Genomic DNA, 144,179 nt, shown 5'->3' on the forward strand with positions numbered 1-144,179 from the left:
GCTGAATGGTCCTGGCTAATTTAGAGTTTCCTTTTTATTTGGATTTCCAACTAGTGTTGCCAGACATATAGCAAATAATAATATAGGACTCTGAGTTAAGTTTAAATTTCACATACACAAGAAATAATCTTTTAGTATAAATATGTCCCATGCAATATTTAGGATGGACTTATACTAAAAATGGTTAGTGTCTATCTCAATTTGGAAAGTAAACAAGTGTCCTGTATTTTATCTGAAAACACTGTTTCCACTGGACTCCTTGGATTCTAATCATCAGCTTCCCATCACCACCTTCTGCCTCCCTGTTCTGGCCTTTTACCTACCTGCAAGGTTAACTTCTTGCTTTTTTTTATAATAATTTTTTAAATTTAAACACTGTTGGTTTACAGTTTATATTAGTTTCAAGTGTAGTACATATTGATTCAGTGTTTTTACAGATTATACTTCATTATAGGTTATTATAAGATAATGGCTATAATTCCCATCATGTACAATGTACACTTTTGCTTGTCTATTTTATACATGAAAGAAAGTGAAAGTGAAGTCGCTCAGTCATGTCCAACTCTTTGCGACCCTGTGGACTGTAGCCCACCAGGCTCCTCCGTCCATGGGATTCTTCAGGCAAGAATACTGGAGTGGGTTGCCATTTCCTTCTCCAGGGCATCTTCCTGACCCAGGGATCAAACCCAGGTCTCCTGCATTGCAGGCAGATGCTTTAACCTCTGAACCACCAGGGAAGCCCACTATTTTATATAGTAGTTTGTATCTCTTAATCCCATACCCTTAATTTGCCCCTCCCCTCCCCTCCCCTCTCACTCGTAACCAGTACTTTGTTTTCTGAGCTTTGCTGGTGGTTCAGAAGTAAATAATCCACTGCAAGGCAGGGAGACATGGTTTGATTCCTGGGTCAGCAAGATGCCCTGAAGGAGGGCACGGAAACCCACTCAACTATTCTTGCCTGGAGAATCCCCATGGACAGAGGAGCCTGGTGGGCTACAGTCCATGGGGTTGCAGAGTCGGACACGACTGAGCACACACACATACAGTTTGTTTTCTATGTTTGTAAGGTGAGCTTTCTGAACCTCTCTGTGATGAAGTGCTCCATTCTTCCTTTCTGGGAGGCTGGGATGGCCAGTTCACACCCTTATCTCATTCTTTGACTTTCCTGGCTGTCAGCTATTGAAGCAACTGGACTATTTTTTGAATAACGTTCCACTTCTGAAGTGCAAATTTAATGTTATTGACCTGAAGGAGTGTCAGAACAGACAGACGTTGTGACTCCCTGACTCTCATCAAAGGTTGGCTTAGGTTCAGGCCAATCGACTCATATCCTCACACCTGAAACTCCATGATGGAGCATAAAGCCACCCTGTAATTACTGAACAGGCTGCAGGGTTTGGAGAGGTTATATCTGGGATGTTGGCAGCCTGAGGACCAAGTTGTGGGCCAGTGGGGATATACCGTGTACACAGGTGTCTCAACTACAGAACCTGGGAGTGGGAGGCCTGGAACTTCTCTCCATAGGGACTGCAATGGATACAAAGTGAGGTGGTCAAGCCGCTGGGAGAATCTGAGCCCACCGTCCATTCCATAGTAACATTTCTCCTCTCCTCACTGGGAAACTGGAATTTCAAAGTACAGACTTTATCTTTTCTATAGTACATTGCCTGAACATCTTACATGGAATGGACTGAATGTGGAGCCATAACAGATAACCAGCCAATGGCTTCTTAGTGCCAAGACCACACAGCTTAAGCTTCATGGCCCCTGTGACTGCTGGGGAGTGCGAGGCTGAGACCTACCTAGAGGAGAAAAAAGCCACCTTGACATTGCAACCATTGCTCACAACCATTTTATCAAACTCCTCAGGTAGCCACAAAAACTCAACCTGAAATTTCTAAGTCTCAAAAAGTTGTAATTTATTTTCTTGTTCTAAATGAATATTTCCATTCATAACTAACTTTGAATTTGTAATTCATTTTCTTTTCTTTCTTTGAGAGGGTCCCTCAAGATGTCTGTGCTTCAGACTCCACAAAGCCTTGTCATGGCTTGAGAGTTAGGAAACAGCATGGGTGTGGATTTAGGTTCCTGGCTCCAGGACATGGTAGGAATGTGCCTCACAGTCTGTCTGCCTGTCTCACAATCGTCAGGGCAGGCTCTACTAACCTACAGCTCCAAGAACGGGACTTATTTAGAATCTGCTTCTATAATCTCTCTGAAGAGATCACACACACACACACACACAAAACCCACAAAAACACCTCTTCTTGCTCTAATCTGCACACTGTTCATACTCTCTCCCTTCCTGACACAGTTTATTTAGCCACCCCAACTGCAGTGATTTAATTTCACATATATGTGAACCAAAATTGCTTTGTTTCTGTAAAAGATATCCAGAAATAATCCTGCATTTTGTATCAGTTAAGTTCAGTCACTCAGTCATGTCCAACTCTTTGCAACCCCGTGGACTGCAGCATGCCAGGCTTCTCTGTCCATCAAATTCATGAAGCTTGCTCAAACTCATGTCCATAAAGTTGGTGATACCACCAACCATCTCATCCTCTGTCATCCCCTTCTCCTCCTACCTTCAGTCTTTCCTAGCATCAGGGTCTTTTCTAAGGAATCAGTTCTTCACATCAGGTGGCCAAAGTATTGGAGCTTCAGCTTTAGCATCAGTCCTGCCAATGAATATTCAGGACTGACTTCCTTTAGGATGGACTGGTTTAATTTTCTTGCAGTTCAAGCATTTTGTATAAAAAAGCACAAAGGTTTTCTCTGGTAGCTCAGTGGTAAAGAATCAGCCTGCCAATGCAGAAGACTTGAATTCAATTGATCCCTTGACCTGGAAGATCCCACATGCCCCAGAAGAAGTAAGCCCATGCTCTGCAGTTACTGATCCTGTGTTCTAGAGTCTCAACTACTGAAGTTCTCATGCCCTAGAGTCTGAGCCACTGTAATGAGAAACCTTCACACCTCAACAGGAGTAGCTCCCACTCACTGCAACTAGAGAAAAGCCCACACAGCACTGAAGAAACAGCACAGCCAAAAATAAATACATATATTGCTTCTGTCACTGTTTAGTTACTAATTTGATTTTTTTGCAACCCCATGGACTGTAGCCTGCTAGGCTCCTCTGTCCATAAAATTATTTTTAGAAAATACATAAAGATTTTGATCAATCTCCTTAACGCACTTACTGCAAAGGCTCATATAGTCTGAGTGTTTATTAACTAAAGAACAGAGCACTGATCACTGATGTGTAAAAAAATACACACACACACACACACACACACAGAACACAGTTATGTCCTAGTTTATGTGTATCTAATATTGTGTGTGTATTAGTCGTTCAGTCATGTCCAACTCTTTGTGACTCCATGGACTATAACTATAGCCAGTCAGACTCCTCTGTCCATGGAATTCTCTAGGCAAGAATTCTGGAGTGGGTAGCCATTCCCTTTTCAGGGTATCTTCCTGACCCAAGGATCGAACTCAGGTCTCCTGAGTTGCAGGCAGATTATTTACCACCTGAGCCACCAGGGAAGCCCCTATCTAATATGGATTCTAATACAAATATATGTTATGTAAAGGCAAAATCAAAAAATCTCTTAAAAATGTAAATTATTCTTACTCTGCCAAATATTTGGTAGAATCTCTAGCTAGAACTTCAGTCTCTCTTCTGAGTTCCAGATCTACATGTTCAATTGCCTGGTGGACACCTACACTTTGATTATAATCTCAACTTGCCCCAAATAAGACTCATATGAATCATTCCATAAACCTAACTGCAGTCAGTGGTAGAAGGGTAGATCATTCACATGATCATCTAAGTTAGAAATCCAATAGACATTCTTGGCACCACCTTCTTTCTTTCCAATTCCAGTTAACTACCCAGACCATGCTTCTTCTATCCCAAGAGCTCTTTCCATTCTTCAGCATTTTACCTTTTCTCACCTGGATGACCTTCCAACTGTGGTCTCTGCCTCCAACTTCACCATGAGGTAGTTTGGCTTCTGTTTTCCTTGCTGTGTTTCTTGCCATTCACATGTTCATTCAACTCTACATATTTGCATTTTTAATTAATTTTTTTTCCCCAAAAAGACTAAGTCTTCCTCTAGCCAACATGACTTCATCCTCAAAGTTCCAACTTCTGAATCATACTCAGGGGAGTACTTCTTTCACCCTCCAATCCCAGCAAGATGCTAATCCTCTACCTTCTCATAGTGTCCTGATCTGAGTTCCACTAAAGCATTTTTCCACATCAGAATTTCTTGTTTGCTTGTTGGTCTCTTCCTAAGGTGACTCCCTTAGTGCTTGGAGAGTCTCCTTGGATCCCAGAGTGATATCACAGAAAACATGCATTTGGCAAATAAGTGGTACATGACTCTGATCTCTGGTGGCCTTGGCCTGCAGCAGCTTGAAGCAGGGCTCTGGTTTCTGGCCAGAGATTGATATCAGGTCTAGGGTGTGAGTGCACCCACGAGACCAGTGGTCAGTGACAAAATCCCAGCTCTTAAGCATGGTAGAGAAAGTAATTCCTGCAAAGACGGACTCTAGTGAAACAAGTAAAGCGTTTATTAGGAGGAAAAGAGTATAGTATGTGTGGATAGACACACAGGCAGACTCAGAGAGACAGAGTCCTCCCTTATGGCAGTTTAAATCACTTATCTTCTGGGTTTCCTTTGGCCAATCATTTTGATTTGCCTGGTTCTCAGTCTATGTTTGGTATACCTCAGGAACCTCCCGTGTGTGCAGGTATTTTTCTAAGCTAAGATGGATTCTACAAGAGGCCCTTGAGTACTATGGGGTAGCACCTCCTCCCTTTCTGACCTCCAAGGAGCCTTTCTGCCCATGGGTAGTTGGGGAGTTCTCCTGACTTCAAGAATGAGAACTATGTGGTGTCTTCTCTTCTTTTCGGGCAGGGCTCAGACTCCTCCTTCCATAGTCCTGCTGTGTTTGTCTTGGGATAGGGATCCACGTGAAGGAACTTCAACTGTTTGCCCTGGGGGCCCGTCCATTTCCTCCCTCAAATCTAAGAATGAACACATTCTGTAGGTTAGTGGTTTTCTATCAGTACCCAGATGCTCCTGAGAACACCTCAATAATTCCATAAAGAATGAAATATTGTCTCTTAAACAGTAAGAATTTAAACAGCTCTAAAAAAATCAGTTATTTCTTTTTGTTAATTTCCTTTCTACTTAGCAATTCCAGTAAGATTTTATTTGAAAAAATTTATACCCTAAAAAATGTTTAGGATGTAATTAAGACATATTTTTGAACTAGGGACAAAAAATGCTAATATTATTTTATCAAGAGTTCTTTGGCATAGTGAGCCATAGACATTGTAAAGAGGCAATTTCATATTTGGTCAGTAATAAAGATTACTGAAAGATTTTTAATTAAAAAAATATCCAAGACAATGTTAAATTGACCATTTAACTTTTCCATGTAACAGAAGACTTTGGAAGAAAGGTTTTAATTTTAACCTTTGTTCGGTTTCCTATCTTGGCAAAGTTCAGCATTCTAGAAGTTGATGACACCACAAATTCAATATTTTCAAATTTACTGCAGGATCCAGGCCGAAGGAGAAAGAAAACCTCCTCTGAATGTGTTCTAAAAATGTAATTTCTACCTCTAAAACCTGAAAAGTCACCTGTGGTTTATTGTCTTATCCAATAAGTGTCTCAAAAAAGTAGGACAGACTTTGTATTTTGAATAAAATCCCATTGACATTTTACATTCTTTACTTCTGAAGTGTGTAAAACTGGGATGGTGGTCATCCCCAGAAGGGAATCTCTCTCTTACACTTCTGTGTTGAAAAACAAACAAAGATTCCCTATTGGATGATCATCTAAAGAGTCCCAGTCTATAGAAAATATATACTCTGACTTTTAAATGTCGACCAGCCTTGGAAATCTATATGACATAAACTTTTGCCAAAAAATCAATCTTGAGTTATGATTTGATTAGCAGAAAATTGCTATCACATTTGTTTCTACATTTGTCTACCTCATGTCCTTTTCATTCATAGGCTGGCTGATTCAAGCCTTCTTTAAAAACTCCCTGAGAAAGTCTGTGACATTAAAATGTCCTTTGATGCTCTTTCACTAAGCAGTGAATATTAACAGTTATGGTGACCCTGTTCCCTAATGTGTCTCCACAGGATCAATAGCAGTTAAGTGCCACTGTTTTACAATTAAAAAGGGGATCATTTTAAATTTAAAAGCTCATAGCTAATTTTCTTCTTGGCACTTAATGGTGTAATTCATTTTTGAAAAACCTCATTGGGAGAACATAAGCTTTTTTTTTTTTTTTGGTGGCAGCATCAGAAGGGGCTACTTTTATACCTCTTATTGTCTCTCTGAGATGATTTGTGGCATTCCTTCATTAAGCTGCCAGTGAGGCATCTGTAAAATTTTCTCCAAAATAGGGGACCCTAATGCAAAGCTTGGGCAACCATTGCAATTCACGATAAAACTATTCAACAGTTATTTTCATTGGGACTTCCTGAGTGCTGGTGTTTTTAGCCAATCTAGCTTTTACACTCATTTTTTTTTCCCTGATAGCTTGTTTCTTTTCTTTCTGATGATCTCTCCTTCTCCCCATTAGGAACCCAGGCACATGACAGGTGGTTCGGAACAGTGCATACATATTTCCAACATCTAATTGGCTAACATGCTGGAAATGTCATTCTGATCCTACCTCATTGACATTGCAGAGAGTCTGGCTCTCTCTCTCCAACAATGGCTTTTCTGGTTCCCAATTACAACAGTAACAGACGCATCAAGTTACGTATACAATATATCCCCAGGGATAAGCAGTCGATATAGATCCACTCTGGGGTAAGTCTCATGTCTGCTTATGGAATTTACATTATCTTGAGGCAAGATATTGTCTGTCATTTATATTTGCTGCTTGAAGCTTAGAAGGATATATTAATTCATTTGGCACTTTTTGGGAGTTATTTAGAAAATGTCTAGTTAAAAAGCGGAAGATATCCCCCAGTTTTGTCCTAAATATTAATACTATTTCTAATTTAAGAAGCAAACAACTGAATGTTGATTGAAATGTACTGGTGCTTGGCCCTTTATAAATCCTTTCTCTGTTCCTCATTCTACTTCACAAAATGGATATTATTGTTCATATTTTACAGATGAAGGCATTGAATCTCAGAAAGGTTAAGCTATGTGATTAAAGTCACAGAGCTTACAAGTATTGCAAATAATACATCAGTCTTGAACTGTCTTAATCCCAAACCCCTCGTATTTCAATTATATGGTTTATCATGCCCATTGAAACTACTTTAGACTTAACCATGTATCTTAGACTTTAATTCAAAAATAAACTTGCCAGAATTTGGGGGCTTTTCAAAAGTATTTTCAGGACATACTAGTTATCAGACAATTAAGACCAGCTAAAATATGTTGCCTAACTTATTTTTCATCTAAAATTTGATTTTAAATCAAAACGTTGTTTTGGCTTTTGTTATTACAGTACTTTGATCACAGACCATAAGCTGTTACTAATTAAATACTACATGAAATATTTCATTCATTTTCCTTCTGAACGGGATGATTTTCTCTTTAAATATTAAGTTTTGACTGAATGCTAATGTTCTAGTAAGGAATCCTAAACAAAGTCCCATGTATATTATATTAGAGTTTGGAATAAATGGAATATTAGGGTGACCAAAGGCCAATGTTCTCTGAAAATATAATTAATTTCTCCATAGAAAGTTTGCCTTTATTTATGATGCCTGTGTGTTAAAATAATAACAATGGAGGAGGGATATTTATGGATATTACTACATCTTATGGAAAACTGGCTTTAATTAAAAATATATATTTTCCTGTGTATAAAGATACATTTTTTGATTGCTTTTTCTCTTTATTTCTGTTTTTTTTTTTTTTTGGTCTTTGTCTCTTTCTTTTACTCCATTCCATTCTGTCCTCCTTTGTTCTACTTTTTTTTGTCTATTTAAATTTTTTTCCAGTGCTCTAAAATTCAATACACTTCTTGAATTCACTTTGCCTCATAAGTGGCAAAAATGACTCTTGCCCCAGCCCTGTGAGGTTTAGATAAAGACATATCATCTGCGCAACAAGCGTCGGTTTAAATGAAACGTGACGCCCAGGGAGGGGAGGAGGCTGCCACCCAACTGGTCCATCCTGAAACCCAAGCCCAAGGCAGAAGACCTGGCGCCCGCAAGGCAAGTGAGTGACTGGGTTCCCAGGAGCTCCCTGGGCTAACCTGCCACCGGAACAATACAATTAGCTGCTGACACCAGGTGCCGCCTGCTTCCTGCCGCGTTACACGTCTCACATTTCCTGTAATGGTGTTTGTAAAGTGCTCCCCCTTTTTCAATTAGCCAGCCTCGTCCCCTCCACTTCCCCATTCATCGGTGTAGCTACAGGGAGTCAGCGAGCAGGCGGCTGGCGAACGTGACTCCGCTCAGCACAGCATCCTCTCTGCACCCAGTGCTACGCAAGCGGCTTAAAGCCTGTCATTAAGCATCGTTTTTCCATAGGCTGTTGATCAAGTCCTTGAGTTCTGTGTCTTCTATTTGGTTGATGTTTAAAGAGGAGGTGAAGGAAAGCTTCTGTAAATAAGCTTCAGCAACTGCGTCTCTGCAGTTGTCCATTTAGGATCAGCGCATCCTGGCTATGGAAGGGTTTTGGAGTGGCTCAGCCTCGGTTTCACATTCTGCCGTTCTTTGAAGTATTAATAGCTGTGCGCTTCCCGACTGCTTTATATATTCAGAAACCCACTCCACCTCATCCTTGCAACAAACAATGCCTGCTCTCTGTTTTTTATTTTTTCCTGTAGTAATTATCTTTTTATATTTACATAAAGGAGCTGCTCTCCCAATGGGCATACCTGCTGACGAGGGTCGAGATACCGTATGCCTGCCTGGACTGCATTAGCTGCTAATTACTCAGAGGTACCCCCGATGCCTCTGGTCTTCTCAACTAAAGAACACTATGTAATATAAACTTACATTGTGTCATGTTACAAGGGGGTTATGACACAGCCAAATGTATTTTGACATTTTTTTTTTTTTCTAATGGTACTTGCAGGAAGAAGGGTAGCAGCAGGTGTGGCAAGACCTCTAGGGCATGGATTCAGGTCCTGCCAGTGGTGTTCCTGGTGAAGCCCTGCCTATTATTCCCAGCTGGCGCTAGTGGTAAAGAACCCGCCTGCCAATGCAGGAGAGGTAAGGGACGCAGGTTCAACCCCTGGGTGGGAAAGATCCCCTGGAGTAGGAAATGGCAACCCACTCCAGTATTGTTGCTGAGAGAATCCCATGGACAGAGGAACTTGGTGGGCTATGGTCCACAGGGTCGCAAAGAATTGGACACACGACTAAAGTGACTTAGCACAGTCATTAGCAGTGCCATTTCTTTCCGTGATTGTGATTGAAGTTTGTACATTTTTCCTGTTCTATGGAGAGGTAACTCATGTTGGTTAAATGTTAGTAGATTTGCATGATTTCTACAGAAACTCTTATTCTCATTTCACCAAAGGGAAAGTGGAACTCAGGCTTCATGAGGCAAAACGACTCAAAGCCACCTCCTTAGAGAGTGAGTTTTGGGCCTGAATGTGAGTCTCCCTGCTCCGCCCTGCCCACATGAGATATTCTCAGGAAGGAATATCTGCACGGGTCCAGGCAGGGATGTAGCGCCTTTTCTCTGCCCATGCCAGTTCAGAGGATAACTTCCGCTCATAAGCACACTGTTTCTGCTGCTCCTAAAAGGGAACCATGTTCAAAAAAAACATTTGACAATAATCAGACCAACATTTCAGGTGGACTCACTGAAGTTAAAGTGGTTCAGTGAAGGGGTAAATTTTTCATAGTTTTTCTGGTAATTCTGAAGTGAAATTGCCATGTAATGAGCAAACTCATGAGCAGTGAGTGAAGTGAAATTGCTCAGTCGTGTCCAACTCTTTGCAACCCCATGGCAGAGCAGAGGAACATTAACGGGAAGGGCGTGGTGGGGATAGCCAATTCTGCTCTTTACCAGCTCCGAGGATATAGGTGCATTGTTCATTTCAAGGAGGCTCAGTTTTCTCTTCCAGAAGGTGGAGATGAGAAACAATCCTTTCCTTTTGGAAATAATATCTGATATGTCATTTACTGGTCAAATAGATTTGAGCAAAAATCAGTAAAAAGCAGAAGACAAAGTGAGGTTTCTTTGCTTTTTGAATACATTACTATTGAAGATATCAAACGGAGTAATATGGCTTGGCCTGAGTTTCAGAAAGACTCTGGCAGCATTAGGACAGATGACCAGGACATGAAGAGGTTGAAGAGAAGGTTGTGAAGCAATGCAGGCTGTGGGGATGGGTGTGATGGCATAGACATGAACAGCCCTGGGAAGGCAGAATAGAGTAGTTGGTGCCGGGTAAAAAGTCAGGGGCGCAAGAAAGGGAGAACTCAGAATTTCCATTTTCCTTGGGATGTAAATTAAAATCTAGACCATGAGAAAGGAAGAAGATAATGAAGAGAAAGATGGAATTGCCTTGAGTTCCTATTACATTTCAGAGGATTTTAGCATTTCGTAGGACACTAGAAGTTATAAGGACAGCATTTTGGGCATCACTTTTTAAAAAGCAATGTAGAACTTTTCCTGGTTCTGTAGAAGCCTTCCTTCCTCTCTCACTCTTACTTCACTGGTGATAGGCAAGAGAAGCATATGCCCAGACTGTTGTCCACAGGTTCATTTTTAGGCCTTTAGTCAATACTTACTCCATGCCAGGCATTATGTTTTGCATTCTATATGCACCAACTTGCTTAATATTACCCAAACCCTATTAGGAAACAATGATTATTTTCCAGCTTGGAAAAGACAGAGCTCTCCTAAGTTATCTTGGTAGAATAGTGGAGCTGGGATAGAAGCTGAGTCGATGTCAGTTCAAGCAGGCAGATTTATTCTGGTGCTTTATTTATACCCAAGGCTTATGGAAAATGTTTGGCGTACACCATAGTTGGTGCTGGACAGGGAGGCCTGGCGTGCTGTGATTCATGGGGTCGCAAACAGTCGGACACGACTGAGCGACTGATCTGATCTGATCTGATCTGATACCATTCACTAATCAACCATCTTCTAGGGTGGACCTGTCCTGCTGTAACTAGGGAAGAGCCGCTGACATTTGCCATCCAAAATACTCAGGAGATTTTAAAGTGAAACAGTAAAAAGACCACATTTGTCCTCCTGTGCATGCATGTTTGTTTGTCCTCCTGTGAGTACCTCCAATCACTTTGTAAATTAAATCAATTATTTTCTCTGCAGTCTGAATTTCAGCCAAGCGCTAAAATTTCTACCCACCTCTTTCACTTTTTTTTTTTTCCTTAATGAGGGGCTTCTGGTGAGAAAGACCTGGTCTCCTTTAGGTTAATAACAGGGAGTTGGGATTATAGTCCTGAGTTTGATAAGAAGGAAAGTGAAACTAGATGGTCTGCAGATTGAAGGAAGAGGACAGTTACTCAGTCTGGGGCGAGGAAAGCTTGCTCGGACATCTTGCAGCTCCATGTAGCCTACTGACAGCGGGCCTGACCCTGGATCCCGGGACACCAAGGCTGCCTCTCACACCAGGACTGCTGGACTGCAGGCCTCGCGTGGGTCTCCCTGGCCAGGCTGAGAGTCCTGAGTTGGGCTGCTCCAGTGACTCTCCTCACTCCTTGCTAAGCCCCTGGTCTTGGATCCTAGCTTTCAACTGTTGCTTCTCCTCATCATGTTCTTGCCTCCAAACTGCACCATCTCCCCTCCTTCTCTGGGAGGCTGACCCTGACTGCTCTCACATTACACACGACCTTCCTGACTCCTCACCCATCACAAAGTTCCGTCTCCCATTCCCCACTCTGCCCTTTGTTTATTCTGAAACATTTATCATTGTTAAGCCTAATCTCCCTGGAGAAAGAAATGGTAACCCACTCCAGTGTTCTTGCCTGGAGAACCCCATGGACAGAGGAGCCTGGTGGGCTACAGTCCATCGGGTCGCAGAGAGTCAAACATGACTTAGCAGCTAAGAAACAACAAGAAGCCTAATTTACTTAAAACGTATTTTAAAGAATTGTTTTACATTGGTATGAAAATTGTGCAGAAAATAGAGTTCTCATATAGCCCCCTGCCTACTTGATTATACATACTGCATTAGGGTGGTATGTTATAATTGATGGAGCATTTGATACATGATTATTAGCTAAAGCCTATAGGTTACATTAGGGTTCACTCATTGCGTTCTACAGTTCTATGGGCTTTGGCAACCGTATCTAGCACTGCATAAAATACAGAATAGACTTACTACCCTAAATATCCCCTATACACCACCTCTTTTTTCCTATGCCAAGCTCCTGTCAACCACTTAGGACTGTCTTTTCCAGAATGCCATACAGCTAGTATTCATACAATATGTAGACTTTTTAGATTGGCCTCTTTCACTTAACAATATCCATTTAAGTTTCCTTCACATCTTTTCATGGCTTGATAGCTCATTTGTTTTTATCACTGGAGAGCAATCCATTGTACAAATGTATCACAGTTTGTTTATTCATTTACCTATGGAAGGATATCTTGATTACTTCCAAATTTGGGCAATTATGCATACTTTTCTATAAACATTCATGGGCAGGTTTTATAATAGACATGACTTTTCAGCTCATTAGTGAAAATTCCTAGGAACGTGAAGGACTGCTGGATCGTATGGTGAGCCTGTTTAGCTGTGTAAGAAATTGTCAAACTGTTTTCCAAAATGGTTGTATTAATTTACTTTTTGCTTATTTTTTTAAATTAAATGTCTCATCAGCAATTATAAAAGTGTGTGTTTTTTATAGCATCCTAAACAAAGCAGGTTGCCAAACCTAATTTAGGATATTTACCATCCTGATAGGTAGGAAATTGTATTTCCAGGTAGTTTTAATTTATATTTCTCTTTTTATGAGTGAGTTTGGTATGTTCTCATATATTTAAGGGTCACTGGTTTTCTACTTAGTGGACTGGCACTTCATATCTCTTGCCCATATTTCAATCAGGTTCTTGGTCTTTTTTTGTATGTATTTCAACAGGTCTATATACACTAAAGATGTAAATCTTTCAGCAGTGGTGTAAGTTGCAAAATTTTCCCGATCTGACATTTGTCATGTTATTTACTTTTGGTGTTTTTCTTTTTTAAGTTTTCTTTATTAGGGTCAAATTTACAATCCTTTCCCATGGACAGAGGAGCCTGGCAGGCTACAGTCCATAGTGTTGCAAAGAGTAAGACATGACTGAAGCAATTTAGCACACATGCCCTGATTATTTAACTGATTTTGAGCCTTAGAAAAATTTTCTCTTTTGAACTTACAGAAAAATTTGTCCACTTTTTAAAATCTGTGGTTTATTTGGAAAGTATCATGCTGTAAAATGTGAAAAAGACAAAATTTTATGATATTCCATGTGGTGATCCATGATCCTAACATCATTTATTAAAATGCCTACACTTTTTCACTGATTTTTGAGAGGTCACTTTTATTTATGCCAAAATTTCTATTTGCACTATTTCTGTATTTTGTTATTTTATTCATCTGTTAATTTATGGATGTACCAAAATCTTATATTCTTTATAGATAATTTATAACATTTTAACACCTGGTAAGACATGTTACCCCTTATTGCTGCAGAAAAAAAAAATTATTGATTTTTGAGATATAATTTATATGAAATAAATTGCATCCATTTATGCTGATGATTCAATGCATTTGACAAACACATTCAGTTGTGAAACCACTGCTACATCATGCTAATAATTTCCAACAGCAGCACATTTCTTCTGTGTCTTTCCAGTCTATTCTTTCCTCTATCCCTAAAAAACCAATGATCTGCTTTTTTGTCAATGTAGATTAGTTTAAATGTCCTCTGTAAAATTTAATGGAAATGGAAACATGCTATGATTACTCTTTTATATGTCACTTCTTTTACTCAACATTTAAAAAAAAAATTTTTGGCACAGCCAAATAAATAAACATTAAAAAAGATACATGTTGTATCAGCAGTTTGCTCTTTTTTTTATATTACTCATAATAATATATGGTAATATAATGGTAATAATAAGAATAACTTCATATTACCCATAAACTACATTTTATTTCTCCATTCATCTGTTGATGGGCATTTAGGTGGCTTAATGGGCACCTTAATACAGGTGTTTGTGTGGACATATAATTTCACTTTTCTTAGATAAATACTTGGAGGCATAAATGTTTTCTTACACAAATGCTTAAAAAGAGGTGTATGCTGAACTTTTTAAGAATCTGCAAAGAGTTTTTCCAAGTAACTGTGCCATTTTACATTCCACCTGGAAATGAACACTGAATGCGCCTCAGCAGGACTGATGCTGAGGCTGACACTCTGATACTTGGGCCACTTGATGTGAAGAGCCAGCTCATTGAACAAGACCTGGATGCTGGGAAAGACTGAAGGCAGGAGGAGAAGCAGGCGACAGAGGATGAGATGGCTGGATGGCATCGTCGACTCAATGGACACGAGTCTGAGCAAGCTCCAGGAGAAAGTGAAGGACAGGGAAGCCTGGCGTGCTGCAGTCCATGGGGTCACAAAGAGTTGGACACGACTGAGCAACTGAACAAGAGTTTCATTGTTTCATATCTTCGCCAACACTGAGCATTGACAGTTTTAAATTTTGACCATTATAATGAATATGTACCTTTTGATGATGTATCTTCTTTTGGGAAGAGTCTATTGAGGTTTTTTGTTTTTTAAAAGATTGTTTGTTTTTTTATGTTATTGAATTATATGAGTTCCTTATATATTCTGAGTAGAAATTCTTCATCAGATATATATATATTATAAACATTTTAAAATCATTCTGTGCCTTGTTTTTTTTATCTTCTTAAATAAACACAAGCATATTTTATTTCAGTGCATTTATACTTATCATTTTCAATAACTTGTGTGTTGTGTTGAAGCTAAGAAATCTTCACCTTAAGTTGTAAAATTTCCCTCACCACTTTAGATTTTCATAATTGACATTATTATATTGATGCTTTTTTCCTAGTAAATGTTACTTACTGTGTTATGTGAGGGTTACTTTTTTCCCCACATAGACGTCCACTTACTTCATTGTGATTTTCAGAATCGAATTCTCATCCCCACTGTCAAGAATTAGTTGATCATATACCTGTGTAATTCTTTCTAGATTTGATTCTGATCTATTTATCTGAGTTTCTGTTCTCTCACCAATGCCACACAGTCTTCAAGTAATATAAACTTTGCATCTGAATTCTTCATTTTAAAATAAAATCTTTCTATCTGCCTGATTCTCAAAGTCTGAATTTTTTTTTCTCTTGGAATAGAAAGCTGTAGAACTTTGATTTAGCTGAGATACATATTTAGATCAATTCTGTGAAAAATATAGAGGTTTTTATTTCAGGAAAATAATACATTCTTCAATAATAGACTTATTTAGGTCATTATTAATATCCATCAGCAATAATTTATAATTCTCAGTGTCAATGATATATACTTTTAAATTCACTCCAGTCAGAATGTCTGCAATCCAAAAGTCTACAAGCAATAAATGCTGGAGAGGGTGTGGAGAAAAGGGAACGCTCTTACACTGTTGGTGGGAATGCAAACTAGTACAGCCACTATGGAGAACAGTGTGGAGATTCCTTAAAAAACTGGAAATAGAACTGCCTTCTGACCCAGCAATCCCACTGCTGGGCATACACACCGAGGAAACCAGAATTGAAAGAGACACGTGTACCCAAATGTTCATCACAGCACTGTTTATAATAGCCAGGACATGGAAGCAACCTAGATGTCCAGCAGCAGATGAATGGATAAGAAAGCTGTGGTACATATACACAATGGAGTATTACTCAGCCATTAAAAAGAATGCATTTGAATCAGTTCTAATGAGGTGGATGAAACTGGAGCCTATTATACAGAGTGAAGTAAGCCAGAAAGAAAAACACCAATACAGTATACTAATGCATATATATGGAATTTAGGAAGATGGTAATCATAACCCTGTATACAAGACAGAAAAAGAGACACTGATGTATAGAACAGTCTTTTGGACTCTGTGGAAGAGGGAGAGGGTGGGATGATTTGGGAGAATGGCATTGAAATACGTATAATATCATATATGGAACGAGTTGCCAGTCCAGGTTTGATGCAGGATACAGGATGCTTGGGGCTGGTGCACTGGGATGACCCAGAGGGATGGTATGGGGAGGGAGGAGGGAGGAGGGTTCAGGATGGGGAACGCGGGTATACCTGTGGCGGATTCATTTCGATATTTGGCAAAACCAATATAATATTGTAAAGTTTAAAAATAAAATAAAATTAAAAACAACAAAAGGGAACTTCAAAAAAATAAAATAAAATTTTTCTAAGTATTTCAGTTTCTAATTATGCATAATATATTGAATTTGTATATTTACCTTGATTTTGATATCTTTCTGAATTTGCTATTTTAGTTCCAGTTTTGTAGGTTTCTTAGAATTACTTTACTATATATGCTATGCTATGCTAAGTCACTTCAGTCGTGTCCGACTCTGCGACCCCATAGATGGCAGCCCACCAGGCTCCCCCATCCCTGGGATTCTCCAGGCAAGAACACTGGAGTGGGCTGCCATTTCCTTCTCCAATGCATGAAAGTGAAAAGTGAAAGTGAAGTCGCTCAGTCGTGTCTGACTCAGCCACCCCATGGATTGCAGCCTAACAGGCTCCTCCATCCATGGGATTTTCCAGGCAAGAGTACTGGAGTGGGGTGCCATTGCCTTCTCCATTACTATGTATACAATCATGTTATCTTCAAATAACAAGAACTTTCTTTTTTTCTTTCTACTCCTTATGCCTTTAACTCCTTGTTTTTGTCTTATATTAATAATTAGGACTTTTAGCATAACGCTTGATAAAAATGGTGAGTGTGGGGATTCTTATTTCACTCTTCCCATTATTTTAAGGCATCAAATATCTCACCCTTCAGTATGTTACTACTGTAAGTTGTTTGTAGATGGCCTAATTATTGAGAAACCTTCCATCTAATTACAATATATGAACATTTTCATCGTTTTAATTTGTGTTGAGATCTGTCAAATGCTTTTTTCTATATCAATTGGAATTGTCATGTTTTTTTCATATTCTATAAATATTGTAAATTATGATGCTACCTGGAGACTCAAATACTTTGTTCTCGTGGATCAGCTTTATTATTGACTTCAGTTCAGTTCAGTTCAGTCAGTTCAGTTGCTCAGTTGTGTCTGACTCTTTGCAACCCCATGAATCCCAGCACACCAGGCCTCCCTGTCCATCACAGACTCACGTCCGTCGAGTCAGTGATGCCATCCAGCCATCTCATCCTCTGTCGTCCCCTTCTTCTCCTGCCCCCAATCCCTCCCAGCATCAGAGTCTTTTCCAATGAGTCAACTCTTCGCATGAGGTGGCCAAAGTACTGGAGTTTCAGCTTTAGCATCATTCCTTCCAAAGAAATCTCAGGGCTGATCTCCTTCAGAATGGACTGGTTGGATCTCCTTGCAGTCCAAGGGACTCTCAAGAGTCTTCTCCAACACCACAGGTCAAAAGCATCAATTATTCAGCGCTCAGCTTTCTTCACAGTCCAACTCTCACATCCATACATGACCACTGGAAAAACCATAGCCTTGACTAGACAGACCTTTGTTGGCAAGGTAATGTCTCTGCTTTTGAATATGCTATCTAGGTTGGTCATAACTTTCCTTCCAAGGAGTAAGCATCTTTTAATTTCATGGCTGCAGTCACCACCTGCAGTGATTTGGGAGCCCAAAAAATAAAGTCTGACACTGTTTCCACTGTTACCCCATCTGTTTGCCATGAAGTGATGGGACCAGATGCCATGATCTTCGTTTTCTTAATGTGGAGCTTTAAGCCAACTTTTTCACTCTCCTCTTTCACTTTCATCAAGAGACTTTTTAGTTTCTCTTCACTTTCTGCCATAAGGGTGGTGTCATCTGCATATCTGAGTTATTGATATTTCTCACAGCAATCTTGATTCCAGCTTGTGCTTCTTCCAGCCCAGCGTTTCTCATGATGTACTCTGCATAGAAGTTAAATAAGCAGGGTGACAATATACAGCCTTGACGTATTCTTTTTCCTATTTGGGACTGGTCTGTTGTTCCATGTCCAGTTCTAACTGTTGCTTCCTGACCTGCATACAGATTTCTCAAGAAGCAGGTCAGGTGGTCTGGTATTCCCATCTCTTTCAGAATTTTCTACAGTTTATTGTGATCCACACAGTCAAAGGTTTGGCATAGTCAATAAAGCAGAAATAGATGTTTTTCTGGAACTCTCTTGCTTTTTCGATGATCCAGCAGATGTTGGCAATTTGATCTCTGGTTCCTCTGCCTTTTCTAACATCTGGAAGTTCACGGTTCACGTATTGCTGAAGCCTGGCTTGGAGAATTTTGAGCATAACTTTACTAGTGTGTGAGATGAGTGCAATTGTGCGGTAGTTTGAGCATTCTTTGGCATTGCCTTTCTTTGGTATTGGAATAAAAACTGACCTTTTCCAGTCCTGTGGCCACTGCTGAGTTATTTACTTAGGGTATGACAAAGCAACAAACAAAGAAGAATACTTGTTGATAGAGGCTGAGGATCTCAGATAAGGGCTCTTGGCTTTCCCGCTGCTTGTTTCCTTCAGCTCTCACACCAGTACTGGCATGCATGTGAAGTATTTGAGTAACATGAAGACCCCAAGACTGCTCTTGATCACATTGTTGTTAGTTGCTTGGTCATGTCTGACTCTGCGATTCCATAGACTGTAGCCTGCCAGGTTCCTCCATCCGTGGGATTCTCCAGGCAAGAATACTCTAGTTGGTTGCCATTTCCTTCTCCAGGGGACCTTCCTGACCCAGGGATCAAACCTGGGTCTCCCATATTGTGGGCAGATTCTTTACCACTGAGCCACACATCACGTAGGTACATTCTAACCATGTCGTTTGCCGTTGTTTAGTTGCTAAGTCATATTGAACTCTCTAAATCATGTCTGAATATTGCGACCCCATGCTCAGCCCACAAGGCTCCTCTGTCTATGGGATTTCTCAGGCAAAATTTTGGAGTGGGTTGCTGTTTCCTTCTCCAGGGGATTTTCCCAACCCAGAGATCAAACCTATGTCTCCTGCACTGCAGGCAAATTCTTTACTGTCTGAGCCACCAGGAAAGTTCTTTCTAACCAAGTTCTTGGCTTTAATCTTTGGGCTCCTACATCTTCCTCCAACATAGCTAAACTCTACTGAAACCTGCTGCAGCTTATAAATCTAATTATTTATAAACAACTTTGGCAAGCTGATAAAGTCTGCTCTGAAACACTTCATGTACAGATGTTTACAGAATATTATTGATGTTTCATTAATAGGTAACATAATATTGGTTGAGAATCAGTAGCTCTGGAGATAAACCTGTGGTCGATGCAGACTGACTAAAATTACCCAATACTATGTTATTATATTGATTCATTTTTGAATGTTAAAACAATCTAGATAAATCCTATTTGGTTATGCTGCATTATCTATCTTATATGTAACTTTTGGATTCAGTTTACTAATTGTTACAATTTTTCCATCTGTGTTTATGAGTGATTTTACTCATTTTGGTAATGCACTTTCAGATTAGAGGCGTCCCCTCTTCTGTTTTCTGGTTTTCTGAAAGCATTTGTGTAATATAAATTATATCTTCCTTGAGTGTTTGATAGAATTCACCACCAAAAACATTTGCTTGGTGGAAGAATTTTTGATACCAGATTTAATTTATTTGAAAGCATTTGGTTATTCAGATTTTCCATTTCATCTTGTGTCAGTTTTCTTGTGATTTTTCAAGAACTGTGTCCATTTCATGTACATTGTTTGTTTGGATAATGTGGCTATTATATGATTTTATTAATGTCTGATTCTGTGGTGATAACTCATGCTTCACTGCTGATATCGGTGAATTCTTGTTCTCTTTCCCCATGCTCAGTCTAGTTAAGGATTTAATTTAAATCCTTAAATTACCTTTGTTTAATTTACCTTTCAAAGAACTAATTTTTGCTTTTGATATTTATCAGCACTAGGTATTATTTATGTTATAGACTTCGTGTGAAGTCCATCAACAGAAAATATACCCTATAAGACAAAGATAAAATAAAGGTAAAGATACATAAAAAACAGCCATTTTTTAAGAAATGAAGAGAAAAAAGGAAAATATCAATCATTTATATCATTCAAATATCGTATATGTGTGCATATACAGTTGTGTCCTACTCTGCAATCCTCTGAACTGTAGCCCACCGGGATCCTCTGTCCATGGAATTTTCCAGAAAGAATATTGGTTGCCAGTACCCCCTCCAGGGAGTCTTCCTGACCCAGGGATAGAACCTGCGTCTCTTATGTCTCCTGCATTAGCAGGAAGATTCTTTACGCTGTGCCACTTGGGAAGCCATTTATTCAGATATCTACCACTTGTAATTTTTATTCTTTATCCTGATATTATACCCTTCATCCTAGAAAAGTTTATCTACTATTTCTTTTAGTAAAGTGTGAAGCTTAGAGTTTCTTTTAGCTTTTTTTTTTTTTAGTGTTTCTTGAAGGATATTATCATCACATAAAGAGCTCTGGGTTAGGCTTTTTTTTGGGGGGGGTTTGCTTTTTCTTTAGCATGTTAAATATGACTTTGTAGTATTAAGACTCATTGTTTCTGAAGAGAAGATTGTCATTGAAATTATTGTGCATCTGCCATGAAGTGTCATTTATCTCTGGCTATTTTAAAATTTCATCTTTGTTTTTGGTTTTTGTCAATTTGGTAATGATGGTATACTCCTTGGTATACTGCTCATTGTATTTGTCATCTTTAGAGTTTACTGAGATTCTTGAATTTATAAATGTACACCTTTTATTGAAGTTGAGAAACCTTGGCAAATATTTTTTTCAAATATCTTTCTCCCATCCTCTCCCTTCTCCTACTGTCCCTTCTTCAATCCATTTGCATGCATTTTAGATGAATAATCTTGTTCTATCTGTCTCTGAGGCTTAGTTTGTTATTTTGGTGCTTTTTTCTCTCTCTTCAGATTTTATCATTTCTATTGATTCACCTTCAGGTCAATTGATTTTCTTCTCCATTTTCTCCAGTCTGCTATTAAGCCCATTCAATGATTTTAAAATTTTAGATATTACATCTTTCACTTCTAGAATATCAGTGTGGTTATATTTTTACATTTTATTTTCCTCTGTCTGCTGAGCTTCTTAACTTTCAATTACTGTGTCTGTATCTTCCTTTATCTCATTGAACATAGCAATGAAAACTGCTCTAAATCCTTTATCTGCCAATTCCAACATTTGGGTCATATCAGAATTGGTCTGTTTTGGTCACTTTTATTGAGAGTGAGTCATATCTTCTTGATACTCCAACTGTCAACAAAATATAAATTTTATATAAAGACTATGAAATAAGCTATTTTAAAAGCAATATGTGTATAGATAATAACTGGACATAAAAGTCATAAAAATATCTATTTTGAATATTGGAATTAATAGTAACTTATGAAATATTAATGTTTGCTTCTACAATAAGCATTAAATTTGTAAATAAGTATTAAATTTGTAATTTGAAAGTAATCTTTAAGTTATATGTGACTTTTTGTTTCACTAACTCATCAGTGTATTTTTAAAGAAAATGTAAACATGAAAGTGGTCTCTAGAATGAGGAATGAGATAAGGATGTTTGTTGCCTCCGCTCCTATTCAATACAACTATGAATAAGCCAGTTGAGGCTAACATATTAGAAAAAAAGAAGAAAAATATATTGCATATTATCTTATGTCCACTTAGAATATAGGATCAAATTTATTTGATCACAATAAAAAGATTGAAAGATACTTGTTATTATGTATTTGTCCAAACCTACAGAATGTGCAGTGTCAACAGTAAACCTTACTGTGAACTATACACTTTGGTTATGTTGTATCAATGTAGGCTCATCAGTTGTAACAAATGTGCCAGTCTGGTGGGTGATTTTGATAATGTGGAAGACATGCATGTTTGGGGGGTTAGGGCTTGTATAGGAAATCTCAGTACTTTCTCTCAATTTTTCTGTGAAACAAAACTGCTTTAAAATTTGTCTTAAAAGATAAAAACCAAGAATAGAATTTGGTAGCTCTTCACATGATAAACAGAGAAGGAAATGGCAACCCACTCCAGTATTCTTGCTTGGAGAATCCTGTAGACAGAGGACCCTGGAAGGGTTGCTGTCCATAGGGTCGCACAGAGTCAGACACAACTGAAGTGACTTAGCCTGCATGCATGCATTGGAGAAGGAAATGGCAACCCACTCCAGTGTTCTTGCCTGGAGAATCCCAGGGACAGAGGAGCCTGGTGGGCTGCAGTCTATGGGGTTGCACAGAGTCAGACACAACTGAAGCGACTTAGCAACAGCAGAAGCAGCAGCACATGATAAACACACCAATAGCTGTTGTATTAGCAATATCCAATAAGGAAATACAGAAGACAAGTCCATCCACATGAATAATAAAAATAATAGAGTATAGATAAATAAAGCTAACAAAAATGTTAGCCCTAGACTGAAAAAAACTGTTAAAAATCTACTAAGTAGATAAATAAAAGGATATGCATTTTATATTTTTGGATGGAAAAATTTGGAATAATAAATGATAGTTAGCTAAGTACTAGGCCCTGTCATATGCTGCTGCTGCTGCTGCTGCTGCTAAGTCGCCTCAGTCGTGTCCGACTCTGTGCAACCCCATAGACAGCAGCCCACCAGGCTCCCCGTCCCTGGGATCCTCCAGGCAAGAACACTGGAGTGGGTTGCCACCTCCTTCTCCAATGCATGAAAGTGAAAAGTGAAAGTGAAGTCGCTCAGTCATGTCCGACTCCCAGCGACCTCATGGACTGCAACCCAGCAGGCTCCTCCGTCCATGGGATTTTCCAGGCAAGAGTACTGGAGTGGGGTGCCATTGTGCTGGCATATAGTAACTCATTTCATCCTCATAATATTGACATAAGACTTGTACCATTAATTCTATCATTTTATACATATGAAAATTGAAAGAGAGAAATCATTCTTACCTAAGTAATTCACCCACAAGATCTGTGGTTTTTAATCAGCCTCCAAATAGAATATTTTATAGAATTTTGGGCCTAAAATTGTTCAAATTCTTATAGGACTATTGTGAAGCAAAATGAAAATCAGTACAGATTTTAAAAATTATATTTAGTCAAATAGGTAATATTGGAATATAATACAGAATTTTCTGAGAGGCAGAAAACAGGAAATATGGTTTATGGTGCCATTTCAAGAGTAAGGAAAGATAGCTTATTCATAATTGATAATGTGTCAGTTTTTATCTCTATGACATAACCTCAGATTTAAACCACAAAATGTATGCAAAACAAATTCCATATAGATCAAAAAACTAAACCTGAAGAATTATAGACTTAAAATAGTTACATATTTCAATAATAAAGATCTTTCTAGGAAAAATACAGAATCTAAAAGCCTCCCCCATAAAATTTTTGATGATATTTGATGAAAAACTCCAAGAAAATGATATTCAAGTTCAAAATCAAAAATGGGGAAAATATTTGACATCTATTAATTTGATAATACATTCTGAATATGTAAAAAGTTTCCACACATCAATAAGAAAAATACACACACCACACATATCATACACACACACTTGCATGCCAATAGAAAAAGAGGAAAGAAAGGAAACAAAAGTCAACACTTAGAAGAGTTGCAAATTATGGGGAAACTGGCAATTGGACTATAATTATTTAATTTTTTGAAAGACAATTTAGCATTATCTATCAAATACTTCAAACTGTGTACTCTTGGACACTGTGATAAATATAAATAGCATATTAAAAAACAGAGAATCACTTTGCTGACAAAGGTCCATATAGTCAAAGCTATGGTTTTTCCAGTAGTCATGTACAGATGTGAGAGTTGTACCATAAAGAAGGCTGAGCACTGAAGAACTGATGCTTTTATCTTTTCTTTTTTTTAAAAATTATTTTAGTTTATTTATTTTAATTGGAGGCTAATTACTTTATAATATTGTAGTGGTTTTGCCATACATTGACATGAATCTGCCACGGGTGTACATGTGTTCCCCATCCTGAGCCCCCCTTCCACCTCCCTCCCCATCCTATCCCTCTGGGTCATCCCAGTGCACCAGCCCTGAGCACCCTGTCTCATGCATCAAACCTGGACTGGTGATCTGTTAACACATATGGTAATATACATGTTTCAATGCTATTCTCTCAAATCATCCCACCCTTGCCTTCTCCCATAGAGTCCAAAAGAATGTTCTATACATCTGTGTCTCTTTTGCTGTCTCACATATAGGGTTGTCATTACCATCTTTCTAAATTCCATATATATGTGTCAGTATACTGCATTGGTATTTTTCTTTCTGGCTTACTTCACTCTGTATAATAGGCTCCAGTTTCATCCACCTCAATAGAATTGATTCAAATGTATTCTTTTGAATGGCTGAGTAATATTCCATTGTGTATATGTACCATAGCTTTCTTATCCATTCATCTGCTGATGGATATCTAGGTTGCTTCCATGTCCTGGCTATTATAAACAGTGCTGCGATGAACATTGGGGTACATGTGTCTCTTTCAATTCTGGTTTCTTCAGTGTGTATGCTGGGTCATATGGGAGTTCTATTTCCAGTTTTTTAAGGACTCTCCACACTGTTCTCCATAGTTGCTGTATTAGTTTGCATTCCCGCCAACAGTGTAAGAGGGTTCCCTTTTCTCCACACCCTCTCCAGCATTTATTGTTTGTAGACTTTTGGATAGCAGCCATTCTGACTGGTGTGAAATGGTATGCCATTGTGATTTTGATTTGCATTTCTCTGATAATGAGTGATGTTGAATATCTTTTCATGTGTTTATCAGCCATCTGTATGTCTTCTTTGGAGAAATGTCTGTTTAGTTCTTTGGCCCACTTTTTGATTGGGTCTTTTATTTTTCTGGAATTGAGCTGCAGGAGTTGCTTGTATATTTCTGAGATTAATTCCTTGTCAGTTGCTTCATTTGCTGTTATTTTCTCCCATTCTGAAGGTTGTCTTTTCACCTTATTTATAGTTTTCTTCGTTGTGCAAAAGCTTTTCATTTTAATTAGGTCCCATTTGTTTATTTTTGCTTTTGTTTCCAATATTCTGGGAGGTGGGTCATAGAGGATCTTACTGTGATTTATGTCAGAGAGTGTTTTGCCTATGTTTTCCTCTAGGAGTTTAATAGTTTATGGTCTTACATTTAGATCTTTAATCCATTTTGAGTTTATTTTTGTGTATGGTGTTAGAAAGTGTTCTAGTTTCATTCTTTTACAAGTGGTTGACCAGTTTTCCCAGTACCACTTGTTAAAGAGATTGTCTTTTTTCCATTGTATATTCTTGCCTCCAGAATCAATATAGTGAAAATGAGTATACTACCTGAGGCAATCTATAGATTCAATGCAATCCCTATCAAGCTACCAATGGTATTTTTCACAGAAATACAACAAAAAATTTTACAATTTGTATGGAAATACAAAAATCCTCAAATAGCCAAAGCAATCTTGAGAAAGTAGAATGGAACTGGAGGAATCAACCTGCCTGACTTCAGGCTATACTAAAAAGCTTACAGTCATCAAGACAGTATGGTACGGGCACAAAGACAAAAATATAGATCAATGGAACAAAATAGAAAGCCCAAAGATAAATCCATGCACCTATGGACACCATATCATTGACAAAGAACTGATGCTTTTGAACTGTGATGCAGAAGAAAACTCTCAAGAGTCCTCTGGACAGCAAGGGGATCAAACCAGTCAATCCTAAAGGAAATAAACCCTGAATAGTCACAGAAAGCACTATGGTAAACCAGAAGCTCCAGTAGTTTGACCACCTGATGGAAAGAACTGACTCGTTGGAAAAGACCCTGATGCTGGGGAAGATTGAAGGCAGGAGGAGAAGGGGACGATAGAGGATGAGACAGTTGGATGGTATCGCCAACTCAATGGACATGAGTTTGAGCAAGCTCCAGGAAATGGTGAAGGACAGGGAAGGCTGGCTTGCTGCAGTCCATCGGGTCACAAACAGTGGTATGCAACTTAATGACTGAACAACAGCCACAAGGTGGCTCAGTGGTGAAGAATCTGCCTCAATGCAGGGCACATGGGTTAGATCCCTGGGTAAGGAATATCTCCTGGAGGAGGAAATGAAAACCCCTTCCAGTATTCTTGCCCAGGAAATCCCATGAACAGAGGAGCCTGGCAGGTTGCATGGGGTTGCCAAAGAGTTGGACACAACTTAATAACTAAACAACAGCAAGTCGTCCCATTTAAGCTAGACACTCAACTAACTTCCCATTACCTTCTCAAATATTAATGCCTATCTGTACACATTAGGCTTATAAATTGACTGGTTCCAGTCCCTTCCATACATGAATACGCCGGAAGTTTGCCATGTTGAGCTTCTTTTGTTGGCTCAAGCAATTCAGCGCTGTTTCCGAATTCATTGTTCTCACTCATCCAAACAAATACTTCTGTGGTTAGTCAGGCAAAAATGGTAACTAAAAGAATAGTATGTAAAATGTTACAGTTATTAGGGGCCCAAACATTTCTTTTGTGTTATTTAGTTTTCTGATAATTAGAACAGTTTTGCAGAATATGCCACAGGTTTACTTTTAGGGTATGCCCTTTTCTTCATTAGCTCCAGAGAGACTGCACAGCTGTTTTTGGAATTAATTCAGAAGCCTTTGAATACTGTAGTTCCTAGTATTTTGCCTAATGGATGGCCCTCCTTTTCTGATGATTCACTTATATTTTAAAGAATTGATAACTTCAGCTTTAAAATAATACATTGCATTGAATGCAATGCATCCTTATCATTTACAGACACTTCTTTTGCTTTTAAAACTGTTTAATATACTAATGAAAATTTAAAATAAATGTTTCAGTGACTTTGTGCACTAATAACAATTAATAACTATACCTAGTTATTAATAACTGTTATTAACTTTCACTAAGTGAAAGTTATTATGACTAAATGGAAAGCTATTTATTTTTTAAAGCTTTTGTTACATATTAATACAACACAAATGGTACCAACATTTGTGTACATCTCAGATATTTTTATCCAATATACTTAAAAAGACAATTTAAACTTTATTAACACATGAAAAGTCGGAAAATAGGTCTTAAGAGTCTGTGTAGATACCAATCAGCATTCCAATTGCCTTACATGTATCAACCGGATAATACTACACATACAATGCAGAACAATCAACCACTTAAAAGTGTTATTGCCTAGCATATATAGGAATGATTAAACTGTTATACTTTTTACATAAAAACAATTTTTTTTCAATACAACATGCCAGTGAGACATTCTAAAACGAACATCTTGAATTGAGAGCTGAAGATGAAGATGAATTGAAAAGTACAATGGTAAGATACACCAAATAGTAAATATAGGGCTGTAATTGCAGAGAATCTAGGCCTTTCATGACACCATATAAAGTCTTTTGGGCTATCCACGTGATGCAGTGGTAAAGAATCTGCCTGCCAATGCAAAAAAATGCAAGAGACTCAGGTTCCATCCCTGGCTAGGGAAGATCCTATTGAGTAGGAAATGGCAGAAAGTGAAGCAGGACTAAAGACTCTCTCGATGAGTGTGAAAGTGAAAGTGAAGTTGCTCAGTCCTCAGTCATGTCTGACTCTCTGCTACCCCATGGACTGTAGCTTACCAGTCTCCTCTGTCCATGGGATTCTCCAGGCAAGAGTACTGGAGTGGGTTACCATTTGGAGCAGTGAAAAACTTGTCTTAAAACTGAACATTCAAAAAACTAAGAACGTGGTATCTGGTTCCATCACTTCATTGCAAATAGAATAGGAAAAAGTGGAAGCAGTGACAGATTTTCTTTTCTTGGGTTCCAAAATCACTGCAGACCATGACTTCAGCCATGAAATTAGAAGGTGGTTGTTCCTGGGAAGGAAAACTATGACAAACCTAGATATCCTATTAAAAAGCGGAGACATCACTTTGCCAACAAAGGTTCATATAGTCAAAGTGGATGTGAGAGTTGGACCATAAAGAAAGCTGAGAGCCAAAGAATTGATGCTTTTGAATTGTGGTGCTGGAGAAGACTGTTGAGAGTCCCTTGGATAGCAAAGAGATTAAACCAGTTAATCCCAAAGGAAATCAACCCTGACTATTCATTGGAAGGACTGATGCTGACGTTCCTATACTTTGGCTATCCAATATGAAGAGTTGACTCATTGGAAGAGACTTTGATGTTGGAAAAGACAGAAGGCCAAAGAGAAGGGGTGGCAGAGGATAAGATGGTTATATAGCATCATAGACTCAATGGACATAAATCTGAGCAAACTCCAGGAAATAGTGAAGGAGAGAGGAGCCTGGTGTGCTCCAGTCCATGGGGTCACAAAGAGTCAGATATGACTTAGTGACTGAACAACAAGTCTTTTGCTACAAACACCAATGATTTTGTTGAATTCTTGATCTGCATATCAACACATCAAAATGATTCTGGATTTATTAGGTAGCTATAGGTTGCTGTTGTTCTTCAGTCACAATCCATGTTCAACAACATGGACTGCAGCACACCAGGCTTCCCTGTCCTTCACCATTTCCCAGAGTTTGCTCAAACTCAAAGTCCAATTGCTCAGCTCAATGTCCATTGAGTCAGTGATGCCATCCAACCATCTCATCCTCTGCTGTCCTCTTCTCCTCCCACCTTCAATCTTTCCCAGCATTGGGGTCTTTCCAATGAGTCAGTCCTTCACATCAGGTGGCAAAAACATTGGAGCTTCAGCTTCAGCATCAATTCTTCCAATGAATATTCAGGGTTGATTTCCTTTAGAACTGATTGGTTTGGTCTCCTTGCTGTCCAAGGGACAGTCTTCAACGCCATAGTTCAAAGGCATCAATTCTTTGGCCCTCAGCCTTTTTATTGTCATCTCTCACATATATTCATGACTACTAGAAAAACAATACCTTTGACTATATGGACAATTGTAGGCAAAGTAATGCCTGCTTTTTAATACACTGTCTAGGTTTGTCATTGCTTTTCTTTCAAGTAGCAAGCATCTTTTAATTTCATGGCTGCAGTCACTGTCCACAGTGATTTTGTAGCTCCAAAATCAAGTCTGTTACTGTTTCCATTGTCTCCCCATCTATTTGCTATAAAGTGATGGGACTGGATGCCATGATCTTAGTTTTTTTAATGTTGAGTTTTAAACCAGCTTTTTCACTCTCCTCTTTCACTTTCATCAAGAGACTCTTTAGTTCCTCTTCACTTTCTACCATAAGGGTGATGTTATCTGCATATCTGAGGTTATTGATATTTCTCCACTCAATCTTGATTTCAGCTTGTGCTACACCCAGCTTGGTTATAGGTAAGGGATGCCATGTCATTAAGGGATTTCATTTTAGGATATTTCAATACAGAGACTTGTGATATATACTTCAAAAGCAGTACAGGATGGAATAAGAAGACACAGCCCACATGTTATTAAATGGCAAGGAATTTGGGAAGCCATGTGGACATGTACTTATAGACTAAGATAGTTCAATAATGAGGTGAGAAAAATGGGTGAAGGGAAAGCCAAACAGTGGTTAAGTGAAACCATCCCTGTAAGTAAATATGACTTCACCTCTGTGACTTTCTAAGAGAGATTTGTGGTCATCAGAAAGGTGAGGCAAGGCAGGAGTGAGGCAAGGGCCCACATATGTGTGAGGCAACAAATCCCTTCATAGATCTAGACTTTTTAAAGTCAGATGGGGGATGGTGGTAGCTAAGATATGTGATAAGTGCATATTCTAGGGGATATTCTCTGTTTCTGAACAAGTACTGATTATTTGAATGAAAATCTCTACGAGTTTTTGAAATCACTTGTATTGAAAACAATTGCTCTCTTTTTCCTGTTTCCCTTAACTTATATTAATATTTTTATTAGGTCTGGATTTTTTTTTTAATTTTATTTAATTTTTAAACTTTACATAATTGTATTAGTTTTGCCAAATATCAAAATGAATCCACCACAGGTATACATGTGTTCCCCATCCTGAACCCTCCTCCTTCCTCCCTCCCCATACCATCCCTCTGGGTCGTCCCAGTGCACTAGCCCCAAGTGTCCAGTATCATGCATCGAACCTGGACTGGCATCTTGTTTCATACATGATATTTTACATGTTTCAATGCCATTCTCCCAAATCTTTCCACCCTCTCCCTCTCCCACATTGTGATCTGGACATTTTTGATGAACTCTTGCCATTTCTGTGTGGTTGAAAACAATAGGATTTGAGTTGCAAGCGTAGAATGTTCTACACATGTCCTTGCTTAGTGGGTAATTACAGACTGGATTCATCTAATCCCACCACCATGGTTAGAGGTGAATCTTTTCCATCATGTTCTTAGAGGCTCCGTCCTATTTGATTCAGTTGAGTACTGATTAGCTAGGCTGGGGAAAGAACAACTTAAAAGATTAGAATGAATAATTTCCAACCCTCCCGTGGGGAGATCAGTGGTTGCCAAGGGCTGGAGGGAGACGAGGTAGAGTGATGGTTAGTGGATGTGGGATCTCATTTTTGATGATAAAAATATTTTAAAACTAGATGTGATGAGGTTGCTGAAGCATGAGTTAAAACCACTGAATTGTACACTTTAAAATGATGCATTTTATGGCTTGTGAATTATATCCCAATAAAGCTGTATTTAAAAAAATGTGCTGTGTGATTAAAAATAAAGCTGAAGTGTTTGTATTAATATTAGAAGATGTGTATTTCAGAGCAAAGAATATTGCCAGGCATAAAAAGATAATTTTATTTTTTAAAAAAGCTGTCATTTCATTAAGAGGATGTAATAAACAATTACTTTTCTAATAAAAGAGCTTCAAAATAAGTGAAGGAAAACTGTTTGAACTACAAAGAGAAGTATAGAAATTTGCAAATATTGTCAGAGATTTCAGTCCCTTCTATTCAGTAATTTATAGAAGTAGATAAAACATCAGTGATGATACTGAATATTTGAAAAACAAAATCAACCAAATAGACCTAGTTAGTATTTATAGATTACTCCACTCAACTGCAGAATGAACATTTTCTTTGAAGTACACATGGAACAATTGCCAAGGTAAACAATATTCTGAGCCATAAAACAAATTTCAGATTTAAAAGGATCCATATCATACCATATATGTTTTCAGCACACAAAGGAATAAAATTAGAACTCAATAACAAGAAGATAAATTTCAAAGAAAAAGTTTTGGAAGCTAAGTAATACTCAGTAAGGAAGAAATTAAAAGAGAAATTAGAAAATATTTCTTACCAGAATGAAAATGAAAACAGAAAATATAAAAATTTCTGGACGAAAGCTAAAGTGATACTTAAAAAATATATATATATACAGCCTAAATATCTTTGCTAAAAACAATAAAAGTTTCAAGTTAATGACATTTGGTTTAACCTTAGAAAAGAAGAGCAAGTAAAACATGGAAGGAGTTGAAGGAAGAAAATAATATTAATAAGAATATAAAACAATAAAATAGAACAGAACACAACAGAGAAAATTGATAATAAAAAACTGGATTGATTAGTCTCTACATAGATTGATCAGGAAAATAGCAAGAGGACACAACTGAGGATTATAAAGAAGAAAAAAAGAGGCCACAGATACCATGGAGTTGGCAGAAAACACATGAATGAGAGATCATTATGAATACATTTATACTAATAAATAAATTAAAGACATGAAATGGACCAGTTTTTTTAAATATACAAAAACCCACAACACATTTAAACAATAACACAAGAAATATTTACCTTGTATCCTCCTATATCTGACAAATAAATTGAATATGTAGCAAAAATAAAACTTCCTAGAAAGAAAGCTCAGGTCTAGGTGTCTTTAAAAATGTGGCAAAATCTGCTAAACTTTTAAGAAAGAAATGATACTAATTCCCAAAAATTCTTCCAGAAAATTAAAGACAATGAAACATTTACTAATTTGTCCTATGGGGTCAACATATCCCAGATCCTTAGGGACAGAAATGTCACAGAAGCATAGATATTAAAATTTTAAACATGGTAGTAACTAATTTAAATTAAGTTTAATGTGTGTGCATCAAATAAAAATGATAACTTACTTGAATTAAATCCTCCAATTAAAAGACATATTTTGACAGAATGAATTTAAAAAGGAGAGACTTACTTTAGATCCAAAGACACAAATAGATCAGAAGTGAAAGGATGAAAGCAGATAGTCTTAGCAAATAGTAATTAAAAGAAAGCAGGGATGACAATATTAACATCAGATGAGTTAGACTTTAAATTTTAAAAAAGTTGTAACAGATAAAGACATTGTATATTAAAAAAAGGTTCACTACAGAAAGAAGATACAACAGTTATAATCTTTTACACACTATAAAAATATGCAAAGAAAAAAAAACTAAGAATTGACGGGATAGATAGTTTTACGGTAAGAGTTGGAGACTTCAATATTGCACTTTCAATAATATAAGATTGAATAATGTAGGATGTAACAATGTAAGGGAAAGACTGAAGGCAGGAGGAGAAGGGGACGACAGAGGATGAGATGGTTGGACGGCATCACCGACTCCACAGACATGCATTTGAGCAAGCTCCGGGAGTTGGTGATGGACAGGAAAGCCTGGCGTGCTGCAGTCCATGGGTTGCAGAGAGTCGGACATGACTGAGCGACTGAACGGAATAATACATAGAAAACTCAGATAGGAGATAAGTAAGAAAGTAGGGGACTCAACACCATAAATCAACTAACTCAGATATATACAGGACACTTTACCCCAAACAGCATCGTAAACATTCTTCTCAAATGATGAACATAGAATATTTTCCAGGAGAGATCATATGTTAGGCTAAAAACACACACAAAATAGGTATCATACAAAGAAAGTATCTTCTCCAACCATAATGGAATGAAGTTAGAAATCAATAGAAAAGTAAAACTGGAAATTGCTTAAAGCCAGAAATAATAGCATTCACAGTAATGAAGCAAACAAATCTCTTCTATTTAACAAAAATCTGTGTCCATTTGAAACATGGGATTGGGTTATGTTCTTTGTATTTTGGGAAAGAATAATGCTCAAATTTCTCCAATGGGTGCAGTCACCATGATGAATTGACTTGGAACATAAACCTTATGTAAAGATATAAAGTAATTAACTCTGAGTAAAAAAAAAAATGATGTCATCATAGTCCAACATCTCAGTTGCTACAATGTAGAACAATGTTATATTTCTTCTGGATAACTCCAGATACAAGGATTACCAATTAGAGAGTCAAATTTTAATATATAAATGTTTCCCTCAACACGGTAAAATGGAAAAATGAATTTCCTTAAGAAGCATCCTCATCTGGATGGTGTTTTATAGCCATTGAATGGCATAATAGAGGATATCCTAGAATTTGGGGCTTTTGGTCAGTTTTAAAGATCTCATCATACTCAATAAACTAAAAGAAAGAACAAGTTACTTCCTCAAACAAAATTACATAAATATGCGTATATATGGGGTCGCACAGAATCAGACACGACTGAAGCGACTTAGCAGCAGTAGCAGTATAGGCTTCCCTGGTGGCTCAGTGGTAAAAAATCGCCTGCCAATACGGGAGACATAGGTTCGATCCCTGGGTTGGGAAGATCCCCTGGGAAGAAAATGGCAACCCACTCCAGTGTTCTTGCCTGGGAAATACCATGGACAGAGGAGCCTGGCAGGCTACAGTCCATGGGGTTGCAAAAGAGTCAGACATGACTTTGCAACTAAATAACAACTATATATATATACGTACACACACACACACACACACACACACACACACATATGTATATAATTATATGTAAGAAGACAGTAATGGATGATAGAAGAAATATAAATATTGACCTAGTTTATTGACTGTTTACTACTAATCAAGGATTCATGCATAACTTCAGCTGATCCGCACAGATACCATCCTGTCAACAGGGGGTGGGACAAATATACTGGTTGTCCTAGGCCTGTTTTCCCTGTGTAATTACTGGTAACACTCCTTTCACTCTAAAAGAGAGCTCCAGTTTGAATGACAAATTATATGATCTAGTTAACTCTAGGTAACTGCAACCTAGGTGGGCCTTTCTTTATTTTTCCCACCTCTCTTCCTGTTCCTTACCCCCTTAGTAAATAAGTTAGTTTAATGGGATAACAATAGTTAATGCTGGATAGAAATTCAGTGGACTTAGGGCAATGAAGTGAGGTTTTGGTAGTGATAATGATTTCATATCCAAGGAAAATCAAAATGACACATTGTTTGTTAATTTTAGCCAAAATTCCATCTCATTCAGTGAAAAAAGAGAAAATAACTGCCTATATTAATTATGGAACTGTATTGTTTGTTCAAGGAGTATCAGAAAAGTGAAAGTAGAGGCAATCAAGAAAAATTTCAAAGCCCAGATGTCAATGGCTACCATGTGAAATATGAAAATAAGAAATCAACAACGTACATTAGAGAAGTAGAATAGCAACCGGGACGAAGTGAAGGCCATTTCTGAAACTTTATATGAAAGAATGGGCTGATTTTGGAGTTATTAGTGGATTCAACAAGCTCAAGTGGACGTTTAGCATATCCCAGAAAGTGTGATATGAGACAAGGGAAGGAAATGAGACACGGGAAGCTGACTGAGTCATGGCCCAGGCTTCAAGAAGCTTATGGCCCAATGATATAAGACAGCTTATTACATGATGTGATAGTTGTTTAATGAAGGCAAGAGACACTAAAAGTTCAAGAAAAACTGTGATCAACTAATATGATGAGAAATATCATTACAGTTGTTATCCTGGTATTATTACATGTAAAAGATGATCGACTATGGGCCAGACTTCACATGCACTATTTCAAGGATTTCTTCTGACAGTGGTGTAATGTGGGTATCTAGTATTACTTCATTTTACATATTAGAAGACTGAATTTTAGGAATTTAAAATTACTCATACCAAAGGTCACAAGTGCTAAGTAATTGATTTTGAAGACCAAAGGATAAGAGGAGATAAGAATTTCCTGCTTTTATACTCTTTTGACTTGGCTAGGTGTTGGGAGGAAAGCAAGAAGGAAGTTTGGTTAAACTTGTGTTAGCGATAAGTAAAGCAAATATATGATCTAAGGACACTCCACAAGTCTCTTAGCCCCACATATGTTAAGATTTAATGTTCTCTTTTTCAGATATTTGAGCGTTTCAGGTTTTTTTTTTCTGTCCATTAAAGAACTAATGCAAAACAAGTACATTCCAGCTTTGGTAACATAGTCAGATTTATGCATATTTTACTATTGTCTCTAACACGGTGTACAGAAGCCACATTTATTTCATGGGGGATGTGGGGTTTGTGCTAGAGGGTCACCAGGTAGAAAGCAACACTTTTAAAAAAGGGAGCAGCCCCGATCTCTTCTCACCAGGGATTTCTGGGGAGTGGGGAAATGGGCTACGGAACTCTTACACTTATCTGCATCTCTGCTTCTGCCTAGGAACCCCTGGGAGAACTCTAGCAACCCACTTCTTGCTTAATTGCATATGTTCAGAGACACTCACAGATTGTTCAAAAGGGATGAAAAACGAAACCGAACTTTACATAACTGAAACAAGAACTGTGTTGCAGCACATTTAGTGTTCATTTCCCAAGATTCTGAGAAAAGCAAAGTAAAAATGAAGGAAGAACATGCTATTTAATGCAATTCGACATTTATTTCAGTAGCACTGCAGAAAGCCTAAGTCACAGTGAGGCTTTTTGTGTATTCTATAAAGGTAACCCACCTCCATTTGCAACTGACTTTGCTGTGACTGATATGCAGAGACGGCTGACATCAGTAGCCTGTCCATCAGTGGGTACAGTGAGCTGTTTTAACACTGTTGCGCTGAATAACTAATCACAACAGAATTTCTGAATAACTCGGTTCAGATGGCCCATGCTAACAGCTACAAAGAAACAGTTACTAATAGGAAGAAACTAACCATCATCTCAATCAAAACAATAACAAATGCTGATACTAACAAGAGGAGCCATCACCAGATATTTCAGAGATTTTGCCCATTGCGCTGTTCTTGAGGCTGTTGATAATACTGCTATTAATTCAGTAGAGTCTAATATCTTGTCTCCCGATAGTTGCTCTCCCTAGATGTACATTTACCTATTAGTTCACATAATCTCATATTATGAACTTTAGGAACTCCCTTTTTGAGAAAGAAAAAGATTTAGGATAAGTAATCTGATCCTAATCTTAAAAACAAACCAACAACAAAATAATGGTCCCCAAACTTCTTTTTGCTTGAGGTGATGGATACAACACAAATTTCTCTCTAGCTTCTATGCCTTCAGCCCTAACAAAGTAGCGTGGTGCTTCTGAGTACATCAGCTTCCCCTGGGATCCCACTAGAAATGCACCTTCAGGGACTCCACTTTGGGTGTACTTAGTCAAAACACTGAGGATGTTTCTGCATTGCAGAGATCTCCAGTTTATTCTGATATACACTCAAGTCTGAGAACCACTACTGCTACATACTGCTTACTGGAGAAAAGCTATGATGATCTCATAGCTCATGAGAATTTACGGGCAGATTTTAAAATATATACACCTATATCGATATAATATCTTCCTACCTGCCCTTGCCTCTCAAAATAAGATGCTGTTTTTTTTCTCTTAAGTGGATTGAGAAATGGAAGGGAAGTGTGAATGAAACTTGCATTTATTCAATGTCTGGTACGTACCCAAATCTGTCCTAAGGCTTTCTACTTTAAGATCTTTGTGCCCGTGTGTGCTCAGTCACCCAGTTATGTCCAAATCTTTGTGACTCCATGGACTGTAGCCAGCCAGACTCCTCTGTCCATGGAATTTTCTAGGAAAGAATATTGGCGGGGCTTGCCATTTCCTACTCCAGGGTATCTTCCTGACACAAGGATTGAACTTGCATCTCTTGCGTCTCCTGCATTGTCAGGGAGATTCTTTATCACTGTGCCAAAATCCATATAGATCAATCAACATTAATTTTACTTTAAGACCATGGACCTGAGCAATTTCCACTTGCCCAAATGACAGAGCTAGCACATTTCTTTTCTGAGGTCAAAACTGAAAGGCTAGAAGAAGTCAGATACGTAATATAAATGAACAAAAAAAGAAAACAAAACAGATGTTAAATGACAAAAATTACAAATGTGATGAAAAGGCAACTGATCCTCAGCATTGATTTTGGGGAAAATTAGAGAGTGTGTGGAACAATGCATTTTTTAAAAGTAGCATCTTCTGAATCATCCTCCCTTCTTCCAGACTATAGTCAAAAGTATTTTGCACCTAATGTTGCCTGACCTGATTTTTTTTCCCCCAGAGAAGACTAAAATTAAATTTTTTCATAAAATCTTCTGGCATTTAACATTGACATTTAAAATATGTACATTCAAAATGTTTTGAATATCTAACCAAACACATCTGTTGACTGAGTGTGGCCAGGTGGCAGCCTCTGATACATTGTAACATCAAAACCAGCCTGCTTGCCCCAACAGCCTGTTTCTGACATCCCTGCTGTCTGCCAACTTGATAGAAATACTATAGAAAATTCCCCATTGGTATTTATTTTACATTTGTTCAGGCTCATGTCTAGTATTTCATCCCCTGGGGAAGAAATATAGACTTCTATTTCTAACAAAGTTCACTGTGTTCAGTATAACAGGGTTTGCGGGGCAGCTGTCATGGGGAAGGGCAACTAATGGGATCATTTCTTCAGTCCTCTGGACCAACCGAATGTTTGTACCACAATGCAGGTCTCCACACTGGCAAGACTCATTCCAATATCACTGTCAACCAGCAGGAGCAGTGATCAATATTTCTGTAATTACTATGCTTCCTCTTTGGCATAGCTAAAATCCAGTCACGTGCTAGCTTTGCAAACAAAGCTTTTATCAATTCTTCCTTTTATCCTTCTTTACATATTTATTAGACCATTTTGGACCACTCCATGCAAACTGGCTGAGAGTAAACAGCAGCATGAGCCCCACTGTTGCCTGCTCTCCCCAGACTATCAAACCATCAGTGGAGATTGGACAGGTCCTGATGAAATAAATGTTGGCTGCTGACTTGTCCAATTTTGCTGCACTCCTCCGTGTCACTAGCACAGGCTTGTCCAAGATTGAGATATTTGCAAACTGTCATCTTTCATAAATATCTGCCTTGAGTGACACTTACTCCCTCCAACACTTCTCTTTGAAATGCACCTGGCGGGCTGCTGGCCTGAGAAATTTCACTGCTTGTGATATGTGATTAGCAAAGAGATGTTTCCTCCTCCTGGTGCCTTTGCCTTTTCTGCTCCACCCGGCTCCTTGACCTTTCCCCCCCTTGCCTTCTTTCCTACCATCTTTAGTAAAGGTTTGAGTCATGGTTCGAAAATGCTAAAAACAGCAAACTTGTCAGAGGTCTTAGGGTATTAACTCCATAGACACTTTTGTTCAACTTACCAAAACTACAGTGAATTACAAATAATCAAAAGTTTGTTAAAGCTTTTCAGGTTAATTTAACCTCCTCTTAACATGCAATCCTCTAAAATCTCCAAATATTAATATCCTTACAGGAATGGGTCTTGCCTTTTCAAATGCCCTTTTATCTCCAACCTCCAATACACATAAAAAAGCGTGCTTTAATGATGAAGTTAGTAACAATATTTATCATCTCTGCAGCCTGTTTTTTTTAGGATTGTTATAAGACCCTCCAGCAGCAGTCAACCCTGTCAGCACACAACCGAATCAATATGCTTGCACATAAATGTTAGGATTACTATAAGCACTGAGATATCAAACTCAAATCTCCAACTGGAAAAGGATCACTACATTAAATGGAATTATCTCTTATTAGAAATGAATATATAAAGATTACAGGATAATCAAACATTCTCCATTCCTAATATATCTGATCAGATTTCCCATGCATAATTTATCTGAAGAGGTTTAATATCTTAATGTAGGATTATTTTTTATATATTTGGATAGGAGAAATTTTAATCAATATGATTAAGAGAAATTCTAGTTTTCAGTATAATCTTAGTAGATTTTTAATACACATAAAATATAATTTAGCATCTAAAACCTTTAACAACCTTATTTTGCAGCAAACTTTTGAAGTGTTTCAATCTATTATCAACTGAAAATTATTTTATTTATTTATTTATTTATTTGCTCAACAACAACAAATTTATTTTGGTGCAAACACTAAAGTTCTATTCTCTTAATAAATTTCAATCATACAATGCAGCATTATCAACTATAGTCACTGTGTTATACATTAGATATATATATCCCCCAGCCCCTAGCAAACACCATTCTTTAATCTAGTGAGTAATGAATAAATTTTCTCTCTAGGTTATATGAGAGTTATAAAGTAGTTTTGATCAGTTATCAAAAGTTATAAAAACAAAAATACACTTTGCTCAGTGTATCAAATTGTAGTGTCTTATGGCTTTGATTGTCAGTGCAAACTTGTGCCAAAAACAATGTGATGAATGTAATATAATGTAAGGGAATTTTATACTACACTATATCTATGCTAAGGGGCTTCCCTAATGGCTCAGTGGGCAAAGAATTCTCCGGCAGTGCAGGAGACACAGAAGATGCAGGTTTGATCCCTAGGTCAGGAAGATCTCCAGAGGAAGAAATGGCAACTCACTCCAGTATTTTTGCCTGGAAAATGCCATGGATAGAGGAGCCTGGTGGGCTACAGCCCACGAGGTAGCAAAGGGTTGGACATGATTGCACATGGCATACTACACTAACTACACTGCGTTACAATGTGACACAATATGGACTAACTACACTGCATTACAGTACAAGGCACATGCTGGAAAGGCTTGATTTCCACTACAATTTTTCCATTTGCTATATAACAATTATCTGTATAATGTGATTAGCACATGATTAATATGGGCTTCTAAGTCTTAATAATATGCATTTAAATTTTATTTTTAAACTTTACAAATTTTATCACATATCATTAGATATTTTGGGAAGTCCCAATGGCTCAAGAGGTAAAGAGTCTGCCTGCAGTGCTGGAGACCTGGGTTCGATCCCTGGGTCGGGAAGATACCCTGGAGGAGGAAATGGCAACCCACTCCAGTACTCTTGCTTGGAAAATTCCATGGACAGAGGAGCTTGCTAGGCTATAGTCCATGAGGTTGCAAAGAGTTGGACACGACTGAGAAACTTCACTTTTACTTTTTTTAGATATTTATTTTATGAGCTATAATATATCTTAATTGTATTTTTGACACACATTAGTCAGCAAGAGTCAGACACGACTGAGCGACTTCCCCTTCACTTTTCCCTTTCATGCATTGGAGAAGGAATGGCAACCCACTCCAGTGTTCTTGCCTGGAGAATCCCAGGGACGGGGGTGCCTGGTGGAAGGCCATCTATGGGGGTCGCATGGAGTCGGACATGACTGGGGTGACTTAGCAGCAGCAACAGCAGATAACTATGGGATTCCCTGGTGGCTTGGATGGTAAAGAATCTGCCTGCAACGTGGGAGATCTGGGTTTGATCCCTGGGTTGGGAAGATCCCCTGGAGGAGGGCATGGCAGCCCAGTCCAGTACTATTGCCTGGAGATACCCCATGGACAGAGGGGCCTGGAGAGCTACAGTCCATGGGGTTGCAAAGAGTCAGACAGGACTGAGCGATTGAGCACTGCCCAGTACAGACGACTATGAATTTAGAGTGAGCAATTGACAGAAACTTAAGGAGTCTTTCATTTGATCACAGAGATATAATTTAATCATTCACTGCAGATTCAAAGTTATGAACGTCACTGGAAAAAAAAAGTTCATAAGCATTAATTAACTTTCAGGTCACATTGTTTATAGAGATATTTTATAATATTCAGTTAAAAATTTCATATTAATTCTGTCCATACTTGATAACAATAATGAGATTCCCAACTGTCTGGTTACATTCAACTGAGAAATTTTGGAGTTTCAATCATGTAGTAGTCATTGATCATTCTAAGCACTATCACGAATTTTATCTCACATTTTCTTCTCAATTTCACATTTTCTCCCCATGAAAATTTCCATTTTGCAAGTGTTTGAACTCTGCTTCTGAGACTTTAAGAAACTTGCCTCCAAAGATTGAAATATGCATATGCCTGATTGACAGTGGAAGTGGGCAACTGACCTGGCCTCCTGATCATGACACCTATGACTTCAAACTTCTCAACATATCTCCTTTCCTACTGTGTTTTGAATAATTGGCCATCATTATTATGTCAACTCAGCACATTACAAAAATCTAGAGCTCTAGCCACTGTAAACCTATGTATACATATTAATTTACTTTTAATCAGATTTGAGGCTTTCTAAAGGCTGCATCATTTTTAAGACTTCATTTTATTTTTTTTAGATCAGTCTTGGTTTCACAGCACAGTTGAGCAGAAAGTACAGAGATTCCCTGTACCCCCCTGGCCCTACACATGCATAGCCTCCCCTTCTCTCATCATCCCTCACCAGAGTGACAAATGTGTTACCGCTGATGGACATGTATTGGCACATCATAATCACCCCTAGTTGGTAGTTTACGCTAGGTAGGGTTCACTCTTGGTTTTGAATATTCTCTAGGTTTGTACAAACACATGTTGGCACGAGTCCATCACTAAACTACCACACAGTGCTTTCATCGCCCTGACAACTCCCCGTGCGCCACCAGTTTAACAGCCACTGGTCTTTCTACCGTCTCCATGGTTTTTGCCTTTTCTGTAATGTCATACAGTTATAAACATACAGTATGTGGCCTTTTCAAATTAAGCTTGTGTAATTTTTAATCCCTCCAGGATTTTGTTTTTGAGGCTTTGATGGCTCTAGAATATATTTTCATGCTAACCCTTGAGGATGCAAGACATGAACATAATCTTTTTACAATGTGCAGTAGCCGGCCTAGTGATAGTTATTCATTGTTGCTAGACATATATGATCCAAAGTTATATGACCGTCTATCAGCAACAGCAGAGAAGAGATTTCTGCACCAAAAAAGAGGTGATTCTTTTAGACTTGGATATTTTTGAGATCCTTCTAACTTTAGAACTGTACGTCTATAAGAAGGAACATTTAAATTTTTCCTTCATTAATTCTTTAATAAAACTTATATATTTATGTATCCAATGAAGCCTTTTCCAAAGATTCAGTTTAAATTTTATGCTACTGACTGCATTTTCCAGTAGAAGTTTGGATACTTGAAAATTTTAGTCTCCATTTATTTGTCTGACATAGAAGCACTAAATGACTCTGAATGAAGGCAGAACAAACTTCTACAGCAAATCAATAATAGACCCATTTAAAAGATCATTTCTGTGTCTTTATTTCTTTCAATTTAATTTTAAGAATTGTTATTTAATAATTATCTTTGTATCAAAGAAATGGTATATGTCAATTCAATGATGAATTTCCACCAAAGAAGGCAAATATTAGAATATATCCTTTGAATATACTCTTGAATTATACATGCTTATCAACTGCCTTTACTGTGGTTTTAATCAGTCATTTTGTAATTCTTTTGTTCATTTTTCTTGGAAGTTACTCAATCTGCTTTTAAAATTTGAATATTTTGCTTCAATGTGAAAAACAAAATGAGGAAAATACTTCTTTCAATTTGAAACAAGGTACTTGCTTGTTCAGAAAGCACCTTTTAAAAATATGATAGAGGAGGAGGAGCTAAGATGGCAGAGGAGTAGGATGGGGAGAACACTTTCTCCCCCACAAATTCATCAAAAGAACATTTAAACGCTGAGTAAATTCCACAAAACAACTTCTGAATGCCGGCAGAGGACATCAAGCACCCAGAAAAGCAACCCAAGTCTTCGAAAGGAGGTAGGAAAAAATATAAAAGACAAAAAAAGAGACAAAAGAGGGAGGGACGGAGTTCTGTCCCGGGAAGGGAGTCTTAAAAATAGAGAAGTTTCCAAACATCAGGAAACCTTCTCACTGCCGAATCTGTGCCGAGCCTTGGAAGCACAGAGGGCAACATAACAGGGAGGAAAAATAAATAAGCAATTAAAACCCGCACATTGCGAGCCCTATGGTAACTCCCCCAATGGAGAAGCAGCGCAGACACCTGCATCCGCCATTAGCAAGCGGGGGCTGGGCAGGGAGGTGCGGCGCGGGCTGCATCACAAGGATCTGGCCTGAATACCCCAAGCGCTATCTGAGCGAAATAATCTAGGCTAGCAAACCAGACTGTGGGATATCTACCACGCGAAAAGCCAGCCCTAACCTAAGACACTGCCAGGCCCGCGCACGGAACAAAGGACTGAACAGAGATAGCCGGCGGCAGGCCATCCCCCTCCGGTGATAGGCAGCCAGAGCTGGAAGGGGACAATCGCAGCCCCAGAGCGACATTATTGATAAAACTGTAAGCAGGCTTCTTTGCTAACTAAAACTTCTTGGGGGTCTGGATGGTCAACATCTGCCTGAGAAGGTGTGCCAGTGCACACCTAGATAACCGGGCGGCAAGGAGGCGATAAGTTGCAGCAATCGCGCGGGCCAAACACCTCATCACCTGAGCTGCTCAGATCTGGGAAGGGTACAAAACACAGGCCCAACAGAGTCTGTGCCTCTGAGGACTACCCGAGTGCCTGAACCTGAGCGGCTTGGACCTGGAAGTGCAGGCAGCCCAGGGCTGGCCATGGATGGTTCCCGGCAAAGCAACCTAGAGCCTGAGCAGCGTCGGCAGGGAGGCTACACGCGCCATGAACGGGGGGCAGACCCAGTGTGGCTAAGCCACTGCGAGCACACGCCAGTGTTATTTGCAGCATCCCTCCCTACCTCCCCTCAGTGCGACTGAACAAGTGAGCGTAAAAAAAAAAAAAAAAAAAGTGTCCTCCACCGTCCCCTTTGCTTCAGGGTGGAAACCAGACACTGAAGAGACCAGCAAACAGAAGAAGCTATAACAGAGGGAACCGCCTTGGAAGCTACAGGCAATAGATTAAAACCCTGTGGTTAGTACCAACTACATAGGAAGGGGCCTATAGATCTTGAGAAATATAAATCGGACCAATGAACTAGCCAAAAATGAACTGAACCCACAATACTCACAACAAAACAGAAAAAAGTCCTAGATATATTTTTACTATTTTTACCATCATTCTTTCTTTTTTTTTTTAATTTTTTTTAATTAAAAAAATTTTTTAAGTCCTCTATTATTCCATTAATTTTCACTTTTATAACCGATTACTTTGCAAAAAAAAAAAGAAGACCCTATTTTTTTTAAAAGCAAACTTCATATATACATTTTTTACAATTTTTTGACCTTGTTTTTTTTTTTTCCTTCTTTTCTTTAACATTGTATTTTTGAAATTCCAAACTCTACTCTAGATTTATAATTTTAGCTTTTTGGTATTTGTTATCAATTTTGTACTTATAGTTTTTTTTTTATAATTTCTGTGACCCTTTTTTCTTTTTCTTTTTCTGTTTCTTTCTCTTCTTTTTTTTTCCCCTTCTTTCTTTAAATAACATTGTATATCTGAAATTCCAAACGCAACTCTAGATTTTTAATTTATGCTTTTTAGTATTTACTATCAATTTTGTCCCTGTATTTTCTTTATAATTTATGCGACTTTGTTTGTTCTTTTTTTTTTTTCTCTCTCTCTTTCATTTTCTTCTTCTTTTTTTAACATTGTATTTTTGAAATTCCAAACTCTACTCTAGACTTTTAACTTTTGCTTTTTGGTATTAGTTATCAATTTTTTACCTATATTTTCTTTATAATTTTCACGACCTTGTTTTTGTTTGTTCATTTTTTCTCTCTTTCTTTTCCTTCTTTTCTTTAACATCATATTTTTGAAATTCCAAACTCTACTCTAGATTTTTAATTCTTGCTTTTATGTATTTGTTACCAATTTTGTACCTTTAAGAACCCAATCTTCAGTACCCATTTTTCACTAGGGAGCGAGATTACTGGCTTAACTGCTCTCTCTTCCTTTGGACTCTCCTTTTTCTCCACCAGGTCGCCTGTGTCTCCTCCCTAACCCCTCTCTACTCTACCCAACTCTGTGAATTTCTTTGTGTTCCAGATGGTGGAGAACACTTAGGGAACTGATTACTGGCTGGATCTGTCTCCCTCCTTTTTATTCCCCCCTTTTATCCTCCTGGCCACCTCTGTCACCTTCCTCCTCTTCTCAGTATAACTCTGTGAACATCTCTGAGCGGTCCAGTTGTGTAGTGCACATAAGGAAGAGATTACTGGATAGCCCACTCTCTCCTCTACTGATTCCACCTCATCTCATTCAGGTCACCTCTAACTCCCTCCTCCCTCTTCTCTTCTCCATATAACGCTGTGAACCTCTCTGGGTGACCCTCACGGTAGAGAAACTTTTCATCTTTAATGTAGATGTTTTATCAATGGGGCTGTATAGAAGGAGAAGTTTTGAAACTACTGTAAAAATAAGACTGATAACTGGAAGCAGGAGGCTTAAGTCCAAACCCTGACTCCAGGGAGCTCCTGACTCCAAGGAACATTAATTCACAGGAGCTCATCAAATGCCTCCATACCTGACTGAAACCAAGCACCACACAAGGGCCAACAAGTTTCAGGGCAAGACATACCAAGCAAATTCTCCAGCAACAAGGAACACAGCCCTGAGCTCCAAGATACAGGCAGCCCAAAGTCACCCCAAAACCATAGACATCCCATAACTCATTACTGGACATTTCATTGCACTCCAGAGAGAAGAAATACAGCTCCACCCACCAGAACATGGACACAAGCTTCCCTAACCAAGAAACCTTGACAAGCCACCTGTACAAACACACACAGGGTGAGGAAACGCCACAATAAAGAGAACTCTACAAACTGCCAGAATACAGAAAGGACACCCTAAACTCAGCAATTTAAACAAGATGAAGAGACAGAGGAATGCCCAGCAGATAAAGAAACAGGATAAATGCCCACCAAACCAAACAAAAGAAGAAGAGATAGGGAATCTACTTGATAAAGAATTCCAAATAGTGACAGTGAAATTGATCCAAAATCATGAAATCAAAATGGAATCACAGATAAATAGCCTGGAGAAAAAGATTGAGAAGATGCAAGAAAGGTTTAACAAGGACCTAGAAGAAATAAAAGAGAGTCAATATATAATGAATAATGCAATAAATGAAATTAAAAACACTCTGGAGGCAACAAATAGTAGACTAACAGAGGCAGAAGATAGGATTAGTGAATTAGAAGATAGAATGGTAGAAATAAATGAATCAGAGAGGATAAAAGAAAAACGAATTAAAAGAAATGAGGACAATCTCAGAGACCTCCAGGACAATATTAAATGCTACAACATTCGAATCATAGGGGTCCCAGAAGAAGAAGACAAAAAGAAAGACCATGAGAAAATACTTGAGGAGATAATAGTTGAAAACTTCCCTAAAATGGGGAAGGAAATAATCACCCAAGTCCAAGAAACCCAGAGTCCCAAACAGGATAAACCCAAGGCGAAACACCCCAAGACACATATTAATCAAATTAACAAAGATCAAACACAAAGAACAAATATTAAAAGCAGCAAGGGAAAAACAACAAATAACACACAAGGGAATTCCCATAAGGATAACAGCTGATCTTTCAATAGAAACTCTTCAAGCCAGGAGGGAATGGCAAGACATACTTAAAGTGATGAAAGAAAATAACCTACAGCCCAGATTATTGTACCCAGCAAGGATCTCATTCAAATATGAAGGAGAAATCAAAAGCTTTTCAGACAAGCAAAAGCTGAGAGAATTCAGCACCATCAAACCAGCTCTCCAACAAACACTAAAGGATATTCTCTAGACAGGAAACACAAAAATGGTGTATAAAATCGAACCCAAACAATAAAGTAAATGGCAACGGGATCATACTTATCAGTAATTACCTTAAACGTAAATGGGTTGAATGCCCCAACCAAAAGACAAAGACTGGCTGAATGGATACAAAAACAAGACCCATACATATGTTGTCTACAAGAGACCCACCTCAAAACAGGGGACACATACAGACTGAAAGTGAAGGGCTGGAAAAAGATTTTCCATGCAAATAGGGACCAAAAGAAAGCAGGAGTAGCAATACTCATATCAGATAAAATAGACTTTAAAACAAAGGCTGTGAAAAGAGACAAAGAAGGTCACTACATAATGATCAAAGGATCAATCCAAGAAGAAGATATAACAATTATAAATATATATGCACCCAACACGGGAGCGCCGCAATATGTAAGACAAATGCTAACAAGTATGAAAGGAGAAATTAACAATAACACAATAATAGTGGGAGACTTTAATACCCCACTCACACCTATGGATAGATCAACTAAACAGAAAATTAACAAGGAAACACAAACGTTAAACGATACAATAGACCAGTTAGACCTAATTGATATCTATAGGACATTTCATCCCAAAACAATGAATTTCACCTTTTTCTCAAGCGCACATGGAACCTTCTCCAGGATAGATCACATCCTGGGCCATAAATCTAGCCTTGGTAAATTCAAAAAAATAGAAATCATTCCAAGCATTTTTTCTGACCACAATGCAGTAAAATTAGATCTCAATTACAGGAGAAAAACTATTAAAAATTCCAACATGTGGAAGCTGAACAACACGCTGCTGAATAACCAAAAAATCACAGAAGAAATCAAAAAAGAAATCAAAATTTACGTAGAAACTAATGAAAATGAAAATGCAACAACCCAAAACCTATGCGACACTTTAAAAGCAGTCCTAAGGGGAAAGTTCATAGCAATACAGGCATACCTCAAGAAACAAGAAAAAAGTCAAATAAATAACCTAACCCTACACCTAAAGCAAATAGAAAAGGAAGAAATGAAGAACCCCAGGGTTAGGAGAAGGAAAGAAATCTTAAAAATTAGGGCAGAAATAAATGCAAAAGAAACAAAAGAGACCATAGCAAAAATCAACAAAGCCAAAAGCTGGTTCTTTAAGAAGATAAATAAAATTGACAAACCATTAGCCAGACTCATCAAGAAACAAAGGGAGAAAAATCAAATCAATAAAATTAGAAATGAAAACGGAGAGATCACAACAGACAATACAGAAATACAAAGGATCATAAGAGACTACTATCAACAATTATATGCCAATAAAATGGACAACGTGGAAGAAATGGACAAAATTCTTAGAAAAGTACAACTTTCCAAAACTGGACCAGGAAGAAATAGAAAATCTTAACAAACACATCACAAGCACGGAAATTGAAACTGTAATCAAAAATCTTCCAGGAAACAAAAGCCCAGGTCCAGACGGCCTCACAGCTGAATTCTACCAAAAATTTAGAGAAGAGCTGACACCTATCCTGCTCAAACTCTTTCAGAAAATTGCAGAGGAAGGTAAACTTCCAAACTCATTCTATGAGGCCACCATCACCCTAATACTAAAACCTGACAAAGATCCCACAAAAAAGAAAACTACAGGCCAATATCACTGATGAACATAGATGCAAAAATCCTTAACAAAATTCTAGCAATCAGAATCCAACAACACATTAAAAAGATCATACACCATGACCAAGTGGGCTTTATCCCAGGGATGCAAGATGTCTCCAATATCCGCAAATCAATCAATGTAATACACCACATTAACAAATTGAAAAATAAAAACCATATGATTATCTCAATAGATGCAGAGAAAGCCTTTGACAAAATTCAACATCCATTTATGATAAGAACTCTCCAGAAAGCAGGAATAGAAGGAACATACCTCAACATAATAAAAGCTATATATGACAAACCCACAGCAAACATTATCCTCAATGGTGAAAAATTGAAAGCATTCCCTCTAAAGTCAGGAACAAGACAAGGGTGCCCACTTTCACCATTACTATTCAACATAGTTTTGGAAGTTTTGGCCACAGCAATCAGAGCAGAAAAAGAAATAAAAGGAATCCAAACTGGAAAAGAAGAAGTAAAACTCTCACTGTTTGCAGCTGACATGATCCTCTACATAGAAAACCGTAAAGACTCCACCAGAAAATTACTAGAACTAATCAATGATTATAGTAAAGTTGCAGTATATAAAATCAACACACAGAAATCCCTTGCATTCCTATACACTAATAATGAGAAAACAGAAAGAGAAATTAAGGAAACAATTCCATCCACCATTGCAACGGAAAGGATAAAATACTTAGGAATATATCTACCTAAAGAAACTAAAGACCTATATACAGAAAACTATAAAACACTGGTGAAAGAATTCAAAGAGGACACCAATAGATGGAGAAATATATCATGTTCATGGATTGGAAGAATCAATATAGTGAAAATGAGTATACTACCCAAAGCAATTTATAGATTCAATGCAATCCCTATCAAGCTACCAACGGTGTTCTTCACAGAGCTAGAACAAATAATTTCACAATTTGCATGGAAATACAAAAAACCTCGAATAGCCAAAGCGATCTTGAGAAAGAAGAATGGAACTGGAGGAATCAACCTACTTGACTTCAGGCTCTATTACAAAGCCACAGTCATCAAGACAGTATGGTACTGGCACAAAGACAGAAACATTGATCAATGGAACAAAATAGAAAGCCCAGAGATAAATCCACGCACATATGGACACCTTATCTTTGACAAAGGAAGCAAGAATATACAATGGATTAAAGACATTCTCTTTAACAAGTGGTGCTGGGAAATCTGGTCAACCACTTGTAAAAGAATGAAACTAGAACACTTTCTAACACCATACACAAAAATAAACTCAAAATGGATTAAAGATCTCAACGTAAGACCAGAAACTATAAAACTCCTAGAGGAGAACATAGGCAAAACACTCTCCGACATACATCACAGCAGGATCCTCTATGACCCACCTCCCAGAATATTGGAAATAAAAACAAAAATAAACAAATGGGACCTAATTAAACTTAAAAGCTTCTGCACAACAAAGGAAACTATTAGCAAGGTGAAAAGGCAGCCTTCAGAATGGGAGAAAATAATAGCAAATGAAGCAACTGACAAACAACTAATCTCAAAAATATACAAGCAACTCCTGCAGCTCAACTCCAGAAAAATAAATGACCCAATCAAAAAATGGGCCAAAGAACTAAATAGACATTTCTCCAAAGAAAACATACAAATGGCTAACAAACACATGAAAAGATGCTCAACATCACTCATTATCAGAGAAATGCAAATCAAAACCACTACGAGGTACCATTTCACTCCAGTCAGAAAGGCTGCTATCCAAAAGTCTATAAGCAATAAATGCTGGAGAGGGTGTGGAGAAAAGGGAACCCTCTTACACTGTTGGTGGGAATGCAAACTAGTACAGCCACTATGGAGAACAGTGTGGAGATTCCTTAAAAAACTGGAAATAGAACTGCCTTATGATCCAGCAGTCCCACTGCTCGGCATACACACTGAGGAAACCAGAAGGGAAAGAGACACGTGTACCCCAATGTTCATCGCAGCACTGTTTATAATAGCCAGGACATGGAAGCAACCTAGATGCCCATCAACAGATGAATGGATAAGAAAGCAGTGGTACATATACACAATGGAGTATTACTCAGCCATTAAAAAGAATACATTTGAATCAATTTTAATGAGGTGGATGAAACTGGAGCCTATTATACAGAGTGAAGTAAGCCAGAAAGAAAATACCAATACAGTATACTAATGCATATATATGGAATTTAGAAAGATGGTAACAATAACCCTGTGTACGAGACAGCAAAAGAGACGCTGATGTATAGAACAGTCTTTTGGACTCTGTGGGAGAGGGAGAGGGTGGGGAGATTTGGGCGAATGTCATTGAAACATGTATAATATCATGTATGAAACAAGTCGCCAGTCCAGGTTCGATGCATGATATTGGATGCTTGGGGCTGGTGCACTGGGACGACCCAGAAGGAGGATATGGGGAGGGAGGAAGGAGGAGGGTTCAGGATGGGAAGCACGGGTATACCTGTGGTGGATTCATTTCAATGTTTGGCAAAACTAATACAATATTTTAAAGTTTAAAAATAAAATAAATTAAAAAAAATAAAAATATGATAGAGTAATTAAATACTTATTATGATATTGATGATTGGAGGAAGGGCTGTAGTCTATCTAGGTGTTATTGCACATCAAGTAGATTGACACAGTTGCTAGACTGATAGTCCTCATATGATTTAAAAGTTGAAACCATTATGATAGCTTTGCATGGGTGGCTAACTAGCAACCATTAGAAAGGCTTCTCCACTCTGCACAGACCCAATGAGTAAGGCAGTCTTACTTTAGGAAAGGAAAACAAAACAATCAATCAGTCAAAGAAGCAAAAATCCCTCAAGTATGTTACAAAAGCATCTTGTCACTGAACCCAGGTTGGGCTGATCTTACTCATAAGCCAGTACTTTGAGGGGCAAGTGTCAATACAAAGGAAAGGTGCTTTAATTAGAAAAGCTGGCAATCTGGAGAGAAGGTGGACTTGTGTCCAGAGACCAATTTCAAAGATTCTGCTCAGTCAAGACAGTTTTTAAAGTGGATAATGGGGGTGGGGGAGAGTCTCAGGGAATCACTGAGGTGGGGGTCGGGGCTTGGTTTTACATCCTTCTCCATCGCATGTAGACTAGCTGACTCTCAGTTCAGATATTACACTGCCTGAGTGATCTGCCCACAGGACTGCTTAGTGGGGCTGTTGAGGGCAGGGAGTTAGTCTTTTTTTTTTAACCACTTAATTCTTTAGTCTTACTTCTTTTTATCTAGAAAAAGAATCAAGTTAGAAAAGGCATGATGTGTACTAAGAAGAGCATAAGTTGGGAGCTAGATTAAATTGCCTACTGATCTCATTTGTATAATTAAATTCTTTTAAGGTTAGAAGGGAACAGAAATGAGCAAACAGAAAAGGGGCAAAAGATCTGCTTTCAATTGTTCCTTTCAAATGATGTTTTCCTATGTTAGTCAAATTTACCTAAAACCTTTGATGTAATAATTGACTTGTTTATTGGAAAGTAAGTTGAGTAACTGAAACCACTGATTTAGGAAGAATGTTTTCCCACCTCTTTCAGCTAAGGGAAAAATGCAAATTGAGTAGAAATCACAGTGTATCCTTAGCACCTCTGTTGACCCAGGATAGTTCCTATTTCATTGAATAAGTAATAAATTAATCAATTAAAACATGTTGTGGAATTCTTGATTAATTAGAAAATGCCTTCAGTACATTTCATCTTTCAATGTCATCAATTTCACTTCAATTCATGGCCATGTTTATCTGTAGAACATCTACTGCATGAAAGGCTTCTCATTTTGTGTCACAGTGAACATAAGAATAAATGAGACCCAGTCCTTGACCTCAAGGAGCTTACTGATAGCATTTTTGTTTTTCTTTCAAAAGGTGTAGTCAATATTGAAAAAAACCTGAATTCTACTGGGAAAAAAATGCAGCTGTAATTGTAGGGTAGAGTCTCTGGGCTCATGAGTTTGCAACATGTTTATTTTGTGAGTTCATTGTTATTAAATAGAACATTTGATATTTATTTTGTGATGAGAATCTTCAGGGCATTGCCTGCCTTTGGAAATCTCATTTTCAAATGTGGCCGCCTGATTTCCAATGTCCAGATGGATCCTGACTATATGCCAAGTAGTGTTTAGGGACCATGAAATTCATGAGGACTATTACTTCTGGCAATATTTTCAGGGGGGAAAAAAAAAAAAAAAACCTTGACCAAAAATAAACCTCATCTTTTGCCTTTATCTGACATTCTGAGTCACCAGCAAAAAGTTTTAAGTGTCTGATCTGAATGCGTGAGGATACCAGATGAACCCTAGGTCCCTTCTTGCTTCACCTTTTGAGAATGAATGCCCCCTCCCTTGTCCATTGTTTAAGGTATTTTGCTTGCATGGAGCTGCGGGGGTACTGCTCTCTCCTTGCTGCCTCTCCTCCATTTATGCTCCATACATCCGTGTTTGGTTTGGTGTGAACCAGCCACTCTGCTAGGCTGAACTTGTACTGTATTTCAAAAACATGCTAGCTTTACAGTAATGTGATTAGAGTCTCAAATCTATCTAGGTATATATACAGACACTTTACATCTGAATCCCTCTTCCCTGACACACAAACACATACATATGCCATTTCTCCTCCAAGTTAATCGAACTGAAAGGGTTGACTAGGGAGTAAATGCAACACTATGGAAGGAATGTCTGGCCCTTGGAACACACCGAAAAGAAAGACTGCTCATTCACATGAGAAGTGGGATGAATCCCCAGAAAATTACATTTTAAGCAACAGTTCATCCATTACCATTATTCGTCTTGAATCTTTATTTCCTGTTCCTTTTGTATTTTTTTCCTGGGTTATTTTCTCACTTGCAATGAAAATAAACAGAGAAACAATGAATGTAGATATAATGTAATATTTTTCTAATGTTTTCAATTAAGCAGCAGCTGCTGTTACCAAGCTGTCATCTCTGTTGCTATGGGGGTTTCGTGTATGTGCCAGTCAGTGTGGGACTGGTTACTTTGATATACTCATTCTATTGCTAGCTCTGTAGTACAGAATCTCTGTTAATATTGTTAACCTAATGGAGTTCTGAAAGGGCTGCCATCTTCTCTATTAAATCTACCTGTAGTTGGCAGTTCAAGACCTCATCATGTGAAACTACCCCATGTGTCAGTTGAGACTTACAGGACAAGGGGAATCCAAGACCTAAGGTTGTTGGTGTTTTGAGATCCAGAGTCTGCCATGCTGCCTTGGTTTCCCTAGTATAACTGAGTACAGCATAGTTGGAAGGTCCCTACAGTAAAGGTAGTTCACATTTTTCAGAGTACAGTGTATGACAGTTCATACTTCATGCTTGGAGGGCTGCCCTACAGGAATGAACCTCCCAGAGAACAGATATAATTCAAGAGTTAAACTTCATTGTTTCAGGACTTGGCACAAAGTCTAGTATACCAGAAGTGTTGGAAAAGATCTTTGCTGCATGAATTTATTGAGTGAATTTTGTATTATAACTTTCAGCTTCTTTGAAATGATGCTGCTGCTGCTGCTAAGTTGCTTCAGTCGTGTCTGACTCTGTGCAACCCCATAGATGGCAGCCCACCAGGCTCCCCTGTCCCTGAGATTCTCCAGAGTAAAGTAATTTTCTCCCCATCCTCAGTATCTTGCCCCTTCATCTACATGTATAAAATCCAAAGTAGCAAAATGCTACATTTATGAAAGGATAGATTTTTTTTTTTCCCTTTGGCCTGGGCTTTATACCCCCAAGTCCCACAGCCCATTTCAAAACTGACTCAAAGGTATCTCTTTCCCACCCCACAGTAAAGTGAGTGCCCCTGGGTTTTGAGGGTGCAGATTTAATATCTGAAAGCTGGTCTGTTTTGTCTTTAGGTTGAATAAACTAACCACCGTAAAGCTTCAAATAAAAGACTGGGAGATAGAACTGCTCAGTCACCCAGCTTTGCAACTCCATGGACCATAGCCCGCCAGGCTCCTCTGTCCATGGAATTTCCCAGCAAGAATACTGGAGTGGGTGGCCATGCCCTCCTCTAGCGGACCTTCCCGACCCAGGGATCAAACATGTCTCCTGCGTTGCAGGTGGATTCTTTACCGTTGAACCCCGGGGGAATCCTGATAGACCTTACACTTGACATCTATTTGTGGCTGGCTTGCCGTCTCATTGGGAACAGGAGTTATGCCTTATGCTTCTTTTTTTGCCCCATGCTGTCTTGCATACAACAGAAGCTCAGTAAATACACTCATTGTGTGAGATTAGGGAAGAGATTGTGTTGGTACCTCCCACACTATCCTAGTTTTATTTGTGGCCATAGAAGCTAACATTGCTCCAGACTTCTCAGCCTTAACCCTGGCCATTGAAAAATGGCCTTTATGCTTTTTGCAAAGTTTTCTTTCTGTTTCAAAGCACTTGAAGATCTAATATAATTTTATCCTTGGAACAAATCTTACGTCTATGAGTGTTTTATGAACAAGTTGCTTTATTGATAGACTGGGGCTAGGACTTAGGTTTCCTGAATGTGCAGGAGGCTGTGAGTGACAAATCAACTTTTGCTGTGATAAGGCACACTTCTGGAGCTGTTTGTTAGTGAAAAATAACCTGCAGCTTTTCCTGGATACAATTTTCTTTCAGCCACACTATTCTGTTATTTATTCCTAATATTTTTGCACCTTTCTTTAGTTAGCTCTATGTCACCTGTGTCTTCTATTTATGCCTGCATGCATATAATCATTAAGAAAAGTGATTGGTTTAAGTATCTCTTCTAACTATAGGTAAATAAATATAGGTATATAACTATATCGGAGAAGGGAATGGCACCCCACTCCAGGACTCTTGCCTGGAAAATCCCATGGACGGAGGAGCCTGGTAGGCTGCAGTCCATGGGGTCTCGAAGAGTCAGACACAACTGAGTGACTTCACTTTCACTTTTCACTTTCATGCATTGGAGAAGGAAATGGCAACTCACTCCAGTGCTCTTGCCTAGAGAATCCCAGGGCTGGTGGAGCCTGGTGGGCTGCCGTCTATGGGTTGCACAGAGTTGGACACGACTGAATGACTAAGAAAAGTGATTGGTTTAAGTATCTCTTTCTAACTATAGGTAAATAAATATAGGTATACAACTATATGGGCTTCCCAGCTGTCACTCCTGGTAAAAAATTCACCTGCAAATTCAGGATACTTAAGAAACTCAGGTTCAGCCCCTGGGTTGGGAAGATCCCCTGGAGGAGGGCATGGCAACCCACTCCAGTATTATTGTCTGGAGAATCCTGTGAACAGAGGAGCCTGGTGGGCTACAGTTCATGGGGCTGCAAAGAGTCAGACAGGACTGGAACAACTTAGCATGCACTTACACATACACGCACATAGCTATGTAACTATAGATAAATGTTATTAGAGATATAACTAAAGGAAAACAAATGCTACAGATAAAATCTCTCTGTTATTACATTTTAATGTATTAGATTCACTTTTGAATTTAAGTCTGCCCTATTCTGCTGCAAAGTACTAGAGTGAATATGAAGAGAAGAGAAGGAGAATGAATTGCAACTTGAGATAAGCTGAACATAGCTGGGTCCCAGGTTCACCACCTATTAATCTGTGATAATGAGCTAGATCTCTTAGTTTTAAGTTTTCCCTTCTGTAAAATCAGAATGATCCTATTGTTTCCTTACTTTGTGGAACTAGGAAAGCAGAAGAAAGAATATTGTAAACATGTCTGTAGAATATAAAGCCCTGTATAAATATAATGTCATATCTTATATTTTCTGTCTTCTTTCCATCCAGTTGCATAGTGAGAAGTTAGGGATGGTCCTAAAAAATTCCTATGATCAATGAAAGGTGAGCCAAAGCAGGACACATGCAGAAGATTTAAAATCCAGTTAGTGATTCTTTACCCCTTTTAATCTGCATGGTGTCTAGCAATGTCCCAGATGGTGGATACTCCTTCATCTCGGGACAAAGCTTCATCTCACAATAAGTGGTGACTTCCTGTAGTGCTAAGTTATAGGTTGTTAGATTGCTTTCAAAGTCAGCTGGGAGACTGAGGTCATTCATTAGCAATGTCTGTCATGAGTGAGAAAAGTCATCTAATACAAATTCCATTGTATTCAAGAAGCAGAAGTCCGCACCCTTCTTATTAAAAATGAGAACCTGGGACCCAGAGAAGATCAGTGACTTGTCTAAGTTTACACAGCCAGACAAGGGTTAAGTTGGAATATTAGTGTTTATTTCTTATTTGGGCTGCCTGCTTCCATTAGAATATAGATGTTGTTTAGAAGATGTATATACAATGGGATATTGTTGTTATTCAGTAGCAAAGTCAGGTCCAACTCTCTGTTGCGACCCCATAGATGGCAATATGCCAGGCTTCCCTGTCCTTCACTTTCTCTGGAGTTTGCTTCAACTCATGTCCATCGAGTTGGTGATGCCATTCTCATCCTCTCATCCTTTTCTCCTCGTGCCTTCAGTCTTTCCCAGCATAAGGGTCTTTTCCAATTAGTTGGCTCTTCATATCAAATGGACAAAGTATTGGAGCTTCAGCTTCAGCCTCAATCTTTCCATTTAATATTCACAATTGATTTCCATTAGGACTGACTGGTTTGATCTCCTTACTGTCCAAGGGACTCTCAAGAGTCTTCTCCAGCACCATAATTCAAAAGCATCAATTCTTCGGTGCTCAGCCTTTTTTACACTCCAACTCTCACATCTGTATATGACTACTGGAAAAAACATAGCTTTAAGGAGTATGTCAAGGCTGTATATTGTCACCCTGTTTACTTAACTTATATGCAGAGTACATCATGAGAAATGCTGGACTGGAAGAAACACAAGCTGGGATCAAGATTGCCGGGAGAAATATCAATAACCTCAGATATGTAGATGACACCACCCTTATGGCAGAAAGTGAAGAGGAACTCAAAAGCCTCTTGATGAAAGTGAAAATGGAGAGTGAAAAAGTTGGCTTAAAGCTCAACATTCGGAAAACGAAGATCATGGCATCTGGTCCCACCACTTCATGGGAAATAGATGGGGAAACAGTGGAAACAGTGTCAGACTTTATTTTTCTGGGCTCCAAAATCACTACAGATGGTGACTGCAGCCATGAAATTAAAAGACGCTTACTCCTTGGAAGGAAAGTTATGACCAACCTAGATAGCATATTCAAAAGCAGAGACGTTACTTTGCCAACAAAGGTCCATCTTGTCAAGGCTATGGTTTTTCCAGTGGTCATGTATGGATGTGAGAGTTGGACTGTGAAGAAGGCTGAGCGCCGAAGAATGGATGTTTTGAACTGTGGTGTTGGAGAAGACTCCTGAGAGTCCCTTGGACTGCAAGGAGATCCAACCAGTCCATCCTAAAGGAGATCAGCCCTGGGTGTTCATTGGAAGGACTGATGCTAAAGCTGAAACTCCAATACTTTGGCCACCTCATGTGAAGAGTTGACTCATTGGAAAAGACTCTGATGCTGGGAGGTATTGGGGGCAAGAGGAGAAGGGGATGACAGAGGATGAGATGGCTGGATGGCATCACTGACTCAATGGACGTGAGTCTGAGTGAACTCCGGGAGTTGGTGATGGACAGGGAGGCCTGGCGTGCTGCGATTCATGGGGTTGCAAAGAGTGGACACGACTGAGCGACTGGTCTGATCTGATACAGACTTTGTCAGCAAAGTGAAGACTTTGCTTTTTAACACACTGTCTAGGTTTATCAGAGCTTTTCTTCTAAGGAGTAAGCATCTTTTAATTTAATGGCTACAATCACCATTTGCAGTGATTTTGGAGCCCAATGAAAGAAAATCTCTCACTGCTTCCACTTTTCTTCCTTCTATTTGCCATGAAGTGATGGGATCAGATGCCATGATCTTAGTTTTCTAATTTTTAGTTTTAAGCCAGCTTTTTAATTTTCCTCTTTCACCTTCGTCAAGAAGCTCTTTAATTCCTCTCTACTTTCTGCCATTAGAGTGGTATCCTCTGCACATCTGAAGTTGTTGATATTTCTCCCAGCAATCTTGATTCCAGTAGAGTCATCCAGCCTGGGATTTCACGTCATGAATTCTGCATATAAGTTAAATAAGCAGAGTGAAAATATAGTCTTGTCGTACTCCTTTCTCAGTTTTGAGCCAGTCAGCTGTTCCATGTCTGGTTCTAAATGCTGCTTCTTTACTCTTTACTTCTTTACTTACCTGTCTCCTGAGAAATATTCAGGTTTCTCGGGAGACAGGTAAGGTGGTCTGGTATTCCCACCTCTTTAAGAATTTTCTACAGTTTGCTGTGATCCACTCAGTCAAAGGCTTTAGCTTAGTTAATGAAGCAGAAGTAGATGTTTTTTTTCTGAAACTCCCTTGCTTTCTCCATGATCCAGTGAATGTTGGCAATTTGATCTCGTGTTCCTCTGCCTCTTTGAAACCCAGATTGTACATCTGGAATTTCTCAGTTCACATACTGCTGAAGCCTAGATTGAAGAATTTTGAGCATAATCTTACTAGCATGTGAAATGAGTGCAATTGTAAGGTAGTTTGAACATTCTTTGGCATTGCTCTTCTTTGGGATTGGAATGAAAACTGGCTTTTCCAGTCCTGTGGCCACTGTTGGGTTTTGCAAATTTGCTGACCTATTAAGTGCAACACTTTAATAACATTGCATTTTAGGATTTTAAATAGATTTGGTGGAATTCTGTCACCTCCACTAGCTTTGTTCATAGCAATGCTTCCTAAGTACGACTTGACTTCACACTCCAGGATGTCTGGTTCTAGGTGAATGACCATCTTGCCATCACTTCCTAATCTCTTCTGCTTCCATTAGGTCCTTACTGTTTCTGTCCTTTATTGTAGTCATCCTTGCACGAAATGTCCTCTTGGTATCTCCAATTTTATTGAAGAGATCTCTAGTCTTTCCCATCCTACTGTTTCCCTCTACTTCTTTGCATTGTTCATTTAAGACCTTATTTCTCCCTGCTCTTCTCTGGATCTCTGCATTCAGCTGAGTATGCCTTTCTCTTTCTCTCTTGCCTTTCACTTCTCTTCTTTCCTCAGCTATTCGTAAAGCCTCCTCAGACAACCACTTTGTCATCTTGTGTTTCTTTTACTTAAGGATAGTTTTGATCACTGCCTCTTATACAATGTTTTGAACCTCTGTCCATAGTTCTTCAAGAACTCTGTCTACAAAGGCTAACACCTTTAATCTATTTATCACCTCCACTGTATAATCATAAGAGATTTGACTTAGGTCATAGCTGAATGACCTAGTGGTTTTTGCTACTTTCTTCAATATCGTCCTAAATTTTACAAGAAGCTCATGATCTGAGCCACATTCAGCTCCAGGTCTTGTTTTTGCTGACTGCATAGAGCTTTTCCATCTTTGGCTACAAAGAAGTTAATCCATTTGATTAAGTTGGATTAAAAAAACCATAGCTTTGACTATATGGACCTTTGTCAGCTAAGTAATGCACATTTCTGCTGCTATACCAGATTCAGGAGGATACTCATAGTTGGCTACTTAAATGATTCTCTCTTCTGACCATTCTGGTTGCCTGTCTCAGAGACACTGGAAATTTGAAACAGCTGACTCAATGTATCATTAAGTAGTTTTCGTATACATTTTTTATAAGCTAAGACTTAAAAAAAAATTAAAACAGTACTATTATAAAACCTAGGGGAACCAATAATTTCTTACTATAATCAAACATCTTTCAGTGTCCATATGTCCTTAATTATATCATAATTTTTAGATTGGCTGGTTCAACCAAAGACATAGAGCTATGGATTTTCTCTCTTCTTTTTTTTTAAAATTGTGGTAAAAATACTTAACATGAGATCTACCCTCTTAACAAATTTTAAGTGTATAATGCAATATTATTAACTATAGGCACATGTTATGCAGCAGATATTCTAAAACTTACCCATCTTGCATAATTATGCAGCGAGCATGGATGGACCTTGAGGACATTCGGCTAAGTGACATCAGCCAGTCATAGAAGAACAAAGCCTGTGTGAGTCCACCTATATGAGGCGCAGAACACAGTCAAATATATAGAAGCAGAGCAGAATGGTGGTTGCTAGTGGCTGGGCAGAAGAAGAAATGAGAAATTGTATGATCTACTTTAGAGGTTTCTGTCCATGTATTTTTCCCTTGCAATTTATTTTTGATGAATCTGGCATTTTTTTCCTATAAGGTTTTCCATATTCTGAACTTTGTTAATTTCATCTTTTTTCTCTCATATCTGTAGTTCCTGTCCATAGGTTTTTGGATCAGAGGATGATTAGATTCTGATTCAATTACTTAGCAAAAAATATTTCATAGGTAGTAAGTACCATGTATTTTCCATCAAGAAACATAATATCTAGGTTTGCGTGTGTGTGTGTGCATGTATGTGTGTTTGTGTGATATTTTGGGTCTACCTATTTATTTTAAAACTCCCTGTCAGCTCTTACCTAGGGATAAAATTATCCCTCTGAAGAGTAAGAGCCTCTAAGATCTCATAGCTAATAACCAGGTACTTTTCCAACCACGTAAGTGTTTGTGCCCATAACTAATTATAAAATTAGTTATGAAACTTCCCAGTAATTGAAAAGAATAATCATGTCAACGTACAAACCATGTTAATTCACTCACTGTACTCTTTTGCTAATGGTTAACAATTATAGATTAAAAATAAATAACAATGATAATGTAGAAAGTTATTTATTGAGTGCTCATTATAGTCCAGTGATTGTTCTAAGCTCTTTAGTAAATTTACATTTCCTTCCTTTTTAAGTCTGATAAAGTTTTAGCCAGGGTTTCTTCCCCTACTACTAAAGATTATAGGGTAACTACTATCAACCAGGCACAGGCCTAAGAACTGGATTTATAAAGGTTAAATCACTTACTTAAGGTCACAGACAGGATTTAAATTCTAGGCGATTCCTTCTGTCTGGCGGCAGTTATCAGGTGAGTCAGGTTGGGCACTTGCAAGTCCACCCAGGAGCTATGGAAGAAGCAGCACCCTGACGTAGCAGTGCAGTTTCTGCTTGCGGTGCAGGGCTGAGTTCTCCACCCACACGTGTCTGTCAGGGTCCCCTGAGCTCTTCATTTGCACAGGGCCCCCAGCACCACCCTGGCGACAAGGCACGCAGGCTGGCATACAAGGCCAAGAAAGGAGACGGCTTATTTTGGATTCGCGCATGATGCGGTGGCTGCAAACGCCCAGTTCCTAAGGGGGTCCCCTATGGCAAGTCTGTCCACGATGGTAACAGCCCATTCAAGTTTGGGCAGAAGCCTTCAGTTTGTTGTGGAGGAGCAAGCTGGGTGACTGTGGGGCCCTGGGTGTCCTGCATTCTTACTGTGTTGGCAAAGATTCTACCATACCAATACTTTGAGGTTATTCTCATTGATCCCTCCCGTGAAGCTATTAGAAGAAACCCTGACAGCCAGTGGATTACCAAGCTAGTCCGCAAGCACAGGGAGATGCTAGGCTAACATCTGCAGGCAGAAGGAGCCACGGCTTTGAAAAGGGCCGCGAGTTTCACCACTCCATCGTTCGTTCCTGCTTTGCAGCTTGGAGAAGGTGCAGGATGCTTTGGCTCCACCACTACCACTGATACTGTGTAGGTAATGTTTGTCAAATTCTTACATATAAGTAATTTAGGATATTCCTGTCTACTTAAAAGTGTTTTTTTTTTTTTTTTTAATGTGTTCATTAAAACTAATCTGCAAGATTTGGGAGAATGACATTGTAACATGTAAAATATCATGTAAGAAACGAGTTGCCAGTCCAGGTTCGATGCACGATACTGGATGCTTGGGGCTAGTGCACTGGGACGACCCAGAGGGATGGTATGGGGAGGGAGGAGGGAGGAGGGTTCAGGATGGGGAACACATGTATACCTGTGGTGGATTCATTTTGATGTTTGGCAAAACTAATACAATTATGTAAAGTTTAAAAATAAAATAAAATTAAAAAAAAATAAATAAATAAAACTAATCTGCAGAATCATTGAAAGCATTGTCAAATTATGAAAGCCAAAGTGCAATAATGTTTGAAGACTTTATTGTTGGTGATGTTGGTATATCTTCTTCTAATAAGGGAAATGACTTTGCTTTTGTTTGGAAATTGGTATGTCTGTGTTTAAAATGCTATTTGGTGCAATAGGTGTAAAATAAATTCTACAAAAGGGGAGTGCAGAAACTAGCCACTAGATTTGTTGGTGCATGCAATGAAACTTATAGCTTTATTGGGGTGATGCAATGTTCTGCAGTTTCATGGAGTTTGGCAAGAACAAGATTTTTAAACTGAATTTTCCTTGGAAATATGAAGGATGTCCTGATCCTTTATCATGATCATATATAAAAAATAATGAAATTTGACTAAGGCCCACATATTTAGACTTAATTTAATATTCCATTTATGTAACCACTGCTTCCAAAAGGTGAAAAGTAAAGGTATGCCACCATACCTGGGCTGGGAAGATCCCCCGGAGAAGGGATAGGCTACCCACTCCAGGATTCTTGGGCTTCCCTTGTGGCTCAGCTGGTAAAAAATCCACCCGCAATATGGGAGACCTGGGTTCGATCCCTGTGTTGGGAAGGTCCCCTGGAGAAGGGAAAGGCTACCCACTCCAGTATTCTGGCCTGGAGAATTCCATGGACTGTATAGTCCTGGGGGTCACAAAGAGTTGGACACGACTGAGTGACTTTTGGAGAAGGCAATGGCAACCCACTCCGGTATTCTTGCCTGGAAAATCCCATGGGCAGAGGAGCCTGGTATGCTGCAGTCCATGGGGTCGCGAAGAGTCGGACACGACTGAGCGACTTCACTTTCACTTTTTACTTTCATGCATTGGAAAAGGAAATGGCAACCCACTCCACTATTCTTGCCTGGAGAATCCCAGGGACGGGGGAGCCTGGTGGGCTGCTGTTTCTGGGGTCGCACAGAGTCGGACACGACTGAAGTGACTTAGCAGCAGCAGTAGCAGCAGCAGCAGCAGAGTGACTTTCACTTTCACCATTTTAAAGAGAATTGAATAAACGTGTTACAGGTCAGTTCTCTTACAAATGAAACAACTCGGGGTTAACCTAAATTAAATTGCCTTGACCTCCATGGTACCACTGAAGTTCACATAAAAGGTGGAGTTCCGGGTTTAATCCCATGACTCTGGGATCTGTAGAATACTGAACTTCATGCAAATAGTCATTGTATTTATACTGGTCTACATTGACACTGATGGAAATTGAACATTAGGTGAATGAGAAGGGAATTCGTAGCCCTAAGGTGTGTAAATTAATGATGCTAGGATAGGGAGATTAGTGTTCATCAGACACCAGTGTGAGAGGATAGGAAAAGCTTGGGTTCCAAATTTGTGAATATTTTATCTGTAGTAGTAGTTTCTGACCATTATGAACTCTATAAGCTTGGCAGGGGGTGAGGGGGGGAATAAGGTTAATTTTATTAAAAGTAACATTGCTAAGTCTAATCAGTGTTGTCTTGGGTCAAGCCATTTTATCCATTCCCATATGGCTACTGAGAAAAGTCATGTAGTTGGTGTCAATACCAGTATAATTAGTTTCCAGAAAAAAAAAAATTCTAAGGGGTTTATTAAATAGCCTAAAGTATATCCATACAGTAAAAATACTGTGCAGTCATAACAAGAAAGGGGAAATTAGCTTCATATACTTTTGTGGTTGATTCTCAGCATGTTTGGTTAAGGAAAAAAAGCAAACTGCTGGAAAGTGTTTATAGCACTTAGATATCATAGTAACTAAGGAAGATGAATATCAATATATTATATTTACATGTATATATGGTTAGATTGAAACAAAACCAAAAAAATATATATTACAGTTAGAGGAGGGATGAAGCAAGGTGAGGGGATAGGAGAGGTAGTTGGTCTTCTTTATTATAGTTTTCATTTTGTAGACTTGTTAGAAGGAGAGAATCATCTCTAAAGACATTATCAAGAAACAGAAAGAAAGGCACGAAACTATGAGAAATAGAGCTAATTACATAAAGATGACTTTAATATAATTAATTATTATAATCTAAAATATTACAAACATTAATTATAAATTGTATTACATTCATTGTGTTTATATAAACACACAGTATATACATTAATTTGTGTTAATTTCATATTCTTAGCCATGGAAAATGATACATCCATAAAGTACAACCATCCAAAAGTCTGAGAAATTTTAGAATACTTAAAATTTTAAGTAAATGGCAAAAGGGCACAACTGAGGAGAAATGAACTCAAACTTCATTCTGAAGCATTTCTATTAGAACACAGTGCAAAAGAATAGAGAGACATAAGATCAATATAGAAGAAAATATAAGAAATCTTTGGACATTGTCACTTCTTTAACATGGAGTTCAAAGGAAGCAGGTAAAAACTATTGGATGGAGGGAGGAAGTCCTTGAAGCAGCAGTGAGAGGCTATCCCCCACAATGAAGAAAAGACAGAGTTGTGCAAGGAAGGGTCTTGCTCATTTCCAGAGGAAAACAAGAGGAGGTGATCTATATGTCCATATCTATCTTCCATCTATCTATCCTCTTGCACACAACAGATAATACAAGAGCATCTATGCTCATGGTTTAGCTGGTTTGGTGGTGCTTCACCAGGGCACACACCATATAACCTGCCATCTAACAGAAGCTCATTCAATGGCTACTGCAGGAAGAGTGCACAAAGCCAGAAGGCTGAAGCTCTGGAGACAATCTCTATTGATTCACAGCTTGCTGTGGGACAGACAGCCTCTGCCCAGTCAGGGACCATCACAGGGAAGGGAAGATACTACACAGGGGGTCAGGAAGCATGGCTGTTGGGTTTGGTCTTTCTATTAAATAGCTGTGTGACTTTGGGCAAATTTCTAACCCTTGCTAAGCTCCCATATGCTTTCCTATTAATACAAAGATAGGAGTTGAATTTAACAATCTCTGAAGCCCAGTCTGGCTTTACCCGTCCATGTCCAGTGAAGTTCATCCATTCCTCCAGCTGTTATTCTTATGTGAAACTGCTTTGATATGACTCCCATCATGCTTTCTTCCAATTTCAGGGGATTCTCTGCTTTCTTTCTTTACTAGATAATCCATCTTGTTCAAGGCTGACTCTTAGACAAGTGTCAAGAATTTCCTCGAGATTCTGTGCTGACAAGAAGTCTTGACCTCATGTAACGAGAATTTCTCCAATGGAAGATTTCTGTTTTTTTTTTTTTTTTTAAAGCAGCTATTAATGTGTGATGCTTTTCCAATGCTCAGGAAACTAAGTTCCATTGAGTCCCATGCACTAAACTATGCCTTAGGGACCCCCTCACCCTTTGGCTATCTTCCCATCTATTTGTGGTTCTAGGTGTAGCAGTGCAATGGCATGTTGTCTTCTAGGGCCATATTTCATGTTCATATGATAACACAGCAATAGAGAAAATGAGAGATTGCTTGCTGAGCACCTTCTATGTGCCAGGCACTTTCATAATGAAAGTCCTTGGCAGCTTGGGGAGGAAGGTTTTATTTCTTCTTTCAGTTCAGTTCAGTTCAGTTGCTCAGTCGTGTCCGACTCTTTGCAACCCCATGAATCGCAGCACGCCAGGCCTCCCTGTCCATCACCATCTCCCAGAGTTCACTGAGACTCACGTCCATCGAGTCAGTGATGCCATCCAGCCATCTCATCCTCTGTCGTCCCCTTCTCCTCCTGCCCCCAATCCCTCCCAGCATCAGAGTCTTTTCCAATGAGTCAACTCTTCACGTGAGGTGACCAAAGTACTGGAGTTTCAGCTTTAGCATCATTCCTTCCAAAGAACACCCAGGGCTGATCTCCTATTGAATGGACTGATTGGATCTCCTTGCAGTCCAAGGGACTCTCAAGAGTCTTCTCCAACACCACAGTTCAAAAGCATCAATTCTTTGGCACTCAGCTTTCTTCACAGTCCAACTCTGACATCCATACATGACCACTGGAAAAACCATAGCCTTGACTAGATGGACCTTTGTTGGCAAAGTAATGTCTCTGCTTTTGAATATGCTGTCTAGGTCGCTCATAACTTTTCTTTCAGTTCAGTTCAGTTAAGTCGCTCAGTCGTGTCTGACTCTTTAGAGGTGCTGAAATTAAAGGTCAAAAGAGGAGGCATTTGGCCAACCAGAATCTCTGCTCCTCCTCCCTCTTCAGAGCTACAAAGTTGCAGTGTGATAATTCCCAGGAGGGGAGCCCTCTTCCCCCAGTTTCTTAATCTTAGGAAACAGGAAGGCTCTAGACTTAACAACTTTCTCTTGTACTGTTTCTTACCATGGACTGTAGCACATTTTGAATATCTCTTAAAACGTTCCTTTGAAAAATATCTAGATGGCATTTAATGTAACAAGATAAGAATTGCTTTTTTTTTTTTTTTTCAATGAAATCTGCCTAACAATTTCTTTCTAACCTGGAAGCTTAGAGGCAAGACCAGAAGGGTTCCTTGTAAGAAAAACTTTTACACGATCTGTGCTCTTATCTGTAGTGTTCTATTTTCTGAGTGATGGATTGATTTGGGAAGCCCATTCCCCTTTTCTTAACTTAGGAGCTATTGAAATGATGTGCTTAAGTTTCTGCTTTAAGTTTTTTTTAAGTGTAGCCCATGTTTCTTTAACATGATGGATTCTTAGTGCTTTCTTGTTTTTAAATTGGACATTGCCTCTTGACACTGTGATGAGTGATACCATTTTGTGGCTGATTAATGTGTCCCGGGCTTTTAATAAAGGCCAGAAGCAGGTTAGAGAAGGTGCTCAGCACCCTCTAAGAAGATCCTCTTAAATTTTTGTTGATGTTGGTGAAACAGAAGTGGAGACAGGTCAGGTTAAATTTCTTGATCACAGAAGGACATTAAAAGAGGTTTTCTAACTTACCTCACCTTTAATAAAATGAAGTCATCTTATATATTAATATATTAATATTACAGCTGGACTTAAACTCATGGAGACCAAGCTTTACTTAATGGTTAAATCAAATTGAATCTCAGATTTTATGAGTGATAAAATGACAATAAAACGGGTCTGGTCAGTAAAGATAATAACTTGCTTCAGTACTTTGGATGTAAGTGTTTAAGGCTTCCATGATAAAACTGTAATTTTATACCCCAAAGTGTGTTAATAACATTAAATGAGGTAATAGGCAAAGTGCACTGACAATGCAATACCCGCAGGACCACAGTAATAGAAATAATTTATAATGTATCAGCAATAAAATCTTTAATGTTATCTCAATTCAGACCAGGCACCATATCTGAGGTTTCAGATTACACATGCCCCTTCCCTCCCCCTGCCATGGACACAAGTGTTAACCTAAAATAATTAAGAAAATGGTTTTCAGAGTGCAGAAATCTTTCACAATTATGGGTATAATGACCATCCTATTAACTATTTCCACCCCAAACCATCTATGTTTGATTGATAGAGCTTGATTCCAAAGTTAGTATGTAAGCATTTCTAAAAATAATCCTCTGAAGCTTTGTAATATACTTCTTTTATTTCAAACTAAACCCGTCTCTAAATTTTAACTCACATAAAAGAATATACTTTGAGGACAGAGCTGACTCTTTGTATGACCATAAAATTATTTTATTTTGTAAAATCCTGGCTCAACAGTTTTATGGTTCAGAAACTAGTTCCACAAATTGTGCCTTTCTGGAGTCATCTAAAAAGAATGTTTTCCTAATGATCAAAAATTAAACAATTTTATTTGGTGACTTTACTCACTGTAACTTAGAGGAGTATATCAGCTGATAACAACTTGCTCCAGTGTTTGCAGGAAAGCCACGACTAAAGAGCTAATCCATAAAGCACAGACCATTTCATAGGACACTAGCTTCTTGTATGGCTTAAAAGTACATTTGCAAATAGATGGGAAATTTTGAGCTTCAGTTTCTATAGTTTCACTCCATGTTTTCTGAGTCTGCACCAAATATTCATCTCATAAAATCTATGGGAGAAGCTGCAGAAATTTCATGCTTAAGTATTCAGACTAACTGTAATAATGATAACAATAATCAGAACAGCCTATATTTACTGAGTTTAGCTGTGAAAAGAAGAGAAGCGAAAAGCAAAGGAGAAAAGGAAAGATATAAACATCTGAATGCAGAGTTCCAAAGAATAGCAAGAAGAGATAAGAAAGCCTTCTTCAGCGATCAATGCAAAGAAATAGAGGAGAACAACAGAATGGGAAACACTAGGGATCTCTTCAAGAAAATCAGAGATACCAAAGGAACATTTCATGCAAAGATGAGCTCGATAAAGGACAGAAATGGTATGGACCTAACAGAAGCAAAAGATATTAAGAAGAGATGGCAAGAATACACAGAAGAACTGTACAAAAAAGATCTTCACGACCCAGATAATCACGATGGTGTGATCACTGACCTAGAGCCAGACATGCTGGAATGTGAAGTCAAGTGGGCTTTAGAAAGCATCACTACGAAAAAAGCTAGTGGAGGTGATGGAATTCCAGTGGAGCTATTCCAAATCCTGAAAGATGATGCTGTGAAAGTGCTGTACTCAATATGCCAGCAAATTTGGAAAACTCAGCAGTGGCCACAGGACTGGAAAAGGTCAGTTTTCATTCCAATCCCAAAGAAAGGCAATGCCAAGGAATGCTCAAACTACTGCACAATTGCACTCATCTCACACACTAGTAAAGTAATGCTCAAAATTCTCCAAGCCAGGCTTCAGCAATATGTGAACCGTGAACTTCCTGGTGTTCAAGCTGGTTTTAGAAAAGGCAGAGGAACCAGAGATCAAATTGCCAACATCCGCTGGATCATAGAAAAAGCAAGAGAGTTCCAGAAAAACATCTATTTCTGCTTTATTGACTATGCCAAAGCCTTTGACTATGGATCACAATAAACTGTGGAAAATTCTGAAAGAGTTGGGAATACCAGACCACCTGATCGGCCTCTTGAGAAATTTGTATGCAGGTCAGGAAGCAACAGTTAGAACTGGACATGGAACAACAGACCGGTTCCAAATAGGAAAAGGAATATGTCAAGGCTGTATATTGTCACCCTGTTTATTTAACTTCTATGCAGAGTACATCATGAGAAACGCTGGACTGGAAGAAACACAAACTGGAATCAAGATTGCCGGGAGAAATATCAATAACCTCAGATATGCAGATGACACCACCCTTATGGCAGAAAGTGAAGAGGAACTCAAGAGCTTCTTGATGAAAGTGAAAGTGGAGAGTGAAAAAGTTAGCTTAAAGCTCAACATTCAGAAAACGAAGATCATGGCATCCAGTCCCACCACTTCATGGGAAATAGATGGGGAAACAGTGGAAACAGTGTCAGACTTTATTTTGGGGGGCTCCAAAATCACTGCAGATGGTGACTGCAGCCATGAAATTAAAAGATGCTTACTCCTTGGAAGGAAAGTTATGACCAACCTAGATAGCATATTCAAAAGCAGAGACATTACTTTGCCAACAAAGTTTCATCTAGTCAAGGCTATGGTTTTTCCTGTGGTCATGTATGGATGTGAGAGTTGGACTGTGAAGAAGGCTGAGTGCTGAAGAATTGATGCTTTTGACCTGTGGTGTTGGAGAAGACTCTTGAGAGTCCCTTGGACTACAAAGAGATCCAACCAGTCCATTCTGAAGGAGATCAGCCCTGGGATTTCTTTGGAAGGAATGATGCTAAAGCTGAAATTCCAGTACTTTGGCCACCTCATGTGAAGAGTTGACTCGTTGGAAAAGACTCTGATGCTGGGAGGGATTGGGGGCGGGAGGAGAAGGGGACGACAGAGGATGAGATGGCTGGATGGCATCACTGACTCGATGGACGTAAGTCTCAGTGAACTCCGGGAGTTGTCCGGTGATGGACAGGGAGGCCTGGCATGCTGCGATTCATGGGGTCGCAAAGAGTCGGACACGACTGAGCGACTGATCTGATCTGACTATAAGCTGATTTTAAATGACATTAGAAGCTCATTTGACTTCATAAAAACACTATCATTATCCCAATCATGTATGAGAGGAAACTCATAAGGAGAAATGTACATTACTCCACCAAGTCCTTGGGCAGTAGGTGGCGGAGCCATGAGTGGAGTAAGACAGCCCCACTGTAGAGGTCATGTCCTTGGACTATACTCTACACTGCTTGGCCATTTTAAAATTCTTTGGGTAAATGATTTTAAAGATAAGGCCATCGTTTCTTTTTTTTATTGATAATGTTTTATTTATTTTTTAAAATAAATTTATTTATTTTAATTACAGGGTAGTTACTTTACAATATTGTATTGGTTTTGCCAAACATCAACATGAATCCATCACGGGTGTACACATGTTCCCAATCCTGAACCCCCCTCCCTCCCCATACTGTAAGGCCATCACTTCTAAAGGTAACAGAAATAGCTTTCATAGGTGGCACCCAGCAGGAAATTCATAATACTTTGAATATTAGTTTGCCTATTGATTATCTAGGAGGAGTAGAATGCATGAGGAGCATGTATGGGGAAGATGTCTAGAGACAGATTCTATCAGCCTTACTGACTCTGCTGCTGCTTCTAAGTCGCTTCAGTTGTGTCTGAATCTGTGCGACCCCATAGATGGAAGCCCACCAGGCTCCCCCATCCCTGGGATTCTCCAGGCAAGAACACTGGAGTGGGTTGCCATTTCCTTCTCCAATGTGTAAAAGTGAGAAGTGAAAGGGAAGTCGCTCAGTCATGTCCAACTCTTAGCAACCCCATGGACTGCAGCCCACCAGGCTCCTCCATCCATAGGATTTTCCAGGCAAGAGTACTGGAGTGGGGTGCCATTGCCTTCTATGTCCCTATAAAGTTCTTTGAACTTTCAAGGTGCCTTGACCTTCAGGTACAACCCCAAAGCTGGGGTTGGTGGTCTACGGGAGGGACAGCTGAAACACAAAGTCAGTTGCATAGTTGGTTCAGCAATACATCCATTTCTTTAGCAATCTTACTCAGATCTTTTTCATCTGCCCCACTTTCACCCGCCATGAACCTCAGTTTCAAAAGAGAAAGATCCCACTCATGTATCCCAAATACTGAGTTTCGGTCCAGAGGGCTTTCTTAGAAGTTTGTTTATGTTAATATAAGACTGCAGCTCTACACAAATAGCAGGTTCTCTCCTCCAAAGAAATGGAACTCCCTCCTGGGTCCAAGGTCGAGAACTTGCTGCCTGTGGCCAAATGTCTCTAATTGCTGCTTTTGGACAGCTTGCATAAATGTTTGCCTATTTTCTGAGGGGGTGACAATGATAGTCTATTAACTTCTTTTTCTGATCTGACACTTTTCCTGGTACTATATCCTGCTGCCCTGGATGAATTTTTCTCTTTACTTTGCTGGATCTTTTTCTGGAAGATGGAGGGATGGGAGAGAGCAAGCTTTTTCACTCCAGTTCCTATAGAGAGTGTGGGCTGAGAAGAGTGCTTAGGAACCTTGGTCAGATGCATGAGCTCAAACCAGAATCTGCCACTTACTTGCTGAGGGACCTGAGGAAACGCTGAATATGAGCTACTTCTTCCTTAAAATGGGGTCGATCATTCTTATCTCTGAGGCCTGTTTTGAGGTTGATGTGTTTGGTGATTGGCACTTGGTGGGTATCCCCACCCTGGTGCTTCTCATCCTTAACCTCCATGGTTCTCATGGTCTGAAGCCGCCCACTGGCAGCTGAACTCCCAGGCAGTGTTGCAGATTTAAACCTCTTCACCAAAGAGATGAACAATTCTGAGCTAACTGCAGCCTAGCCCTGGAATTTGGAATCTGGAAGCATAGGATATGGAAGTTCATGCCATACAACTTATTCATAAGACTCATCTAAATGCAACACTCAACACAGAAAGCCAAAAGGAAAGAAACAAATCATTCACATATATTTTCTCTTTTCAGAATTCTGCGACCTGTACTGAAGCTCCAAGTTATGGTTGGTAAAAACCCTGTGCTGACTATGCAGTGGACACTTCCCATTGATTCAGGAGTCAAGGAGATATGTGAGCAAGTTTAGAGAGGATGTTGTGTAGTTGCAAAACAGAACTTCTCCCACTGTGTGTCAGTTGGATCTGGTTGTTGTCAGTCTTGATCTCATTTATCTTGCCTATAAGTGTACTTATTGAGAAAAGCTCACCTGTCAGGCTGGGAGCACTTTCTCTAGCCTCTGAACCATCAAATCAGAGCAAAAAGTTTATCATCAAACTCAGCATCACCCATTTTTGGGTTTCAGAAACAAACTTGTTAGAGTGGGGCCAAGGTTGAGCTGAAACCTCCAGATCAGATCAGATCAGTCGCTCAGTCGTGTCCGACTCTTTGCAACCCCATGAATTGCAGCACGCCAGGCCTCCCTGTCCATCACCAACCTCAGGAGTTCACTGAGACTCACATCCATCGAGTCAGTGATGCCATCCAGCCATCTCATTCATGTCGTCCCCTTCTCCTCCTGCCCCCAATCTCTCCCAGCACCAGTCTTTTCCAACGAGTCAACTCTTCGCATGAGGTGGCCAAAGTACTGGAATTTCAGCTTTAGCATCATTCCTTCCAAAGAAATCCCAGGGCTGAAATTCTTTAGAATGGACTGGTTGGATCTCCTTGCAGTCCAACGGACTCTCAAGAGTCTTCTCCAACACCACAGGTCAAAAGCATCGATTCTTCAGCACTCAGCCTTCTTCACAGTCCAACTCTCACATCCATACATGACCACAGGAAAAACCATAGCCTTGACTAGATGAAACTTTGTTGGCAAAGTAATGTCTCTGCTTTTGAATATGCTATCTAGGTTGGTCATAACTTTCCTTCCAAGGAGTAAGCGTCTTTTAATTTCATGGCTGCAGTCACCATCTGCAGTGATTTTGGAGCCCCCCAAAATAAAGTCTGACACTGTTTCCACTGTTTCCCCATGTATTTCCCATGAAGTGGTGGGACCGGATGCCATGATCTTCGTTTTCTGAATGTTGAGCTTTAAGCCAACTTTTTCACTCTCCACTTTCACTTTCATCAAGAAGCTCTTGAGTTCCTCTTCACTTTCTGCCATAAGGGTGGTGTTATCTGCATATCTGAGGTTATTGATATTTCTCCCGGCAATCTTGATTCCAGTTTGTGTTTCTTCCAGTCCAGTGTTTCTCATGATGTACTCTGCATATAAGTTAAATAAACAGGGTGACAATATACAGCCTTGATGAACTCCTTTTCCTATTTGGAACCAGTCTGCTGTTCCATGTCCAGTTCTAACTGTTGCTTCCTGACCTGCATACAAATTTCTCAAGCTGCAGCTTAACCCTGTTCTGTCCTGGAGGCCACATGCCAACTCTGCTTTGGATTCAGTTCTCGAACTTATAGGCCATATGAATTACTTTTTAAATGTTTGTGCATTTCTAGTGTACAGCAAAGTGATTCAGTTATGTATACATATGTATTCTTTTTCAGGTTCTTTTCTATAATGGTTTATTAAAGGGAGGTGAATATAATTCCCTGGTCACATTAGTGGTAAAGAACCTGCCTCCCAATGCAGGAGACATAAAAGACTCAGGTTTGATCCCTGGGTAGGGAAGATCCTCTGGAGGAAAGCATGACAACCCACTCCAGTATTTTTGCCTGGAGAATTCCAAGGACAGAGGAGCCTGGTGGGTTACAGTCCATGGGGTCACAAAGAGTCAGATACGACTGAAGCAACAGCACACACGTATTTAGAGCACTTCCCAGGTGGCACCAGTGGTAAAGAATCCACAAGCCAATGCAGGAGACGCAGGAGACTCAGGAGACATGGGTTCAGGTCTTGGGTGGGGAAGATTCCCTGGAGGAGGGCATAGCAACCTACTCCAGTATTCTTGGCTGGAGGAGCCTGGCAGGCTGTAGTCCATGGGACCGCAAAGAGTCAGACATGACTGAAGCAACTTAGCACCCACACATATATTTAGAAACAAAATCTCTCTGACACCTTATAAACACAATTTGCATTCGATTCTGAAGGTGCATATACCATCCTCACTGCTGCATGGCTGTCTCTGCTGACAGATAACACAATGCTTGATCTGTCTCTTCAGGTGGCTCAGGCTAGCTAAGAAAAAAAATGATAATCTTATCTCTTCAGAGCCTCAAAAGGTAAAAATAGCCTGGATGTTTATTGCACCAGGCTTTTAGACCCAGGTGTATCAGAGCAGTGGGGAAAGTGGATTGTCACTTTCCCAGCTGGATAGGATGGCTTCAAAGGAAACAGAGACATGTAGATTAAAGGGAATGTGGCTGCACTCAGCCTTCTCCAAGAAGGTTTAAAGCCCCCTTGCGTAGGACCTTATCAGGCTGGAAGGGGGATGCAGAAGATAAGCTTTAAAAATAAATGCCAAAAAAAGAAAAAAAAAATCCCGATTATCTGCCTCCTCTACCTTGTCTGGTCAGCAATGTGTTAAGTGAATTGAAACTAGATCTTGGAGAGACAGTCACAACCTGGTTATCAGTGGCAGTAAATGGAAGATAATAGCCCCACTAGAGAGTTATGAAATGGCTTGTCTTTGAGCTGCCAAAGTGTTTAGTCTCTCTTTTATTATATTCACAGCAGTAATCCGATATGTCCTGACTTCTGTCATCTGTATGTAATGCTTATCAACTCTCTGTCAGTGACTCACCCCCTTGTCAGAGACAGTTATTCCTCAAAGTGCCGAGGTTATGACTGAAGCAATATTGTGACTGGAAAGAAAATACAAAAGGTGCAGCCCATCGCAGCAAGCAATCTGGGAGCTGACGTCAAAGTAAAGGAAAACGTGGTCGATGGAAGGAGTACAGAAGGCGACATTCTGTTCCCTGTGCCAGGGCCGCAGCCGGCGTGGCCGAGGTCAGACGGGCAGATGGCCTCCTTCCCAAAGATGCTTGGCCCGTTCAGGATGGCGGGACGTGGGGCCTCTGCCCTCACAGCTGTGTCACCATTTCCATGCCACATCTCCATTGACAGGGCGCTTGGAATCAGGTTGTTACACGGTCTGCTTGGTGAAGAGCACGGAGGGGAAACAGGCTGATGCAGAAACTCTGTTTCATAACAGAGATGAAAGCCCATGGCTCCCTGCACCACCCTTCCTGTTTTAAGATCTTCACTGACACCTGGGACTCATTTTAAGTAAGGCTCATCCCCACATCACCTGCGAGAAGGGGGCAGGAGTGTGGTGGCAACAGCTGGGGTTTGAGAAGGTGCGGTCTGGTGGCAGAGTGATCAAGAGAACTGGGGTTTGAAATATTAAAGAATGAAAAGTTAGGCAGTCAGAACTCATTTTGAATGTTGTTTCTGATCTTAAACAAACTACCTAATGCCTCTGGCCTAAGTTCTATAAAAGGATAAAATTTTTACCAATAATACATGTTTTGGGCTTCCCTAGTGGCACAGCAGTAAAGAATCCACCTGCCAATGTGGGAGACAGGAGACACACGTTTGATCCCTGGGTGAGGACTATCCCCTGGAGTAGGAAATGACAACTCACTCCAGTATTCTTACCTGGAAAATCCCGTGGACAGAGGAGCTTGCTGAGCTACAGTCTATGCGGTTACAAAGAGTTGAATGCAACTTAGCAACTGAGCAATAGCTGTCATATGGCTGGAGAATCCAGAGATGATGGCTATAAAGTGCTTGAGTAAAGGCACTATAGATATGATATGATAGTGTGTGACTGGAAATAAGAAACTGTGTATGTTCTTAGAGTCTCATGTGTTCAGCCCCTGACAGGCAGAACACTAAGATGTGGGTGTGGTACTAACGGCTTGACTTTGATGCTGTGAAAAAGCAGCTCCCTGATAATTCCTGTGAATGCAGGGCAGCTATGCCAGTGCGGTTCTTGCTAATTATATGAGTAGAGCACTCTGAGTGAGGAGATTTGATTGGGACCAAGAGAGCAACAGTGATTTCTTTTTTCATATCAGAAATACCATTTATGTCAAGCCATTGCTTGTATTTTATTTATACTTCCTGGGCATTGCCTAACTTTTTTTTTTTTTATAAATTTTATTTTATTTTTAAACTTTACATAATTGTATTAGTTTTGCCAAATATCAAAATGAATCCGCCACAGGTATACATGTGTTCCCCATCCTGAACCCTCCTCCCTCCTCCCTCCCCATACCATCCCTCTTGGTCGTCCCAGTGCACTAGCCCCAAGCATCCAGTATCGTGTATCGAACCTGGACTGGCAACTCGTTTCTTACATGATATTTTACATGTTTCAATGTCATTCTCCCAAATCTTCCCACCCTCTCCCTCTCCCACAGAGTCCATAAGACTGTTCTATACATCAGTGTCTCTTTTGCTGTCTCGTACACCGGGTTATTGTTACCATCTTCCTAAATTCCATATATATGCGTTAGTATACTGTATTTATGTTTTTCCTTCTGGCTTACTTCACTCTGTATAATAGGCTCCAGTTTCATCCACCTCATTAGAACTGATTCCAATGTATTCTTTTTAATGGCTGAGTAATACTCCATTGTGTATATGTACCACAGCTTTCTTATCCATTCATCTGCTGATGGACATCTAGGTTGCTTCCATGTCCTGGCTATTATAAACAGTGCTGCGATGAACATTGGGGTACACGTGTCTCTTTCCCTTCTGGTTTCCTCAGTGTGTATGCCCAGCAGTGGGATTGCTGGATCATAAGGCAGTTCTATTTCCAGTTTTTTAAGGAATCTCCACACTGTTCTCCATAGTGGCTGTACTAGTTTGCATTCCCACCCACAGTGTAAGAGGGTTCCCTTTTCTCCACACCCTCTCCAGCATTTATTATTTGTAGACTTTTGGATCACAGCCATTCTGACTGGTGTGAAATGGTACCTCATAGTGGTTTTGATTTGCATTTCTCTGATAATGAGTGATGTTGAGCATCTTTTCATGTGTTTGTTAGCCATCTGTATGTCTTCTTTGGAGAAATGTCTATTTAGTTCTTTGGCCCATTTTTTGATTGGGTCGTTTATTTTTCTGGAGTTGAGCTGTAGGAGTTGCTTGTATATTTTTGAGATTAGTTGTTTGTCAGTTGCTTCATTTGCTATTATTTTCTCCCATTCTGAAGGCTGTCTTTTCACCTTGCTAATAGTTTCCTTTGATGTGCAGAAGCTTTTAAGGTTAATTAGGTCCCATTTGTTTATTTTTGCTTTTATTTCCAATATTCTGGGAGGTGGGTCATAGAGGATCCTGCTGTGATGTATGTCAGAGAGTGTTTTGCCTATGTTCTCCTCTAGGAGTTTTATAGTTTCTGGTCTTACGTTTAGGTCTTTAATCCATTTTGAGTTTATTTTTGTGTATGGTGTTAGAAAGTGGTCTAGTTTCATTCTTTTACAAGTGGTTGACCAGTTTTCCCAGCACCACTTGTTAAAGAGATTGTCTTTAATCCATTGTATATTCTTGCCTCCTTTGTCAAAGATAAGGTGTCCATATGTGCGTGGATTTATCTCTGGGCTTTCTATTTTATTCCATTGATCTATATTTCTGTCTTTGTGCCAGTACCATACTGTCTTGATAACTGTGGCTTTGTAGTAGAGTCTGAAGTCCGGTAGGTTGATTCCTCCAGTTCCATTCTTTCTCAAGATCGCTTTGGGTATTCGAGGTTTTTTGTTTTTCCATACAAATTGTGAAATTATTTGTTCTAGCTCTTTGAAGAATACTGTTGGTAGCTTGATAGGGATTGTGTTGAATCTATAAATTGCTTTGGGTAGTATACTCATTTTCACTATACGATTGCATGACTGTTGCAGAATTCACAGCCCAATGTATGGCAACTTCACGGATAAGGGTGAGGTTCAAAATATTTACAACCAGTGATGCTTGGTCCTATGGTGTATTTAGAGTGGTTGCTGGCTTTATGGGGGGAATCCTGTCTTCTAAGCCTCCTGCTATGCTGGACAAGAATCCTAAATTGCCAGTGAAAGCTCATGGTCTAGAAATGTGGTTCAGCTCCTTGAGCATTGGTCAAGAGCACTTGGGAGACTGAGAAGCAGGCATCTCTTCTAATACAGAGGTATTACACGTTTTAACAATCTGTCTGGCTATACTGGTTCATACCTAATGATTATCAGCCCTGCCTATAGGACAACATCAAACTTTATAATAGGTACATTTATATAAGCTTCCATTGTAGGTTCTTAACCATGTTTTATTTTCTCTTTTTTAAAAAATTATTTGTACATTATTAACAAAACATTACTTTTTTTTCCTTTTATTTATTTATTTATTTTTTACAGTTTTTTTTTTTTTTTTTTTTTTTTACTTTACAATATAGTACTGGTTTTGCCATACATCAACATGAATCTGCCACGGGTGTACATGTGATCCCAATCCTGAATCCCTCTCCCACCTCCCTTCTCATACCATCCCTCTGGGTCATCCCAGTGCACCAGCCCCAAGCATCCTGTGTCATGCATCGAACCTGGACTGGCGATTCATTTCTTATATGATATTATACATGTTTCAATGCCATTCTCCCAAATCATCCCACCCTCTCCCTCTCCCACAGAGTCCAAAATACTGTTCTATACATCTGTGTCTCTTTTGCTGTCTCGCATACAAGGTTATGGTTACCATCATTTTAAATTCCATATATATGCATTAGTACACTGTATTGGTATTTTTCTTTCTGGCTTACTTCACTCTGTATAATAGGCTCCAGTTTCATCCACCTCATTAGAACTGATTCAAATATATTCTTTTTAATAGCTGAGTAATACTCCATTGTGTATATGTACCACAGCTTTCTTATCCATTCATCTGCTGATGGACATCTAGGTTACTTCCATGTCCTGGCTATTATAAACAGTGCTGGGATGAACATTGGGATACACGTGTCTCTTTCAATTCTGGTTTCCTTGGTGTGTATGCCTAGCAGTGGAATTGCTGGGTCATAAGGCAGTTCTATTTCCAGTTTTTTAAGGAATCTCCACACTGTTCTCCATAGTGGCTGTACTAGTTTGCATTCCCACCAACAGTGTAAGAGGGTTCCCTTTTCTCCACACCCTCTCCAACATTTATTGCTTGTAGACTTTTGGATAGAAGCCTTTCTGACTGGCGTGAAATGGTACCCCATTGTAGTTTTGATTTGCATTTCTCTGATAATGAGTGATGTTGAGCATCTTTTCATGTGTTTGTTAGCCATCTGTATGTCTTCTTTGGAGAAATGTCTATTTAGTTCTTTGGCCCATTTTTTGATTGGGTCTTTTATTTTTCTGGAATTGAGCTGTAGGAGTTGCTTGTATATTTTTGAGATTGGTTGTTTGTCAGTTGCTTCATTTGCTATTATTTTCTCCCATTCTGAAGGCTGTCTTTTCACCTTGCTTATAGTTTCTTTTGTTCTGCAGAAGCTTTTAAGTTTAATTAGGTCCCATTTGTTTATTTTTGCTTTTGTTTCCAATATTCTGGGAGGTGGGTCATAGAGGATCCTGCTGTGATGTATGTCAGAGAGTGTTTTGCCTATGTTCTCCTCTAGGAGTTATAGTTTCTGGTCTTACATTTAGATCTTTAATCCATTTTGAGTTTATTTTTGTGTATGGTGTTAGAAAGTGTTCTAGTTTCATCCTTTTACAAGTGGTTGACCAGTTTTCCCAGCACCACTTGTTAAAGAGACTGTCTTTTCTCCATTGTATATTCTTGCCTCCTTTGTCAAAGATAAGGTATCCATAGGTGTGTGGGTTTATCTCTGGGCTTTCTATTTTGTTCCACTGATCAATGTTTCTGTCTTTGTGCCAGTACCATACTGTCTTGATGACTGTGGCTTTGTAGTAGAGCCTGAAGTCAGGCAGGTTGATTCCTCCAGTTCCATTCTTCTTTCTCAAGGTTGCTTTGGCTATTAGAGGATTTTTGTATTTCCATACAAATTGTGAAATTATTTGTTCTAGGATTGCATTGAATCTATAGATTGCTTTGGGTAGTATACACATTTTCACTATATTGAGTCTTCTGATCCATGAACATGGTATATTTCTCCATCTATTAGTGTCCTTTTTGATTTCTTTCACCAGTGTTTTATAGTTTTCTATATATAGGTCTTTAGTTTCTTTAGGTAGATATATTCCTATTTTATTCTTTTCATTGCAATGGTGAATGGGATTGTTTCCTTAATTTCTCTTTCTATTATTTCATTATTAGTGTATAGGAATGCAAGGGATTTGTGTGTATTGATTTTATATCCTGCAACTTTGCTATATTCATTGATCAGCTCTAGTAATATTCTGGTGGAATCTTTAAGGTTTTCTATGTAGAGGATCATGTCATCTGCAAACAGTGAGAGTTTTACTTCTTCTTTTCCAGTTTGGATTCCTTTTATTTCTTTTTCTGCTCTGATTGCTGTGGCCATAACTTCCAAAACTATGTTGAATAGTAATGGTGAAAGTGGGCACCCTTGTCTTGTTCCTGACTTTAGAGGAAATGCTTTCAATTTTTCACCATTGAGGATAACGTTTGCTGTGGGTTTGTCATATATAGCTTTTATTATGTTGAGGTATTTTCCTTCGATTCCTGCTGTCTGGAGGCTCTTTATCATAAATGGATGTTGAATTTTGTCAAAGGCTTACTCTACATCTATTGAGATAATCATATGGCTTTTATTTTTCAATTTGTTAGTATAGTGTATTACACTGATTGATTTGCGGATATTGAAGAATCCTTGCATCCCTGGGATAAAGCCCACTTGGTCGTTGTGTATGATCTTTTTAACGTGTTGTTGGATTCTAGTTGCTAGAATTTTGTTAAGGATTTTTGCGTCTATGTTCATCAGTGATATTGGCCTGTAGTTTTCTTTTTTGGTGGCATCTTTGTCAGGTTTTAGTATTAGGGTGATGGTGGCCTCATAGAATGAGTTTAGAAGTTTACCTTCCTCTGCAATTTTCTGGAATATTTTGAGTAGGATAGGTGTTAGCTCTTCTCTAAATTTTTGGTAGAATTCAGCTGTGAAGCCGTCTGGACCTGGGCTTTTGTTTGCTGGAAGATTTCTGATTACAGTTTCAATTTCCATGCTTGTGATGGGTCTGTTAAGATTTTATATTTCTTCCTGGTTCAGTTTTGGAAAGTTATACTTTTCTAAGAATTTGTCCATTTCTTCCACATTTTCCATTTTATTGGCATATAATTGCTGGTAATAGTCTCTTATGATCCCTTCTATTTCTGTGTTGTCTGTTGTGAGCTCTCCATTTTCATTTCTAATTTTACTGATTTGATTTTTCCCCCTTTGTTTCTTCATGAGTCTGGCTAATGGTTTGTCAATTTTATTTATCCTTTCAAAGAACCATCTTTTGGCTTTGTTGGTTTTTGCTATGGTCTCTTTTGTTTCTTTTGCATTTATTTCTGCCTTAATTTTTAAGATTTCTTTCCTTCTACTAATCCTGGGGTTCTTAATTTCTTCCTTTTCTAGTTGCTTTAGGTGTAGAGTTAGGTTATTTATTTGACTTTTTTCTTGTTTCTTGAGGTATGCCTGTATTGCTATGAACTTTCCCCTTCAGATCAGATCAGATCAGTTGCTCAGTCGTGTCTGACTCTTTGTGACCCCATGAATCACAGCACGCTAGGCCTCCCTGTCCATCACCAACTCCTGGAGTTCACTCAGACTCACGTCCATCGAGTCAGTGATGCCATCCAGCCATCTCATCCTCTGTCGTCCCCTTCTCCTCCTGCCCCCAATCCCTCCCAGCATCAGAGTCTTTTCCAATGAGTCAACTCTTTGCATGAGGTGGCCAAAGTACTGGAGTTTCAGCTTTAGCATCATTCCTTCCAAAGAGATCCCAGGGCTGATCTCCTTCAGAATGGACTGGTTGGATCTCCTTGCAGTCCAAGGGACTCTCAAGAGTCTTCTACAACACCACAGTTCAAAAGCATCAATTCTTCGGTGCTCAGCCTTCTTCACAGTCCAACTCTCACATCCATACATGACCACAGGAAAAACCATAGCCTTGACTAGATGAAACTTTGTTGGTAAAGTAATGTCTCTGCTTTTGAATATGCTATCTAGGTTGGTCATAACTTTCCTTCCAAGGAGTAAGCATCTTTTAGTTTCATGGCTGCAATCACCATCTTCAGTGATTTTGGAGCCCAGAAGAATAAAGTCTGACACTGTTTCCACTGTTTCCCCATCTATTTCCCATGAAGTGATGGGATCGGATGCCATGATCTTTGTTTTCTGAATGTTGAGCTTTAAGCCAACTTTTTCACTCTCCACTTTCACTTTCATCAAGAGGCTTTTGAGTTCCTCTTCACTTTCTGCCATAAGGGTGGTGTCATCTGCATATCTGAGGTTATTGATATTTCTCCTGGCAATCTTGATTCCAGCCTGTGTTTCTTCCAGTCCAGCGTTTCTCATGATGTACTCTGCATATAAGTTAAATAAACAGGGTGACAACATACAGCCTTGATGAACTCCTTTTCCTATTTGGAACTGGTCTGTTGTTCCATGTCCAGTTCTAACTGTTGCTTCCTGACCTGCATACAAATTTCTCAAGAGGCAGATCAGTTGGTCTGGTATTCCAATATCTTTCAGAATTTTCCACAGTTTATTGTGATCCACACAGTCAAAGGCTTTGGCATGGTCAATAAAGCAGAAATAGATGTTTTTCTGGAACTCTCTTGCTTTTTCTATGATCCAGAGGATGTTGGCAATTTGATCTCTGGTTCCTCTGCCTTTTCTAAAACCAGCTTGAACATCAGGAAGTTCACGGTTCACATATTGCTGAAGCCTGGCTTGGAGAATTTGAGCATTACTTTATTAGCGTGTGAGACGAGTGCAATTGTGCAGTAGTTTGAGCATTCCTTGGCATTACCTTTCTTTGGGATTGGAATGAAAACTGACCTTTTCCAGTCCTGTGACCACTGCTGAGTTTTCCAAATTTGCTGGCATATTGAGTACAGCACTTTCACAGCATAATCTTTTAGGATTTGGATTAACTCAACTGGAATTCTATCACCTCCACTAGCTTTGTTCATAGTGATGCTTTCTAAGGCCCACTTGACTTCACATTCCAGGATGTCTGGCTCTAGGTCAGTGATCACACCATTGTGATTATCTGGGTTGTGAAGATCTTTTTTGTACAGTTCTTCTGTGTATTCTTGCCATCTCTTCTTAATATCTTCTGCTTCTGTTAAGTCCCTACCATTTCTGTCCTTTGTCGAGCCCATCTTTGAATGAAATGTTCCCTCTTGCATCTTCTCAATCCTTGTCTCCAGGCTATTTATCTGTGATTCCATTTTGTTTTCAAGATTTTGGATCATTTTCACTATCATTGTTCGGAATTCTTTATCAGGTAGATTCCCTATCTCTTCCTCTTTTGTTTGGTTTGGTGGGCATTTATCCTGTTCCTTTACCTGCTGGGTATTCCTCTGTATCTTCATCTTGTTTATATTGCTGAGTTTGGGGTGGCCTTTCTGTATTCTCGCAGTTTGTGGAGTTCTCTTTATTGTGGAGTTTCCTCGCTGTGGGTGGGGTTGTATCAGTGACTTGTCAAGGTTTCTTGGTTAGGGAAGCTTGTGTCTGTGTTCTGGTGGGTGGAGCTGGATTTCTTCTCTCTGGAGTGCAATGAAGTGTCCAGTAATGGGTTATGAGATATCAATGGTTTTGGAGTAACTTTGGGCAGCCTGTATATTGAACCTCAGGGCTGTGTTCCTGTGTTACAGGAGAACTTGTATGGTATGTTTTGCTCTGGAACTTGTTGGCCCTTGGGTAGTGCTTGGTTTCAGTGTAGGTATGGAGGCGTTTGATGAGTTCCTGTCAATTAATGTTCCCTGGAGTCAGGAGTACTCTGATGTTCTCAGGATTTGGACTTAAGCCTCCTGCTTCTGGTTTTCAGTTTTATTTTTATAGTAGTCTCAAGATTTCACCTTCTATACAGTACTGTTGATAAAACATGTAGGTTAAGGATGAAAAGTTTCTCCACGGTGAGGGACACCCAGAGAGGTTCACAGAGTTATATGGAGAAGAGAAGAGGGAGGAAGGAATTAGAGGTGACCCGAATGAGATGAAGTGGAATCAAAAGAGGAGAGAGCAAGCTAGCCAGTAATCACTTCCTTATGTGCGCTCCACAGTCTGGACCACTCAGAGATGTTCACAGAATTATACAGAGAAGAGAAGAGAGAGGAAGGAGACAGAGGTGACCAGGAGGATAAAGGGGGGAATGAAAGGGAAAGAGACAGATCCAGCCAGTAATCAGTTCCCTAAGTGTTCTCCACTGTCTGGAACACACAGAGATTCACAGAGTTGAGTAGAGAAGAGAAGAGGGAAGGAGGAGACAGAGGCGACCTGGTGGAGAAAAAGGAGAGTCCAAAGGGGGAGAGAGCAGTCAAGCCAGTAATCTCGCTTCCAAGTAAAAATGGGTACTGAAGATTGGGTTCTTAAAGGTACAAAATTGACAACAAATACCAAAAAATGAAGATTAAAAATCTAGAGTAGAGGTTGGATTTTCAAAAATACAGTATTAAAGAAAAGAAGAAGAAGACGAAGAAAAAAAACAAAGTCACAAAAATTATTTAAATATATATATATGAAGTTTGCTTTAAAAATATGATCTTTTTCATTTGAAAAGTAATAGTAGGTTATAAAAATGAAAATTAAAGGAGTAATAGAGGACTTAATTTTTTTTTTAATTAAAAAAGAAAAGAATGATCATAAAAATATATCTAGGACTTTCTCTGGTGTTGTTGTGGGCAGTGTGCAGTCAGTTCATTTTTGGATAGTTTCTTGGTCCGGCTTATATTTCTCAAGGTCTATAGACCCCTTCTTATGTAGTCGGTACTAACTACAGAGTTTTAATCTATTGCACCTGTCACTTCCAATGTGGTGCCCTCTGTTTTAGCTTCTTCTGTTTGCCGGTCTCTTCAGTGTCTGATTTCTGCCGTGACACAAGGGGGATGGTGGTGAACACTTTTTTTAGGCTCACTTGTTCAGTCGCGCTGTGGGGAGGGAGGGACGCTGCAAACAAATAACACTGGCGTCTGTGGGGAGTGCTTGCAGTGTCTCAGCCACACTGGGTATGCCCCTGCTTATGGCGTGTGTACCCTCCCTGTCCACACAGCTCAGGCTCTAGGTTGCTCCACCGGGAACTGTCCGAGGCTGGCCCTGGGCTTCATGTACCTCCCAGGTCTAAGCCGCTCAGGTTCAGGCACTCAGGTAGTCCTCAGAGGTGCAGACTCCGTTGGGCCGGCATCTTGTGCCCTTCCCAGGTCCGAGCAGCTCAGGTGATGAGGGGTTTGGTGAGCATGGTCGCTGTGACTTATTGCCACTCCCGTCCCTGCCGCTCAGTTTTCTGGATGTACAACTGGCACACCTTCTCAGGCAGATGATGACTGTCCAGAACCCCAAGAAGTCTTAGTCAGCAAAGAAGCCTGCTTGCAGTTTGGTAGATAATGTCTCTCTGGGTCTGTGATTGCCCTCTTCCGGCTCTGGCTGCCTGTCACCAGAGGGGGATGGTTTGCAGTTGGCTAGTTCTTTTCAGTCTTTTGTTCTGTGCAGGGTCCTGGCGGTGTCTTAGGGCTTTTCGCGTGGTAGCTATCCCACCGTCTGGTTTGCTAGCCCAAGCTAGTTCACTCTGATTACCCTCTGGTCATTCAGGCCCAATCCTTACTCTAAGCAATGCAGCCGGAGCCTCCCTGCCCAGCCCCCGCCTACCAGTGGTGGATGCAGGCGTCTGCGCTGCTTCTCCACTGGGGGAGTTACCGTTTGGCTCGTAATCTGTGGTTTTAATTATTTATTTATTTTTCCTCTCTGTTATGTTGCCCTCTGTGCTTCCAAGGCTTGCCACAGACTCGGCAGTGAGAGTGTTTCCTGGTGTTTGGAAACTTCTCTCTTTTTAAGACTCCCTTCCCAGGACAGAGCTCCGTCCCTACCTCTTTTGTCTCTTTTTTTGTCTTTTATATTTTTTTCTACCTCCTTTCAAAGACAATGGGCTGCTTTTCTGGTTGCCTGATGTCCTCTGCTGGCATTCAGAAGTTGTTTTGTGGAATTTACTCAGCGTTTAAATGTTTTTTTGATGAATTTGTAGGGGAGAAAGTGGTCTCCCCATCGTATTCCTCTACCATCTTCCAAACATTACTTTTAAAATCATTATAAGGGTGAAATCTGGTCACTATGATATATTTAGAAAATAGAGATAATTAAAGGAAAAACAAACTGTCTAAACACCTCAACACTCAACACTCACCATCATCTACTTCTTGAAACATTTCTCGGATCCTCAGTATGTACATGTTTGACATGTTCTTGATTTTCATGGGAATACACTTCATATTCTACCATCAGACATAAATTCCATGATTGGTTTTAGAAATTCTATAAGCTATCTTGGAATATCAGTATTTTATGTTAGTAATTAATATTTTTTCTTTTTTTAAGTTAAAAAGTATGAAATTTTACAAAATAACTTTTTGGCATTTTTCAAGATTCTTGCATGGGATTTCTTCTCTAACATAATAAATGATTTAACTTGGATCCCTAATTTTGGACCATCTTCACATTTACTAGTTTAGAAATTGTGTATGAGGGACTTGTGTTGCCTGAGATCAGGATTGCATATGCTTTGGGAAAATAAGTAGGGAGTTTTCTTTCTTTCTTTCTTTTTTTAATGCTCTGGACAAGTTCATAGGGGCATGATCATGATCTGAAGTCTAAGAATTTAAAAGTTTGAAGGGATGCAAAAAAAGAAAAAAAAAATTCTGAATTTGAGTTTTAGAGTTAGAGCCCTGATATTTTCAATTTCTTGTATAGTTATTGGCTTATTCATGTTTCTTTTTCTTTTTATTCAAATCTTAACACTTACTTTTCCCCCACAAAACTTTGTTAGGTTCACATTGCTTTATTTTTTAGGACAGAATTGCACATAGTTGTCTATTATTGTAAAATTATCTCAGTAATGGGGGTGATTTTTGATTCCTTATTAATACTATAAGTTATTTCTTTTTACTCACTTTTCCTTGGGTAAGCTATGTCCTTTGGTGTGTGTTTTAAAAGGAGAAAACAAGCTATCTCTTGAATTTTTCATTTAAAAAAGATTTTTTTTTTCCTAGTTAATTTTACCTTATATTCTTGTATATATTTCCTCTTGTTTTCCTTGGACATCTAGTTGTTTTTAGTTAAATATTGTAACCAGATTCTCTGCTTAATTGTTTGTTTATTATTTCTTCTTAATAATGAAAACATTTAGGATATGGAGCTGCATCTGTCTTTAAAAATCTGCTTATTACTCTGCATCTTATTATTATTTTCTGACTGCTATTTTGATTTCCACTGTGATATAGAAATAATTTTTTAAAGACTATCTTCTAATTTCTAGTGGACGCTGCTTTTACTTAAAATTTTGATTAGTTTCTAGCTATGTTACTGTGTTTTATGAATGTGACTACTTCACATTATACTTTGGACAATTTTTTAAGGTTTTATTTTTGGAGTGTAAAAATTTTTGTAAATATCCTACTGGTTCTCTGAAAGCAACAACTTGTTCAAATTATCCTTCATACTGCCGTTTTTACTTTTTTTTTTTTCTTTTATCTTTGTATATGTTATGAGGTCCTGTAAGTAGGGAAGCCAGTTGATTTGTCCTCTTAGTGGGTACACTTTTGAGAGTGAAACAGGGTTGTTAATAATTATTTCTAGACAGCAAGCTAAACTGAGGTATGGTGGGCAAACTGAGACTTAAGTTCACACATTCCATAACCCACATTAAATTCTGAGATAATGTGAAGTATTAATTAAATAAAGAAAACTTGCAGTCATTATTTGTTGTAAGGCTTAAATAATATTGACAAAGTATTTGTTATATATGGTCGCTTGTAAGTAAACCCTCAGTACTGAAAACAAAAGTTCCTACTTAATTGGCTATTTAGATGAATTTTAATATATCACTGAAAGCAACTTTAAGTCCCTCCAATTGGAAAAGGTGTAGTATTAAATAATTAAAGATTTTCATATCTAAGGTTTAACTGACCAATGTGCAAAATATCTAATTCTCACCTAGTACATAATAAATGGGACTTTTGGGTTTAAACAAAACGTTATATGCAAAATGTACAGCACAGTTAAAATATATCTTGTTGTTTAGTTGCCAATACATGTCCAACTCACTGTGACCCCATAGACTATAACCAGAGATCAAATTGCCAACATCTGTTGGATCATAGAAAAAGCAAGAGAGTTCCAGGAAAAATACCTACTTCTGCTTTATTGACTACACCAAAGCCTTTGACTGTGTGGATCACAACAAACTGTGGATAATTCTTAAACAGATGGGAATACCAGATCACCTGACCTGCCTCTGGAGAAATCTGTATGCAGGTCAAGAAGAAACAGTTAAAACCAGACATGTAACAATGGACTGATTCAAAATTGGGAAAGGAGTACATCAAGGCTGTATATTGTCATCCTACTTATCTAACTTGTATGCAGAGTACATCATGAGGAATGATGGATTGGATGAAGCACAAGCTGGAATCAAGATTGCCAGGAGAAATATCAATAACCTCAGATATGCAGATGATACCACCCTTATGGCAGAAAGTGAAAAGGAACTGAAGAGCCTCTTGATGAAAGTGAAAGAAGAGAGTGAAAAAGTTGGCTTAAAGCTCAACATTCAGCAAACAAAGATCATGGCATCTGGTCCCATCACTTCATGGCAAATAGATGGGGAAACAATGAAAACAGTGAGAGACTATTTTTTGAGCTCCAAAGTCACTGCAGATGGTGACTATAGCCATGAAATTAAAAGACTCTTACTCCTTGGAAGAAAAGCTATGTCCAACCTAGACAGGACAATAAAAAGCAGAGATATTACTTTGCTGACAAAGGTCCATCTGGCCAAAGGTATGGTTTTCCCAGTAGTCATGTATAGATGTGATGGCTGGACCATAAAGAAGGCTGAGCACCAAAGAATTGATGCTTTTGAACTGTATGACTCTTAAGAGTCCCTTGGACTGCAAGGAGCTCCAACCAGTGCATCCTAAAGGAAATCAGTCCTGGATATTCATTGGAAGGACTGATGCTGAAGCTGAAACTCCAACACTTTGGCCCTGATGCAAAGAACTGACTCCTTAGAAAAGACCCTGATGCTGGGCAAGATTGAAAGTGAGAGAAGTGGCCGAAGAGGACGAGGTGGTTGGATGACATCACTGACTCAATGGACTTTAGTTTGAGCAAGCTCCAGGAGTTGGTGATGGACAGGGAAGCCTGGCATGCTGCAGTCCATGGGATGGCAAAGAGTCGGACATAACTGAGTGACTGAACTGAGACTGTATCCTGCCAGGCTCCTCTGTTTATGGGGTTTCCTAGGTAATAATACTGGAGTGGGTTGCCATTTTCTTCTCCAGAGGATCTTCCTGACCCAGGGATTGAACATATGTCCTGCTTGGTAGGCAGAATCTTTACCACAGAACTGCCTGGGAAGCCCAAAACATATTAAGTTTGGTCATTTTTCTCTTGATATGTTTTAGAATTTTAGAAATGCCTGAATCATGTTTATAAGATTATAGGATCTAATTCTTTTTTATATGGTCTTAAATGCCAGTTAACATGCTTTCAAAACTTAAAAGAAGATTTATGTTTAGTTGTAGAAAGCTATGCTCATTTTCCAGAAAATAAAGTATTTAAATGAGGTTTAAAAAGTATAATTCTCAAATAGTATTAAGCTATTAAATGAAAACATTGGTCTTTAAAAATATAAAATTAAAAGGAACTGAACAAACATAGATGATAAAATACATAGGAATAAAAACGATTTCAATGCTTAATAGCTCTTGAAATTCAGGGCCTATGCCAAAGACAAATTTTAGGAATAAATGAAGTTTCTTTTCTCAATCTTGTGCTTCTCTACCACAAGATTGTGCTTCTGTATTAAATTTATAAATTAGGACCTAATTTATTTAGCTCTCAGAAATTTGGCCTTTTTTTTTTTCTGTTGAGTTTTTCAGGCTAAATTGCTAAAATGTTTTTTTAAAAATTCAAAAATTGTAAAGCTATATTAAAAGATACCTAAATGTCAAACAACTGAACATGAATATAATATATATGTGAACACATTATATTGATACATACACTTTACACATAGACACGCATTTGTAGTTGTGAAGTTATTGTACAGTACTTTCTCTATACAAGGCCAAGGCAAAAATTTGTTTTTCTTTTGGTGGTGGAGGTCAATGTGGGTAATTCATTTGCTTGTGAAAAGTAAGGCATGGATGAAAGGACTACCTCCAGTCATTAATAAAACCCCTGAGGTCACATTTCTTAGAGTGGCTTTCAATCTGATTAGACATTTGAAGTGTTGCTGTGCACATATATGGGCACGATACCGAAGACTCCTGAGGAGACAGAAAAACTCTGGAAGACATCAGGACCACAGTTAGCTGACAGCAGTGGTACCTAGTCACTATTCACTCGGTCCTTTGATCCTCTCTCAGGAGCCCACCAGAAAACAACGACATTATAACAAGGTTGGTAACAAAAACGGTGTCCTAAATTCCTTCATTCCTGACCACCTTCCTCCATTTAGCCCCACTTTCCAGTTTCTCCAGCACTGAAATTCCACATCAGCAGGAGCACTAACAATGCAGGGCCCTTCTCCCCGCCTACTATGATGGAGCCAAGTTTTGGGGCCCACAGGTCTCTATGGCAACCGACTAATTCACCAGCGAAAGGTGATAGGGCATCTCAGATTCCAGGACTCTTTTGAAAGACCTTATCACTCTCGTATTCTGAGTCACAGATTAATTGTGCAGGGTCACAATTGGTAAAAGGTCTTTACAAACAGGTACAAGAATGCAACATTGGCAAGAGAGCGTTTTGGTGCTTGTAGATACCAAGTGTATCAGCCAGTGTTCTACCAGAGAAACAAACCTATAGATGATAGCTAGAGAGCTAGGTAACTGGATAGATAGATACGCAGAGAGACAGAGGCAGAGACGTTAGTGCAATAAGTTGACATATTTAATTGTGGAGGCTGATGAGGCAAAGCTATCATCTGCAGGGCAGGACATTCTCAGGCAGGAGCTGATGGATGCTCTGATGGTTGAACATAATCTATTTTACTTAAAATTAGCAGATTATAGGGACTTCCCTGGTGGTCCAGTGAAGAATCTGCCTTCCAATGCAAGGGATGTAGGTTTGATCCCTGGCTGGGGACCTAAGATCCCACATGCTGTGAAGCAACTAAGACCAGGCACCACAACTAGTCAGACCCTGAGCCACAATGATGCACCTGAAGATCTTGTGAGCCGCAACCAAGATGCCCAACGCAGCCAAATAAATACATAATTTTAAAAAATTAGTTGATTATAGATATTCATCACATCTAAAAGGACCCTCATAACAATTATTTAACTCTATTCTATATCCTAGCCAAATGACCCATAAAATTAACCATCACACCGACCATAAATATCCTGAGGTCCACTCATTAGAATGTTTTGGGATGGTCATCAGCTCAGGTTGAATATGTATCAGTGGGAGGGGGAACTGGTAATTCTTTATTTTATTTTCCTAAGTCAAGTTACTTATGGCTGTGGAGTCAAGGGCATTGTGCACACTTCTCTGATGAAACCATAGGAGCCCATGCAGACTAGTCACCACCTTGGGTTTTGGACAACAGTGGCTACACAAACTTCCAGTAGGAGGTATGACAAGCAAAAGCACTCTCTAAGATCTACTACTTCCTGAGTAAGAAGAGGAGATCTGTTCCTGTTCCTTGGAACAGCCCTGGGTTCCAAGCATCAACCAGAGCAGTGATTATTTGGGGTCATGGGGGACCTGGGTCATGTGAATTGGTGTCATACACCAGAAGGGTAGAAACCACTTACTTGTAAGGCAGAAACTCCCCATTAGCTTCTGGGCTTAAGTTGTTTGTGAGAGGAATGGATGAAAAAGGAGTAGCGGGACTCATGCTGCATTTAGCTTTCTGCCTTTGCCATAACTGATTAAAGCTAGTCTTTATGAGGCTGTGTGGTTCACCCAAGGACTCTGGAGTCAGACACATTGACTGAGTGCCTTGACATCACCAGACAGTGATCTCAGCACAGTGGTCTGGAGCATGGGGAGCAGGAATGCACTAACTTGAAGGCAGTTGTGAGGAAGACATGAGTAAGTACATGGGAAGCCTGTTACTTGTGTAGAATAGTGTTGGATGTGCAGCAGGTGTGTGCTTAGTCAATCAAGTGATGCCTAGTATTGATTCTAGTGGTGAAATGGCTGGAAGAAGGACCTCAGTCCTTGTCATCTTTGAAGAAAGAGTTCAGCAAAGAGAACAAGATTGTGAAATAGAGACAGTATTTATTAGAAGTAAAGTATGTGTGGAAGAGCACACAAGTGAACTTAGTGTGAATTGCCCACAATAGGGGTGGCTTGGGGGGCTTCTATGGGTGCAGTTTTCTAGGTTGTCTCTGGCCAATCATCTCGAAGGGTCCTCAGAGAAGCAGATGGGGCTGCTCACCCTGGGGCCTATCTACCTCCTACTTCAGTATCACTGATGCTATGGTTAATGCTTCCCTATGCAGGCACTACACAAGCTTCAACCTGTTAAAGCCTCACAATACACTTATGGGATCTTCAGCATTGAAGGGAGGATCATAGAGGATATGAGCTTTCCCACTACAACAGAGGTATAAGTGGAAGCATTTGAATGCAGATAATTTCAAAGCTGACCATCTGCGTTGCTATGCTGCTTTTCTGACAGAGAATTAAAACATCAGGAATAAACTCTACATTTCTGATCGATAGAAAAAGCCTCTAATATGCTACTCCAGCCCTTTGTTTCTGCTTAGTATAATTTAGATTCAGTCTTTGTCCATCTTATATTCTTTACTAGTCTATGCTTAGAGACCAGAAGGGTCATTCATTGGTGACAGAATCCAATGTCATTTATTATTGCATCTCCACTGCTATCAAGATATCAGTGAATCAGAACATGCACAAGCTTTCGTTTTTATGGCAGATCAGAATTTTAATAATGTTATCATAAATATGATCTTTATCTGGTGGTACATAGCTTGTTTTTATCCTATTGACAGGGAGAAATGAAGAAGTCCACTATCTCGTGAGGAAAGAAAGATGAGGGCACAGTCCTAATGGAAGAAAGACAGAGGAATCCATCTGAAAACTACAGGTTTTCAAGCAGACTTCTTCTTCTTCAAAAGCTGCAGTAATGGAATAACCAATATATGCAAGTGACAGAAATCTGAGATGCTAATGCCTGGGTAGCTGAAACTCCAAAGAAGCTCAGGGGCAAGAGTACAGGGTAAGGATGAGCAGAACAGTCAGTCCCCTGGCTGTCTCTCTGATTCAGTTCCATTCGGAGCTAGAAAATGGAGCAGCTGCTTACACTGTGATGTCCTCAGCAGTTGCAAGGAAAATGTAGACACTGTCAATTTCTCTTTCACATCTGTACTCTATGTGGAGAGCTCTGGAGTCAACTTGTGCACAGTGAGTGATGATGAAGGGGAACAATCTCCTGGAGAGTGAAAAAGCTGGCTTAAAACTCAACATTCAAAAAACTAAGATCATGGCATCCAGTCTCACCACTTCATGGCAAATAGATGGGGAAACAATGGAAGTAGTGAGAGACTTTATTTTCTTGGGCTCCAAAATCACTGCAGATGGTGACTGCAGCTATAAAATTAAAAGACATTTGTGCCTTGGAAGAAAAGCTATGACCAACCTAAATGGCATAATAAAAAGCAGAGACATTACTTTGCTGACAAAGGTTCATCTAGTCAAAGCTATGGTTTTTCCAGTAGTCATGAATGGATGTGAGAGTTGGACTATAAAGAAAGTTGGACTATAAAGAGAGCTGAGCACTGAAGAATTGATGCTTTTGAACTGTGGTGTTGGAGAAGACTCTTGAGAGTCCCTTGGGCTGCAAGGAGATCAAACCAGTCAATCCTAAAGGAAATCAGTCCTGAATATTCATTGGAAGGACTGGTGTTGAAGCTGAAACTCCATACTTTGGCCACCTGATGCAGAGAGTTACTCATTTAAAAAGACCCTGATGCTGGGAAAAATTGAAGGCAGGAGGAGAAGGGGACAACAGAAGATGAGATGGCTGGATGGCATAACTGACTTGATGGACATGAGTTTGAGCAAGCTCCGGGAGTTGGTGATGGACAGGGAGGCCTGGTGTGCTGCAGTCCATGGGGTTGCAAAGAGTCAGACATGACTGAGTGACTGAACTGAACTGAACTGAACTGAAGGGAAAATGACTTGAATGTTTCCAACAGGATAAAATGAAGAAGATGAAGGTGTGAATGGCATTGAGACAAGTTTGAAATGATGTTGCAATGGATGCCTTTTTCTTTTGTCTTTATGGGATCCAGGAAAAGGTTGAAAGGTAAAAATACACTAGTTATTCTTCCCATAAAAAGAGAGGAGTACTTCACAAAGGAGCAACTGGGGAAATTGATAGTAATTCTAAGGTTCCAGAACTAATTTTTGGAGAGAATCAATACAAAGTCCCTAAGAACAGTCACATAAAGCCTCTGTCTGCTTTTTTCCTCATACAAAGTTATTATGACAGCCATAATATATATGGGTTTCAGTGAGGTACCCACATGCCTTCTTCATAAATACCTATAAACAAAGAAGAGAACATGTATGGATGTCACTGCAGTCTGATTATTGCACCATGAGTGGTTGAATGGTGAATTGAGGTCAAACTGAAATGTGATTGCCAGTGGTATATTACAAGAATCTATGCTAAGCTCCACCTACGCTATTCAGCACTAGATGAAATTGTTGGAAAAAACAAACAAACTGGAGAAATCAAAACTGGAGGGTTCACATGTTAGGAAAAGTTAGAAAACATTTCATAACTTGACCAACTAATCCACAAACTAAGTAAAATTAGACAAAATTTCATAGGTATCAATGCAATGATCAAAACTTGTACCCCACCCCCACCCCCCTGCCAACTGTAATCCACAGTACAAGCCCAAGAAGGAGATGGAGTGATTGTATAGAATCCTACTTAGGTGACCCTAGATTCATGCATAAGAAGGCCAGGCAGTGATCTGCAAGCCAGACTTCTGATTTGGACTTGAGCTGTTTCAAAGAAGAGTAGAATCTATCATAAGGAATGAGAGAACTGCATAGAGTCATGAAATATTTCTATCACATCAAGAACTTGGAGTCTAGTTTTTACATTTTATAGACTCTGGAATCTGATGGATCAGGACTTTATTCCTCTTTACTTCTATGTTTTCTTGGGCAAACCACTCAATTTCTCTTTATCTGTAAAACAGAACTAAGAATGTATCACCCATAATGTCCTTGTGAATACAGTACATATGTTAAAAAATATTACACATAATAAATACTCGGTGAATTTTAGCTAAAATACAATACAAAATAGTATTGCTTTCTCAAATATTTCCAAGTTGGTATGGAGTGGGAGGGCAGAGCAGGGCCCACACTTTGTCTCTCCTGTGATCACTCTCCACACTTTGCCCTCTCCCTCACACCCAGATTCTTTTATCTGCGCCTCTGTGAACAGAGAGAAACAAAAACCAAGGAATTGATCTAGATCTGGATGTGAGACAATATTCAATAGTATGTGACTAGAAATATGTCACTGGAACCAGAATTTTGTGGCCAGATTCAGAACCATTTCTCTGAAACTGATTGACCTTCATGGACTCAGGACTAGGTCCCTGGGACGGGATCCTGATTTGGGTTCACCAATCATTCACTTTATTCCTTTTTCAAGCCTTTCTCCTCTCTCTTCATATATGATACTTGTGTTTCTAGGGACACAAGAAGTTATCCTGAAAACTAAAACCTTCATAGAAAGTTCTTCAGGCCACAAAGAGGAAAATACTATTCAACAGAGTTGCTCAAGAGTGGAATCGGCCACCTCTAATGTAGTGATTTCCTGGTTGCTAGATGTGTGTAAAAGAGGCTGTATAATGTCTCACCTCAGGTGTTAAAAAGGAGCATGGGCACTAACACCTAAAGATCTTTCCAGATGGAATTTCATGTTTTTAGTTACATGAGTGAGCATTGAGCTATTTGCATCGATTCATGCCTTAGCTTTTTAAAATTTCAATTGACAGAATATTGAATGATTTATTCAATACTGGTATATATATTTTTTAATATTATGCAACTAGCTAAAATGTTTTCACTAGTTGAGGTATCATATACTTTGAAACAAATTCATATATAAAACTACCCACAAGTAGGTAGATCATTGATTACCACAACTCTTACATAAAACCATCATTAAATTTTTGGTCCACCATAAATTTTTTTTTATTAAAACACAAAATCATGTCATTTATCAATGCATATATAAATATACATCTGTTTAAATATTTTTTAATCTTTTTACTTCACACCATGGCCTGAGGGATCTTAGTTTCACAAACAGGGATAGAACCCATACCTTCTTCAGTAGAAAGACAGAGTCTTAACCACTGGACTGCCAGGGAAGTCTCACATCTGTCTTTTACAAAAAACAAATTTTTTTTTTTAGGTAACCATTCTTCATGGAAATAATCTTACAAAATTCATTACAGTATTTATTGCATTATTACTGTACAAAAGTTATATTATTATTACAACACTCAAACTACCACACAATTGTACTCATTTCACACGCTAGTAAAGTAATGCTCAAAATTCTCCAAGACAGGCTTCAACAGTACATGAACCGTGAACTTCCAGATGTTCAAGCTGGATTTAGAAAAGGCAGAGGAACCAGAGATCAAATGGCCAACATCGGTTGGATCATCGAAAAAGCAAGAGTTCTAGAAAAATATCTATTTCTGCTTTATTGACTATGTCAAAGCCTTCGACTGTGTGGACCACAACAAACTCTGGAAAATTCTTCAAGAGATGGGAATGCCAGACCACCTGACCTGCCTCTTGAGAAATCTGTATGCAGGTCAGGAAACAACAGTTAAAACTGGACATGGAATGACAGACTGGTTCCAAATCAGGAAAGGAGTACGCCAAGGCTGTATATTGTCACCCTGCTTATTTAACTTATATGCAGAGTACATCATGAGAAATGCTGGACTGGAAGAAACACAAGCTGGAATCAAGATTGCCAGGAGAAATATCAATAACCTCAGATATGCAGATGACACCACCCTTATGGCAGAAAGTGAAGAGGAACTAAGAAGCCCCTTGATGAAAGTGAAAGAGGAGAGTGAAAAAGTTGGCTTAAAGCTCAACAATCAGAAAACGAAGATCATGACATCTGGTCCCATCACTTCATGGCAAATAGATGGGGAAATAGTGGAAACAGTGACAGACTTTATTTTTTGGGTTCCAAAAGCAGATGGTGACTGCAGCCATAAAATTAAAAGACACTTGCTCCTTGGAAAAAAAGTAGTTATGACTAATCTAGACAGCATATTAAAAACCAGAGTATTTGCCAACAGAGTTCTGTCTAGTCAAAGCTATGGTATTTCCAGTAGTTATGTATGGATGTGAGTTTGGCCTCTTGTGTGAAGAAGGCTGAGTGCTGAAGAATTGATGCTTTTGAACTGTGGTGTTGGAGAAGACCCTTGAGAGTCCCTTGGACTGCAAGGAGATTAAACCAGTCCATCCTAAAGGTAATTGGTCCTGAACATTCATTGGAAGGACTGATGCTGAAACTCCAATACCTTGGCCACCTGATGGGAAGAACTAACTCATTTGAAAAGACCTTGATGCTGGGAAGGTTTGAAAGCAGGAGGAGAAGGGGATGACAGAGGATGAGATGGTTGGATGGCATCACCAGCTCAATGGACATAAGTTTGGGTAAACTCCAGGAGTTGGTGATGGACAGGTAGGCCTGGCACACTGCAGTCCATGGGGTCACAAAGAGTCGGACACAACTGAGTGACTGAACTGAACTGAATTCATTGATATCATCTAGGATCCAGAATACATTTAAACACTATAGCTTTTCTCAAAAATATCACTTTTAGTTGATATTATATTAAGGTACCATAGTCTATTCAATTATCACTTTGTTGAAAGTTATTTGGAGTGCCTTGAATATCTTGCTCTGGGAGTAGGTGATGAACAGGGAGGCCTGGTGTGCTGCAGTCCATGGGGTCACAATCAGACACGTCTGAGCAATTGAACTGAACTGAATACCTTGCTTTTAAAATAATATAAAAAATAATCTTATATATTAATTTGTTACTTTTGCTAGGTAAAATTGGGATGGATTTCTAACACTAAGATTGTGCAGTCAAAAAGAAATTATGTATGTGATTTTGAACCATGAACTTCCAGAAGTTCAAGCTGGATTTAGAAAAGACAGAGGAACCAGAGCTCAAATTGACAACGTCCGCTGGATCATCGAAAAAGCAAGAGAGTTCCAGAAAAACATCTACTATTGCTTTATTGACTATGCTAAAGCCTTTGACTGTGTGCATCACACCAAACTGTGGAAAATTCTTCAAGAGATGGAGATACCAAATCACCTTATCTGCCTCCTGAGAAATCTGTATGCAGGTCAAGAAGCAACAGTTAGAACTGGACATGGAACAACAGACTGGTTCCAAATATGGAAAGGAGTACATCAAGGCTGTATATTGTCACCCTGCTTATTTAACTTATATGCAGAGTACATCATGAGAAATCCTGGATTGGATGAAGCACAAGCTGGAATCAAGATTGCTTGGAGAAAAATCAATAACCTCAGATATGCAGATGACACCACACTTATGGCAGAAAGTGAAGAACTAAAGAACATCTTGATAAAAATGAAAGAGGAGAGTAAAAAAGTTGGCTTAATAACTCAACATTCAGAAAAGTAAGATCATGGCAGCTGGTCCCATCACTTCATGGGAAATAGATGGGGAAACCTTGGAAACAGTGGCAGATTTTATTTTGAGGGGCTCCAAAATCACTGCAGAAGTGATGCAGCCATGAAATTAAAAGATACTTGCTTCTTGGAAGAAAAGTTATGACCAATCTGGACAGTTTATTCAAAAGCAGAGACATTACTTGCCAACAAAGATCTGTCTCGTCAATACTATGGTTTTTCCATAGTCATGTATGGATGTGACAGTTTGGACCATAAAGATGAGCACCGAAAAACTGATGCTTTTGAACTGTGGTATTAGAGAAGACTCTTCAGAGTCCATTGGACAGCAATGAGATCAAACCAGTCCATCCTAAAGGAAATCAGTCCTGAATATTCATTGGAAGGACTGATGCTGAAGCTGAAACTCCAATACTTTGGCCACCTGATGCATAGAAGTGACTCATTGGAAAAGACCCTGATGCTGGGAAAGACTGAAGGCAGGAGGAGAAGGGGACAACAGAGGATGAGATGGATGGACGGCATCATCAATTCAATGGACATGAGTCTGAGTAAACTCCAGGAGTTGGTGGTGGACAGGGAGGCCTGGCGTGCTGCAGTCCATGGAGTCACAAAGAATCAGACACAGTTGAAAGACTGAACTGATGTGATTTTGCTAGATATGATGAATATTTTTCCGTATGTGTAGCATTTTGCATTCCCACCATCAATTCAGGAAGGTATCAGTTGACTCACCATTCTTCTACCTGAGATGGTGTCAAAGCTTTGATGAGATGTGGTCTACTTTAAATTCTCTTATTATAAAGGAGAATGAGCATTTATTATGTGTTTCTTGGACATTTATATTTCTTCTACTTTGAAATAACTTTTCATATCACCTTTTCAATTTTTTTAAATCAGTTTGTTGATCTTACTTTGGGACTGTTGTTATCTTTTCTAAGTTGCAAAATTATTTTTTTCTTTTTGTCTTTGCTTTTGTTTGTTTTCCATGCAAATACTTTTTTGGGAAAAAAATTATTTGAACTTAACAGTCCTTTTAAAATAATAGTTTCTTAACTGTACTCCAATAAAATTTGTTTTAAAAAGTTTAAAATCTAAAACTTAGAAATAAGTATAGATACTTATTTGCCTTAAATACATTAAACACACGTGAAAATTAGTAAAATTTATAAAATAAAAAATTAAGTCCTTTGAGACATAAAAAATAATTGCTTCTTGATTTTGAGTAATTATTAGGAAAACATTTTTCCCTCTGCTCACAAAATAGAAATGTAATCACCTATGTTTTCTTCTACTTGTCTGATTTCACATTTAGATCTCTGATTTATTTGGATTTTTCCTGGTTTATCATATAATCTAGCCATTATATCTTTATGTGTATAGCTATTACATGGCACCCAATTGTCCCAACATGCTTTGTTAAAATTTTTTCTGATTTAAGGTGCCATTTTCATCACATCCCCCAGAGAAGGAAATGGCAACCCACTCCAGTATTCTTGCCTGGGAAATCCCATGGACAGAGGAGCCTGGCAGGCTACAGTGTATGGGGTCGTAAAGAGTTAGACACGACTCAGAGGCTAAACAACAACAACAAATATATCATATACTAAAATTTCACGACACTTGGATATATTTCTGGGTTTTCTATTCTGTCCCGTTGGACTGTCTTTCTATGCATAGGCAAGTACTTGTTGATGTGATTAAAGTGGCTTTATGCCTCACACTCCCTTTTTTAAGGATTAATCTGCTTATTCTTATTTACTGTTTTCTGTGGAACTTTATTAGCAATGTTTTAACTCCAGGAAGGAGATATGTTTGGATATTATTATTGAGATTGTTTTAAACAAATTTTATCTTGGGGCATATTATCCTCATGACATGTTTGTATTCCAAAGCATATGTTTCTCAATTTGTTCTTGTCAACTTTTGTGTCTTTCCATAGTGTTTTAAAGTGTTCTTTAGATAGGTTTTGCATATCCTTTGTACAAATGTTTCCCTAAAGAAATTTATCATGTTTGTCTGTTTTTAGATGTGATATTTTATTACATTATTATATATCATAATATTTGCATTTATTTTCTTGAATTTTTACAGATATTCAATCATCCTAAAGATTATTTACCTCTATGTTTCCAGTTATCATGTCTCTAAATTCTTTCTCTTATCTACTTGGTTATTTCCTCCAATATCTCTATAGAGTCTTGGCAATATAAATATGGGTGGACAAAGTCAACTGAAAGCATTAATTATAATTTTATTATAAAACTGAAGCATTTTTGCTAAACTTTACTGATTCATTTTTTATTATTTAGAAAATTTGGTTGAATGCTTTTCCTTAACATGCCCCCTAAGCATTTACAGGATAAAATCTGGTAAGCATAATAGATTACAGGCTGTTTAACATTGTAGACAGAGACTGGACTCGGGTCTGTAATAAACCTAAATTTGAATCTTGATTCTGCCTCTCACTAAGTCTTCCACTGTGGACATAGAACTTGTGAAGTCAGTTTTCACAGTCACAAAATGAGAAATTCTACATAAAATGCCTGATAAAATATCCAGCACTCACATACGTCTACTAACATTATTTTCCTGCATCCTTCCATGAGGGCAGGTAAAGTAACTAATCACAGCATCCTAGTTGAACATTTTGATGGTTCAGGTGGTCCAGATAAGTTTGGTGAATTACATTTTTGCAGATAGAAAATGTCTGATAAGCAGGATCATTTTTCTAGTGTTTCTAAGATATACTTAGAAGAAGTGAAGGAAAAAAATAATTTTCATGGGAACTTTGTATTTTCACTTTTTACCCAATGACAAACCTGGCATAAAGGAATTATAGTTATTTTATGAATGACATAATTCTGACTCAGACAAATGAAGTCAAACTAGCAAAAGTTAGATCCAGCAATTGAACCCATTACGTCAATTCCCTTTTTAAAACATGTCCAAGCATTTCACTTAGGATGAATATAAGCAAAACTCTTCCCTGCTCACTCTACTGTGTTCTTTGCCCATAGGAACCACTGCCAGTTCTGGATTAACCTGCACACTCTTGTATCTCTTGGCCTTCTCATCTGATATTCTCTTTGCTTGGAACACCATGAGTTCTTCCTCCCATCTTCTATCTGATGAAAGTTTTGTACTCATCCTGTAAGTTTCCACTTAGACGTTTGGTGCATGTGTGTGTGCTCAGTCACTTCAGTCATGTGCAACTCTGTGTGACACTATGGACTGTAGCCTGCCAGGCTCCTCTATCCATAGGATTCTCCAGGCAAGAACATTGGAGTGGGTTGCCATGCTCTCCTGCAGGGGAGCTTCCAGACCCAGGGATCAAACCAGTGGAGTATCCTGTGTCTTTTGCATCGCAGGCGGATTATTTATCACTGAACTACCAGGGAAACCCCATTTAGAGCTTTAGTTAGTTAGTTAAGTTGCTTAGTCGTGTCCGACTCTTTGCCACCCCATGGACTGTAGCCCACCAGGCTCCTCCATCCATGGGATTCTCCAGGCAAGAATACTAGAGTGGGTTGCCATTTCCTTCTCCTCCCAAAAGACTTCTGATTCCTATTTCTAAATAGATGGTCTTATGATACTCTCTATTTCATGTGTCATTCATTGCCTTATGCTTTATCCAAACTGCCTATTTAATTTCCATAAATGCTATGAGAATAGTGATTGTATCTGTGTTACTTATTCCAATGTTCAGTACATCAGTCCACATGATAAATGTTCTACCAACATAAACCAAATGAAAGTTTTCCATTATATGTTTTTCAATAGTAAAACTTTGAAGATAGTGTAAATTTTCAAAGATACGAACATAGTTTTATATAGTTTAGTACATCCAGATTATGAAAACTTATACAGTGATTTTAAAAGTATCATATTTTGACATTCTTTTAATAAAAAGATTTTATGTAAAAATATAGGTCAAAATCAATTTATAATATATTCATGATTTTAGCTATGGAAATAGCTAATGTTCTGGAGACTGTGTTTGAAAACATTGTGCTAGATCTCTTAAATCAATTATCTTGTTTAATTTTCATAAGTACAGAATAAAATGGTTATTATTATCCTCATTATATTGGGGAATCACCCAGGTGGAAAGTGATTGAGTAAAAGTAATTTTCTTTACTCATGGTTTCAAAATCAGGTTTTGTCCAACTTTGAAGTTTACACTTTGAAATTCTAGAAAGAAATAGATGCCTAGAGCTTTGCATATACATACACACACACACACGCAGGTGCTCCTCAAATATAATATTTTCCTATTCTTCAACTGAGTTAGCTTCCCTTGTGGCTCAGTGGTAAAGAATCTGCCTGCAATGCGAGAGACCTGGGTCTGATCCCTGTATTGGGAAGGTCCCCTGGAGAAGGGAAAGGCTACCCACTCCAGTATTCTGGCCTGGAGAATTCCTTGGACTATATAGTCCATGGGGTGCAAAGAGTTGGACACTCTTTGCACACACGCACACACACACACATGCAGGTGCTCATCAAATATAATATGTTCCTATTGTTCAACTTAGTTGATGTGAACATTGTAACCTGTTAACAGTTCTTATCTCTGGATTTGACTCTAATGTTTCGTATAATTTTTTCCCCTCCCACTTTTTCCACAATAAGTATGCATTATCTAAAAATGGTATTAAAATAATACATTTAAAAAAGAAATCTTGTCATCAGTCCTCTTCCTCAAAGCTTTTCTATCTTATTTGTAGACCTACAAAGAAGCCTTTTGAGTTTCAAGGGTGAGAGTCCATTCTTCTTACAGATCATCATTTTTCAACATATTTATTATCCAAACTTGAGCATTTGAGTTATGGTTTCCCAAATCATCTGATTGATAGAGATTTTCTCATGAACAAATGGAATATGGTCATGCATATAATCATGGGTATATTGTTACTCTATGGACTACATTTAGGTTTCAACCAAATGACCAGAGCTGACTGTTTGAGTCAAATAATGAGAATTGATATCTTCTTATTCATTCACTATCACTTGGCCAAATATCTTTGGAATACTGTATATGCCAAATTGATGCAAGCATGTGGGGATTTGAAGATAAGTAAAATTTTCTGCCCTAGAGAGAAGAAATACACAGTAGGGCTGGGAAGGAAGTCATATGAGCTGAAATAAAGAAGTGTAATGTTTGGCATGAAGGAGAAGTGAGGAGGAGGGTGGAGAGCAGAGAAGAGGAGTACTCAATTCAAAAGGCCTGGTAGGAACTGAGGGCCCGTTACTGCATGTAACACCAATCCTTTTCGAGTGCCTTCACTGAGGTTTGTATTTCATTTTAGGTGATACTCTCAACATATGTCTCAATTAACATTGCTGTGGATAGCATAGCCACCTTCTCCTCTTCTGGAAATATGCAAATTGACAACACATTCTTTGCAACCACTGGTTTGTGTCAGAGTTGGCATAGAGGTCAGTTTTTACCTGTTCCTTTTTCTTGCCCCCGACTCTCTGGACCTTTTGCAGATTTAATTGTGTCCAGCTGGGTGCACTTTGCCCTTTCTCTGAATAGGACAAAGGAATACTTATCCTCACCCATTTTCAAAGCCTTTCCCTTTCCCTTCGGATTTGCGGTTCAACAAACCACATCTTCCTTTGACTCAGCTCCCAAATTACCTTAATAGCCTATGGCATCCAAAGGGTGACCTCCACCCTGTCCTGGCTTCTCTAGTGCCTTTAAGTCACACCTGCAGCCATTTAAAACAGTGTCATCAAGCTGTGGTCAATTCCTGGCACCAGCTGCTAAGCAGTATTCAAACCTTTTCTTCCTTACCAGACAAAACTGAGATTTACAATTAGGAGAGTTGTCTTCCGCTCTCAAATATTAAAAATATATTACTTCTAAACTCTCTACTCTCTTCTCTCTCTTCCTTACCTGCTACCTCAGAGCTTTGTGCACGCATGCATGCTGAGTTGCTTCCGTTGTGTTCCAGTCTTTGTGATTCTATGGGCTGCAGCCGCCCACCACCCAGGCTCCTTTATCCATGGGATTCTCCAGGCAAAAATACTGTTGTGGGTTGCCCTGCCCTTCTCCAGGGGATATTCTCAACCGAGGGATTGAACACATGTCACCTGCATTGCAAGTGGATGGATTGTTTACCACTGAGCTACAGGCAAAGCCCTCATGGCTTCACAATCTGATGAAAAGAACCTCCATTGATTTCAAAACCTTGGGTCTAAGCTTCCAACCTCATAGTGTCCACTGTCACTTCAAAGCTTCAGTTTTCTCACCTGTAGAAAAAGTAACAGTTTAGGTTTGAGGGAAGATATAGGGAAGTAACCTGTTCGAGGTAATAATCACTATAAATAAAATAGAAGCAAGAGAACAGAGAGTATTGCTGGTTAGTTTTAGATTTAGGAGTCAAGGAAGGACTCTGTGAGAATATGACATTTGGGCAAGAGTTCAAAAACAGCGATAGAGTGAGCCACAAAATTATCTGGGAAAAGAGCATTCTGGACACAGATGATAATAAATGTGTGTGACTTCACTAAGAAGAGCTTGTTTGATGTGATCAAGGAACAGTAAATCAACAGGTATGGCTCAAAGAGTCTTGGCAAACATGGGCTTAGAGCCAAGAGGAAGGTTTTGGATTGGGGTCTTAAAAGTCATTAGAGAATTTTTAGCAGAGGGTGGGGGAGTGACATGATAAGCATTTCACATTAAGAGGAACTTGGAGCTGCATGGAAAATAGATTGATGATTGATAGGAGACAGAAATAGAAGTTTGGAGACAAGGTTGACACTCTTGCAGCCTACCAGAGGAGTGATGACAAGGGCATGGACTGGGTGTTTATCATGGCATCTTGGATCATTTGATTCAGGATAGGAGTGTGAGAGAGAAGAATCATAACTATGAGGCTTTTGACCTGAGCCGTTGGGTGAATGGAGTTGCCATTTACTGTGTGTGTGAATGTGTTAGTTGTTTAGTCATGTCCGACTCTCTGCAGCCCCACAGACTGTAGCCCACCAGGCCCCTCTGTCCACGGGAGTCTTCAGGCAAGAACACTGGAGTGGGTTGCCATTTCCTTCTCCAAAAGGAACTATAGAAAGAAAGAAAGTGAAGTGGCTCAGTCATGTCTGACTCTTTGTGACCCCATGGACTGTAGCCTACCAGGCTCCTCCATCCATGGAATTTTCCAGGCAAGAGTACTGGAGTGAGTTGCCATTTCCTTCTTCTTGCCATTTACTGAGGTAGGTAAAACTCAGGGAGGATTGATGTATTGGGCTGGAAACCAAAAAGGTGATTTTACAATACATTGATATGATTGACAGATGCTCAAGTAGAGATGCAGAGGAGGAAACTATATATGCAAATTCAATTCAGAGATGGGATTAGAGAACAAAATCTGAAGTCATTAGTGTATGCACCAAATGCTGTAAAGCCATCTAGTAAGACTGAGGCTTAAAACTTGGACTTGTTGGTGACTGAGTTGTGTTTGAACTGAAGAAGTGGGCACTAGCCCAACAGGATTTTGTCTTAGAAAATGCGGAGTTTCTGAAATTAGTATGCATTACTAAATTGATGAGTTTTGAGATTCAAAGGATGATGCCCACTTATAAAATGGAAATTTTCTGTTAAAATAGGTGATATAGGAATACAACTTAATATTATAATGATAAAATGAAAAGTATGCCAACATTTTTTCAGCCATTCTGATTACAAATAGATGATATGCAGAGACCATGGAAGAAAATAATTCCCAAATATAAGGGCTTTTTTGTTTTTTAATTTTATGGAGGTGTTACCAAACTCAAGTTCAGCTGTTTATCACTTAAGAAGCCAATATTTGAGAGACACGTGTTGAAGGAAAGAAAAGATAGCTTTATTGAGAAAGCCAGCAATTCTGGGGAGAAGGTGGACTCATGTCCCAAAGAAACAACTCCTTACAGATAATCAAGGGCAAGAGCTTTTAAAAGGGAGTTTCAAAGGTGTACAGGCAAAAGAGGGGGCTATATGCAGAACAGCACAGCCAGCTCCAAGAGTAATCTTGAAATTAGGCATGGGCTGTCTGATCAGCATCACCTTGATTGCTTTAACTACAGTTAATCTGTAGTTCCAGGGTTGGCTTGTCCTCATTTTCTTGAGGCCAGTTCTTAGAACTGTGCAAGATGAAGCAGTTTATGTCATGGTTACAGTCAGGTTATCATGTAGTTAACTTCATCTACCTGGTGGGGATTTCAGTATCTGTAAAATGGCTCAAAGGATATCAGTTCAGTTCAGTTAAGTCGCTCAATCATGTCTGACTCTTTGCGACCCCATGGACTGCAGCACTCCAGGCTTCCCTGTCCATCACCAACTCCCGACGGTTACTCAAACTCATGTCCATTGAGTTGGTGATGCCATCCAACCATCTCATCCTTTGTCATCCCCTTCTCCTCCCACCTTCAATCATTCCCAGCATCAGGGTCTTTTCAAATGAGTCAGGTCTTCATATCAGGTGGCCAAAGTATTGGAGGTTCAGCTTCAGCATCAGTCCTTCCAATAAATATTCAGGACTGATTTCCTTTAGGATGGACTGGTTGGATCTCCTTGCTGCCCAAGGGACTCTCAAGAGTCTTCTCCAACATTACAGTTCAAAAGCATCAATTCTTTGGCACTCAGCTTTCTTTATAGCCCAACTCTCACATCCATACATGATTACTGGAAAAACCATAGCTTTGACTAGACGGACCTTTGTTGGCAAAGTAATGTCTCTGCTTTTTGAATATGCTGTCTAGGTTGGTCATAACTTTTCTTCTAAGGAGCAAGTGTCTTTTAATTTCATGACTGCAATTGCCATCTGCAGTGATTTTGGGGCCCCCCAAAAATAAAGTCTGTCATTATTTCCATTGCTTTCCCATCTATTTTCCATGAAGTAATGGGACTAGATGCCATGATTTCAGTTGTCTGAATGTTGAGTTTTAAGCCAACTTTTGCACTCTCCTCTTTCACTTTCATCAAGAGGCTCTTTAGTTCTTCACTTTCTGCCATAAAGGTGGTGTCATCTGCATATTTGAAGTTACTGATATTTCTCCCAGCAATCTTGATTCCAGCTTGTGCTTTATCCAATCCAGCATTTCTCATGATTTACTCTGCATATAAGTTAAATAAGCAGGGTGACAATATACAACCTTGGCATACTTCTTTCCCTATTTGGAACCACTCTGTTGTTCCATGTCCAGTTCTAACTGTTGCTTCATTTTTTTAAATATAAATTTATCTACTTTAATTGGAGGCCAATTACTTTACAATATTGTATTGGTTTTGCCATACATGAACATGAATCTGCCATGGGTAACTGTTGCTTCTTGACCTGCTTACAGATTTCTCAGGAGGCAGGTCAGGTGGTCTGGTAGTCCCATCTCTTGAGGAATTTTCTACAGTTTGTTGTGATCCACATAAAGGCTTTGGCATAGTCAATAAAGCATAAATAGATGTTTTTCTAGAACTCTCTTGCTTTTTCAATGATCTAGCAGATGGTGGCAATTTGATCTCTGGTTCCTCTGCCTTTCTAAATCCAGACTAAACATCTTGAAGTTCCCGGTTGATGTACTATTGAAGTCTGGCTTGGAGAATTTTGAGCGTTACTTTGCTAGCATGTGAGATGAGTGCAATTGTGCAGTAGTTTGAACATTCTTTGGCATTGCCTTTCATTGGGATTGGAATGAAAACTGATCTTTTCCACTCCTGTGGCCATTGAGTTTTCCAAATTTTCTGGCATATTGAGTGCAGCACTTTCACTGCAACATCTTTTAGGATTTGAAATAGCTCAACTGGAATTCCATCACCTCCACTAGATTTTTCAAAGGATATGGTTCACAGTATTAGCCCTTGAGGCAAAACTAAAAGTCCTTGACTTTGTTTCATGGCTGCTGCTGCTGCTGCTAAGTCACTTCAGTCATGTCCGACTCTGTGAGACCCCATAGATGGCCAGCCCACCAGGCTCCCCCGTCCCTGGGGCTCTCCAGGCAAGAACACTGGAGTGGGTTGCCATTTCCTTCTCTAATGCATGAAAATGAAAAGGGAAAGTAAAGTCACTCAGTCATGTCTGACTCTTCGTGACCCCATGGACTGCAGCCTGCCAGGCTTCTCCGTCCATGGGATTTTCCAGGCAAGAGTACTGGAGTGGGTTGCCATTGCCTTCTCTGTGTTTCATGGCTAAAGTATTATAATTTTGTCTTTTTAAATATTTGTTTTGTGTCTCCATTTTCTCATTTTTCTCATTAAATTTATTCTTTGGCTAAGGTTTTTCCACATGTAAGAGACAGGTGGAGGACATGGTTGGGTGGGGGGTTTTGTCTCATAGGGTAAAACGTCTCATAGGGTCCTACTTGGTTACAAAGAGATTATAGGTAATGCAATTGTTTTCTTGTTATTTAGTAAGTGTACCTTATAATTCTTATATCCTGCTTTTATTTACTCATTAATTTTTATTAAAATTCAATAATCCATCTCCCTATTAATAATTGAAACACTGCAATTAAAATTAATTTGATCCATATTCCCAATCCTTCATCAAAATATATTCCAGGATCTTCCCCCAGATATAACTACCATTGTGGATTTGGGCAGTACTCTTTCTAAACTTTTCTTTGTATTTTCTAACTACTTAAGTATCTCTAGTGTCTTAATTATAATATTCAGTCCTTAATTCATCACTATTTATATCCTACATCTGAGTAAATTTGTCCTCTCTTTTCTCACATTCCACATTTCTACACTTTAATATTGTGGAATAAATTTTCCAATTGGTAAAAACATGCTATCATTTTCCATTTTTTGTTTAAAGTAATTCATGAATATTACCTGTTCCATTTTTACTTTGAAGTAAATTTTCTTATAGTTCTTTCAGAGAAATTTCATACATTGTAAATTGTTCACATCTGAAAAAAGTCTTTATTATCCCTTTCCATTTTAAATTATGGTTTGGCTGGTTTGGCTGAATATAGCATGCTGGGTTCAAAATACTTTTCTCAGAACTTGGAAGGTGTTACTTTATTGTGTTCTTGTGTTCAGCACTGCTGATGAGAAATCTGGTGTCAGTATGATTTCCATTCCTTATAAACAATGATTCTTTTTCTTCTGGCATCTTTTAAGAGTATTTTCCTTTCAGTATTAATATGAAATTTCATTTCATTGTGTTTTGATGTGACTTTTGATTTGTTTTTAGTTAAATTTATCCTGCTCAGTACTCTGTGTACTCATTCAATTTGAGAATATATGTCATTTATTTATGTATATATGTATGTATTTTATTATTAATATTCATATACAGTCTGGGATATCTCTTGCTACCTTTTTTTCCAAATAGTTCTTCTTCCTCATTCTCTCTGCTCAATATACAAGTGTTTTTTAGAAGAATGTTAGAAAATATGTATCTATCTTTAAAATATTTAGACTTCTAGTTGGCACCTTTTTCCTACCTTTTCTGTTTTGTGATCCACACACATTGCTCAGTTTAACTTTAGATCTTTTTGATTTGGTGTTCAATACTATACTTGCTATTCAGTAGATACAACAATTATTTAGACATGATTATTTATGCAAATGTTGACACTAATCATTACAGACATCTCTTGCAAAATCTCTATTTTGTTCTTTTTATTATTAATTGCTTAATTATTTATTTCTTTTCTTTTAATGACAGTCATTCCACCCTTTATTGCTCCTCATTTAAGGATTTCTTTATTTGTGTATTTGTTCAATTACCTTTGTTATCCTGGGTATAAGTTTTTCTTATCTTTGGATTTGCTGATTCTCTATCATGCAAATGGCCTTTCACAAATGTTTGATGAACCCTGATTCTGTATTCAGCTTCTGCGATAGACTTCTCTGCATATTTCCTACTCAGCAGCACATCCCCTGATGTGGGAACCTTAGCTTTCGTTCAGGCTTGTTGCCTACTTTATTTCTTCATGTGATGCCTCATAGTTTTGTGTTCACTGTGATTTCTCCATTGTTTTTCAAGTGTATGCATTATCAGTTTTTCATATCTAGTTTATTAGTTAATTTCATACATCTTGTTTATATCCTCTGTAGTGGTTTTCATGAATGAACTCAGCATCTTAAAACCATAACGAGCAGAACATACCCTTGGCGGTAGGCAATCCCACCGTTGACACACTCTCCAGTGATTTCATGTGTTTCTGCTGTTCTCTTGGCCTCGTTTTCCTGATACCAGTGTGGCTGCCACAATCCAGATGTTCCATCTTGCCACCAGTACCCTAATCAGGGAAGAATCAGGTTAGGACTGAAAGGTTTCTCCTTCCCAGAAATGTCATTTTCTCTTCTCACTTTACAGGCCAGAAATGGTGGCAAGTACACTCCTTAATTCAAGGGAAACAGAAATAAACACTGTTTACCAAAAGAGAATAGGATATTGTAATGATTGACTCTGGTAAACCATACCTCATCTGTTGGGTATGGGCAATTGCAATTCCAAAGTAATATACTTTATGTTTTTATTAAAAAGAAGAGGTGTGTTGATTTTGGATAAACAGATAAAGTATTTGCCATGTTGGAATTCTAATCTAGTTTCTTAAAATCCTAGATTTTTAAAAGAATTTTATTTTATATTTTTAAAATCCTAGACTTAGAAAATTCAATAGTTTCACTTTTATGATTATTATCTCTGTAACGTGCTTCAGAAATAATAAAATAAAAATCTATTTATGAGACTGATTTTGAATCTACAAGTTTGACTTTAAGTTTCTCATCTAGTTGTCATCCTTATTTTATATAGTGAAAGAAAATCTTTGCTTGGTGAGTGATGGACATAATGAGGACTTTATGAATGAAGAACCACAGCTTTATTCTTAATTTTGCCTTCCTTTCCAACCAGAAAGTAACATTTTCTTCAAAATACATTACATGTTTAGATCAGTCAGGATCTAACTTATATGTCTTGAGTAAATGGGTCTTTCATTGAATACCTGTTGATTGCCTGAAGTTAGGGCAGAACTATATGTGTGGAGACTGTAAGCTTTATTTCAGCTCCAAACAATAATAATAATGCTTTCCAGTGGGAGAGGTCACAAATGAAATGTGCTATCATTCTTATCATTTTGATAAAATGAAGAGGAAAACTTTCTCTGCAGTGAAAACTAGCATAAAGCAAATTCAAACACTTTAAAAAACTGAAAGAAATTATGTTGGGCAAATAAAATATTTAAAAAGTTATGGTCTTAATATTTTAATAAGCTATACAAATCTTTAGAAATGTATGAATAAATAAATGGGAAATGGAATGAAGAGACTAGTCAAAGGAGGATAGAAATAACTAAAGTAAGAACCAGATTTCTAAGTTACTAAATAAATGCAAAAGAAAATAATGAGAACATTAATTTTTAAACATCTAAATATGCAGTGCTGACAAGGAATGCTGAAACAGATTTACTCACACATTGATGATGGGCTTACAAATTAGTGCAGATTTTGAGATATTAGCTTGGAATTGTGAATCAAAAACTTTGATGGCACTTATATATTTTGATCCAATAATGTAATTCTTATATATTGCTAATTAAAAATTTTGAGATCCTGATAGAGTTTTATGCATAAAGCTAAAGTTTATAAATGAGGCATCTATAAATTGAAAAACTTGTAGACTTTATGGAAACTTTAAATACATAGCAAAATTATTTTGATAACTAGAATCTACAGGTTTAAAATTATTTCTAACGTATCACCTCATTATGTAAAAGGTAATTCAGGGAGATTTAATCCACAATTTACATGACTTCTCTCTAGGAATTTCTTTTTGCTTACCTGTATTTTTCTGCTGGTTCCAACATTGCTGCCTTAAGGAGAGTTTCCTTTGCCAAACTGTAAAATCAAAAAAATAACGAACAGCAACAAAAAGTCTGTGATTCATCTTTGTCTGTGTTTCAGGCTTTAAAATCCTTCTGCACTGATTTGGTTCTCCTGATTCTGTGAGTACAAAAAAAGAAAGCATTACTTTATCTCAAGTTAAGGAACATGAGTTTCAAGTTTGTCAATTATATGAATGACTTCCTGATCATCTAACTAGTATGCGGCAGGACCTCAATGCTGGTTTGTTGGTTTCTAGTTCAATGTTCACTCCACTTCTCCAAGATGTCTTTCCTTTGTATGAAGTGTGTACTTTATTGCTTGTAGACTTCACTGAAGATTATTTGTGTTTGGCAGATTAGCTGACTCTCCCTTTTGGGTGCCAAGTGAATATTTCTGAATTATTCCAGTTTTCTCAGTAACATAGCTGGAATGGAATTTTCTATGACAAAATGAGAGAACACGGAATCTGTCTATCAGACCAGGTCTGCACATAAATACAGAGGAATGCTCTGGATTGGTGCCGACCCTGGAATCCTTTGAGAAGCCATTTCGACAATCTGGAGAGAAGTAACCTAGTGCGGGTCATGAACACTTTCTTTCTGTCACCGTGACCTGAACATCTGTGTGCTCTATTCTCTTTAAAATTGGGGAAAACTTCTCTGTAGCTGGCATTCTGGGATGGCATGAGAATTAATCATACTTTTTACCTGAGTTTCTTCTTCAAAACAAAAACACCTGTGCATGCAATAAAATATAAACTTATGAAAGCAATTGTTTCCACTTGGTCTTTATGGTCTAATGAATGCTATATTAGTACATATCCTCTGGGACTGCTAGCCTTTGTGTAATGTATTATTTCAAGAAAATATAACTATAGAAAATATAATCATATGGTCATAAAATTATAGAAAAATGGCCTGAAGAATTAATGACTTAGAAAAGCTTTGACCATACTGTATAAAATAAGAAAAATGAATGAATTTAAGTAGCCGGAAATAATTCTGAATTTGATATTCATTACTTTCATTGGAAAATATTTTTTAAAAACTTAAATTAATGTGTCTCATGCCCACTTCTTTCCAGCCACTGAGCGGATAAGTCCTTCCTTCACAGTAGTGGTGGTTGCAAAGCACTCAGTGATCCAACGCTACCAGGCTGGGTCCTAATCCCTCTATGCTTAGTCGCTCAGTCATGTCTGACTCTTTGCGACCCCATGGACTGTAGCCTACCAGACACCTCTGTCCATGGGGATTCTCCAGGCAAGAATACTGGAGTGGGTTGCTATGCCCTCCTCCTGGGATTCTTCCCAACCCAGGGATTGAACCCAGGTCTGCATTGCAGGCAGATTCTTAACCTCTGAGCCACCAGGGAAGCCCTCCCAACCCTTCAAAACAATATAAATTTCACCTTGTCTAGGAACTTGCCCTTCTCCATAAGCTCATCTGTTGCTCACATGGGATCCTTCTGAATATCTTTCACACTCTAGCACAAAGTTAATTTCTCCCTGGAAACTTTATGATTACCCCTTGACCATACCTCATACACTTGAATAGTGCAGTTATCTCAAAGTATTGCAGTTATTGTGCACACACTGGTTTTCCCACTAATCGTGAATCCTTTGGTGCTATGGACACTATTCAGGCATTCTTATTACTAGGAATGTAACAGAAAGTAAAATAATATGTATTTATTTGATAAAAGTGAATGAGAATACCCTGTATCTCATATTTTGATGTGTTTCCCAAAGGATTTTCTCTCATTTAATATGAGAATATACTAAATGCAAATATTTCAAAAAATGACTATCATATTTTCTATACTCAAAAGAGATTTGAAATGAAAATTGATTCAGATAGATATTTAAGTTAAAAATGATCTCTTCAGTCTTTAATAGCAAGTGGGGCAATATGAATTTTATTTTCAAAAAGTCTAAAGATAATGATGATAAAAGCATCAATAATGCATAATCAAAGTCTGTATATCTAAAGTTTTTGACCTAATAATGGTGCTCAGTAATGTCTGACATCGGAATAACCTGGGGCTATATAAAATACTGATTCGTTGGCCCCACCCAGTTGGTTGGAGAAGTGGAGAGCATCTAAAAGCTCCCTAGATGTATTTAATTTGCAGATTACTAAGCTCTGCCTTACAAGAAAATAACTTCCAAATGTTATATGTGCTGCATCTGGAAACAAAGTGGACTTTACAGATAAATTAGTTCTTATCTTCTTGTGAATCTCTAAATTTTTTCATGAGTCACAGAATTCAAGCTGAGAAGTATGTCATCTAGCTATGAATAAAACCCCACTATATAAGGTAAACCCTTTTCTTACCCACTGAGTGTTGGGTCATTGGTACACCAATAAACCCAAAGCACAGAGTTGGAGATGCAACATGGAATCCTTATGGCTCATTATTACAGACATATGAGAAGCTGTGGCAGTTTACCCTTTACAAAATTCCCTTTGAAATAGTAACTTCTACAGTCTTCATGGATGGACTGGAGATAATTATCCACAGATTCAAAAATTAATAATTTCCTATGTAGGGATTGAAAAAAAAATCCATTTGAGAAATAGCTTCCTCTTTGCCTGGAGTCAACTATCCAATAGCTACTTCAATGAAAAGAAAACAAAGACATATCCAGTGATGATTTTAAGCAGCAGCAAGTGATCTGTATTTTATTATGGTAGTCAGCTGTTTCATCACACACACACACACACACACACACACACATAAATAACCACAGTTAAACAACTTTGGGAACAAAGAATCTGAGTCAGGACAAAATGAACTTTTCCCAAAAAAATCCAGATATGTGTTTTGCTTATCCTTGCAACAAGCTGTGATTCCCATGTGAAAGGTATCAATCTATTTCCTCTTCCTGTCAATCACTTGTGTCACACAGGGTCCTGGTATGTGGGGTCATGACCTTCTTCCTGGATAGGAGCCAAAAGCCACCAGTAATTTGACTGCTATAATTATTTAGACCGTTTCTAATAAGCCTAAAAATGTGATGTTAACATTTTTCACATGTTTGTAGTTTTCTGGCCTTCAAGTTATTCTCAGCTTGCCATTGTACACTTTAGTTATACTGGAAGAAAACATAATTTTCAATAACTAAACTTTGATTGTTGCTTTACCTTGGAAACAGCCATGCCTCTAGGACCATAAGATACTATTTCTTTAGAATTTTTTCCTAGGATGGGGCAAACTTTGACAATAATCAAAATCTATTCAACATAAATTTACTGAGCATTTACTATGTGCGAGGTTCTCAGGATTAAAAGAAAAATATCAAATCCAGGTCTTCAAGTAGATGAACTGACAAAAAATTAATTGACCCTTTGTGTGATTAGTAAAGGCACATCATTTAAATCCCTGGTCTATGATGAGCAAGTACATGACTTTGGATATATTATCTGTGTACAAACTGGGTAACGAGGTGAATAATCACACTACTAGTATGGAGAAGGAAATGTCAATCCACTCCAGTCTTATTGCCTGGAGAATCCCAGGGACGGGGGAGCCTGGTGGGCTACCATCTATGGGGTCTCACAGAGTCAGACATCACTGAAGCGACTTAGCAGCAGCAGGAGTAAAAGGAAAAAATGATATCTAGACTTAGGAAATTTGAATCTAGAGACTATTTCTAACCACTATGCCATTCTGATTCTGGAGTCTGTGTTGATTGCTTGGTTTATACATGGAAGAATGTCAAATGCCATTTTGAAGAAGTGGAACCATGTGGATATATAATATATATCAGAGATCAGATCAGATCAGTCGCTCATTCGTGTCCAACTCTTTGCGACCCCATGAATCGTAGCACGCCAGGCCTCCCTGTCCATCACCAACTCCCGGAGTTCACTGAGACTCACGTTATATATATATATATATATATTATATATATATAAACTGGGTAGATGTGGATATATGTATAATACATAATTTATTTATATATATATATACATACATATATAATTTAGCAGTATATGGGAAATATGGAAAGAATCCTATAGCCTTAATCTGAATAAATGAGTCTTTACCATCTCTTTAGAGAAGTTTGTCTTCAAGATGAACTTTTACATACCAAAGACCCAGGAAGAACGAAAGACCGGGTGCTTCTGAATGATTCTGCAGAGGCAGGTCCCATCATAAATGTTCTTCAGGATCAGTCTTCCTGGCTGACCTGGAGCCGTGTGTTTGGTTAACGACATGGGTAAATATACTCAGCCCATCACAGACAGCAGAAAACAAAACCAATCATTGGCAGTTGAATGATTTGGGTTCAGTTTCAAAAACATTTATTGAATAGAAATTAAAAAAAAAAAAAAAAAACAGTCTGGGTGTGATTATATCAACTTGAATGGCCCAGGGGTACCCAGATTAAATATTACTTTTGGGAGTGCTTCTGAGGGTGTTTCCTGATGAGATGAGCTTTTGAATCAGTGGACTCAGTAAATCATCCTCTTCAACATGGATGGCTTCGCTGGTACCTCAGCTGGTGAAGAATCTGCCTGCAATGCAGGAGACCTGGGTTCCATCCCTGGGTTGGGAAAATCCCCTGGAGAAGGGAGAGACTGCCTACTCCAGTACTCTGGCCTGGAGAATTCCATGGACTGCATAGTCCATGGGGTTGCAAAGAGTTGGGCATGACTGAGGAATTTTCGCTTTCACTCCAGGGAGTGTCATAAAAGCATAAGAACACATGGATGCATCCAATCTGTTGAGGGCCTGGATAGAACAGGAAGTAAGGGAAGGAGGAATTTGTACCCATCTTCTGCCTCACTGCTTGAACGGGACAGTTCACCTCACCTTCCCCTGCCTTTAGACTGAGATTAACAGCATTGGCTCCCCAGTTCTCAGACCTTCAGATTCAGACTAAATTATATCACCAAATTCCAGAGTCTTTGGCTTGCAGACAGCAGATTGTGGGACTTCCCAATCTTCATAATCACATGAGCTAATTGCTAAAAACAAATATCTTTTAGTATCTTATTGGTTCTGTTTCTCTGGAGAAGTCTGGTTAATACAGTAAATATACAAAGGCAAATGGAAAAGCACCCTTTCCCTTTAGCTGCCTCCTTTAGCCGAAGGGACAAATGCATGGACAGGTAACATGGTTCAGGTGGGATGTTCTCTGAAAAGGGAAGTGAAGGTATTAGCAGGGAGATATCCTATAAACATGAAAATAGAAAAAAGGCAGGAAAAAGTTACCAACTGTTTTATCTCCTTTGGGCTTCCCAGGCAGTGATAGTGGTAAAAAACTTGCCTGCCAGTGCAGGAGACTTAAGAAATACAGGTTCAATCCCTGGGTCGGGAACATCCCCTGGAGGAGGGCACAGCAACTCACTCCAGTATTCTTGCCTGGAGAGTCCCCTGGACAGAGGAGCCTGGTGAGCTACAGTCCATGGAGTCACAAATAGTAAAATGACCAATTAAATACACATGCAGTTTCAGGATGAGTGCTCTTGGGTTTTAGTCTGGGCTCCCTCAATTTCTAGCCATATTACTTGGAGAGTGTGAATTACTTAACTTCTCTGTGACTCAGCTTTCCCTTCTCTAAAGTGGCATCTGTCTCATAGATATATTATGGAGATAAAATACGAAAAAAGTAAAGCTTTTAAGTATAGAGCCTGACAAACAGTGAAAGCTCTATAAGTTGCATTTTGTAGCCAAATGGAAATGCCCTTTGAGGACATAAATACAAAAAGAGAAATTATCCCAGCTAGTGGTCTTCTCTCTGACCAGACTGAGATTTTTACAGTCTTATCAGAGACTGTAGGGGATTTTTACAACCTTCTTCCAGGAAAAAATAAAAGAAAGGTTCATGCAGAAAACTGCTTGTCTGAAAGGTTCCCTCTTAGTCATCTTTGGCCTTTAGCCTATGCCTTGCCCCCTCCACCTATATTTATTTCTATTTAGAAATCTCTCAGATATGATTTTGTGGGTTGACAGTCTAATTTCAGAAGAAAATATTTGGGCCTGAAACAAAAATGCAAAATAGCAGAAGGCTGAGACTATTGTTCCCAGCAACTGGCACAGGAACTGAAAACACGGTTGGCTTCATATTTCAGGTTCAACTTGAAGCAGGTACCCGAGGCAATTAAGTTTCCTTGCCCCTTGAGTTTGAATATTTCAAACTTGTCTGCAGAAGCGAGCGAGGTGACCTAATTGTACCTCTGCTTTTCACATGAATTTATCTTCTTGAGTGACAGGATGTTGCTTTTTTAGGCGGGGGCCTTCCGTTTAATAATTCAGTAATTAGATGCACTGCTGTCAGCTGTGAAATCCCTAACAGCTTTGCAATGACAACATATTGAAGGCTTTGTGGTCCTCCAAGGTCTCTCTCGATGTCTTTAACAGGAAGGACAGAGGTAGGTGAGAGCCTCATTCAGGTGTGTGCCAACCCAGGTGTGGAGGCGGCTGTGGGTTTATAGCCAATGCCTTCATTTCCTCTCTTTCAGATCACATTAGCTGGGAAAACCTAGGCATGGCCTGAGAGAGTGGAAAAGAGTAAAAGTAAAATGCCTTATCATCCATGCACTATGTCTCTGGCTGAGACTTTCGCCAAGGGGTCATTCAGTGAACATCACCTTGCTGGCGATGCACAGAGCTGTCTCAACATGTCATCGTGTAAAGTCTGTCTGCACAAAGGTATGTGCTTTTTTTTTGAGCCTCAAAAAGTTTTTTTGCAAGTAATGTATAATTTTTTTCTTTCTAGCAGAAATCACCAAAGGAAACAAAGAAAGGGGGAAAGTGCTAACAGCAGCATGTTAATTAGCAGATACACCCCAGCACTTTGCATTAGCCAACTTCGGCACATTATGTTTTATGTCTTTGTTCACTGGCCAGGACTTCCAGCAGCCTAATAATTCACTCACAGAGCAGCTTTATCAAGAAGACACTGTGTTTTAGAAACTCTAAAAGATCATTTAGAGCAGTAACAAATTACTGCTTTTAATAAAATGCTTTTTTTTTTTCACTCAATAGGATACTGTAAAAAAAAAAAAAAAAGGAGTCTATAGAGAAGTAGTCTATAGAGAAGGAACATTTTTATCTTTGAGAAAATAATACCAGGGAAATGATAATGTAGTTTAGAACTCATAGTACAAAAGGCGGATAAAGAGACTCACTCTCTGACATCTCTCTCTCTGTTGCTTTCCCATCAACCTGTCTGATCATTCCTTTATAGTCTCCTTCACAGGCTGCTCTGTCTGGAAGCTCTCTCTCTCTCCAGTGCTGGGTCCCAACAAAATCAGCGCTTAGCCTTTTGTTTTTCTCACTCTCCATATCCACCAATGTAATTCAGTTCAATGGTTTTTCAAAATGAAGCACATGTCAGAATAATTCCTCATGATTTCTAATCCACTTTCTAACCATGTGGATTCCTGGCCATCACACCTGCTCTGCTAAGTGAGAATTACTAGAGGCTGAGCCCAGGAATCTGTATTTTCACAACTTTTCCAGGTGATGCTAGATCTGGCAATCTTGTTTGTAACCTCCTAGCATCCTATAGGCTGCCAAAGATCATAAAAGTCATTTGTATTTTCAGCTCTAAGCTCTCTCCCTTCAGCTTCAGGCGTGGCTGTCTAACTCCTGATAAGTGGATAAGTGTTTATGTCCGGATGTCACTCAGATTCTTCATATGCAACACACGCCAAAGTGGTTTCTTCCTTTGTGTTCACTGAATGATTGTTATATCCAAGCTGGCAAGCAATGCCTTAGACTCCTTTCCATCCCTCATCCTCCACATTTACCCATCAAAGTCATTTTCTTCTCCCAGTCCTAGTCTAGGGTCTCAACCTTTGTGTGGACCAGAGGAACAATCACAGACTCCTAAGTTCCGAATTAAAAGTGAGTTACCTGGCACTTCTGGTTTTAGCTGCCTCATTGTCGTACCTGAAATTTCTATTTTCTTGCTTTGGCAGACTCTGAATCTAACACCTGGGACATGAGATTCTTGCCCCTAAAAGGACTCAACTAACTTCCAAGCCTTAGATGTGTGCTGCCTTAATTACTTCAAGTTCCTCTGGCCCAGGGAGCCTCTCTCTTTCTGTTTAGCAGGGACTGCCTTTAAGTTTTGCTGGCTTACAGTGAACCTCTGTGATCAGACCCCAAAGCTCCATTAGGGATATGTAGAAGGAAGTTTTTGAAATTTAGAAATCTTTTATTTGCTTGACAAAGCTAGGCTTTTAAGACCATGGACTTAAAAAAAAGTTAGTGTGAAATTCAAGCTGAGCAATGAGTTCTTTGTCCTACATGGCATTTGCTGTCCTCTTGAAACAATTAATGCCATTGATCCAATGGGTGAGAAACCTCAGGGCAAAGTGATTGACAGCGAAGGAAAAATACATTGTTTTCAATATCACCCGCCCCTGCGTCCCCACTTTCTCCCCCTGCCAGACCTTTGCACCTTTGAAAAGCACATTTGTTCTCAGGAAAGTGTTCTTCACTCTCCCTCCCAGGAAGGAGGGTGTCAGTTTTCTGTGTGGACTATCCCAGTGAGGGAAAGCTTGCCCACCCTCAGAGACTGTGTTGAGTCCCATCTGGGTCAAGCAGACCCCATCTTTAGTGGCACAGGACAGAAATAAACTCCCTGAAATGAACAGGAGATCCTTTACCCCCAGAGGAGGCCGAAGTGATATGGCAGGGGAAATTCCTACTGCCTGAGTTCTAGGGATATAGGACCCTCATCGTGTGTGGGTTTGTATTTGTATAGCTTGTCTTTTAACATCACTCTCTATATCCATTCCTGTTGTGTGACTAGAAAAAGCAAAATGAAAACTGGCAACAGAAAATGGGAGAAGCAGAGAAACAGACAGCTGAGGTGAAGCCAGATGTTGTTTTTTGTTGTTGTTGTTACTGTTTTATTTACTTTTTTTTTTGAGTAAACCCTAGGAAAAATAATGCCAATGGGAGAAAGCTTGGATTTTAATGCTACTATCTGTTGAGAAGGGAGCTGACACATACCTATCAAGGGCTGATGCAAAGTACTTTGTCATAAAACTATCTTGAGTAGAATTAAATCCGTATAATCCTGTATTCCTGAGTTGGTCAAATACTCAAGCTGTTTCTTGATCCTGAGACCATACTGTCAACCCCCTGCCACACACACACAATGTTGGGAGAAATAAATCCCCAAAATACATTGTCCATGTTAGGTTCAACAGGGCAAACAAAATTTATAAGCACTTTGTTAAGCATAAGTGAAGTTAAATCCTGCAGGTATTTCAAGCAATTAATGATCATAGATTATATTATTTGTTGTAATTATATTTGTTCAAAAAGAATTATAAAGTATAATGAATAGCATTTGTCATGGACTATCCAGATACTTTTATTTTAGCTAGATCTTCTATGCATTCCCATAAAATCTCATACAAGAGGTGGTTTTCACAGTACAAATTAATGAAACAGAAACTCCTTGTTTCATTCACAAGGGATCCACCTATGAAGTACTGGGAAACAATTTAGAAATCCCCTTTCCTCAACTATTCATGTGCTTTAGACTTCAGTTATGCTAGCACCTCTTTGCTCCAAAATTGTCTTGCTTTTTCTTTTCCACCTTTTTTCTTTTTCACCTTTTCTATCCCCATAATACCTTTTTCTATATTTCTCCTCCTGCAAACTATCATTACTTTATGGCTTACTGTCCTAAGTGATTTCCTCACCCCTACACAGTATTGTTGGTTCTTTGCTTTCTTAGGTCTCTAGATTCTGCCTCATAAAAATTGAAAGTGCAGACACTGACAATAATGTTCTGTACATCATCATTCTTTGTACAGATCCCTGGCACACAACCACAATACCTGGGACACAGTAGATGCTTGACAATGGGGCCAAGAGGGAAGAAGAGAAAGGAAGGCTGGACCAAATGAAAAGGAAAGCTAGATTGGTTTATTAATTTTTATCAATAAAATTTATTTATTTATTAATTATTATTTTAGTTAATTAAATTTATTTTTTTCAGCTGTCTTTACATGAAAATTTTACAAAAGAAATTTTAAACCTGATGAATGCCCACTTTTTGCATGAATCTTCAAAGACATGAAACTAACATGGATTATTTTTTTAAGACTTGCATGTGGATAAATGGATGGTTAAACACAGTTGATTGCAAAATAACAGGGGATGTTGTAGAAAGTCAATTCAATGTCAGACATTTTCATTTTATCTGGACTCTTGGCATTTAGTTGAATCAGAGCTCCACATGCCAGAGCTATGTAGGGCTTATTTCTGGCCCCACACAATGAGCAGAAGTGATGGTGGTAGAGATATTTGTCTTAGTTTTATCTTCTATACATTCAGAGACCTGTGTGGTCAGTCTCAGAGCTGTGTCATTGTGCAAGAGGGAACAATTAACAACACAACTTAAGAATAAACTCCTTATCTTATTCAGAGGGCATCCACATATGAAATACTTAGAAAGACTGATTAAAATCTCCTCTCCACATGGTGAATATTTTGGCGTTGGCAGGGATAGGAAGTTGGTCATAACTTTCCTTATGACCAACTTCCTATCCATGCCAACCAACAAAGGTTCGTCTAGTCAAGGCTATGGTTTTTCCTGTGGTCATGTATGGATGTGAGAGTTGGACTGTGAAGAAGGCTGAGCACCGAAGAACTGATGCTTTTGAACTGTGGTGTTGGAGAAGACTCTTGAGAGTCCCTTGGACTGCAAGGAGATTCAACCAGTCCATTCTGAAGGAGATCAGCCCTGGGATTTCTTTGGAAGGAATGATGCTAAAGCTGAAACTCCAGTACTTTGGCCACCTCATGCGAAGAGTTGACTCATTGGAAAAGACTCTGATGCTGGGAGGGATTGGGGGCAGGAGGAGAAGGGGACGACAGAGGATGAGATGGCTGGATGGCATCACTGACTCGATGGACGTGAGTCTGAGTGAACTCTGGGAGTTGGTGATGGACAGGGAGGCCTGGCGTGCTGCGATTCATGGGGTCGCAAAGAGTCGAACACGACTGAGTGACTGATCTGATCTGATCTGATCTGATGGATAGGAAGTTAGAACTGAGTTGGGTGAGAGACGGTGATGAGTCATCATGAAAACGCTTCAAGTACACGAGAACTCAATGCTCAATTAACAAAGGAAATTCAAGGTCATAGGAAAACAAAGAGCAAACCCTAAGAACCCATCTAAGATAACCAGAGGGTTGATTCCCAGGGTTCAGCCCTATCTCCCCAGTATCATTTCATTTTTGTTTTGGATATAATGTAAGTGACACAGATAATTTTGCTTCCATCAGGATCTATAACTAATGCAACCAACAAAAGCATTTCTTGTTTCTTTAAATTTTTACATAGATTTACATTGCCTGTTTGCTCTTCATTTTCAGAATTTCTTAGAGTAAGGGTGTTAATGGGTATTGACATTTTTTGAAGTCGCTCAGTCGTGTCGGACTCTTTGCGACCCCATGGACTATAGCCCACCATCCATGGAATTTTCCAGGAAAGAGTACTGGAGTGGGTTGCCATTTCCTTCTCCAGGAGTGGGTTCCTTCTCCAAGAGTGGGTTGCCATTTCCTTCTCCAGGTTATAATGGGTATTATAACCTTCTAAATCAAGTTTAGGATTTCGTGCCTTGTAGAGCTCACCATTTGTTTCTTGATGTACTTAGGTGGCAGTGAAACACACAGGTCTCACACGGACTTGAACATCTTCCAGCAGATTATATTTGCTTTATCATAAGCTTTTAAGATGTCTGTATACATTTAGTGTGTGTGTGTGTGATGTCTTTTTATTGCCACTTCCTCTTGTACTTGCTATTTTCTGTCATCACTGCCTTTGCATATGTGGATATGTGACAAGAATCTATACCACTAGCCATGGTCAGGGTAACAGAAGCCCCCAAAAGTCTGTAAGTAAATTGCAATCTGGAGCCTTTTCTTGTATAGCTTTATTTTCAACACGTGAGACCCCAGGGTCTGTCCTCTTGTAACACTAATTGAGAAGTTCTCATGTGACAGAAAGCAGGGGAATGGAATGCAGCATAGGAGTCTAAGCAGTGCCAGGGATAAACCTACATGTTCACAGGCTGTCTTCTGGAGAACCTTGTTACCAGAGAAGCAGTAGATCAGAGTTGTGGAATCACTCAGTGCTTAGCCAGGTAACCCAGACTCGCTGTACTCACTTTGCATCATTCCTTTGCATATGCTTTTCCCTTTGTTAGAAATGTTCTTTCATGCCTTCTTCATTGCAGAAGCTCCTGCTTATTCTTAGACTTATTTCACGTGTAATCCCTCTGCATGCTCTTCCTGTGTTCAACAGCTGCTTTTGAATTCTTGACTTCCTGCATGTAGTAGGCAGAAAATTGCTCACCCTGACAAGGTCTCAAAGATGTCCACACACTAATGTCCAGAACCTGTGAATATGTTATCTAACATTGTAGAAGGGAATTAAGGTAGTAGATGGAATTATGATTGCTAATCAACTGACCTTAAAATAATGCTATCCTGACATGGGGTGGGGGCGAGGAAGAAAGAAAAGATTATACTGGTTTTCTCTGCCTGGGTCCAATGTAATCAGACAGGAAAGAGGAAGGCAGAAGAGGCAGAACCAAAAAGATGCTGTCACAAGAAAGATCTGATCAGTGTTGCTTGATTGAAAGATTAGCATTAAAATTTAAAAATAAATTAAATATTACCTAAATCAAGCTCTGAAACCATGAAATTCTTTCAGTGAGTTCTGTTAAGCTTCCATGGAAAATATAATTTCCATACCAATTAAGTTATTCCGTATGATGGGAATATAAATTGGTGAGTTGGTGATGGACAGGGAAGCCTGGCGTGCTGCAGTCCATGGGGTTGCAAAGAGTCAGACACGGCTGAGCAACTGAACTGAACTAAACCGTGCCACTATGGAAAAGAGTATAGAAGTTCCTCAAGAACCTAAAAATACAGTTACCATATATGATCCAGCAATCCCATTCCTTGACATATATTCAGACAAAACTGTGATCAAAAAAGATATAAGCACCCCAATGCTCGTTTCAGCACTGTTTACAACATCCAGGACATGGAAACAACCTACATGTTCATAGACAGATGAATGGATAAAGAAAAGGTGGTGCATATACACAATGGGATATGCTTAGCCATAAAAAAGAATGAAATAATTCCATTTGCAGCAACATGGATGGGTCTAGAGATTATCTTACTTGTTAGTGAAGTAAGTCAGAAACAGACAAATATGATATCTTATATGTGGTATCTGAATTATGACAGAAATGAATTTATCTACAAAACAGAAACCTGCTCGGAGACATAGAGCACAAACTTGGGATTGCCAAGGTAGGAGGGTAGGGAAGGGATGGACTGGGAGTTAAGAAGTAGAGCCAATTATTACATGTATGTAATTGATCAACAACACGGTCCTACCGTATAGCACAGGGAACTGTATTCAGTATCCTATTATAATGGAAAAAAATAGGAAAAAGAATATGTAACTCAATCACTTTGCTGTACAACAGAAATTAACCCAACATTGAAAATCAACTATACTTCAATAAAATAAATTCGAAAAAGAGTTATTCCATACTAGATATGGAAAAGTTCAACATGCTGCTAATCCCTTTTCTGAAGCTAGTCCAATCTTATTATTAAATCCTGAGGGAGACACAAAGGGAAATTAGGAATTCTCATATCTCATAAAAATAAAGCCACAAAAGTTCTAAGAAAAATGCTAACTCTACCGCTATTACTACTAACTCTACAGCTATTACTACTACCATTATTACATTATTTATTGTGCACTTGTTGTATGTCTGGAACCAGGTTAAGAAGCATCATCTCAGGCAATCCTTGCAATTTTATTAGTCACAGTTTATAAATTACAGAACTAAGGCCTAGTTTTCTAAGCCTTTTCTTAAATAAATAATTCAGAGTTACAAATCTAACAATTGGTAGGGTGAAATATTCCCAGAGATTTATCAAACTATAAATGTATTAAATAAGAGTAATAATGTCTTAAAATAATCATCCTTGATTCCCAAATAGTGTGTATCCCAGGGATATATAGGATGCTTCATATCAGGAAACACAAATACACCTAAAGAACAAACAAAAGCTACCAGAATCTCAGAATCCAAACATCCATTTTCAATAAAAAAATTAAACAACAGAAAACAAAATCAATATACAAACAGGCAAAACCAGAACCCAGTAAAATGAGAAAAAGATTGCTTTCTTAACCAAAAAGGACAAAAATTCCAGTTGTAGTTAGATAATAAATAGAGAAAAAATTTAACAATTCCTATTAAAGACAGAAGCATGACTATAATACCTACAATTTGTTCACTGCTCAATATTTTTGAAACTTCTAGTCAATATAATAATACATTAAACAAGAATAATGTTTATTAGGTAGAATGAGACAAAAACTTTATTTGAAAATAATGTGGTAACGTACCTAGTAATTCCATGAAAATCACTGACATGTTGAGAACTAATGGCATTTTATAAAATGATAAAATAGCTGGTACATACAGAAAAATTGATAACTTTCCTATAAGATATCAATAAGAATCCAGAACCTATTAAAAGAAAAAGAATAAGATCTTACAGCAGTCCAAAACATTAAATTTTTAGGATTAACAGAAGTGGTAGCTCAGATGGTAAAGAATCTGACTGCAATAGGGAAAATCCCCTGGAGGAGGAAATGGCAACCCACTCCAGTATTCTTGCTTGGAAAATTCCATGGACAGAGGAGCCTGGGGGGCCACAGTCCATGGGGTCGCAGAGTCGGACATGACTAAGCAACTAACACTTCAACACTTCAAAGAGAAATATATATGTAAACTTACAATTAAATCACAGAAACGTACAAAGGAAGGTACAAGAAGCACAGAATAATTTTTTAAAATAAAATATACAAATACAAATGCATATATTAGTATCCCAATGTCCCTTTGTTCCTGGAAGGTATACTGAGACTGGAAGAAATAGCAATTCTTATAACCACTTGCTATATGGTTAGTGCAAACTCCAATGAAATGCTCTAAAACTTACAAATATATTCTAAGGTTAATCTAGAAGAATAAATATATGAGAATAGAAAGACATACTTGAAAATGTACATAAGTAGAGGCACACTTACTTTGCTCACTGCTAAGTCACTTCAGTCATGTCCGACTCTGTGTGACCGCATAGGTGGCAGCCCACCAGGCTCTCCTGCCCTTGGGATTCTCCAGGCACTTATATTAAAACTTAAAGCTACAACAATTAAAGAAGTTACTCGGGAATACACTTAGGGATTAAAAACAATATTTATGATTCTAAAGTAAATATCTTTCGGTTGGTGTGTTTGTGTGTTTGTATTTCAATTTACATGACAGTGAAAACATTTCAAAGACATGGAAAGTGATCAATTACTCAATAAATCATCATGTGAAAACTGGTTACTATTTTTTAAAAGTATATTAAATATTTATATTACAATCATGCATAAAATAATTTTTCCTTTAAGCTCAGAACAATTATGAACAATTATATTACTTAATTTGAGGAAGGAGAAGGAATTGCTACAGTGTAAAAGTACTGGGAAAATTTCAGGTAGATATTAACATATAAAATTTTTATACTTCTTGTAACCTTAAGGCAAAGCTAAAAATAAAAAAATGGAAATATATTTACAACAAATTAAAAAGACAAAGAATTATTATCATTTATGCTTAAAGACTTAAAACCCAATGAATAAGATATTCAACATTCCATTTAAATATTCAAAAGATTTTAATAAAAATTTACATATGCAAGGTCATAAATCTTCAATAAGCAAATATTGAATGCTAGACTTTCAACCTAACAGTAAAGAGAAAAGGACAGTGTAATATTGGAGTTTGTTTTTTGACCTAACAATTAAAATAATTCAGCTAAATTTGACCAGATTTGTTTCTGGTGAATTATGCCACTTTCTATAGGTGAAAGTATAAATTATCAATAGTATCTTAAAAGCAGCTTGTCAAAAATCAAGAATATTTATGCATTTTGTTTTATTAATTTAATTTCTATATATCTACCATACTACCATAAGTAGTATGTTTACAAACTTTGTACATAGGATGTTTATTATGGTGTCATTCTATTTATTTAGTTTTGGTTGTACTGGGTCTTCATGGCTGCATGCGGGCTTTCTCTAGATGCCGAGAGTGGGGGCTACTCTTCCTTTCTGTGGTGTGTTAGCTTCTCACAGTGGTGGCTTCTCTTGTTGCAGGGCACAGGTCCTAGGTGCCTGGGCTTCAGTGGTTGCCACACACAGGCTCAGAAATTGTGGCTTGCAGGCCCTAAAGTGCTCAGGCTTTAGTAGTGATGCACGGGCTCAGTTACGCTATGGCATTCCTTCCTGGACAAGGAATCGAACCTGTGTCTCCTGCCCTGGCAGGTAGATTCCTATCACTGTGCTACCAGTGAAGTCCAATGGCATCATTCCTAAAGGAGCAAAACATTGTTAGCAATTTTCATGTACAGAAGTATGATAGGTTTCATGAACAAATAAAGATATCATTTTGAGGAATATTTTCTGACACAAGAATTATCCTAAAAAGGCATAATGATCTCTGTTTTGCATCATATATATATATATATATATATATATATATATGTATATGGGGATATATATATACACATACATACGTACATGTGAAATGTTAGGTAGAGGCATGTTAACCTGTTAACAGCAAGTATCTCTAGTTGATAAGAAAATTTTATTCTTTTTTGTTTCTTTATTTTCTAAATTTAATGCAGTGTCTTTTCCTTTAGCTTTATAAGTAAGACACAGACATGGACACTGACAGACAGATACAAATTTCTAAAAGAAAGACTGAAAAAATTGTTTCACTATTAGTATTGCCCATTTAAGTCATGGATGAAACGTTTAGAAACTTTATTTTGACACACATGAAATATCCATTTTCTGTCTTTGTCATGAAGCCAAATATAGAATTAAATAAGATAGTGAAGGGATTTACACAGTAAGCTTTTCACTATCATTTTATGAGTTCTAGTACTTTACTCTGCTTATAGTTCCTTGCAACTGATGGAGACTTTAAGACTATAGAAAGACCTTAAAAGTGTAAGAAAATTCAAAGTTCCACAAAGAAACCTTGGATCTTACTTAAGAAGTATCTTGAAGTCCTTGGGTGAAACTGCATGGCTGTGAATTTTTATGTGAGGGGGTGTCAGTCCAGAAAAATTCCTAGAGGAAATTATGGAGGGCAAAATATAGGAGAAAGGGGAAAGAGTAGAGTGAAACCTTGACAAAACGTTGACTATAACAATAGAATGCAAAAAAAAAAAAAAGAAACAAACAAAAAATAATTTTTGATAGCTAGAATTATTTGTTTAAAATATTATTTTGTAAGAAGCAACAAATCATTTTGAGCTATGCTCAGTTCTTCTTTAGTTAGCACTCAATTAACTGCTGAATCTCAGAAAGTGAATTCATTATTTTTCTGATTTGCTTTTAAAAAATGAGAAAAAAAATGTCTTGGAATACATAAGGAATGAAGAAAATATCCAAATAAAAAGAATTTTACACTCTGAGTATTAGAAACTATGGCTCAAGTTTCCTCAACTAGTCTAGTAGAGTTTTTTACACTGTATTTCACATCTTCCAATGGGTGTTGGACCATTAAAATTGTATTTTGCATAGAGGGGAAAATGTAGAAAAATCAACAACTTAGGGAGGAAACACATTTTAGGCTTGTGTTTGCTAGGTTTTTTCTCATTAATCAAGTAAGTTAGTAATGTTTCAAAAAGACAGTACTCTGACTATGGCATTCAGAAGTCACAGAGAAATTCTTCTGAGAAGTTGGAATCTTTTTATTTGTCACTACATCAAAGAGTGTTTCAAAGATTAGGGGGCTGTGTTCTTTGCTTTTCTCCAAGTTTGCAAGATAATGAAGATTATTTTGTTTTTGCAGATGTTTAAAAACATGATGTTAAAGACAAATTTTTCAACTAGAACCCTCAAGAAATGTCACTTCTGTGTCTTGCAAAGAGAGCCAGCATTTTCTCTACGTAAACATCTGCTGGGAACATTTTAAGGGGGAAGTATTTTAAATAATGACATTTGTAGCTTCTTGTCTTTAATAAGTTTGAAAAAAAAGGGAAATGAGTTTGTGATACATTTCATTGACATGGATCAAATTGGCTGATCAGAAAGTGAAAACTTTAACATTATGTTAGGTGGAAATGGTTAAAATTGTCTGTATCAATCATACCTGAGAAGCACTCATAAATCATGGGTTTCTTTAACTCCAAAAAATGCCAACGATTCATTGTAATGCTCACTTGCTTGTGGCAATTATACTATGTTTATATGTAAACAATTGGATTTTCTATTAAATTAAGAGAAAAAAAAAAACCAACAAAAGCAAGAGTCAGGGAACCATAAGTTAGCTATACAATATGAACAAAGCAAATTCATTTGTGATTAGAATGGAAACTTCATTTTGTCTTAACCAATGTAGATGTTTGGGGATAATTCTCTGTAGAAAATGCAAGATATATAGCTAGGCTTTTTAAAGTTCTAAGAAAGAGACACATGCAGATTGCCTTTGGTAATAGGTATTTATGGCCAGGATACCCTAGGATGTAATTTCAGAAGTAATGCTGTCTTGTACTCTGGATTTCACTACTTAAAAGAACTGGGGGTACTGCAGGCATTATGAAGTATGACAATGACTCAGTATAAAGGTAGTTTAGTAGCTTTCAGATTAGAAACTAAGTTCAAATGATTTATCTTTATTCACTTTCCCAACCTCATTACTTCTTCAAATAAATAATCTGATTGATGGCTTTGTAACTATCCCAGAAGGAGTACCTTTGTCATCAAGAATTCAGCTTAGGGTACTTATGTAATGGTCTCTAAGTGGAAGATTTATTTTCTCTTGACACATGGAGTTCAAAAAATAAATGACTGACTCAAGTACTTATTTGGGCTCCTCTTAGAAGTTAGCAATGACCATGGTTTATACAGTTATCCTGGAGTCTTCTGGTAGTAAGTTCAATAAATTAGCAATAGAAAAAAGGTACATAAAGCAAGGATTCAAATGGACCTCATAGATGTCCCCTGAAGCTAAATTCAGAGACAAATTTTATACTGAAAACTGGTGTTAATGATTAGTACTTTCAGAATGTTGGAGTAGAAGCTTGTTGAGCCCTCTCTGTAGTAAAACAGCAACTTAACTGGTGAAAATAAGAAAAAAAAAAAATTGTAGTTTATGAAAAGTATCCCAAGAGCATACACAGGTTAAGAAATATTTGTTCAAGAAAATCTACTGAAACTCAGTAATAGCAGTGAGAATCTGCGTTGATGAAGCCTCTACCTGCTCCATTAACCCCTCTCTCCTCTCCAGGCTTGATATCGGAGAAGGATTACTGCAAGTGCTCATGCTGGACCAGGGTGACAAGGAGATAAATGATTACTTGAAAGCATGCCCAAACCACCTACATAATTATCAACATGGAACTTCATGGGCACGAAAGCCTTAAATACAACTTTCGACCAAACACTGGCTGTGTAATAACTAATCCTAATAACTTATTCTAACCTAAATGTAACTCCCACGAACCCAAACATAAAAATTATATCATCATCCTTGGTAATCTGGAAAACTGTGTGCATGTTCAAGATGGTGCCCTTTCAGGAGAAATCAGAGACGATACTTCTAAGGGCCTAGTCACTGGCTGAAACATATTAAGTAAATACATAGATATACAGATAGATAAACAAACAAATGAACTCCCTGAACCGTGGTAGCTACCTTCAAGCTACATATACATCCAGTGGTAAAAGGTAAAATTAGCCTTGCTAAGTGGGCTTAAATATGGCCTTTGACTAATAAGTGGCTTATGTTGATGCAGGGTCAATGCCTAGCAAGCCAGACAACAATATAAAAATGAGGTTTATAATCTGAGTGGGGAGATTTGAAGTTTCAAATTGTAAGAGAACCAGATTTCCAAAATTAGTTCAACAGGGTCATTAAACAAATAAGCAAACAAACAGGCAAAAAATAATGACAACCTCTGGCATGTGTGAGTTGGGAAAATATTATATGGAGCTGCTAAAACATACAATTTAAGTTTTCAGCTTTTAATAACAACAAAAAATTAAGAACTACAAAGAAAAAGGAAATTTTGAATCATGCATAAAAAATCAAAATGGAAGCTGGTTTTGAAGAGACCCAGTTGTTGAATTTAGCAGACAAATACTTCAAAGCAATAATTGTAAATAAGTTCAAATACTATAGTTAACTATGTTTCAATAATTAAAGGAAGATATAATGATAATATTATAAAATAATGTAAATCAATACAAGATATAGAAATGATTGGATGTTTCAATTTCCAAATTTCCAAATGGAAATTCTGATATTAAAATCCAACTACATCAAAAATTTACTAGCAGGACTGAGAAATAGATATAAGCAGGCAGAAATAAAGAATGAGAAAACTTTAATATTGATTCAATAGATATATTACAATCTGAAGAATAGAGAAAAAGGAATGAAAAGAAAATAAGTCTTGGAAAAATGTGGGACACCAATAAATACACTAAAATTCATATAATGGGGATATAAGAAGTAAAGGTAGCTCATTTGGTAAAGAATCCGACTGCAATGCAGGAGACCCCAGTTCTATTCTGGAGTAAGGAAGATTCACTGGAGAAGGTATAGGCTATCCACTCCAGTATCTTGGGCTTCCCTTGTGGCTCATCTGGTAAAGAATCCACCTGCAGTGTGGGAGACCTAGGTTTGATCCTGGGTTGGGAAGATCCCCTGCAGAAGAGAAAGGCTACCCACTCCAGTATTCTGGCCTGGATAATTCCATGGACTGTACAGTCCATGGGGTTACAAAGAGTGGGACACAACTGAGTGACTTGAGAAAAGGGCTTCACTGAGAGCTCAGTTGGTAAAGAATCTGCCTGCAGTGCAGGAGATCCCAGTTTGAGACCCCAGTGGTCAGGAAGATCCACTGGAGAAGGGATAGGCTACCCACTGCAGTATTTTGGGGCTTCCCCTGTGGTTCAGCTGGTAAAGAATCCACCTGCAATGCGGGAGACCTGGGTTTGATCCCTGGGTTTGGGAGATCCCCTGGAGATGCAAAGGTCACCCACTCCAGTATTCTGGCCTGGAGAATTCCACTGGGGTCACTGAGTCAGACACGACTGAGTGGCTTTCACTTTCATTTTCAAGAAGTAAAGGAGAGAAATGGACAGGGAAAATATTCAAAGAAATATAACTGAAAACTGCCAAAATTAGATGAAAGCTTTAAACATCCCCCCAAATCAACAAACTAAGTAAGATAAAAGCAAGTACATATATTAACTCCCAGACACATCATAGTCAAGCTGCGAGCAGCCAAAATTAAAAATATAACTGTGAAAGCAGAGAGACTAAGGACACACACATGAGGAAATTACACAAAGATTAACAACTGACTTTCTATCAGAAACAATGGAGGTCAGAAGCAGTGGGGTGACATATTCAAAGTCCTGAAAGTGAAAATAATTATCAACTAGTGTCATAAAAAAAAAAAAAAACTATCTCTGAAAAAATAAAGGTGAAGTAAACATCTCCTGCTGTTGCTGCTGCTAAGTTGCTTCAGTCGTGTCCGATTCTGTGCGACCCCATAGACGGCAGCCCACCAGGCTCCCCCGTCCCTGAGATTCTCCAGGCAAGAACACTGGAGTGTGTTGCCATTTCCTTCTCCAATGCATGAAAGTGAAAAGTGAAAAGGAAGTCGCTCAGTCGTGTCTGACTCTTAGCGACCCCGTGGACTACAGCCTACCAGGCTCCTCCATCCATGGGATTTTCCAGGCAAGAGTGCTGGAGTGGGGTACCATTGCCTTCTTTGAAACATCTCCTAAGTGAAACAAATTCCAAGATAATTGTTTCCAGAACACCTGCTGTATAAGAAATACTGAAGGAAGTTCTTCAGATGGAAATCAAGTTTCAATAGTCAGAAATTCAAATCCACAGAAAGAAAAAGAAAAAAATGAGCACTCAAAAGAGAATTATGTATTCAATTACAAAAGACAAGGTAATTGCCAATTTTATACCTTCTTCTCTTAACTCATTTAAAAAGAAATTAGTAAAACAACATGTAAGCAATTATATTGTTGAGAATTAACATATAGAAATGTAATATATTTGACAATAAGGGGGTAAAGTGAGTGTAAATAAAACTGCACTGAAGTGAGGAAATGGTACCAGACTGAAACTCAAGTACAAAGGCAGGAATAAAAACAAGAAATGGTGAATAAGTGCCCTATTATTATATGTATCACTATCAAATTCTTTATTTATATCCATTAATAATACTTGCTTTATATATTTAGGTATTCCTTTATAGAGTGCAAATATTTTAGAGTATAATAGCCTCTTCTTTATTGATCCCTTTGTGTGTGTGTATGTATGTGTGTGTGTTTGTGCACGTGTTCTCAGTCGTGTCTGACTCTTTGTGACTCCGTGGACTGTACCCACCAGATCCCTCTGTCCATGGAATTTTTCAGGCAAGAATAATGGAGTGGGTTGCGATTTCCTACCCCAGGTGATATTCCCAGCCCAGGGATAAAACCCACATCTCTTCTGTCTCCTGCATTAGCAGGCAGATTCTTTACCACTAAGCCACCTGGGAAGCCCTATTGATCCCTTTCAGTTCAGTTCAGTTCAGTACAGTTGCTTAGTGGTGTCTGCTTCTTTGCGACCCCATGGACTGCAGCACTCCAGGCTTCCCTGTCCATCACCAACTCCCAGAGTCTGCTCAAACTCATGTCCATCGAGTCTGTGATGACATCCAACTGTCTCATCCTCTATTGTCCCCTTTTCCTCCTGCCTTCAATCTTTCTCAGCATCAGGGTCTTTTCAAATGAGTCAGCTCTTCAAATCAGGTGGCCAAAGTATTGGACTTTCAGCTTCAGCATCAGTCCTTCTAATCAATATTCAGGATTGATTTCCTTTAGGATGGACTGGTTTGATCTGCTTGCAGTCAAAGGGACTCTCAAGACTCTTCTCCAACACCACAGTTCAAAAGCATCAATTCTTTGGCTCTCGGCTTTCTTTATGGCCCAACTCTCACATCCATACATGACTATTGGAAAAACTATATCTTTGACTAGATGTATGTTTGTTGGCAAAATAATATCTCTGCCTTTTAATATGCTGTCTAGCTTGGTCATAGCTTTTTTTCCAAGGAGCAAGCATATTTTATTTAGTATGGCATTATATAATAGTTAAAGGATCAATATAATAATAATAATATTGATCCTTTAACTATTATATAATGCCATATTTTGTTATAGACATTGCTTAAAGTCTATTTTGCCTGACATGAATATTTACCCTGGCTTTCTTAGCATTTCTGTTTTCATAAAATATCTTTTTCAATCCCTTACTTTTAGTCTCTGTATATCTTTAGCTCTAAAATGAGTCTCTAAAATAAGCAGCGTACATATGAGTCTCCTTATTTTATTGTGTGTGTGTGTGTGTGTGTGTGTGTTTTAATCCAGTCAGCCATAGTATGTCCTTTGACTGGAGAGTTTAGCTTAACATTTTAAATAGTTATTGATAGGCATGTACTTGGAGAAGGCAATGGCAACCCACTCCAGTACTCTTGCTTGGAAAATCCCATGGACGGAGGAGCCTGGTAGGCTGCAGTCCATGGGGTCTCTAAGATCGGACACGACTGAGTGACTTCACTTGCACTTTTCACTTTCATGCATTGGAGAAGGAAATGGCAACCCACTCCAGTGTTCTTGCCTGGAGAATCCCAGGGACGGGGGAGCCTGGTGGGCTGCCGCCTATGGGGTGGCACAGAGTCAGACACGACTGAAGCGACTTAGCAGCAGCAGCAGCAGCAGCAGGAATGTACTTATTGCCATTTTATTACTTGTTTCTGGTTACTTTTGTGGTTCTTCTCTGTTCATTTTTTCCTTTTCTTTCATCCTTTCTGGTTTGATTATTTTCTTTAGCAGCATTCATGTGTTCCTTCCATTCTTTTTGTGTACTGTCCAATTTTGATTTGTGGTTACAATGGAGTTTATATGTTTACCTACAACTATATCCACTTATTTTAAACTGGTAGTCATTTAGGTTCTAACACATTCTAAAAGATCTACACGTTTTACTTTCCTCCCTCACATTTTATGTCTTTGAAGTCATGTTTGAAGTTTTCATGCTTATCCCTTTACTGTTCATTTTAGTTATAGAGTCATCTACAATATTTTTGTCTTTAATCTTTGTTGCATTTCTATACACTAGTAACAAACTATCAGAAAGAGAAATAAATAATTCATTTAAAATTGTATAAAAGAATAACATACTTGGGATAAACTTAGCTAAGGAGGTGAAAAACCTATACACTAAAAAGTATAAAATACTGAGAAGGAAACTGTAGTTCCGACAGCAACTACTAAGGAGATAACACAAAATACGACTAAAATCAGTAAGATATTTAAAGCATTTCATTAGAAAATACTCAAGTAACTATAAGAGAAGGAAAAAATGAGGAATAGAGGGGAAATACATGAGTTATATAGAAAACAAAAACACAATAGCAGAATACACACAACCATGTCAAAAACATTAAATGCAAATTAACACTCCATTCAAAAGGCAAAGATTGTCATATTTGAAGTACAGTAACACACCTTATTTTTTGATATTTATTTATTTTATTATTTGACTGCCCTGGGTCTTAGTTATGGCACACAGAATCCTTAGTTGCAGCATGGGAACATAAGAATACTTAGTTGCAGCGTATGGGATCTAGTTTCCTGACAAGCATCAAGTCTGGGCCCTTTTCTTTGGGAGCATGGAGTCTTAGTCACTGGACCATCAAGGAAATCCCATGCAGGAGACACACTAGATTCAACTGTGCAACCTGAAACAACCTGCACACTATAACCACAAAGGAACTGAACATCAGAAAAGAGAGACATTAAAGCAAAAAGAGCTTCTAGAGATGAAGAGTGACTTTTTATAATAATAGAGAAAATTCATCAGAAAAGTACAACAAGCATAAACATGTATGCACCTACAAACAGAACCGACATGAACTTGAAGCAATACTGACAGAATTGAAGAAAGATGGGGACAATTCAATTACAATATTTGGAGACTTCAATATTCCACTTTCAAAATGGATAGAACAGCTAAATGAGAGTCTCAGCAAGGAAACAGAATGCTTGAGCAACAGTATAAAACATCAGGACTTCATAGCAAACTCTGAAACCTTCACAGAACAAGAACAGTATATACATTCTTCTCAAATGCACATTGAACATTTTCCAGGATATACTAAATGTTTGGACATAAAGCAAGTTTCAATAACTTTTATTAAACATTAAAATTAACACCAGAAGCATGTATTCAATCCACAACAGAATAAAAGTAGAAATCAATAACAGAAGGATATTTGAGAAATAAAAAATATAAATTCTGAAAGAGATGGGAATACCAAACCACCTGATCTGCCTCTTGAGAAATTTGTATGCAGGTCAGGAAGCAACAGTTAGAACTGGACATGAAACAACAGACTGGTTCCAAATAGGAAAAGGAGTACATCAAGGCTGTATATTGTCACCCTGTTTACTTAACTTATATGCAGAGTACGTCATGAGAAACGCTGGACTGGAAGAAACACAAGCTGGAATCAAGATTGCCGGGAGAAATATCAATAACCTCGGATATGCAGATGACATCACCCTTATGGCAGAAAGTGAAGAGGAACTAAAAAGCCTCTTGATGAAAGTGAAAGTGGAGAGTGAAAAAGTTGGCTTAAAGTTCAACATTCAGAAAACGAGATCATGGCATCCGGCCCCATCACTTCATGGGAAATAGATGGGGAAATGGTGGAAACAGGGTCAGTCTTTATTTTTCTGGGCTCCAAAATCACTACAGATGGTGATTGCAGCCATGAAATTAAAAGACACTTACTCCTTGGAAGGAAAGTTATGACCAACCTAGATAGCATATTCAAAAGCAGAGGCATTACCTTGCCAACAAAGGTTCGTCTAGTCAAGGCGATGGTTTTTCCTGTGGTCATGTATGGATGTGAGAGTTGGACTGTGAAGAAAGCTGAGCACCAAAGAATTGATGCTTTTGAACTGTGGTGTTGGAAAAGACTCTTGAGAGTCCCTTGGACTGCAGGGAGATCCAACCAGTCCATTCTAAAGGAGATCAGCCCTGGGATTTCTTTGGAAGGAATGATGCTAAAGCTGAAACTCCAGTACTTTGGCCACCTCATGCGAAGAGGAAAAGACTCATTGGAAAAGACTCTGATGCTGGGAGGGATTGGGGGCAAGAGGAGAAGGGGATGACAGAGGATGAGATGGCTGGATGGCATCACTGACTCGATAGATGTGAGTCTGAGTGAACTCTGGGAGTTGGTGATGGACAGGGAGGCCTGGTGTGCAGCGATTCATGGGGTCACAAAGAGTCAGACACAACTGAGCGACTGATCTGATCTGATATGGAAATTAGAGAATCCACTGCTTATTAATCAATGAATCTGAGAAAAAATCATGAAAAAATTTAGCAAATGCTTTGATATGAATGTAACTGAAAACAAAATGTACCAAAGTGTATGTGATGCAGCTAAAACAGTAAGAGGAAACTTAAGAGTGATAGTAATAAAAAGGAAAGATCTCAAATGACTTAGTCATCTACCTAAAGTAGAAAAGGAAGATGCAAACTAAATACATAGCTAATAGAAGAAAGAAAATCATAAAGATAAAAGAATAAATAAATAAAGCATAGAATAGAAAAAAATCAAGAAAGTCAATATAATCAAATATTAACTCTTTCAAAAATTCAACATAAGTGACAATCTCTAGCTATACTGACCAAGAGAAACACATAGACTTAAACTGCTAAAACTGGACATGATAAAGGGCACCTTCCTACCAACCCTGAAGAAATGAAAATGAATAAAAGAGAATGTTAGGAGTGATTGTATGACAAATTAGATGACCTAGACAAAAATGGGCAAATTCCTAGAAAATATTTATCACTTAAATTGACTCAAAAATCTGATGCAAATAGCCAACTCATTGAAAAGACCCTAATGCTGGGAAAGATTGAAGGGAAAAGAAGAGGGCAGCAGAGGATGAGACGGTTGGATGGCATCACCATTTCAGTGGACATGAACTTGGGAAAACTCCAGGAGATGGTGACAGAGAGGCAGGCCTGGTGCGCTGCAGTCCATTGGGTCACAAAGAGTCTCAGACATGACTTAGTGACTGGACAACATCACCAGCTAAAAAAAGAAAGTTATGAATTATTCTATGACAACAAATTAGATGACCTAGACAAAAAGGGGCAAATTCCTAGAAAATAATAATCAAATTGATTCAAAAATAGAGAATATAAAAATTATAATATGTAAAAACATTGAATTAGTAATAACCCCCCTCAAAGATATCACAAGTAAAGATTTATATGCCAGTGTTCCTTATAAATACAGATACAAAATACAGATTAGTATTTTGCTACAAAGTAGTATCAAACTGAATCCAGAAACACATAAAATACAAACAATTATAACTCAAACAACGTACTGTACCACATTAACAAAATAAGGGATAAAAGCTATATGATCATTTCAATACATGCAGAATAAGCACTTGGCAAGATCTAACAGCCTTTTCTGATTAAAATGCACCGCAAATGGGAATAAAATAGAACTTTCTCACACTGATATATGACATCTATGACCAGCCTAAGCAACCTGGTATTTAATGGTGAGAGACGTAATGTCTTTCCCTTAAGATCAGAAACAAAACAAGGCTATCCACTCTCACCTTTTCTGTTCAATACTCTGCTGGAGGTTCTATTCAGGATAACAGATAAGAAAAAAAAAAAACAAAAGTCATTGAGATTGGGAAGAAAGAAGTGATACTATCTATACTAGCTCATGACATGATCTTACATATGGGAAATTCCATGAAATCAACACAAAAACTTTTAGAACTATTAAGATCAGCAAGGTTGCAATACAAAAGATAAACAAAAATGAATTGTATTTCCATGCACTTGCAATGAGTACTCTGAAAATAAAATTAAGAATTGGTGATTTGTACAAAGTATGTTTATTAGGAAAGAACAAAAGCTGACTTAAAACTCGGCACTAAAAAAACTAAGATCATGGCATATGATCCCATCACTTTATGGCAAATAGTAGAGGGAAAAGTAGAAGCAGTGACAAATTTTATTCTCTTGGGCTCCAAAATCACTGTGGACGGTGACTGCAGCCATGAAATTAAAATGTGCTTGCTCCTCAGAAGGAAAGCTATGACAAACCTAGACAGTGTATTAAAAAGCAGAGACATCACTTGGCCAACAAAAGTCCATACAGCCAAAGTAATGGTTTTTCCAGGAGTCATGCACCCATGTGAGAGCTGGATTGTAAAGAAGGCTGAGCACCAAAGAATTGATGCTTTTGAATTGTAGTGTTAGAGAAGACTCTTGAGAGTCCCTTGGGCAGCAAGGAGCTCCAACCAGTCCATCCTAAAGGAAATCAGTCCTGAATATCCATTGGAAAGACTGAAGTTGAAGCTGAAACTCCAGTACTTTGACCACCTGATGTGAAGAGCCAACTGATTGAAAAAGACCTTGATGCTGGGAAAGACTGAAACTACAGAAGAAGGGTGAGGCATTGGATGAGGTAGGTAGATAGCATCACAGAGTTAATGCACATGAATTTGAGCAAACTCTGGGAGGTAGTGCCGGACAGAGGAGCCTGGAGTGCTACACCCTTGGGGTCGCAAAGAGTTGGACACAGCAACTGAACAACAACAGTTAAGGTCATCATGAAAGTATAAAAATAATGGTTTAGTGTTATATATGTAATATATACATATATAATGTATTGTATTTTATGGGCTTCTCTGGTGGCTCAGATGGTTAAAAAGTCAGCCTGCAGTGAGAGAGACCCAAGTTTGATAACTAGGTTGGGACGCTCCCCTGGAGGAGGGAATGGCTACCCACTCCAGTTTTCTTGCCTGGAGCATTCCATGGACAGAGGAGCCTGGTGGGCTACAGTTCATGTGGTTGCAAAGAGTCAGACATGACTGAGGGACTAACACTTTCACTTCACACTGTATATTGCATAATTAATATATTAACATAATAGTAACCATTATATCAATGCATATATAATATTAGTATATTTATCATATAGTATATGAAATATATATTACATATAAAATATAACATTATATGTATGATGTTGAATATATTTTATGATTATACATAAAAACCTAAATGATATAGTACCTTTTATATTATGGGCTTCCCTGGTAGCTTAGCTGGTAAAGAATCTGCCTGCAATGAGGATTTCCTGCAATTATATATTATATAAAATAATATTTATATATATTATAATATATACAACATATATATAATACATACTATATGATACATTTTAATATAAGATATATAATATACATATACTATCTATTATATATGAGCTACTGTATAAAAGATATATATAATACATATTATATATAATGGTCAAGTCACAAAGAGTCAGACATGACTGAGTGACTGAACTGAACTGAATTATATATAATCTCTAACCCTAACCACAATATATATTTGATATATGTTATATGATACATAATATGTAATGTATAATAATTATAGAATATAAAATATGGAATAATTGTATAACATCATATATAATATACCTGCATATCTTATGCATATATATTATATAATACGTATATATTATATATATATATATTGCATTGTAGGCTTCCCAGGTGGCACTAGTGGTAAGGAATCTGCCTGCCATTGCAGGAAACATGAGACATGAGTCTGATCCCTGTGTAAGGAAGATCCCCTGAAAGAGGGAATGGTAACCCATTCCAGTATTTGTATGTAGACTCACTACAGTCCATAGAGTCTCAAACAGTTGGACACAACTGAAGCGACTTGGCACGCAGGCACATACATATAATTTATATTATATATGTGTATATGTCAAGTAATATACTTTTGTTATGTTAAATATATATGTATATGTATATATGCCTATACACACACACACACACACACACACACATACCAACACACCTGATTTTTCACTATGTTAAGTGATAAAATGAGAAACTCATGCTTAGGTCAAATAACTATTCTACTATTTCTAGAAAATTTGCATTTGGTTTGGAAAGTTTAGTACCCAGATTAATCTGTATATACTCTGAGATAGGACCTACTTTGTGTGAAGAGGTTGAAGAATACATTATACTCCATTCCACAGATATTTGACAGAACAATATTTTTAAAACACAGCTTGTCCCTATTTAGAAGTCTTCATGTTTGTTATAGTTCCAGGTTTAATGCACATGTGGAAACAGAATGACAGAGTGTTTTTTCTACATTTACACTGAAAAATTCTTCATCAGAGGTATTGGTATACTGTGGCAGATAGGATCAGGTCAGGTACTGCTACTCCCCTGCTTCTAAACACCCAATGACTTCTCATCACACTGCAAATAAAAGTGAAGCTCTTTCTCCAGAGCCTGACCCTGCCTCTACTGTGGATTCCCTTCTTTTCTAACAGCTTCTGTATATTCAGCCACACTGGCCTTCCCTCAGCTGCTAGCACTGCCCAGACTCATTCTTTCCTTGGGTTTTTCTGTCCTTGTCTGTCCACTCCTCTGGAGTGGTCCTTGTAGAAACCCCTTCATGGTTCTGTGATGTCCTCAAGGTCTTCACTTTGATATGCCTTTGTGTTCTCCATGCTCTACCTGAAAATACCCCCATTTCCATTCACTTGTCTCCTTGACCTACCTTCCTTCTCTTTAATGCACTTACTGCTACCTAAAATTATATATGTGATTATACACTTAATTATTTGCTTACTTATTTTCTCTCTTCTTCACTAGAATGTCATCTCTTTGAGGTCACAGATATTTTGTATCTTGTCTACTCAGACCTAAGGGAGATCCTGGTATATAATAGATACTCAATAAATATGTTATTAATGGATTAAATTGTGATTCTGTCTAGTTTATCGCCCATGAACAAAGAATTCAAGAGATTGATTGTTCATTTTTTTGATTTCTCAAACTATATTTTTAATTCATTGCATGAAAACTTAAGATCAGTGAGAT

At 38.4% G+C, this 144,179-nt stretch overlaps 1 pseudogene; it reads left to right on the forward strand.

The window, feature by feature from the left end:
- Nucleotides 1-8,116: 8,116 nt before the first annotated feature.
- LOC782362 (large ribosomal subunit protein eL15-like) lies at nt 8,117-62,128 on the forward strand (annotated as a pseudogene).
- Nucleotides 62,129-144,179: the final 82,051 nt, after the last annotated feature.

The sequence above is a fragment of the Bos taurus genome, chromosome 21 (genome assembly GCF_002263795.3).
Source record: "Bos taurus isolate L1 Dominette 01449 registration number 42190680 breed Hereford chromosome 21, ARS-UCD2.0, whole genome shotgun sequence".
Taxonomy (NCBI): Eukaryota; Metazoa; Chordata; class Mammalia; order Artiodactyla; family Bovidae; genus Bos; species Bos taurus.